Source organism: Neopsephotus bourkii, unplaced genomic scaffold (assembly GCF_033783945.1).
Source record: "Neopsephotus bourkii isolate Nb327-2 ecotype Australia unplaced genomic scaffold, CSIRO-AGI_Nbou_v1 NB_259, whole genome shotgun sequence".
Classification (NCBI taxonomy): domain Eukaryota; kingdom Metazoa; phylum Chordata; class Aves; order Psittaciformes; family Psittacidae; genus Neopsephotus; species Neopsephotus bourkii.
The window spans coordinates 325,468-469,646 of record NW_026900768.1 but is presented as its reverse complement, the minus strand read 5'-3'; the positions used below and the strand labels follow the sequence as shown (position 1 = coordinate 469,646).

The 144,179-nt window shown below is 37.5% G+C and overlaps 1 protein-coding gene across 2 annotated transcripts; it reads right to left on the bottom strand.

Annotated features, from left to right (window-relative positions):
• Window positions 1–81,611: 81,611 nt before the first annotated feature.
• GABRG1 (gamma-aminobutyric acid type A receptor subunit gamma1) lies at window positions 81,612–140,852 on the bottom strand. 2 transcript variants are annotated; one of them, XM_061346153.1, is made up of 9 exons: window positions 140,760–140,852; window positions 120,270–120,418; window positions 111,923–111,990; window positions 96,667–96,887; window positions 93,920–94,002; window positions 92,475–92,612; window positions 92,206–92,358; window positions 88,911–89,122; window positions 81,612–83,751 (listed from the first exon to the last, which is right to left on the bottom strand). In XM_061346153.1, exons 3-9 carry the CDS (start codon window positions 111,923–111,925, stop codon window positions 83,473–83,475), a joined length of 1,089 nt encoding a protein of 362 aa, XP_061202137.1. In that variant the 5' UTR covers window positions 111,926–111,990; window positions 120,270–120,418; window positions 140,760–140,852; the 3' UTR covers window positions 81,612–83,472. The 2 variants fall into 2 exon arrangements, with proteins under 2 accessions (XP_061202137.1, XP_061202136.1); XM_061346152.1 differs by lacking the exon at window positions 140,760–140,852 and adding an exon at window positions 139,643–140,061.
• Window positions 140,853–144,179: the final 3,327 nt, after the last annotated feature.

The window sequence follows — 144,179 nt, the reverse complement described above, 5'->3', positions numbered from 1 at the left end:
GAAGGGCCGGGGGGAGGAGTGGTGGGCAACAGGGAGAAAAGAGATAAGAAAAGAAATCAACTTTTCACAGCATCAGTGGAACAAGGAAGTTTCAGTTCATTGGAACGTCACATTCTTTGTGCTTCAAGGGCTTCTGGAATAACAAAAAATTGTGCATGCTTCCTTTGCCAAAGCAAGTTGAAAAGGCAGATATTATCCTGACTTACAACTAGGGAGTCTGGCTGCCCATTTCAGTAGCATATTCTGGCCAATTAAGAGCTGACATCTTCAGAAGTGAGCATGACTAACGCAAGCATGAGTTCAATGCTGCTACTGACTGCACATTCTGTATTTTCTGTCTGAAAAGACACACTATTTTGAGAACAAAGAAATGCTCCATTGGTGACATTCTGCAGGCTGCATTTAGCATAAATCATGCATTTAAAGATTGACTGGTATCATTGCTCAGTCTAAAAAGTAGAAGGATAGATCCAATTCCCATTCAAATTAATGGAAAGGCTCTTACTGGGAGCAATTGTGTAGGGGTCAGTATTAGCTCTGTGATTTTTATTTTCTTTGTAATAGACAACCAGATCCAGTGATCTTCCTTAGCATGTTCTTACAGAGACACCATATGGGAGCATTTTGCCTTTTTTAAATGCTTGACCTTTACATTAAATGTTAAATAGTTCTTATCATTTAGTCCTACAGCTAACAAAGACTTTGAAAATACTTCCTTAGTTCAATTACACCTCTTTGAAAAGTAAAAATAGTACACATCTGCGGTACTCTGCTTCTTCCCTGCACTGGTCCCCTATTTTGTCTGGAACTTTTGAAGTTTTAAAGGAAACTTCCTTCAGAATACTGTTAAAGGGATTCTTTCTAGCAAGGAAGATTGGATTTCAGCCCCAGTGAAAGCCTATACCAAAGTTCTTTTCTGTGACAAGAGGTCAGTAATCATACCCGCACCTACTTTTAAACTTGTTAGCTTCAATATTCCCTGTAGTACAGCTATTTCAACCCAAAACTAAAACTGAAAACCAAAAACCAAGACCTCCCCAAAAAAGCCACTACTAAACACTGATGTCCGAAGTGCTTCATCCAAAGGTGCACGTGTGAATTGCAATCCCAGTTTTCTTCTTCAGCGAAGAAGAGCTGTATAAGTTGCAAATTTATCCTCTGCATTTTTGCGTCAAGACTTGATTGAAGTTCTTCCACCTCCACTGCTACCCCCATCCCACTTGATCTTATTTATCATTGACTGTTCAGGTTAACAAGCTTTTCAACTGTAATGGCATTTAAATTGCTATTTTCATCTCCTTCCTTCTGTTTAATAGTATCCATTTTTTTTTATAGGATCTGACATTTTTCTGACTTCCCCTTCCTACGCTTCGTTTCCAGAGATGCTTCCAGAATAAAAATAAATAAATCAAAATTAATGACAACATGAATGTGACAGCTCCCAAAACTTTCAACCATTGTTTTCCATTTCTTCCTGTTACTCTAATAAGAGATAACAGTTTGACATGGAAAAAATGTGCTTCAGAAACAACAACATACTTAGACAGGGAGTCAGCAAATTTGTTTAAAATCTGTTAGGCAGCAGCAGTAATCCTTTCAAAGCAGTAAGACAATGTCTGAACCAGAAAAGGAATTAAAGGTTGTATCTTTAGGCCTCTCTAAAGATCTACAAGTCAGTCACAACTCATCTGTCTTCTTACTAGAAAGAAGAGAAATGATGTTCAATAAGATTAGAGGACACAAACTGCCAGCACACTGCCTACCAGGACAAACACCCAGGAAATACACTAAGTCTTCAGTTTAATTCATCTTTTACTATGACTATGGTGATGAATCTGTATTTCAGGCATTAGCACTTTCATACATTACAATTATTTAAACCACAAAACCAGACACCCTGTGTGTGGGAGAAGACAAACACAAAGCAAATATTCACTTGTGGGACAATCCTTCTTATGTCTCCACTAATTATTAATCAGGTGCCTTTCAAATCAGCAGAGATTGAACACAGTAACCTGACCATTAGGATGGGTCAGCTCAGAATAGCCATCCCGCTCAGGAAACAAATCAAAGTACCACTTGCCAAGGCATCAAAATGATAAAGGGTGAGTGCGGCTACTCATGGACTTTCCTGCTAGTACTTATTAGCATCCATTTGTTTTGTAGATATATAAAGAACTCAGAAGTGAAGAAACAAGACTATAATTTGTTGAGAAAAAGACTGCAGAGAACATAAAGTTTATATTCTTCCATTGCTCATGGTAAATTTTCCCTTCACTTCCCACCATGACTTTTATACTGTGCAGATTTATTTTCAGCCAGTTTGTCCCCACCTAACTCTAACTTGGTACACGAGCATGACTTAACTGGAAGACAGCTACAGACACTGATTTCACCCATGTATTGCTGTTGTTTTCTTGGGCTATCACCTGCCTGATATTTCTCACAATATGTGTTTTTTGAAAGATTTCTCAAGATCAAATGCTAATATTCTCTGAGGAATGACTAAAACCCTCTCAGTGATCTTATTAAAGGCAGAATATCTTGTAAAATCTTGAGACCTTTAGAGGTGAGGTCTCAACCTTATAACACATACTCCTAATTCATTTCAATACCCTTCACTAGCAGCCTTGCAGATGTTATGGTAAAAACAGTAACTTATAAACATTACAAATGTTGCAGCTCACAGGAACGCTTTAAAACTGAAATAAGATTTTGCTATGATACTAAGGATGATAGCTCAATACTAGTGGAAGCCAAAGAAAAATCACAGACATAAACAAATAAAACAAAAATAATTTATCTAAAGACAAATTAAGTAAAATAGCTGACTTATGAAATTCCAGGCCAATACATCAGAGGAGGCAATAATGTACTAAGGAGAAAAATAGAATATGAATCAACATTACTCCTTTAATTAAAAAGCATACAAATTTAACGCCAATCCCAAACTATTTGATCATTATTTAAATAAAATAAAAGCATTAGTTACAATCCCAAAAGGCTTCAAAACATGTTGCTGTTGTTGGGGTATTCTTGTAAATCAGGTACATTGCTTTGCTACATCTCCTCATGGAGCAGTAAGAGCAAGATGACTTCTCTTGGCTAGGAGCTGGGACCCAGTCACACAAAAAGCCTGAACAAAGGAGGCTGAGCTGGCCTGTAGGTGACAGGGTCTCACTGCAGCCTCAAGTGTGGCAAAGTAATAGCAAGGGTCCAGCATCCAACCAGGGAGCCTAGTCAGGAGCAAAAGAAGATAGGACCAAAAAAAATTGACACACAGCTATTTTAAAGGAAACTGAGTCAGGGACTAATAGGTGAGGGCTGGAACTGATGTGGCCCATGGGCAGCGTGTAGTGAGGCCCCAGGTGAGGCTGGTCAGGGCCATTACAGCCTTTGGAGCCCTCCTGGCCCTGGTATAACTGTTGGTTTGCTGGAGTCTGAGATGGGTCTGTACTCAAGTCAGTGGTCTTTCTGTAGGTTGGATAATGAACTACACTGGTAGAGATTTGGACTGTTTCTGGAGCCTGGCTTGAGTCTTCTACTACACGTGGGGTTGTTATGAGGTTATTAAGATTTTAGTTTTTCATTTCATATCCTTGCTGAATGCTGACCTTTGCAAAATATCACTTAAAAAAAGCTGTCTTCACTAAACTTGAATGGAGGTGTCAATTTTCATCATTGGTGAACTTTTCCTGAAATACCCAAGCATTCCCATTAATTCAATTACTTTAAAAATAAGTTCAATTAAATTCGGAACCTTTTTTTTTTCTATTCAGCTGGACTAAAGTGAATTGAATGTGATTTTAATAAAAGTCTGACCTTTGTTATTGAAACATCTAAATTTTCAAGAAGATTCAAGATTTTAATGTAATTGAAACCGCATGTTCCAGAAGCTCAATTCCTCATTTCTTCATTGTTTACTTCATCTTATGCAAACTTACAAGTCTCAAGAACCTAAGTCTACATGAAGAATTGAAGATAGTCTTCTGAAATAAGAAGTTTTTTGGCTGAATATAGTGATTTTTTTTCTTTTTTTTTCTTTTTTTTTTTTTAATGGTTGTAGAAATTTGTTGTTTCATATCATACAGTAGAAATAGACAATCTCCTAGGAACAGTTTCAAAAATAATTGTAGCAATTTTATCCCAAGGCCTCCGTTATCTCATTTTAAATGGCAAGAAGTGTGAATTGCCTTTGATTCATCCTCAGGTACCTTAAAATATTCATATCATACTCCAGGTGCAATGCACAAAATGCTGAATAAAGGTGTGGTAATTTTTTATATATAAGGATATATTTTCCCATTTCCTCAAAATACAAATATATGACTAAATGGATCTCCTTAATCCTTGGATCTAGCAATTTATTATTCTAGAATGCTGGTCTATAAATTTATTAATTTATACATCTTCATCTTAAAGCAAGTCTTGTTTGGGTTTTTTCATTCTTATTGTTTTCTGCTTCTCCCATAAGAAGATGAGGAACCTGTCTAATCTTTTTAAGAACCTTCTGTGTGTTTTTAGCTTATTTTTATTCTGGCCAGTTTATATCCATTTATATATAATTTATACTTCTCTGTTTGCACTAGAAATATGTCACTGGATTGTTATGTTACATTTCTCCTTTTATAATCCAAATCATAGTAGTGGCTTAAAGTTTCCTTTGTCACTAATCACATTAAATTTCCTCTTTTATGTTATTTCTGTGTGAAGAGGTTTACATGTAGAAGTTTATATCAGAAATTCTTGTTGGAACAAAAAACTGTCATGCAAAATACACTACTTTTTCATTATTACTTTATTCAAATTGATTAGTACTACTACTGCATCATTAAAATTTATCCTCTTTCTGTTACTCCATTCCTTAGCATCATCTGATTCTTTCTGCATGACATTCTGTACAAGTCTTTCAACACAAAGATTATCTGGTTAATATGATGCATATTATCTCATACTTCCCATTTTCTTTTTTTTTCTTTTTTTTGTTTCCTTTTCTGAGAGAATAAAAAATGTTTGCTTGGTAGTCTGCTGGGGTGTTACTGAGATTTTCTTCTTTGTGTTTTTCCAGCTAGAGAAATCTGTATTGTGGAACAGCTAATCTTTCAAATGTATTTCATACCCCAAAAACATTTGAACCAAAGTACACTACTAGGTAGAGAACAATGAAGCCATTAAATCTGCAAGTCCTTCAGCATCTAATATTGTGTTCTGAAGTTACAATGCACAGACCTAAGTGAAGTGTTGGTGATTAAGAAGTACTAGTGATTTCTGGAATTTCATTGCTGTTGCAGGTGTGGCAGATCTGGAACTGAATTACAGCTATCAGAAGATGATCCACTCACTTTTAAATTACAGATTGTTGCTCTAAAATTATGTAGTTTTGTAATGTTTTTATTTTAGCACTTTAAACATGATGTTCCATTTCAACACTAATTGATTGTTTGGATCCGCAATTTAGAACTCTAGCGAAGACACAGCAAGCATTACTTCAGTTAAATGACATTGTGGTTTTTACCCCTTCTCTGTAGTCTTGTATGGAGTAGCTTAAAACGTGAATTTAGAAATCAGAGCCTAAATCCAATTTTCTCCTTTACAGTGAAATGCATTTATGCTTCTGGGTGCCACCCAGGAGTTACAGCAGCCTGTAGTATCTCCCTAGATAGAGAGTTTTTGTATTTCCTCTACAAGAATGGGAATAGAGGGTAATTTGCATGTAAGAAGCCATAAATGGTCAATACAAGGAAGAAAGAATCTCCAAATGGTCAATAACCATCCAGCATAGTGCCCACAAACTTCAGATTGAAAACCACCAGTATGAATTTAAAGAAGGTGATATAAACTGTGGCTCCCATGCTATTAGCACTAGTAGCTGCTGCAAGACCTGACACCAAAAATGAATCTCAGGAACTCCGTGGTTTTAGAACTTCCCCTGTCCAAGCCCCTTACCCTAGGAGTTAAAAACAAGATAGAGGGGGGGAACAGGGGATAGTGGCAGTCTTCTGATAATGAGGGATTTTCCTATAATGACAGAATCTGCCCTTAACATGCAAAAGTTTTATAATTCATTTGCAAACTGGTACAAAGCAGCTGCTGTGGTTAAACACCAATCAGCAACTAAGTACCAGATAGCTCATTTCATCCCCACCCCTCTAGTGAGGGGATCAGAGAATCAGAAAAAGGTAAAAGAATTCTGGTTCAGGAAGAGAATCAGAGAAAGGTAAAACATGCAGGTTGGAAAAAAAGAACATTTTAATAATTAAAGTAAAATATAATCATCATTAATACTAATATTAGGAAAAAGAGAAAGGAGTAAAACTCAAGAAACATAATTGATGCACAATTGCTCAGCTGCTGACCAATACCCAGCCCACCCCAAGCAGCATTCAGCCCCTCCCAGCCAAATGTTTATATACTGGCAATGACGGTCTGTGGTATGGAATACCTCTTTGGCTAGTTCAGATTAGCTGTTCTGGCTGTGCTCCCTTCCAGCCTCTTGTGCCTCTCCTTGCTGGCAGAACATGGGAGATTGAAAAGTCCTTAATCAGGGAAAGCATTACTGAGCAACAACTAAAACATTGGTGTGTTATGAGCACTGTTTTCAGACTAAATCCGAAAAACCAGCACTGTACCAGCTACTAGGAAGAAAATGAACTCTATTTCAGCTGAAACCAGGACAGTAGTTAAAAAGAGGGACAGAATGTGTCACAGGGTCCCTGCTCAAAAAGGACAGCATTGTAGTGCAAAGCAAGATCAACTCCCTGAAAACACTGAGGAACATACAATGGGGCTCATTTTGGAAGACTGTTTACGTGGCTATACACATGCGTATGTGGCAATCAGAATACCTTGTTTCTTTTAATTTCATTTCAGATCACAGGTTCAAAAGGATCTGACTGATGTTTTACCATCTTTACCTATATTCTGTGCAAGCTGCAAGCAGTATATATTTAGCAAAAAGTACTAGCTGGTGAGTGACAAATTATATGACTGGAATTCCTCTGGAAACAAGCCATGCCAAGCGTTGTTTCCCCTTTATTATCACCAGTAGTCTCTCTATAGAATCACTTACTGCTCATATTACTCAGCCAAGGGAGTAGTGCCTTTATACATCGTTATGAACTAACTTGTATCATATGTATCACCTCTGGTTAGAGGCATTTTTATTGTCAGAATAGAAGCAGAGCTGTAAGAACTGATCCTATCCCAGTACCCTCCTTCCCCCAGAATTTGAGGGAAACATGAACTTCAGATACACAGCACACTTCTAGTTGTCATTCCTACAGGAGCAAATTCTTCCAGCCACTCATTAGGAGACACATGATACCCTTCACGTTACAAGGGTCTCTGCTCATTAGAGTAGGTGGTCAACTGCCTGCTGACTAGTGGGAAGCTAATTAGGGATTTATGCTGGGCTGAATCTTTATTAGCAGAAATTTTTCAGCTGGTCTCTGGATGTTGCCAACATGCTGCTGCACCAGGTAGTATGGAGTTCTAGGTTCTCTCTATCCCACACAGCTGAAATCTTTAATTCATTGCAGAGCTTTCTTGACTATTGTTTTCAGTGTCTCACTGTGGATATTAACACCTAGCTGAGTAACCATCACAAAAGTAAAGAAAAATGTGGGTGATTTTCAAAAGTTCCTTTTACAGTTTCCAGAGGGAAATTACTGATTTATGACAGTAATTAAAATTACATGTTTAATTTAAGCTAGCCAGCTAAGACTGTGGGGCTAGGATAAAGAATAAATAGTTCACCTCATCCTAAAATAGATGTTTAAGGCAGGTGGGATTAATATGCTGCCAGGGCTGCCTGCACTGAACCCAGAAGGAGCCAAGACTTAAACTGGACATCTGATTTCTAAATAGCTAAAACTGGGCTAAATGCCAGCTGATATTTTTGTATTTAAAATTCAGTACATTTTGTACATTCATGGTGTATATGTTAATTTGCAAGATGGAATTTATATTTTTATGCATACAGCTCAGTTTATGTATATGTGATGAAAAGACAGCAGATATTGTAGATATTTTGTATATGTGTATGCATTTATAAAGCCTGCATTTCTTATATGATTGTTATTGATCACCCATTGATTTTCTGCACACCTTCCAATCAGATTCTTATATAAATAGGAATAAAAGGCTGAAAATGATTTCACAGATCAAAGCGCATGTCTTGCAATTGTAGACAATCCAGTTGAGAAACTTACCAAGATACACTGTAAAATTCATCAACTATTTGTTCCCACTATGCCTGTAGGAAGGCTAGCTTAGAATTTTTTGCCTTTGATATTTGGAACATCCTTTTGATTTACAGCCTAATATTATTTTTTTTAATCAATAGTTTATTTCTGCTTATATGTCACCATTGCCCTAGAGAATATATATTCTTTCTTCTTCTTTGTCATTTATCTTTCACTTCCAATTTTTCTATAAAGAATAAATATGTCTTTGGAGTACTCTTTTTTTATTGGCTACTGAAACAGAGATCTTCCAATATATGTTAACATATTCTTTTTGTACCTCTTGAACTGGAGTTATCATATATATGATATTGAAAATGCTATTTTAGCAGTGTCAAGTAGAGTGGCAGCATCATTTTTATGTCTCAGAAATACTCTATGTATGTGTAATAGTATATATCTGAAATGAAATGTATAAATCTGCTGTGTAGAGTCATGGCTTTGCTGCTTGGACTTGTTAGGAGGCTACAGCAGATGTAAGAGTATAAAGGAAATATATGTAATGATTTATTGTTAACATAACACGGCATATGACTAACATTCCAGTGTTTTGGGAGTATGTGTAAATGAGGTAAAAAGTATTTTAACACTAAGTGCTTTCATAAAAGGATAAGGATGTTAAGCAGTACTGATACTTAACATCAGCAGATGTGTAAGATCAGACTGTGATAATAAATACAGTGGCCCTAATACTTTTAATGGTATTGAAGGGATGTAAATATGTTACTTAAAAAAAAAGCATACAGTTGCCTAATCATATTATAAGCTACACAAAAATACTCAGATATTCAGGTGTTAATTTAGCAGAATATGCTTAACAAGGTGATAAATTTTTAGCTACCTTGTCTTTACATTATGGTCAGCAAAATAAACAAGGAAGCTCAACACTGAAGGGAGCAGATGACGAAAGAACCAACTGCATACGATCAGCTATACTATCTTGGTAAGCAAGGGCATTGCACTTCCATCAGTTCTTGATCTCTTTTATTCATCTCTAATTCTGCTTGGTTCTCATTTTTGTCCCATCTGTGGATGTATTTCCTGTCTACCCACTTTCTATTGCTGATATTTTCAGGTTATGTCTTCTAAAGCCTCATCTGCTTTCATTGTTTCCACTACTCTTCCTGGAAACTTGCCTCAGTTTTATTTCTCTTACTTTCTTTTTACATCACTTCTCCATTCTCTGATAGTATTTTTCAACTTTATTTCTTTCTTCCCTCTCACCATGAATCCAGCTGTTTCCATTGAAAGCAGCATAGTCAAGCAGAAAGATTCTGAGGCTTCATGAAATGTCAAAAAAGTAATGCTAATTTTTCAAACATTTTTCTTCATATTTGCAGTCCATATTTCCCATTACAAAATGCTGCCTTAAGATATGAGTATTCATACCCTTTTCTAATTACTGTAACCAGATAATTATTTTTAGAAGCATTAAACATCTATCTCAGCTTAGGATTTTACAGTTATTGTGTTCAACTCCTGTAGGAAAGGTAACTAGTAATTGACCTTCTATAATCACAGCAATGTGGCTGTATATTTCAAATGAGTTGTGGGGTTTGGTTTTAGGTTGATTTTTTTTCCCCTGTAGATCTTTTCTACTATTTTTGTGATTAACTCAATCACTTCATTCCCTAAGCATAAATGCCTGTGAGGCCCTTTCATACAAAGGGACTTAACTTGTTCTCCAGATTCACAGAGCAGCCCTGAACAGCAGTAGGTACTGGCTGGTTTTCCCACCCCCCTCTATGTTCCAACCATTTTGTTCTTAGCAAGTTTCAAAAATAAATGTATTTTATCCCTTTGAGCAATTTACAGTATGCAGCTCAACTGAATGGTATGCTGGTTTTAATTTGTTATATATGTGTCATTTTACATTTTCAGGAACAAAAAACCTCAAGAATATGTAGGGTTGGATATCCATGTATCTTTCAATAAAGTGTAATCAGATTTATTTTTGATCCTGAATCATTGTAAGAAAAAGATGTGCAGTTACTACTGAGCATGCTTGCTTCAAGAATACTGCATTTCTACATGCTCAGAATAATTTTATATTCATTTTGATTAGAGCAAACTGCTTACTATCAAGAAGTTGACAAATGTTAAAGATTTCCACTTTAGTGGTTTACAATGACATCAAAGTGGCCTTACATCTTTGCAAAGATCTGTTTCCTTGGTAACATGAAGCAAACTGTTCATTTCTGAGGTGCCTATAGAGAGTAATTGAGATTTTATTTTCATGTTCAGTATCAAAACTTAATGTGGATAATGACATTGTAGAAAATATACTACTGAGTTTAAAAGATGATCAATCTTAAAATAAACCATACAAATAGTCACTTTAGAATATCAGTAATTTCTAATTATAGTTATATAATATTGTTTTTGGAAGCCAAAGTATGAGATGTTGTCATGCTTATGAAATGAATTTTCATGTAATATAATTAAATAAACAAGACTTTAAAACCACAAAAAAACCCAACCAAACAAAAACAACAAAACAAAAATACATACAAGCATCAAAACTTAGAATAATGACTGTTGAAAAAATACCCATATAAAGAAATATTTCATGGAAAAGTATTCTCCAACAAGTAAATTTTGAAGAGTTCGCAAGTACTTTATAACTAACAAAAAATGATTTCCTTGTCAGGATTATCTTTCTCTGCTAAACACAAGCTTTATGCAAACAGAATTACAATGAAAAATAACTCAATTTTCACACAATCAATAAATGATTAACACTCCTTATCCTTGTTCCATTTATTTATTACACTCTTGCTGTATCTTAACTCAGGCCATGAGCTGGAAATATATCTAAGCATGAGCTTACCTTTGAAGCAGCAAACATCTGTACTGAAGCCATGTGAAACTAGGGAAGATTTGAGGAAGACATGCAAACCTATGAATTCTCATGAACACCCTGAAGCTGTTACAGCTGAAATTATCACACATGTAAACTAATCCTTTTTTATCACAAACCATCTATATACCTGTCTATCAGAATATCTCCACAAAGAAGAGAAGTTAAATGTAGCACTGTATATAATCACCGTGTTAAGGGATTAGTAGGAATGGAAAAATAACTATCCCATTTTTTTTTCTTGATGGAAAGGGGAAAACAGTAGAAGCAGATGAACAAATGGACAACGCAAGAGAGAGGAACAAGAGAGTGGAGAATACCTAATTCAACAGGACCAAGACAGAGGACCTTCATGGACAGACACAGGGATCTTCCATGGGAGAAGGCAGAGATGTACTTTTATAATCAAGGAGGTAGGAAACTGCAAAGGCAAAACATAATCTGTGGGTGCTGAATGAAAACCCTGCTAAAAATTCAGCCCCTACCATCTTGCTATACACTTCTCCACTCAAGAACTGTAATGGAGGTGCAGATCTTTCATGGCAACTGTTTATCTGAATGAGCCCTTTTTGGAATGGCCACATAATGTCAGCTATTGTTTACCATTCCCTTGCAAGCCAAGCTGTAAGTGCACACAGTAGTCTCATGCTTCAAATTTTGTTAAGGTGCATTTCATTTGGAGAAAATACCTAGTGTACCAGGAGATATGGCTCAACAGTTTGCCTGCTAACCAAACAGAGGAATTTTACCAGCTGGGGTTGTTCAGCCTGGAGGAGAGAAGGCTCTGGGGAGACCTTTTAGCAGTCTTCCAGTACCTAAAGGGGGCCTGCAAGAAATCTGGAGAGGGACTTTTACAAGGGCATGTAGTGACAGGGCAAGAGGGAGTTGCTTTAAACTGACAGAGGATAGATTAAGATTAGATATTAGGAAAAGTGTCTTCACTATGAGGGTGCTGAGGCACTGGAATAGGCTGGCCCAAGAAGCTGTGGATGCCCCATCCCTGGCAGGGTTCAAGGCCAGACTGGATGGGGCTTTGAACAACCTGGTCTAGTGGAAAGTATTCCTGCCTGTGGCGGGGCTTGGAACTAGATGACCTTTAAGGTCTCTTCCAAACCAAGCCATTCTATGATTCTATGGTCGCTGACAGAGCAGCATGCTCAACATTAAAATGCATAATAAGGCACTTTTTGTTCTAAATTGAAAACATTTTTCAACAGTGTCTATACATTACTACAGGAACTAGTACAATACTATTCCATAAGCTAATAGTCAGAAGGGGGTAAAAAATGTTATTTCCAGGGGACATTAGAGAACAACAACTTTTTTCTGTTTTTTCTTCTGCTAGTTGCCTTGGCAGTATTTTAGATAACATTAATGACTCCTATGAAAACTGAAGCTCATTTTTGTGGAGAATTATGTTGAAAATACACTCATGTTATTGGGTTCTTCCAGTTTGGATCCTTTGTCTAAGCCAGTGTAACTCAGGTTGGTAGCTTGTGCTTTTCTATACTTCAGCAGAAAGATTAATATGTATGTCATGGATGTGGTCCCATCATGCCTCATGGTTATAACATAGAATCTATGTTGCTTGCACCTCCCACTGTAAGACCATAATTACAGTTGAAGGGGTTTGCTAGACTATTTGTTTACTTACTGGGTTTTGTTGGAGCAAGTTAATTCAGCTATGCATTTATCAGCTGGCTAAAATTGCAACCAGATAATCTAGAGTCTGCTTTCCTCTGCTTTTAAACTATAATAATGTAAACTGTAATTAGGCACTGTAACCTTGAACAACAATCAGCACCAAAAGATGACAGATTATTTAAAATATGGGGCATAAGCAACATAGTGCACTTGTAACAGTCATTCAGCACGAAACACTTAACTCTCCTAGAGAAGACTTATACCACCAAAGAGGTGATGCATGTTGTCAAGAGGAATCATCAAGATGTGACTTGAGGTGCCGTGGATAACACAGATGTAAGGACGAGCTACCCAATCTCACAGCTCTGAAATACATTAAATGTAACATAACAATAGTCTCAACCACAATGTAATAGAGGAAAGACTACAATAGTCAGTCTTCATGTTTCATCACAGCTCTTCTAGCAGATGCCCCTCGAGGCACTGATTTAAAGTAGGACTACTTTTAGCACATATTTGCATTTTTGCATTAAGGAGATCACAGCACATGTAAACTTGCAAATTACAAAACCAATAATCCTGGAAATTGTGCCCATTCCAGAAATTTCAGCAAGAGACAATTAAGGTAATTTACTTACATGTAGTACTAGTGTTATCAATTTGTTTAAACTCTTATAAAGGAATCGAGATAACAGAAAGTTCTGTGATATGAAACCTGGGTGCTCAGCACATGGGCTCCACACAGCTTCTCTTGCTTTACAGTTCAGACAAATTCCATCTGCAGGTTTTTTACCTAGCAAGTGACATATGAATGTTATTTTTCTAGTGGTTTCATATATAAGTCAGGAACCAGAACTGTAATAATGCTTAAATGTAAAAAAACTTAACATGGAGAGAAAGGGAAGACTTCCACTCCTTGAGTGCTTGAGATGAGGAGAGAGACCTTCCTGATGAGCTGAACAAAGACAGCATAGACCCTCTACAGTGATATGGAATATTTACTGGCAGCATCCCAAAAAATGACACAACTTGGCAACAAGCTCCATCACCATACAGTGAACACCTTCCAGCAAAGACCTTGGTTACTAGTCACAGTTATAAAAAACTTTCTGCACTTATAATTCTGTGTATCCAGCAGAAAAGGAGTATTTTGTATGGCATGACTGTAGCAGTGGTGACGGCAGTGAAAACACCCATAATAAGTAGAAAGCTAAATTTCCAGATCAGTCTTCAAAGATGTTAAGCTTCCTAGTTAACCAAACAACAGCAGGAAGCTCCACTATTTTTTTCCTCTCCACAAGTAAGCATGGCTTTTCATGAATGGCACCTTTTCTGGTGTGAGAATGATGGGAAAATGATTGCAAGATAAAGAAAACAAATGACTTTGGAAGAGTACCAGATTTTGCAAACATTTAACAAATGTCATTAGAGTTGGTATGGACACAACTTTAGAAAAACTAGGATTCATTGCTGTAGCCCAGAAAAAAAGCTTTAAGATCTTTTGTGCTTTTCTTTTTTTTTTTTTTTCTTCTTTTTTTTTTTGTGCAAATAAGAGTTAAACACAGGAAAGTTTTTATTTTTTTATTATTTTTTGTTGTTGTTTTTTAAATAATAAAATCCATGAATATGCAGATATATTTTTACTGATCACTGGAGGAAAGATAATTTAGTCTACAAGAGGTAACAAAAATAATAATGAAATGTAATAGAGCATTAAAAAGACAGAACTATTTAATTATGGAGTAACACATTGATATTCACAAGCTCTCCATAAACAGAATAATGTGTGCAAGAAACTTGATTCATGTTAATACTTTGCATTTTGGTTTCTTTTTTATAAACTGGCAATCATAGGTGAACAGGATTTGAAGCAAATGTTTAATTTTTCCAAATTCTTTCATTTTATTAAACTGTCTTAATTTAACTTTCAGTGTTTTAATTTTATTAGTTAATGAATAAATTTTAGTTATATTTAATATTTCATTTTTCTTCCTTTTATTCTTTTATTATCTATTCCTTTTTATATAATAAGTATTTTATTTTCAATTTGTTGTTTAAGTGGGGTTCTTTTATAAAATTGTCTATTTCTAACTAAACTAAATGCTTTGTGCAGTTGTTTTTACTCTTCAAACACCACTGAGAAACCTAACACTTGCAGTTGAAAAAAACACAGCAGTAAAGCCGAATGATTTACTAGAAATAAAACCTATAAAATGCAATTATCAATCAGACCTTGAGCCTAAATCTTCAGCACAACACAGCCGATTCACATTCAGCTACTTGTCTTTTCATGTAAATTCATTTTATTCTAGTTTGGCTATTAGTGCATTAGCAATATATTTCATTTTGGTTTTGAGAAATATTATATTACAACCCCACATTACTCTTATATATGTTATTCTTTTAATAGCATACATACAATACATACATCTTTGGACAATATTGTCAACAGGATGTTTTAGAGATTTCACCATAACCCCATGTCAGTTCTTTATGACCAAGAAGGTTATTGTCCAGCTTAATTTCCTTACCTCAGGAAAATATTAGTTCCCTCAGGGATTCCATGAAATAAAATTCTTTGTTAAACTTATGAGTGCTGTTACAAAAGTATCACAGCTACTTGCTATTTTGCCCTTTTCTTTCAGTGTATTAGATGATAGGTCGATTGAACTTGTGCAGCATATTTTGAAGGTGTAACATATGGGAGACAGTATGTCTTCACAAGCATACAGTTCAGTAGCAGAAAAGTAGTCTCACCACCAGCTCATCTCCTTTCTTTTTTCTAGGTTTGCAGTATTATTTTCAGAATAGGTTTTAATAGTTCAATTTTCATTTTTTTTTTTTTTTTTTAATCTCCCCTTCATTAAAAAGTATCATCAAGCTGTTTTCTCGTTTTGGTACAGCTGCCTGCTTGTGCTACAGATTTGACACAGTTTCTGCTGAAGTCTTTAATCTACAATGACATTTCGTCTCACCTGAAACTATCTACCTCTTCTCCTGCCAAATCCCAAGGCACTTGAAGAAGTTTAACATGTCACCACCTCTCAAACAGTAATTTTCTGCCTCTACTCCAAAGAGAATTCAAATTTTGTCAAAAAACTCAGAAACTAAAATCCTCCTTTTACTCCTCTTACTTCTTTTGTTCCAACTCCACATCTCACTATGATGCAATTAACGTCTCTCTTGTCAGTTCCTGTCATCTCTTACAGGCACGTATAACTCCGAGGATGCATCCTAAGGAAAGCTTTTTGTTTGTGGTGAGAAAGATCAGTTGAATAAGTCACAGTTTTACTGTTCTTCAGGTCCCATGTACAAGTCCAGGAAAATCCTTTGTCCTAATCTTTGGGATTCCTGTGCTTTAAGACTTTAAGTTAACAGTGGTAAAAACCATTAATTTGTAGCTCTGTGCAAGTCCTATGTATACGCAGAAACAGAGATACAACTGAAACACAGTGGAGTGCTCCCACATCTAGATAAAGTACACATTTATCTTTCTGGGAGTTTCAACCTATCTAGGCATGTAATGTTTAACATTATAACAGTATAACTCAGCAATATGCAATACTGCTAAGGCGATTTTTATATAGAAGAAACTCTACATGTCGAAAGCATACATTGCTGCTGATAAAATGATATGCTGGAGTTGCTAATTAAAACCTAATTAGCCCTTAAATAAACAGATTATGGTTATGATGTGTGGCATAAAGAGCAGTGATGAAGAAAATTAAGCAGTCTCCTAGCTCCAGAAACTGTATCAAAACTTCTTATTTTCAAGTGGAAAGAATAATCCTGCTTCCATGCATTTCACGCCTGCATACTGAATTAGTTTTCTACTAATGAACCAAGACAGGGAAGTTTCAAAATGGAAAGTGTGTGTATGAACTAAATTACAATATTTTACAAATTTATTTACTTAGTGATTGATAACAGGATAGAAATGAATTGTGTGAATTTAGAAAAATATACATGTGATGCAAAATAATTAAAAACCTTCAATAAGTATGGATTTTTTTTAACAACAAAATCAATGTTCCAGTAAGTAAATCAGACAAAGGATAATATAATATTGTCCTATCAGAGCAAGAAAAATCCCCTCCCACTACTTTCAACCAGAGGTGATGCAGACCCTGCCTCACTGAAACACATCTGTGCTAGGGCTATGATGACTGAACATGGCAGTGAGAAGCTGGCCAGCCTTGTCCATGAGTGGAGCTGAGGCAGAGTTTCTCTACCCTGGGAAGAGAACAAATGCCGAAACCTTATATGCCTGTTTTCAGGAGACCACAATGTAATGTCTGAGTAACTCAAATGATCATACCTGGAAAGCCCCAGTAAGATGTGCCTCCATCAATAAGATAAAGAACACCTTTCACTGAATGCAATTTCCCCTTCCTAAGGCTGTTATTCCAGCACAAGTCATAGTTAACCTTAAATACTTCCAGCTTGTTATTTTCTCACCATTACAGTAGAAAAGAAACTAAAAGAATGAAATATTCAGTATTTAATACCAAGCAAGTGAATGCCAGACAGAAAAATAGTTCAGACAGACATACCAAGGTAGCACACATAGCAAAGTAGGCTAGGCAAAGGGACAGAATACATCTAAACTGATTAAAGAGATCTGATCATTTTTCCTGTAGCATAATTATTCACCAAGGAAACAGAAGCAGAGGGCCTAATGCTACAGAAAGGCACAAAATCTCCATCAGTTTCCCCCTGCCCAAGGAAATAAAACTAATAAAATATGAAATAGCTCCTGAAATACTGTTACAGAAATATCAGACTTAGAGGTACATATTGGTATTAATCTTAAAATAAACTTCAATTGCACTATTTCCTATTAATTTTTAAATCATTTTAAAATCTATCTTCTCCAAGTGTCAAGAACAGTCAACTTATTTTAGACCCTTAATATGAATCAGTCCGTTCCAATATATTTGAAAACTGGTATCTATTCTTTGACCATATAAAACAGCAAACTAACTCTGGGTACCCCTTTCTAGAGTCATCTGTGATCAGGACATAGACTTCTTCAGGACACAGATGACTTCTGGACACCTGCAGGCTGATTAAAGTCTGCACCAATCTAACCAGTAGACCTCTTCTCTCCAGCGTTCTCATCTCTGACTCTGGTGACTTAAACTAAATCCTTTGCAGAAGGCTTATTTTTCAACACCTGGTGTCATTTGGGAATCCTGACTGAAAAGTAATTTAACTACAACAGTATTTTGTCAGTGGGGAAAAGAATCATAGAAAAAAAAAAAAAGAAAATAAATTAGCAATATATAAGACCAGGGTATAGAGCTAGTCATGCATAAGAAAAGATGAAAAGACAAAATACCAGTCAGACACCAAACACTGCAGCGAGTAGATATGCACACTTGAATTATAAACATGCAGTTAAAGACTGCGAGCCTTATTGTGGTCAGTACTACATCCATCCATAAATTCTCCCAGTTATGAACAAAAGGAGGCTTAGAGTGGTTCATTTTGACTTGTCACCTCCAAAACAGGAAGAGTCAGAGGAGAAGCTTCTCTATAATGAGAGCTTTATCAAAAATTCTGTTTCAGTTCCCAAATAATAACTTCAGCAGAGGATTCCATGATTTTGGATCTGTTCATAGGGACAGTGAAAATTAATATTCAGTCTGAAATTATGCCTGCACTGATTGAACTAATCCTCAATGTGCTTTCAGTGCTTCTTCTGTTATGATTTAGATTTTCAAATTTAAAATTCAGTGCAGAATCCCCACATAGAGATAAACAAGACAGTATCTTTAGGCAAAACTCTTGCTCATAGGGAGAGCCCTTTTTTACCCAAGGTTCCTTATTCAAAGAAAACCCCTTCCTCCAAACTCCAGTTATCCCTTATTTAAGGCTTTTCCTGTAGAATTACAGAATCACAGAATCACTAGGGTTGGAAAGGACCTCTGGAGACCAGCTAGTTCACCCCGCCCGACAAGGCAGAGCTGCCTAGAGCAGGTTACACAGGAACATGTCCAGGCAGGTTTTGAATGTCTCCAGACAATTCCTGATGTTCTTTTCAGAAGCACAGTATTAGTAGGTGAAAGTGGCACAAATATATTAGAACCTTTTACAGTAGCCTTAGAAGAAAATTATCAAGATAAATCTCTCAAGTCCATTTCCATTTTGAAGAGGGCACCTATCATCATGCCTGGTTTTAATTAAAATCCATTAACAAGCTACATCCATTCATCCATTTAGACTTCTGTGTCAGGTATTTTTCTTAAAGTACAGGTGTCATGTTTTAAGCCCAGCCACAACTCAGAACCATGCAGCCACTCTCTCACTCCCCCTGCTTCTTCACCCCTGCTCAAGGAGGGATGGGGAGGAGAATCGAAAGAATGTAACTCTCACAGGTTGAGATAAGAGCAGTCCAGTAACTAAGTTATAACACAAACCACGACTGCTACAACCAATAATAATAATGATAAGGGAAATAACAAGGGAAGAGAATACAACCGCTCACAACCCACCGATACCCACCCTGACCGAGCAGTGCTACTTCCAGGTAACTGCCCACACTTTTACACCCTGGGCATGATGTGCTGTGGTATGGGATACCTATTTGGTCAGTTTGGGTCAGGTGTCTTGTCTCCGCTTCCTCCCGGCTTCCCCTCCTCCCTGGCAGAGCATGAGACTCAGAAAGTCCTTGGTCAGAGTAAATATTACTGGGCAGCAACTAAAAACGTCGGTGTTGTCAGCACTGTTCCCAGGCTGAAAATCAAAACCACAGCACTGTACCAGCTACTAAGAAGGAGAAAAATGACTGCTACTGCGGAACCCAGGACAACAGATTACCATAAAATACAAGATTCAGCAGAAAAAAAACTTCACATTGCAAGATGTATCTTGAGTTGTCAAAGTAGGGGATTGATCCCTCCTGAGACAAAAGACTTTGAATTAGCTTGAGTTAGAGTGTCTCCAAGGTAACTTCAAGGTAACAGAACATCATTTCTCTCCTGGGGGTAGAGGGCAGGGGGAGAGGATGGGGTGTGTGACAGAGTAATGTCAGAGCACTAGAAACATCTTAAAAAAAAGTAAAAATTCCAAGCACATTTTGCAAAGTACCCAAAGATAAACAGAAAATGCACACCCCTGGCACTGAACTGCCAACTGACATCCGCACCCTAAGGAAAGTAACAAGCAGTTTGCACATCTATATGTAATAGAAAAATCTTTCTCTATTCCAGAAAGATACTGGTAAAATGTCCTGGGTTTAGCAGTAGCAGTCAATTTTTCTCCTTCTTGGTAGCTGGTGCAGCATTGTGTTTTGACTTTCATCCTGGGAACAGTGTTGATAACACCGACGTTTTCAGTTGTTGCTCAGTAATGTTTACCCTCACCAAGGACTTTCTGAGCCTCATGCTCTGCCAGGGAGGAGGGGAAGCTGGGAGGAAGCACAGACAGGACACCTGACCCAAAATGACCAAAGAGGTACTCCGTACCAGAGCACGTCATGCCCAGCGTGGGGGGTGGGGTAACTGGGAGTGACCCAGAAGGACACGGGGTCTTCTGGGTCAGACTCATTTTTCAGCAGGTGGTATTGTACTCTCTTCCCTTGTCATTGTCTCTTACCATTGTTGTCGTTGGTGGTAGCGGTGGTGATTTGTGTTGTACACTGGTTTCTGAACTGTTCTTGTCTCAACCTGTGGGAGCTGCATTCTTTCGATTCTCCTCATCCCTGTGGGAGCGGGGAAGGGGAGAGCCCCTGGGGGTGCAGGCCTTGACTGCTTCCAGCCCGGCACCACTCACTGGGAGTGAGTGCACGAGCTGTCTGGCTGGGTTTAAACCACAACAGAAAAGCACCATAAAAATCCAGCAGTCCCTTGGAGATATTGAGAGTATCCAATCCTGAAGGATTAAGGCCACTAAAGAGGACTGGGAGTGCAGCCTACCTGCTGCACTGGCATCCCCTTCCTCCGTCCTTTCACATACCAAAGCAGAACTTTAAAGTTACAGATCTCCCACCTAGCTTTTAGATGTAACTCTAGATCATGAGACTCTTCCAAGTCCTGTATTATAACCCGGAAGCCCTGCCAAAGATGTAATACACTAACTTAGCTCAGATGGCCTTGAAAATGCACCTCAGATGAATGAACTGGGCCCTTAGTCTCATTCTTAACTAACGATGGTGCTGTACTTCACATAAACAATTATTCTTTGAAATGAGACACATGTGGGAGATAACTTCAAACCTTTTTGAGTTTAATCCAAGCAGACCTTATCCAACAGTTGAGTAACCAGTTAATGCACTAATCCTGACTAAGTAAAATTCTTCATCACATTACTACTGTCTACTTCCAAGTTTGTAGGCATTTTCAGACCATCTTATTTTCTCTGTAGACTGAGAAAACATTTGAAATATGAAGCATTTCATAAAGTTTGGAGGTCTTAATAGTATATTTGAAAAGGAGGGGGAAGATAGAGTATTTATCATTACACATCAGATAAAAATATTCACCCTGGAGTATTTGGGCTGAGGGGAAAGGTGTTGCCTCAAACTCCACCCGCTTCCAGCTGGACTGGTTCCAGCATGTTTTTGGTTAGTCCTCTGTCAGCAATCAAGATGTTGAAGGATGTTGTACAAACCATATTAAAAAACTTGTTGTAAAAGCAAATCAATCTTGCCATGTCCTAATAATTAGTTAACAGAACACCAAAGAGAGAATAAAAAGTTATAGCTGCAGCACCCTTAAGAGCAGATTAACTTATACCCTTCCTCCCCCTTGTTTGGACATGGAAAATTTAAGGGCTACCTTGAAAAATAAACAAATGAAAAACAAAACCAAATAAAAACACAGAGAAGACAGAAAGAGGATAAATTCTACCTAAGTCCTAAACTGTTCATCACCTATCTGACTGCTGCCAAATCCAGAAATATCTGTGCTCATCAAGTACACCCCCAGCTGAACCTGAAATCTGCCAAAATACTTGGATTTGCACACACTCCAGACTGCTGCAGTCTGTGGAAAGAGGCGTTGTTTTCCATAATGCAGACATGCCGACACTACTGACTCCAAGTTTTCTGTGCTCTGTTACCTTTGGGGATGATGTGGTTAGCCCTGTAACGAATGCAGGTCTATAATTTGCCTTTAAAACAGCCCAAGTGTCAGGCTGCACAGTGGTGTGAGGAGCTCACTGACAGCCAGAAACTGCAGAGGTGGCAGCGCTGTAGCCTAGAACCACCCCACCACCTTCATCAGGGAACCTGTGGCCAGGGCACCTTAACGATGGCATACACTCAAGAGACAGCACATAGTTCAGCATCCATTAGTCCAAAAGAGCTCAAATCCATAAATGTTGCAGTTGAACTAGATGATCATTTCAGGCAGCTTCCAACTACACAATAGCATCAAAACTGTCATGCTAATGTAATGATATTGCTAAACTAGAGCTGGCAGCAGACATCTCCCATCCCTCTGTGGAAATCATGGTAATGTATAACAAAGAGCAAGCATATGGCTCGCAGGGCCAGTGCCCTCTCTTCCACTGTGAGCTGGATGTTTTACCCTCCTGACTGTGTGACCTGGTAAACCACTTTTCGCTCTTCATTCCCTCCTCAGCCATTCACTCAGCACACGAAGCATCTAGAAATTAACATTTTCTGTTCTCAGCACAGCTCTTATCACAGTCCAGGGCTTCTCTGCACAGTGGGCCGTGTCCTGTGTCATGATATAAAGTTCTATATGCTCAGTGCTCTGAACTAAGTGGATACTCCTGGTACATTTGGCATGTTCACATGGTAAGAGATAACGCCAAGTTTCTGAGCCAGAGAAAGTGATGTGTGCAAGACAAGAATACGTCAGCTCTACCATTCGCTACTTGTAGAAATTACCACTGAAATCTAGGATACTACCAGAGAATACCACTCTGCAGTGTATGCATCCTCTCAGTGTGCACAGGAAGCATCCATGGAGAGTATCAAGCTGGAATGGTTTCTTTCTGCTGTAAGGTGCTGAGTAGCCAGGCAAGCTGTCAAGAGAAACTCAATTGCATGGAGAATAATTTCTTATATGACAGCTCTTAACAATTTTAAAAGTCAGAGTGTTCCAATACTGAAGTCATTCCAGCTGGCTAACTGCTCCAGATCCATAATCATTAATGGGGTTTAACCTAATTCTGGTTCTGGAAAACTGCTTTGTAGAAGACAAAGATAAAAGCTAACCAAGAAAAAGACAGAAAAAACTGTACTGAAGCAAGAGCTGAAGCAAAGACTATACAATTGTAATGATTTTACTCAGAGATATTCTTCATAAGATCCTGATCAATCTACAGTTAGGAAGAAAGAAGACTTCAGTATTGAAGTTGTATTTTAATCAGTGGAGTAGCTCCAAATAGACTTAGAATTTGATTTCTTCAGATTCTGTTGGAGTTTCACTAATATATGATGGTCTTATGCAGCTACACTGGAGTTGCTGGTGCTTCAGTTCCATTTAGAATCAATTATTTCTTTTTGACAACTTTGGGTAGTATCTTGAGTATGAATCATTTAGAATATAATTTAACACAGCAACATATTTCTTGAGACATTTAAAACCACATTGGCACAGAGTGCCTCCTGATTATCATGGACTTGCAGGAAGACTTTCACAGGTATGTTACTTTGAAGGATTGAAACTAATGAATGTTTGCCCATGCAAGGGCAGAGTGCTTGGACCTGAATCCTAAGAAAGGTTTGGTTAATTGAGCTATCTGAATCACTGTCATAAATTAGCTGAGAACACAGTTCATTCTGACATTTCCAGTAATGTAGGGTGTTAAAGTACTTTCTTAAGTTCCCACATATGATCTCAAGCGAAATTAAGAATATAAACTCACAGCAATCAATACTTAAAAGTTAAGATTTTTCCATAAGTTTTGATTGAGTTTTGTGGTGAAAATGAAAGCAAAAGTCAATAGACACGAAAGACGTGAACAGTAATCTTTCTCCTTTTTTTCATCCTTACTTGGGCTTAGATTCCCCATTAAATTCTTCCTGTCTTGGATCCCAATTTTATGATTGAATATCATTTAAAGGAAGGCATATGGAATTTAGTCGCAGAAGGAGTTGAGAGATAAGAAGTAACAGCAAACTAGACTTCTATCTCATAGAAATATAGAATCATAGAATAGTTAGGTTTGGAAGGGATGTTAAAGATCATCTAGTCCCAACCCTCTGCCCCAGGCAGGGACACCTTCCACTACACCAGGTTACTCAAAGTCCCATCCAACCTGGCCTTCCAGGGATGGGGAATCCGTAACCTCTCAGGACAACCTGTTCCAATGTCTTACCTCCCTCACATAAAAAATTCCTTCTTTATGTTTAATCTAAATCTACCCACTTTCAGCTTAAAGCAATTACCCCTTGTCCTATCGCCACACTTGCAAGAAGTCCCTCTCCTGCTTTCTTGTAGCTCCCCCTTAGATATTGGAAGGCTGCTATAACATCTCCCAGGAGATAAAAAGTATTTTCAGGTTATTTAATGATCTGATCTGAGACATTTAAAGAACTACTTACAGTTCTAGGATTGCTTTAAGCTCTGGCATACCTAAGGTCATCAAAGTTGTTTAGTATAATGAAACAATACATCTATAACTATGGAGACTCCTTTCCTGGGAGACTTTCCAAGATGGTAGGACAAACTTCCACGTTAAATTAAAATGTACCACATTTTTTTCATCTTAAGTTTAAGATAATTTTGTTCTTGCCTCCAATAGTGTCACATGAAATAGAAAACATATATTTTAGACTAACAGTAAAACCCCCAATACTTGCAAAAACAGCCCACCAAACATACTAGTTGCTTTTTTCTAGAGAAGATGAGGGAGATAAGGAACAAATGCTGTGAAACAGATGTTAGCCATGGAAATAAATACACCACTGGAAAATTTTCACATTCATAAATTGCTGTAAAGAACCTGTATAGTACAGGTTCCCAGTCTTCTGAGGAAAGCAAAACAGCTCCAGTACATTGCTTTGACACTTTTTTTTGTTTTGCGGTGAATCACAGTTTACCTTCTGTAGGACATATGGCAACACTGTCCATGAATCTCATTAAAATGTTATTGAGCCCGTTAACGACCTGGTTCTTCCCTGATGCTAGAAGTCCGAGTGGAAACTATTGGAGAAGATCCTGTCTAGCACAACTAAAATCTGTTAAAAGAAATATACTACTGCTGGGAGTCATGGTCTTGTGCAGAGAAATTCCCCATGTAGCAAATAAGGTATAATAATCATCGAGCTAATTTCCATGTCAAGCAAAAGGCCAAATTAGTAACTGATCAGCCATGATACAGCTTTTAACCAACAAAAAAAGTACTGATCGTAATAGTCATTTTTTCAGGAATTCTCTTCCTTCCTCCTCCTTATTTAGAACACACCATCCTCCAAAAGAAAGCATCAGTGTGCTTATTTGCATGTTTTCTATTAGTATAAAGCTTTTCAAAAGTTTCTTTCCAGTTAAGTTAGAGGTGAGGAAATACTAATGAAGATACAAAAGTAAGAAAATTTCAACAAAGAGAAGTATCTATATGGATAAACTACCTGAAAATTTATCACACTGCTAAGAACTTCAAAACTCTGCTTGCTGTGGGCTGCCTACCTGCACAAAACACAGCTGAACATGATATCTCTTTATTACTCTGTGTGTGTTTGTATCTATTTCAGACCATAACCTGTACAAAACCGTTCATCATCTGCTTCCCAGGGGACCATACTTGCTCCCATTTTTCAGGGTAATGTTTTCTTCCTGCTGATACATTCCTCTTAGTATGAATAGATAAATATTATTGAGAGCAGAGATTCTGCATTTTCTCATCTGAGGGGAGGGCCATAACTGAGAAAAAATTATATTAGTTTAGTCATCTTTAGTATTTCCCCTGAACAGTATTTTTACATGGCAAGTTACTACACAGCCTTATCTGAAATATCACCCTGTGTAGTTGAAAATGAGGACTGCACACTGCTTAAGAATCAACAGCCCTAGAAATGCAATGGTCTCTATATCCTTTGTGCCATTGTTTATTAAATATGACATCTTTAATGGGAAAGTAGTAATACTAATGAGACCTTCACAAAAAACTAAGCCTGCTGCATGGATCTCAAGCCTTTTCTCGTATCACTTTGTGGGCTTTTGCAAATCCGAGAAGAGCCAAAGCTTGTGTGTTAATGATAACTCATTTCCTTTATGATGTAGCACAAAAGATTATAATTTTTTTCCCCTTTATATTTGGAAATACCTGTGTATTCTGAAACTGTTCTTATCCTGCCAGTGGAGAAAACAATTCAAACTTAAGAAAAGAATGTCTATGATTGCTACTGTCTTAAGACAAAGTATTAAAACATTTCCAACATACGTTAAAATACAGCTAAAAGGATAGTAGTACTCTTCCTGGTTGATTAGTTTAAAAACAACAACATAGTAATCATATTAAAAACAGGTGTGTTAAAAATCAATGGCCTGAAGTTTGGCAAAATGTCATTGATTGCAAATGTGATGGACAGGCTGTTCTATCTACAGCTCAATGCCAAAGGAGGATGACTTTGCCTCTAGCTAATGTCCAAGTAATGGTCTGCTTAAGACAGCAAAGCACATTGCACATAAGTTACCATTTGCTCTTGAAAAGTGACTCGTATTATACAATCACTTCTCGTGGACAATCTATCTATCTGGCTAGTATTTTGTAGTGAAAGAGCATTAAAATGTTTCCAACTGTCAAAAATTACTTTGAACATCAAGTGAGTCCATGTAGACTTTTGTAAATTTTTTTAAAGGAAGGATGAGTATGAAGGATGGAGACTTTCAGTGTCCAAAAGCAGGTATTATTTTTAATGCAACAGTCTTGTTCAGTATGAAATTAAGGACAAGAATGTGTTCACAAAATGGCAAATTGCAGCTCAGAAATCAAGAGAAAACCTCTGGTCATAAATACATCTCCTTAAAACAAACAATGATAAAGTAGAAAAAAAATCAAGAGAGATTACTTTCATTGGTATATAGTAGCTTTCAGATATGACTTAAGGTCCTTTGCAACCCTAACTATTCTATGATTCTATGATTTAAGGAAGCAAAATTACTCCCAAATTCAGCCACAGATTTTGAGAAAAAAAAAAAGATATTTTCAATCTTATATCTAGACCAAAGGATGAATATGGATGTAGTATACGTATTATACACTGAGAGTTTTATTAAAATGTTGGTGCATACTTGAAGATTTTTATATTTATAATGATAGTAGTAGTATAATATTGATTTTAACTTGGTTGCCTTAAACGTCTTAAAACATGTGGAGCATATTATGTTCAATTCTACCTCAAATACAGTATCAGGATATTTTATTTGTTTAAACAGTAGTAGACAGTTTTCTAAATATTGATTCTGCTAAAGCAAAGCTTCAGATGTAGATTATTTTCTTTTATAGTGTACATGTGTGTTTACCTTTTAAAACCTAGAGATATTAAAGCTATTTATAAATACTGCAGTTCATCACAATTGAATTCAGTATTTGAAGGCAAATCTACACTCATAGAAAACTACACTATATACTAAGCACTTATCTAAACTGTGGTTCAGAAAGAACACATTGCAAATTCTGTTCTTGCTGGTTTTACTTTTTCCAGCAGAAAAAAAAGTCCACTTCTTCAGAGAAATACTAACTGTCTTTAGATTTGAGAGACAAAAGTTGCATTGGTGTGAAAATGGAAGACTTCTGGGACTGAACAGAAAATTTCTCAGATATCAAAGTAAAATCTCTGGAGGCAAAAGGTATGGAAAGGGACATCTAGGATTTTGTACCACTTCTAGCAAGAGCACAAAAATTAAATCTAAGTTCATACTAAGCATCTAATATCTGTGGATATAACTACTGCTTTTAATTATGCTGGACTGCACAAGATAATATTTGCTTTAATTTTTGCACTTATGCCCACATAACTGAAATATAGGCAAGTGGAGGTCAGTTCAGATGCATTATATGTCCAAATAAGCAAATACAGCTGTTGCTCCTGCCTAGCAAAAGAATCTGTTTGCTCCAGAAAAGAACTCTCTTACCTTATTGATTAAAAAGAATAAAAAAGAAAAAAGCAACACTTCATTTCTACAACAGTACTTTAACGATACATTCATTAATTCAATTAAAGTTCTTTAAAAATGAATTTGTTCAGGGTATCAACAAAGAATTTTAGTGCTGCACAGCACTGTAAGAGCAAGGAAAGGTGTGCCTGACAGCTGTTGAGAAATAATCATTAAAAGTGAGGAAGAAAATCACAACCCAATGGTATTCTACAGGATACTGTGTTTAAAGTATATTCAGTACCTCAGTGAATTAACTGAACAATTATTACATATAAACTAAGGAAGTAAAACAAAGGGTGGCAGCATTGTGAATACTGGTAAGGACAGTACACAAGACAGGGCAATTATCCTGTCATAATAAACAGTGCTCAACTGAATACATTTTTTTTCACAGACAAACTATATATATGCAATATGAGATGCTAAATATGTACTGGAAAAATGCCCAAAACATATGATTTAAAAACATTTTTAAACTCTTTTTGAAAAAAGAAATATAACTGGGATTACTCAGTAACAACAAGGAAGTGATTTTCACTTCTCATGGCAGGATAAGACCAACACAGGCATAATGAGTAGCAATGGGGGTTCATGCTACACAAAAACATTACTAAGAAACCACAAAGGGTGCAGAAAAGTATTCAAAGGCTAGAGAAAATGCCTTCCTGTGGGAGACATAAAGAATTCAGTCACTACACTTAATGCAAAAGAAAGATAATAACATTGGCCTCATGCTGTCCTAGAGAGAAAATATCTGTTATTAAGCCACTTGATGAGCTATAAGAGAAAACAAAGGCAAAACCCAGTGTCTGGAAGCTGAAACCAGACAAATCCAATATGAAAACACACACAGTTTTAATAGTGATTAATGAGTGGAAAAGCAATTATCAGAGGAAGTGATAGATTTTCTTTCCCTCTTGATTTCTTCCTATTAAGATGGCCTTTCTAGAAGTTAAACTGTAGCCAAGTCAGTTAATGGACACAGGCAAGGCATAGCTGGATATCAACTGCATAACTTCTTGCTGATCCTTCTAGACTTGAGCATTCTAAGTCCATGAATGCATTTCAAGTATGTTAAGTCAGCAGAGCACTCTTAGAGGGCATTCACTAGTCCTTGCTTTATCAGTCTTTGCAGGAGAGTATTGGGTGGGGTGGGCATATATTCCAACAACAAACAAGGAAACTTTCTCAGTGGACTTATGGTGCTCATTTGTATTTCACATCGCAGCAAGCTATAATGCTCTTGTGCTTGACAAGCAGAAGATAAGATCCACTGTGAGAATAATGTTGATGGTTTGGGGAAAGTTATTCTACTTAAGTGGAATGCAAAACATTAGGTAGGCATGTAAAGCAATGGTCACTACAGGACTTGACAATGGAGGAAGAAGCCTATTTCATACTGATCTCTAATTTACATTGCTGCAACAGAAACAAGTTATGTCTATATATTTTTCTTCTAGTTAGCCCAGAATAGAATGCCCTTTAGTTTGTATGAAGGTGTTTAACACATGAATTATGAAATTATGTATTCTTTTGAGTAATGTGCCTGTCTGACTCTAACAGATCTCCAGTTCTCATCCCTCAGGAAATCTAGCACACAGGCAGCTAGAGGATAATTAAGGGCAAGTTGCTTTAATTATGAATGCTTTTACCCATCTTAAGAAAAGTGGCTTTAATATGCTGTCAAGTGTTTGTAAAAAAGTGTCTCTCAATGTCAATAGTCTACAGATAATTGTTGTAAAAACCTCTAATAATGTAGCTGTAGTTTTTTCATACAGAAGGTAGACAATGAAGTTTTGTCTCCCTTCTACATGTGGTTTATCAAGTGATAATTGTAATCCATTTTGGCTTACTTGGGATCTGAAATGTTCTGGGCTTGTTTCTCAAAATAAACATTTTTTGAGGTGAGAGATATGTGGATGGTGGTTTTGCCAAGATTTTTCTTTATATTAACTATAACTGTAGCTGCAGCTATTTGTGTTGTCAGAAAGAGCAGATTACATAAGGTTTCAAAAACACGTTGTTTACTAATCATGCTACTGACTGTGCACTATAGAACTATATGGTTGGGCATTTTGAAAGAGAGAAAAAAGAAACTTTCATTGCAGAATTAGTGATAGAAGGTACCTGCCGTTGTTATGGACTTCATGGGTTTAAAATTATTTTTAGCAATGTACTTAACTCAAAATGGTAAAAATGAAGCATTATAACAGCTGATGCATATTTTATAACTGATTTACTTGACTATCCCATTTGAAACATGAATGACATTTTAGCTGACAAAGTTCATGATAAATTCAGCCGCTGGCAATGTAATTACCCCCAGTCATTTATTCATCTGTATGTTTCCAAGAAACAAGATTCCTGTGGCTTTGCAGATGTGATGGTTAACTGTTTCTCTTACAGGACGATACCTATTTTACTTTGTTTACTTTACAAAACTCCATTTGTTTTATTTCAGACAAAATAATTGAACTTGGTATAATAGGTAGAATACATTCTTCCTAGAATAAGAGATACAGTGCTGGAGAGTGGAAACTGAAGTAACTACTTTTTACAAATAGTTCAATGAAAACCAAGGAGTAAAGGAGCAATTTGAGTGTTGTCTGCCAGACTTTCTCAAAAAAAATACATGAAATCTCTGGCATAATCATCAAAATATAAATCAATCTGAATTTCAATAGATAGATTTAAATATAAATTTGCATTTTTTAATGAAAATAAAGCATAGGCTTGTAAATGCTTGTCTGAGTGGAATAGTTAGTGTAGTGATTTCTTCATACTAATTCTATGACTGGAAAACCTCATTCTGTGTTGAAGGATCCTATGCTGAGTCCCACTTTATATAAAGTTACTTCCTTTCTGTGAGTTTAGAGAAGCCTTGGGAGATTAACCAAACTGGGCTAAAGCTACCATTGTGAGTTTAATCTACAAGTACTTTTGTGCTGTGATTTAGTAGCTGCCTAGGAAGAAACTGGTGCTATAGTTGTTTCCCTCATTTACTGCAGATGACCTGGTCTGAGAGAACCAACTGTAAGTCATTCAGGTACCTTTGAAACTTATACTCACATTTTTAGCTTCACAGACCCACCACTTTCTTGTCATGCTCACACATTCAAAGTCCTGACCTTGACTAGGGTCTAGGAAGCAGCAGTTACTAATCAATCAAAAAAAAATAAACAATCTTTAGATTTTCAAAATCAATCTTTAGAAATACTCTAAGATAGAAAATCAGATTTTTGAGCAGTTACTTTCTAAGAAACCTCTGTGGGTCCCTGTTTGATTTCTAGTGATAGCTACAGTGGCAGTAATCATTAAAAGACACAAGTTCATGGCATGTATTTTCAACACTAGACAATACTGCATTTTGTGAGGCATTTTTACTGGTCAACTAAATTTAATCTGAATTAAGACAGCAGGGATTCTGGGTTTAAATACATGTATTTTTCTGTTCTGATGAATAAGAGCAAAGAGAACCTTCTGGGAATAGGGAAAGGAAGCACCTAATAAACACTTGAGGCAGCTGGTGTTGATTTCTAGGACATCCTTCAAGTAGAAAAATAATGTTATCATTTTCTGTTTTTGTTTTGTGACTTTCCTTGATATTGGCACACAGCAGTACTGTTGAAGATGTGATCTTGAATCTTTTTTTTCTTTGAAAGTGTGCAGAATATTTGACAAATCCTATCAGGACATTTCTAACATTTTGTGCAATAAGCTTTACATCTTAGCCTAGTAGATCTTATTTAAATTATTTATTTTTAGTAATATTTATTAACATGAAATTGTACAATCAGATGAGTTACCAAAATCAATATACTCCAGCATTTCATTTTTAACACTGTTTTAACATTGCTTTCCAGGCTAAGGAAAGTGAATGTAATTCACTTACATATATATATAATTTATTGTATATAAGGCTTCTGTTCTAAATACAGAATAATCTTTGAGAAAGTCAAGGATACTTTGATTTATATAGCTATATGCATACATCACAGATTTGTTATGTGATACTTCTAAGTGTACTAACCTTATAAAAACTTTCTATGATATCTCTAAAGGAATGAAGGGGTGAAGGCAGATGACAATAAAAAGTGACCCATTCATAACGGTTATTATGTGGCAGGTGCTTTAATTTTGTCAGACTTATAGCTCCAGGTTTGATATTTAGAAACTTTATCAAACTGTAGATATCCCTGCTGACTTCCCAATTAGTATGTATAACTAACATAAAAGCAAATGCAATTCTTAAACCATTACCATAGCAACATTACTAATGTTATGTTAAAACTGCAGCAATGCTTCTGTTTTCAAAAATACCCACTGTGCTTCCTCCTCTTTCGTAGTTCATGGAAAATGTACTACTACAGAAATATTTACTTCACTTCTGCTTCACAATGAGAGATTATCATCTCAAGTGATATTCAATCACCACTGAAACAATATAAAATTTTTGGCAACTAATGCATTGTATTAAAAATTTAACATCTTAAAATAAAAAACTTAAATTTTAGTTACAACTGATCAGCAAGCAATACAGAATATTCCAATAACTCTTCTCATTTGGAGTGTAAAGCAATACACTTTACACCAGTTCCAGCAGCTGTTACATAAGCCTACCTTTACATACATGTGCACACTGAATTTGCTAGGCGAAGTATTATTTGCCACAGATTACTTCAGACCATAATACAGATACCTCAATATTTCCTGCCTTCACAGTAATAGGACCCACAAGACAGCATTTCTAATTACTGTTTACAGTTACTTAAAAGTAGCAAATGTTTCCCTATTTCTGTATATGCATGATAGTTACACTTTCTCTTTATTTTAGATTATCAGAATTTTTTTGCAATTTGCCTAAATGTCTCCTACTATTGATACGTCTTTCTTTTCCTGGGAGATTATACCCTAAAATATAAATGCATATTTGCTAATCATGAAAAGAGCAAGAAATGAAAAGAATTAGGACATTGTTGAGGGAAACCAAGATTTACATGGCATTCTGAACCATCATCCTTTTAATATTGTGTCAACATTTTAATGGGTGAAAAATAATTTACATTAGAATAATATACTAAAGGGTAGTTAGGCAGCCATTTGAGAACAGAAATGCACACAAAACTTAGAGTGAACTAGAATCCCAGATCTTCCCAATGGTCTGATTCACAGAGTGCTTGGATAACTTTCCTTTGCATTTTCAGATACAAGTGGGGGGGTAGGTTCCCATAAAACTGCTGTGTCAGCTAGAATGATTGGCACATTATGCATTCTGCCTTTCTCCTTGCATGTACCTGTATCTACATTCCGGCATTCTGGGCTGCAAGAGGATGAGAAACAATGAAGTATTTGTAATCAGGCAAGAATTCTTAGGAAAAAAAAAATATAAAGAACAGTGAGGTTTTTGCCTTCAGTCAGATTTAAACTTTTAAACCTATTTTTTCTTTTTTTTTTCCTTTTTTTTTTTTAGTTTTCTTTTCTGCTGTGTGTCTTTGAAAAGGGGTGAGCATTTGTCCAGGCCTTACATAAAATAAATACAAAGTACTTTTTATTCCCAAAAGTAATAAATGCCCATTCTGAACCAATTTATTGCAGTCAACCTGAAATGAATAGCTGCTTCTTACTGCCAAAAAATCTTCACTCCTGCAATCAACTCTATGTTCGCAAGAACCGATTTTTTTGCTCTGCCTGCTCTCATTTGAAATGGCATTACTTCTGAATGTGTCCAAATTTTCAGAATTTGAAAAAAAACAAACCCAGAAGTGACTTTTTTCCTCATTGCTCATCCAGAATAATTGGGTTTCTGTGAATGCAAGGCATCAGCAAGGATGAATTGTAGCAGGGAGGGTAAAGCTCATCATAGGAGCAACAAATGGTCTAACTGAAATTTGCAAAGTGAAGAATGAATTATGCTCTATGTCCTGGAACACTGTAAAGATTTCAAAGGAAAAAAATCCTCACTTTCAGCATATTATCCAGGCTGCTTATGTGACCTAGTAGGCCATCTCTGAGCCAAAGAGTATGCACTGCCCTGCTGAAAAGGAAATTTGTCTTTTAAATTCCCAGTGACTGCATGTGGAAGAGGTGGGAAAAAGGTATCTGTCTGCCACATGAAATGGAGGTTTTGGTTCTTCAATAATAATGAAAAGAAACCTCAACAATTCTTTTTCCAGTGATGTTCCTAAGATGATATATCGCAGAAAGCAATGCTGTTTTTTTAACGTTATATATTTGATTTGAATGTGATCTTCATTACTAATAAGCCACAGGAATCATGTGACACTGGCTCAGTTCATAGTCCTATAATTTACCTGAAGTACTAAATTATTAATAATTGCTCCTCAATTGTAATTAGGAACTTAAAAGAGCAGGTGGATTACCATGTCTAGTCTGATGACCTATTTTATCTTTCCTTTCAGAAGTGCAAATATCTCTGTCTGTAGGTAATGAAGCATATAGTAACTTGGCAATGTCATAGGGATACTGAGGTAATATTCCCAGGACTTCTGTTACCATAGTATTTTTACAGTTTTCTCATCCCCCCAAAGCTTTCTTGAAACAGGATTAACCTCTTTACATAGGAATGACTTCCCTTGGTCTGAACGAAGGTCTCTCAGCTTAACATGTCTTATCCCTAGGGGTGGTCAAGAGCAGACACTGAGAGAATACTAGACCACAGTATTGGGCAGTGATGTTGTCACAGAACACTCACCTAGGCTCCAACATTTTTCAGCTCAAATACTTATTCTTCTAAAAGTGATATTCTTTTATTTAATAGACCTTGTGGATTCCACTGATTTGCCTAGTGGTTTTTTTAACTCATGTAACCTTTAACAATCACAGCATCTCATGTCATGGAGCTCCACATCTCAACTATCGATCATGGACAGATGCAGTTTCTTTAGCTTCTTTTGCATAAGCCTATCAATTGTTTCATCTGTCCCCTTGCTCTTTTCCTGAAAAACAGTGAACTGCATTTTTTCCAAGATGTTTATGTTTTTATAGATTATTACCATGTTTACTTCACTGTTCCTTTTCTAAGCAAGGAGTCCTAATTTTCCCAACTATTCCTTGTAGAAAACTAATCCATATTCTTGGCCATCCTTGTTGCCCCTCTCTGAACTTTTTCTAGTTTTACCACAGTCTTTTTGAGAAGGGAGGAGTGTGGGAGAAAGATGTTTAGAACAATTCACATCATCCAAGATACAGGAGTACCTTGAGTATGTACAGTAGGATAAAATATTTTAATTAAAAGCCCAAGATTTCACTTCAGAGTACTAGTAAGCATCCTACAGCCCAATAGGTTTTAAGTTTCCAGCTAATTCCCTTCCAGCAATGAAATCTAAATTTGGTTTGCTTACTCCAGTAGAGCACTATGGTAGTCAAGTCCTCCCACATGCTTCTGGAATCATGTGTGGAGAGTATACAGTCAGTATTGTTTGGTGTCCTTAGTAATACCTCCCTGAGGTTTGTGCTACCAACTGCTCAGTCAAGAACGAATAATTGTTCCAGATGTTCACAAGTCAATGTTATCAGTAGTGTAACTGTACTGAAACCAGCAGTGACCTTGTAAGATAAGCTGCATTTAAAGGAAATACTAGCTTCTCATGGGGAAAATAAAGCTTCTTCTCAGAATCTAAAGTCTTTCAGATTATTTCAGCTTTATTTAATTTTGTGAAGTCTACATGGCCCCTGCTTATTAGCATCATTTTCTGCTTAATTTAACTTGTTTTGTTCCAAATTTCAAACTGGTATGCTCCTAACAATAAACTGTGTTCTTACTTTATTTTATGCAAAAAAAATAATTATGATAAGTTATGTTTTCTGGGAGACATTAAATTTCTGTCTCAAATCTTAAGCAGCTAGGAGCTGGAACTTACACACTGACTTCCTGTCATTCCTAATGATGCTCCATGTCTACAAATATCTTCCTTGGATCAGCCAGCAGTCACACATGAGCTTAATGAGAGCTGCCAAGCTTGACAAAATGACCTCTCTTTTCTCTACAAAATATGCTCAAAATCAAGCTGGATGGGACCGTAGCCCCAAACTGCTTCTGGTTTCAAACACAGAAACGGGGTACTATTATTCTAGTATCCTATTGAACTGGCTGCTTTCAGTTGTTTCCCATATCGGCCGATAGTGTCCACAGTCTGTCCTATTTTGATGAGGACAAGGACAGCTCCTGATGGTTTGGGATCAGGGTAGTGGTGATTTGTTCTTTAATGTAAATGCAACAAAGCTCAGAATAGTTTTCAAAATAAAATTCTGCTATTCTGTATTCATTATCTGATAGTGCATTCCACCTCAGTTTCTCCAATTGCAATGTAAAGATAATTTCCCTTGATTGGAAGCCCTGTAAACACATGCAAGGATATGTGGGTCACTGCATGTACTTGAAAATGCACTCAGGGTAGCACTGTGCAGGACAAGTGTTGACCCTTTTAAGTACTTTCATATCTTTAAGGAACTCAGACTTTATGATGACTTATCCCTGTACTATAATTAGATATAATTCATTATATTTGAATATTAATGTTATATATAATAGTGTGACACACTGAAGTAAGACTTTTGAATAAAAATACCTCTTCTGTCACTGTGAATTATGATTTTAAAATACCATCATAGAGAATCATAAAGCTAAACAGTGGTAACTTACTGCATAATTTATGTCTTTTATCCAAAATTTTAAGTTATGGATAACAACAATTAAAACTCCACAGAAGAAAATATGTTTCAAGAATAGATACTGTAACTCTGGGCAATAAGTTTCCATTAGGCTCAGTAAGTGAAAGACCTCTTCTCACCTTGCAGCTTGTTATAAGTCTTTGTTGCTTAAAACCTGATCTTCAGTTTCAGTTTTTTCAGTTTCTGAAAAACAGAAGCCACTGACCAAAAGCATTTCCATGAGGAGAACTGTTGTGTGTTTTTCATCTACAATATTATTTTTCAAACAAAAGGTAATTCCATTCAAAACTTTAAGTAGCAGTAAGAAAATTGTATTTTACATGACTTTTAATGTAACCTAGAACTTATGATTTTGTTAAAATCTTAGATTTTGTTAAAATTGAAAACCTAGAAATTTAAGTTATTCGATTTTGTCTAAAAATACTTATTATTCATTACCTAACGTACAAATAATAGCCAAAGCTCAGCTAAATTACTGTGCAATTTACCAAATTCACACAAATTAAAAATTCAGACCTCAGACTTTGTTACTCAGATTTCAAAGTGAAATTGTAACTTACAGCTCTGGATACTTCTCAGCAGAATGCACAAGCCAAATGGAATAACAATTTTCTTTAAACCCCATGAACAGTGGATTTAGCACATAAACAACTCTGACACCACCACTGGGAAAAGTACTCTTCAAAATGCCATTCTTTTTACACTCAGAAGTTTTGTTTCAGGGTAGTTATTGACACCAGTATTTTAGCTTACAGCATCGTAACATTTCTATGCAGTATTACTTTCCCACATGCAAATCCCCAGTCATGCCTTGTTGCTGGATTGCAAGTCCCGAAATCCCATGTACTTCACCAACACCCTTCCTGCCCCAGGAAGCATTGCCCAGTTTAGCTTGAGTCCCAGCACTCAATCCAATCATAAGAATTTGAGTGACAATCTTAATTCCAGGTTTCTTCTTCTATAGCTTTGCCTTACCAAATGTAAAACCACATCTGAGTTCTGTTTCACAAGTACTCACAAGAGCAGTGGGTTCTTGGGATTAAGATAATCACTACTTTGTTGTATTGGTTTTGATTTGGACAGAGTTAATTTTCTTCATATTATTTGGCATGGTGATACGTTTTGGATTTGTGATCAGAACAGTGTTGATAATGCCCTGATATTTTAGCTGTTACTGAGCAGTGCTTGCACAACATTTAGTTTTTTGTGTTTCTTCTGCTGCCCCACAACATGAGCAGCCTGGAGTGCTTGCATGAGCTGGGATGCAACACATCCAGACAGCCGACCCCAACTGACCAAAAGTATATCACATACTGTATGGCAGCATGCTCAGCAATAATATCTAGAAGTAAGGAGAAGGAAGAGGAGACTTTCAGAGTTATGCTTTCACACATAGCTTTTGCTTTACCGTTAAACTGTCTTTATCTCAACTCACAGGTTTTCTCACTTTTATCCTTCTCATTCTATTCCCCTTTGCACTGGAAGGGGTTGTGGGGCTGAGCTGCCACTGGGGTTAACCTGCAAAACCTATTGTGGAAAATTATCACGTCTTTTCCTCCAGAATATAAATGCTTCTTAACAGGCAGTTTTCCTTCTGAACTCTGAATTTGTGTGGAGTTGCAGTGACTTTCAAAGTCACCAGTGAAGTTCTAGATAGTATACTTCATGAAACACCTTTCTGGTAATCGCTTCCTTATTCAGAAAGAGGTGAAGGAAAACAACTTTCGTAGTATTCTCCCCCTGAGTTCCTACAGCTCTCCTTGTAGCATAAGACCCAAAGATTGCAATTGCTGTAAACTTTTGAAATTGTAGACAAGTAGATAAATGTGGCCTACCCTTAAAATCACTGTTAGAAAAAAGAGATTGTTGAAGACAAAATAATTTAATTTTTTTATGTTATCTCTACAGTCTTTAAATGACAGCAGAATACAGCATCTGCTTTTTCATAACACTTAAAAACTGAGATATTTTTCAGATAATATATTAAATTCAAGTTTATCTAAAATGCATCAGGGAAATAAAAGTAAAAGACAGAAAGGTACCTGTGGTAGAAGAGCAGTAAATCTACCAAATCACCCTAGAATAAAGTGAATTAATAGAACATAAGCCATAAACTCGCCTCATTTAGTCAAGCAAAGATATGATGAGAGAGAAGATCGGCTCACTGAATATTTCAGAGATGTGTGTGCTAAGCATTTACAACTTATACCATCTTAACCTTTCAAATTCAGAGAAAAATGTAGAGAAATGGAATAATGATAATGATTAGGGTAAAGAAAAGGTGATAACAGTAAAATCGGTAGTGTTACTGCATTCTGAAAGTATTCATTAGCACCTTTAATATCCATTAGAGATTTACTAATGCCAGAGATTACATGATAAGATTATCCACCTTTTTCAAATTATTTGACAAGCAGCACATTAATGAATTAACATTCAGGTATAGTGTTTTGTCTATCAAAGAGTAAAATTAAGTGATATTTTATGAATTGTGTAAAAATATAGATGCGTTATGAGAGAAAGTCTGTGAAGTGACTCTCCTAAAATGCGTGAACTGCCCTAACAGTTACTGTGCAATTTGATGCAAGCTAAATTCACTGAGTCATCCTTCAGCTGTCTAATAGAAGAGATAATGTACTATATCAGGGGTTAATCTGTTTACCATGCATATTTCTGTGGCTTCTTTAAGCCTTTAGAAGAAATTATAAAGGTCAAAGTTTTAAATCTTATCTAAGACTTTTTTTCCCCCAAGAAATCAAACCAAAACAATCTTAATTGAAAATAATAAAGATTAAAATTATTAAAAGATCAAAAGGATGATGATAATAAAAATCTTAGAAACCTACCTTTGCTCTATATTTTTACATTCTTTGAGAATTAGACAAAATATTCATCAGTGAATGGTAAGCATAAATGTTCTCTGCAACAGTATGAGACACACACTTTGTCGGTGAACCGAAGTTAACAAGTCCTAACGGCTCTAATAATGGTTTTGTCCTAAGGAAGCTTGCCATTTAGGCTGGAGATAACCTTAGTCTTTCCATTAGAGCTGCAGAGATTGTCACAAACCTCCTAAAGTATCAATTGTAACACTTGCAGGCAGTGAAAAAGGGACAGTGGAGAAAAAAGAGTAGTTTTTTCACTGTATATTACTGAGACAAATTAGAGTTAAGGCTTATTATTCCACGATATCAGCAAAAACCTAAGCCCAGTATTCTGCAAGCTGGCAAAGCTGAAAACCTGTCTGAAAACTATTCAATTCTAAATAAATAGTAGATGGGATTAGGAATCTCTTCCTGCGGATCAGATACAGTAAATGAGGTTAAATTTGAATGTGTCAGTTCTGAGAAGATGATAATGCAATAGCCAAAGTTTTGCTGTCTTACCACAGATTAGTTATTATTCAAAGTCTGCTCTTTCCTTTACTAGAGTGTTGGTCTTAGACATATGAATTGGTCCTCTGTTACTTAAAGTACCAGATCCCATCTGAATTGCAATTACTTTTTGAGTAAACATCACTTTTTTTTCCCTAAAATAACCTCCTTAATCTTTTAATCTATTGCAACAACAAAAAAGATCACTGAGATAGTAGGAAAGAGGTATAATTTTCAAAAAATTATTAAAATTATCAACATCAAGGTCTTTTCAGATTTTCATGAAAAGTTTTTTATGATACATGATGCATTTATCTCTACATATAATAAATAAATTACAGAAAAAACAGATTAGAGGCTGAAGACATTGAAGGAAACATTTACAGTTTTTCTACCAGATCAAAGTAGGCTGCCCTAAGAAAGGGAGTAATCTTTGTTCTTGAAAGAAGAAAAGTCATTAAGAAGTAACCTTCATTTTCCCTGGGGCCATTTCCAATTGTTGCTACCCACTAAATATGATTTTTTTTTTAATACTGGGTAACTATACTGTTATTGGAGTGAATGTAAATTACTCATTACTAAGATATTATATTCTATTATTCATAGACAGTAAACAGTCCAGAGTGGCTACCCCTGCATACCACATCCTGATGAATGAGCAAGATCTTCAGCGGCTGATGATTAATTTGCTGCTGCTGCGATATCAGTCAGGAGCAAATAGGGTTAGTATGTCAGACAGCACACTGGAGGAAACTTCCTTATCTTCCAGTGGAGCAGAAGTTTTGATCATTTGTTTCCAGCACTGACAACCACCTCTCAACTCTCCACATTTACATGCACCTCTTCTAAAAAAGTACTTTTAAGTTTACAAAGTAATAGTGGAGTCAGCATGGGATGCAGTTTTTCACATAAAAAGATTTAAGAAACTATTATGCCTACTACATTTTATGCTTGAGAGATGAACATTGTACTGAAGTCTACCCACAGATTCAAAACAGACACTTTAGCATACCTAAGTAAAAGCATCTTGTGACACTGCCACTCCCACAAACAAACAACAGAACAAAACCAAAACTAAACAAATAATGGGCTTTTGCAGCATGCTGTCATGACACTAAATGGGGCTACCATAAACTGGAAAGATGTATTGGAAAAATGCTGTTTAAGTGTAGAAATTGCTTCTATTTTTTTTAACTTGAATGTGGAAAAAAGAAAATTTAAAAGCAAAGAAATGCAGATTTGCAGTAAACCTCTTAAGATCTTTACCTTTGGTAGCAAAGGAACACCTAGGTAAGGTCATCAGCAGAGACTGGGAAGGAAGATAAGGAGACCTCACTACTGAAATGTTCAGCAACAGCCTTTAATTATTTAGTTGTCCTTTTCAAAGTCAAGTTCCATGCCTGGTGAAATCACAGGACCCAGCAAGCCTGAAAGAGATATGCTAACATAATGAAAAGATAGCAACAGCTCCCACAAATTACCTGATGCAACAATCAGTACCATGCACCCTGTGATAGTGATGCTTGTATCGGTAGAGCTGTCTGCACAGCCACCAGACAAGGCTCCCGTCTTCTTTCGACCAAAACAGCGGAGGGTGATAGTACTGTGAGAGATTTATGACATGGAAATACACCAGAAACACTTCAGTGCAAAACTATGTTTTAGCACAATTCAGCATATAACAGTTTAGGATGTATTAAGAATAAACTTGGTTTATATATTTCCTAAACAATGCCTTGGACTTAACAGCTGGCTATGCACCATTTCAATATCAGGAAGAGATCTCAGACATAGTTCTACATCATCTGTGGCCACCACAGAGTAATGGGAGTTGGCCACCACAGAGTAATGGGAGTAACACATTTCCCACTGCTGGAAAAGTAGGACCATTAAACACTTTATCTTCTTTGACAGTTTTTGCTGGAGAGGAGGAATTGTAAAAGGAGGAATGTAAAGATAATGAGATACCAAGCCACATGGAAGGAATGTAAAGGTTACTGGAAAATATGTGAATGACTGTAAGCAGATTAGCCTGGTAGGGCGAAGGCATGCATGTCTTCCAGCAGCTACAGAATAGTGAAGTGGTAAAATGTTGATATGGGAGTCACCATGGGTCTAGGAAGGCTTGGTATGTTAGGTCAACGATAAATCTGAAAGGCTGCAACATGAGATTCCTCATTTAATTTCTCCCTGACTGAACCAAATAATTTAAAATATTGGTCTGTATTGATCTTCAACATTTTTAAGTACTTGTTTAAAGTTTTGCACACATGGCCTTCATTGAGTTCCAAAATATTTATAGAGAAGCAAAGTAGTTTATCTTACTATTAGAAAATGTCTTAAAAATTAAAGTGAAGTATATCTGATTAGAACTGTAGAATAGCATGCATTCTATGCTAATTTAATTTCTCAGGAACTTAAGTAACCTAGCGATCCGTCTGAGCTACAATTCTTCCTAGAATAAAGAAAGCAAAATAACTTGTAATAACATCTTTCTCAGAAATCTAAGAGGATCTTTTATGTTAAAACTAGATTTTTAATTAAAAGTCTTTTTATTCTTCTAGCATGCATTTTGCTTTTCACATGAGTTGAAATTTGAGAGCTCATATAAAAGTTTTAAGTGGTGCAAAGGGATACTTGAAAGGCAAAAAAGGAGAGAGAGCAATTAAAAAAAAAACACCACCGACAAAACCACACAAAACCACCAACAAAATTCTTTTAGATACACTGCAAGCTAGTTTTATGGCATTTTGACATTTGGCTGGTAATAGAACGGAAGCAAGATCAAACATAATGCCACTCCACAGCAGATAGCTTTCATGCCCTCCTTGGATTTTATGTGCCACAAAAAAATGTAATCCTGCTACAGTGGGAAAAAAAAAAACACTACAGGTAACACATATATGTTACATGAGCTCTTCATTAATTTTTAAGAGTAATATACATTCTCATGCCAAGATATTTAGGGTGGAAAAAAATGATGAAAGAACTCTCCAAAAAGGAGACTTGTGTTTCTTTAAAAAAAATATAGATGCTCACCTTTGTCAGAAAGCCATGTCACATCATCAGAACTGGGAACTGCCCAAGCACATGTTAAATGTACAGGAAGTTCAAGAGCTCAGGCAGCAGCAAAGCTCTCAGATGATATTTCTGAGTTTCCACATACAAAGTTGTTTACATACTATGAACTCTACTGCATCAAACATATGCCAGATTGTGGCAGTCTTTCACCATATTTCTGTGCAACAGAGCGTCCCCTTTATTGTCTAGAGCTGATTTCTTTCTCAGCTTCAGACTTTGTATACGTAGCCCTGGATTCTGAAGAGGGAATTACTCAAAAGATACTTAACAACTAAAATCCCTTCCATGAAGAACTAACACTGATGAAATCTCACCTAACTCCAGACTCACTGTACTGAAAGGCTTCCTCCTCCTCATGAGCATTTGAGTTAATGGGAGGGGCTCCGCATTATCAAAAGCAGTCTTAAACTTATGCCAATGGCAGTCTGTCATTTCACAGACTGTAGACTGCTACTGAAATTCCCAAGGTACTATCAGAATATTTCTAAACTACGAATTGAGAGAGTCCAGTGCAGGGCAACTAAGATGATTAATGGAGTGGAGCATCTCCCTTATGAGGAAAGACTGAGGGAGCTGGGTCTCTATAGTTTGGAGAAGAGGAGACTGAGGGGTGACCTTATTAGTGTATATAAATATATAAAGGGGGAGTGTCACGAGGATGGAACCAGGCTCTTCTCAGAGGCAAACAATGAAAGGACAAGGGGCAATGGGTACAAACTGGAACACAAGAGGTTCCACTTGAGAAGAAACTTCTCAGTGAGGGTGACAGAACACTGGAACAGGCTGCCCAGGGAGGTTGTGGAGTCTCCTTCTCTGGAGGCATTCAAAACCAGCCTGGACACGTTCCTGTGTAAACTTACCTAGGTGTTCCTGCTCCGGCAGGGGGATTAGACTAGATGATCTTTGGAGGTCCCTTCCAATCTCTAGCATACTGTGATACTGTGATACTGTAATTGGTTAGATGGTAAAACTGTTACATCAAAAGCACACTGCTCTGAGCCTCACTGTGGAGCTTATTTTTTTCATAGGATTCAAAGAAAGAAAATTTGTTTTTTGCAGGAAAAGTCTTACTTTGAATGAGGTAATGAAGTGTGAATTATTCAAACTTACCTGGAAAAAATTCAACTGCATGTATCTGAGGGAATTACCTGCTCTTCCACACAAATCTAGGTGAAAGCAACCTCTAATGTAGACATAAACTTCCTGCTGTCTCTGCTTAACCACGAACACTAAGTTTAGTAGGTTTCTCTATTCCAATTTAATTCTGCATGCAAGTAGAATGAAAAATGTAAAAGAAGCTCCAATTTATGAAACTAAAGGATGAAATCTATAATTATGAATTTACCCAGACATTTAGAATTTCAAAATTGCTCTCAGTCACTTAGTGTATTTTGTATAGGTAAGTGGAAAAGCAGGATCATGAGAACTTTGATATTTCCTCTTTGACTTAATTTCAAGCCATTATTTATTTGTTTTCATGAATGTATTTTAATGTACATTCAGACAATATGGAGAAATGCTTCTTCAATGAAGTTAGTGGAAGTTAGTGTCTACTTACCACCACCTGCAGATCTGGCCCACATTTCATTGTTTTGCTGAAATGTTCTAAAAAAATGACTAAATAAAATGTATACCCTTGTGCTTGAAACCAGGCTTTGGACAACCAGAAGAATGCACAACTAGTGTCCAATCATCTGCAAATCACAAGAATAGAGTTTATCCCCTGCACATTCCTCTTCCAAAATATTAAATGGAATATTTGCCACTTTGTCTCTTAAGCTTCTTCATAGCTAACATAGGACACACAAAAATTAAATTTGCCATATGTCACGGAAGTAATGGACCCAGTAGATAGTGATAGGTGCATAGTATCTTAATGCTAGAGCAATAAATGTAAGCTTAAAAGTTATTGTCAGCTTTTTCCCCAAGATGCCTCCTACTTGATTTTCTCCATTTTGAGAGGTTACAGTGGGGAAGTTTGCCCAGGCATCAATTAGCAGAAGGAAACTATTAACAGAAAAAAAAATAAATTGTTTCATCTGTATTTCTAGATATCAAAAGAAAAAGTGAAAACTAAAAGCATTTACTTCCCAATACGTTCCTCTGCACTGTAGTTAAAACACCAAATTTAGTTGTCATTTATACCTTGTGTATTACTTTTAAAGACCTGTAAAAATAACCCTAACACCTTATATGAGTGTTAAACACACTGAATTTTTACTGAAGCAGTGATAAACACACCAGCAAGCTTTGTTCTTTTGTGCTGCTTAGGTGACAACAAAGAGCAGGTTCTTTGCGTTGAATGTTGTAGAAGGGCAAGTTTCCAAGAAGACAACAGGGTAGGCTCACTCTTTTTGGCTTGGACAGGCTTTTGCCTTCCCCATCTTTCTTTTCTCACTTCTTTCAGTGGATCCCACAACATCTGCCATCCGGGAAGCACATAAACATGTCTCTAGAGGCATCCACACAGGGTTGTTCAGCTGCAAGTTCTGGACAGCTGATTGATCTTGCTCAGTGTACTTCAGTAAGATACAGTTGTCATCCAGCTGTTCACTCAAAAGTCTGCTCATCAAAATTGATGTCTTCCAGGGCATCATCCCTGATTTGAACTTCAGCATTGGCATGCCACACATTCAAGTTCCACTTTCAGTGAAATGGCAGTCAAGACATGGGGTTTCTAAAAGATCTTCAGGCACTTCATAAACAAAACCAAACTAAGTTAATAAAATTTAAGTTCTTAATAAAGAACAGGTTGGTCTCAGTAATAATATAGTAATGACCCAGGAGAAAAGCATTTACCTGTACAAGTGAAATTCAATATTAATTTTCACAACAGAGTCATGTTTCCATATAGTATCCATTCCTATACTGGTGAACAACTTCCTGATAAGTACTGGTAAAGTAGTTATATTCACCACCTCAATTAATTTCACCTAAAAGAGGTCAGATTGATGATTCTCCTACTTACTGTAGCTAGTACTGTGCTAGCACCTAAAAATCCAGTCCACAACTGGATTTCTGTCATATCCTGTTTTGCACATACAAAAAAGATCAGAAAGAGCTCTTGCAGGCTTTGCAGTTCTCAGCTTAATAGTGTGTACATATACCAAGTAAACAAACAAAACAACTTCATGACCTCGTCTCACTTCTATTATGTTAAGTCATTTTCCCCTTCTTTCTTTTATTTTCATATCTCTGTGTAGCAGAAGTAACACAGAAAATTAAGATTACTTTATAAAGTTACCACCCACAGCTGCAGATTTATTTTCTCCTATTCATTTTCATAATGTACGCAGCAGTTTTAAATGGACGAGAAACAGTGTTTCTGTTTGTCTAAGGGACATATATTATCACTAACAGTTCCAAAAGTGAAAATATATAACTTTTACAATGCATTGTCATAGAAAAAAATGATAACTATCCAATGTTTACACACTGCAAGACCTCTAAGATAAGACAGCTTTGTTACGTGCATGGAGTGCAATTATCATCTCTGGAACCCAGTACGAATAGTGGCTTTCAAGCAGTAAGCTGTGTTAGTATGTCCTGAATCAATAAATAGATACTAAAGAGAAAATGAAATACAAATGGAAATACACATCTATATGAAGTAGATAGGTGTTTTTACAGGTTTCCCAATGAACAAAATACCCTATTACTTTGTCCTTCTGGTAAGCGAGAACTGATTTTATTGACTATAATATTAGCTATAATATTAGTCAGTTTCATGAAAAATATTTTGCACTTGGATTTCCTCAGTGTATTTGTTTTGAGTTAAATGTTTTGGAATCCTTGAATTAAAACCACTATCTGTTCTCTCTCCAGTTCTTAAACTTGCTAAGATTTTATATAACTATTAGATTCCATTGAACTGTTTTTTTCATACTATGAACACAAATGAAGAAACTGTAAAAACTTCTTTGAATTTGTCTGACTCCCCAAACATCAGAATTTTCCCATTTCCCCTGAGTTTTAGTAGCCAAAGTACACTGCTGAGAGAGCTTAAATCTAGAAACAATAACAATTCTCCATATATATAATCATGTACATTCATATATGTGTATGTATATGTATATGTGCACTTATATATTTTACAAATTTGCATACTTTCCCTGACCTGGAACTCTTGAGTATTCAAAATTATTTCCTTTCTGAATGTCACCAAAGGCAGAAATAATGACAGGGAGATATTAAATGCTGTAGAATAACTCAGACTGCCAATTTTACCTATACAGTCAAAAAACTGTAAAAACAATAATTTTGCACCGCTAGTAAAAAAAAAGGATAAAAACAACAAAACAACAAAAGGTAACAAAAAAAAGGACTTGCAAGTGGAAACAATTCATATTGCCCTTATGCTTATTCTTGTTTTAATAACCTTTGACACTGCCAGCTTCTAAAAAAACTTTAAAAAACTTTCACATAGCTTAGAAGTGACTAATATCTTTTATGATATATATCTGAAATCTTCCAATTCCCCTTCTTCTCAAAGCTGTTAAACAATTTGAAAACCTTGATCCATAATCAATTCATGATATTTTTAAGTACATCTAGAACTCAGTTCATAATTGTTACAAACAACTTATATCAAGTAACATCCTTAATTTCCATTGCTTTCAGGAGAGCTAGCCTTTTGTTTCTCCTGCCTATCAGGATGAATTTAAATTAACTAAGTTCCACTTTGTTTGTCCTATCAAAATGAATTAAAAAAAGTTAAATCCCAAATTATGTTGACTGTGGAATAACAACAATAAAACACAAATTGATAATTATGATAGTTATGATCTTATTAAGAAACGCAAATTTGAAGTACAGAAAATTCATTTCTTTTGAAGAAATGCCTAAGTCACTGAAACAACGCTAAGTCTTACTTTTATTATATTTAGTAGTCTTCTTTTTAATACAGTCAATGGAAAACAATAGAAAAACTATGTACTCATATTACTATTTAAACTGCAATACTGCATCAAGATTCCACATGAATATTTATGAAGCTCTTATTTGCTATTTCTTCTGAATATTTTACTAACTTACAAGTTAGGAACAAGAAAAACATATCAGTTTTGTAGATACAACACCATATATCTGTGGATTTGTGCTTGAAAACAGTGAATATAACTCATTAACATACCTTACAATGAGTCTACTTGCCAAGACAGCATGTGTGAAAAAATGAAGTTTAAAACAGCTTTCAATCAAAGATTTGTGTTTATATGTAATCATTTTCATACTCTGAGTATGAAATGCATAGTCTTGGTTTGGGGTGTTTTGCTTGGTTTGAATTGCCAGCTGATCATTCTGAGTATAGAGAAGGTCTTTGGAGGCACCACAGTAAATGGGGCTGGCACTGACTCAAGCACACTCAGCCCAAGGTTTGTACTTAATTTGAAAAGACCTAGCTTTTTCCAAAAACCCTGTAAGACTTTCATTTTGAGAACTTCATGGTTCATAATCCTACTCTAAAAAAATCAACTTTTGGAATTTGCCTGAGACGTTAAGAAGGCATGCCAGTTTGCCTAGGGCAAAGTGGAAAATTCAAGGTGGAAGTTTTGTTGGGTTTACTAATAGAAGGAAAAAAAAGCCAGAATCAGCCTTAGAAATGTTTGTGTCTTATCGGTAGAGTTTTAACGGTTTTATAATATCCTAAGAATCCAGAGGCCTATGAAATGTGTGTCTGCATCAGATTTTAACTTAAGGCCACATCTGCATATAGTAAAGATGCTTTGGAGTTTGATTAAGATCTTGTTTTGTCTACCCCTGCAGAAGGAAATCTCTTTTGTGTACTTTTGGTTCTTGCATATACAGAAGAATCTTTCTGGACCCACATTAAACATGCTAAGAAATTGTCCTGGGTTTAGCAGTAGCAGTCATTTTTATCTTTCTTGGTAGCTGGTGCAGTGCTGTGTTTTGATTTTCAGGCTGGGAACAGAGCTGATAAAAATGATGTTTTGGTTTGGCCAAGGACTTTGTGAGCCTCATGCTCTGCCAGGGAGGAGGGAAGCCGGGAGGAAGCAGAGACAGGACACCTGATCCAAACTGACCAAAGAGGTATTCCATACCACAGCACGTCATGCCCAGGAGGTAACTGGGAGAGTTACCGGGAAGGGCTAGGTGGACTGCGGGGTTGGAGGAGGTATCGGTTGGTGCTTGGTCGGGCTGGGGGGGTGAGTTATCGGTTGCCTGGTGATGAGGTGTTGTATTCTCTTCCCTTGTTATTTCCTTTATCATTATTATTATTGGTGGTAGCAGTAGTGATTTGTGTTATACCTTAGTTACTAAACTGTTCTTATCTCAACCCGTGGGAGTTGCATTTTTTCTGATTCTCCTCTGCGTCCCTCCAGGAGTAGGGGGAGGGCAAGAAGAGGGGGGAGTGGGTGAACAAGCTGTCTGGCTAGGGTTAAACCATGACAGAAATAAAAAGAAATAATAGAATAAGAAACATGATACTGTCATACCTGCAAAGCCTAGTGATTTTCTGATTTTGCTGTAGATACAGAGAATGAAACTTGATCCCATAGACTTCATGAGGTCCAGGTAAGATGTTATTCACAAAATCTGCTGAAAGAAGGCAAATTCTCAAATACAGTCTCGTGCATTGAACAGACATATCATCTACTTTTAAAGTTAGCAGTATCAACCACAGTGCAAAACTCTTTCACATCCTTTTGTCTGGACCTGCAGTTCTAATTAGATCCACAAGTATAGGCTAAGACCAAAAATTGCATACTGAACTTAGATATGTAAATTAAAAGTAATCACAGTTCAAGATTTTTTTTTGCAGCAGTGTTAATTTCTTCAGTATATTTTATGTTCTTGGCAGTTACCCAATAAAGTCACCTTTTATAGAGAAAAAAAAGAACCTTTAATTTTATGGGTTTTCTTTGCGTTCTGATAAAATTATAAAAGGATTAGCAGCTTATTTTGGTAAATGAACACTCACGTGTCCCAGTTTCACAGAGCATCAATAACCAGATCTAGCCAGCACACTGTAAAAAATGAAACAGAAGGTTCATCTATGTTAGCATTTTAGACAAGCTGAGGACTGCACTTTGGAAGCAGAACTTGTGCTTATCACCACTTACTGCACTTTGGCTGGCATTGTGGAGTGGCTTGAAAGTGCCATCACTACATTCCTTTTGTATAAAACCACACTGGGAATTAGAGTCCAGAAGCATACAAGACTGGAGTTATTTCATATCACCTCTAAGAGAATTATAATACAGCTGACAGGTCCTCACAGCTAACTGTTTCACTATACAGACCACTTCTATTAAGCTACACTACCTGCTAATGGATACATAGCCCTAAAGAACTGCCTTTTCCACTATAGACATTATTTTATCCCAGAGAGAGGTCTGTTACTCCCTTAAATTGAACTGTCACCTGCTCTGCCTGATATTAAGAACTACAGCTACTACCAAAGCACTTGTCAGAGCCCAGTAAAAGTATTTCTGATACTGTGATAGCTTGTAAAAATCTGCAGACAAAAATCTCACTGGCATGGATGCTTGGTTAGCTGGCTTTCGAAACTGTTTTCATGTTTTATGAATAATTACAAATTTAAGCAAAAATGCATCAAAAATTTTTGCAACTTGAATTTTAATTATTTATTGTTAGGTATAAAACCATTCTGTTCCACTGTAGTGCTTTGTGTCAAAGAGTATTTTTTTCTTTTATTTAATATCAGAAAGGAAAATCAGGAATAACTTCCTTCAACATGGAATATGTTCAGCAAAATTTTAAAAAAGTCTTAAAGGAAGAAATACTGAAGCATTTTCTTTGAAGTTATGCTGGAAAACAATCTTGTCATTTTCTTCCATGTATGACTTCTTCACATGAATAGGTACATAGACATGTTTATTAAAAAATAATCACATTCTCTGCTCATCTAATTTTCACAGTATTCTGGACCATGCATAGTGCATAGTCTAATGAAATTCAAATACTGGATCTATCATAACGAAATTAATTATTGCAATCAGCACATGTGTTTACCTTTCCAGAGACAGCTTCTTTCTGGCAAAGCAGGTAAGCAATATTATCACGCCTTGGTTTTCCCATCATAACTAATAGAACAGGATAGTATGGTATTTTACCTACAGTAACACCTGTCGTGGTTGTCTGTGGGGAAAATACTGATTGTTTTAGAAAGATCCACATTTCTAGAGAGGAGTAAATGGAAATTATTAGGTAGCTGTTATAATTTTTCTTTTCTTTTTTTTTTTTTTTTGGTTTTCAAGAGAACGTGTACACCTTTAGCTTCAGAAGTGAAAAGTAATCTATTGCTCTGTGAAGATTAGCTGTAACATAAAGAATCTGAATGAGCCATTTTTATCTTGGGTTTCAAATCCCCATTATAGAGGTTCATAAAGAAAAGGTCATTTTGTATTCACAGGCCTCATATCTTTCAGCAAGAGAAGAACATTCACTGGCATTATGAGGAAAAATCTGCATTTGCTTTTATAAAGAGGTTTTGCTTTATCTATGATTTCTATTTTTTTCAAGACAACATCTCTTAAAGATAGCTTCTGAATGCATAATGTTTAAATATACATATATTTGTGAAGCGAGATGATAAGGATGAAAAAGTGCTTCATATTTTGTACATAATGACAATTCATGTTCTTGCTACAATAACTTGAACAATAAAGTTCAGTATCTCTGCAGGTACCAAACAGCAAGAATTCAGAAGTTCTTGGCTTCTACTTATAGAAGGATAAAAAGAGGTCTGATTTATTATTTGCAAGCATTCCTTCCTTTATAAGCTCTGAAGAGAGGACAATAGGAAACAGTTCCTCCATTCCCTGTTTCTGTTCTGCATAAAAATGAATCTTGGTTCTGTTTCCGTTTTAAAAATTACCATACTGCAAACAATTACCACACTGTTTACAAGTCAGGTTTAAACACAACTGTAACTTTAATTTGATACCCTTTAATTTTGATGCCCATTCCTTAGAAGTTCTGGTGTCTTTATCTCCAACTTCAGATTTCTATTGATTTTCAATGACCAGGATATCACTCCAGTTCTTTTCTTTACTTCATTATTTAAACAATGTCATGTAAATAACCTGGGAGAACTGCTATTCCAGACCTCACAATAGAAAGACAACAAAAGTATGGCTCCATTTATTGTTTCAAATACCTAGGTCTTCCAGCTGTCTTCATGTTTAATCTTTGCTTTTCCTGTTATTGTAAAGTATTATTCAAAACATCCTAAAAAATGCCAATAACATTTGCACATAATAAAGACAGGTCTGTTTTTACATCATGCTGGAGATGAAGGGTAGAAAAAGTTCCACTCCTTTCAGCTTCTCAATAATAAGAAGCATGGAAAAGCTTAGAACAACTTCTCCATACCTGCAGCTTCCCAGAAATTACTGTAATCTGCTCACTGCTGCACATTCTACTTAATGAGATGCCACCTTATTCCTGCCAAAGGCCATAAAAAAGGATGTTGAAACGTCATCCCTCATAAGCTCCAGGCAGTGAAACTCAAATGGAGTACAAGTTTTAGGAAAGACACTTTTGCTTACTACCATTAGATCTATCTTCATTTAAATGACTTGTGTTTTGGAAAATTATTATTACTACACTAAATGTGTCATGTTCTTTCCACAAACCACATAATATAGTTTAATACCATGAAATAGTTTAAATCTACCCAGTTAGTTGTCCCTGCTTGTATTACATAACTTTTGGCGTGTAATCAATAGGATATGCTCACTTAGCAAAGGCAAATTATTTCACTTGAGGTTCTTCTGGCCTTTTCAGGCTGAACTATAGCTCTAGACACTGCTGTGGGTTATATTTAAAAGTGCAATATTGAAGTCTACAACAATAAGGAATTTTTTCTAAATTACTTTTTACCTTAATAAATTACAGAAAAACAAAAATTTGTCTCAAGTTTATCACTTACAGTAACCTTAATGAAATGTTCAAACTCGGGAGAAGAGATACATTGGCTTGCATGAGATGTGCACTGATGCTGCTTTCTCATGCATATTTAGGGAGATCAATATTGCCTCATAGGCACTTAAAGTATCATAGATTGGACTGGTAAAATCAACTACTTTATATGTTCAGGCAACTTCAATATTGGATGTGTCTAAGCACCCAAAAGCACCTGAATCAGTATCAGTCCTCTTAAGAGCTCCAAGTACCCATACCAATCTGACTGGAATAGGGAAAAAGATTGAAAAAGGTCAACAAAAGCAATTCTCTGCAAATTTACATGGGAAAATAATAATAAAAAAACCCAGATCATTTGAAAGGAAACACATTTTCAGACTTTGTTCTATTTACTGGATTATTTTTAGTTTATACACTCAGAAATCATAGAATCATAGAATGGTTAAGGCTGGAAAGGACCTTAAGATCAAATTCCAACCCCCCTGCCATGGGCAGGGACACCTCGCACTAAACCATGTCACCCAAGGCTTCGGCCAACCTGGCCTTGAACACTGCCAGGGATGGAGCATTCACAACCTCCCTGGGCAACCCATTCCAGTGCCTCACCACCCTAACAGTTATAAACAATATAAAGTTTAAAAGGTGCGTATTCTCTTTTAATCTAAGATTGTGGTGAGCAGTCAGGATTCAATTTACAAAGCAGTCCTTCCACTTGTTGCAGAAAAGACAAGATCCACTGTACAATCTGGATTAGGCCATCATCTCAAATGCGGTCCACCACTAGATCGCATTACAATAGAGGTTCAGTTCCACTTGCACAGGATTACTCTTCACTTTTTCATAGCTGTGAGACCAACCATATTTACACTTTTATAGTGTATTGAATGCAGATTGCCAATGACTTTTATATCAGCCAAGTCATCATCATCATCATCATGGCTTGACTTCGCGAATGAAGATTTGGGAAGGGCATTTACCCACGCTTACTACAAGCGCGCTGATGACTAAGAAGGCCAATGTGGGATAGGCAAATCCGGCTACAAAAAGCACAGCAGAAGGTCTCCTTGGGTGAAACAGGTGGGGCGCGATTCTTCCTGTGTTGTCTTTTCTCCTCGAGACTAGTTCTTTGTGAACTCTCAAAGGAGTCAGCGGCATTATGTATGGTGTGCCTCCAAGTCTCCCGATTGGAGGCCAAGGTGGACCACTGATGGTAGTCAATATGGCCAAGGCTAAGGTATTGTTTCAGGGAGTCCTTATATCTCTTCTTTGGGGCACCTCTCTTGCAGCTACCGGTGGCAAGTTCACCGTAAAACACGATCTTGGGGAGGCGGTGATCCTTCATCCTAGAGACGTGCCCTGCCCAGCGCAGCTGCAGTTTCAGCAATGTGGCCTCGATGCTGGTGACCCCTGCCTGTTCGAGGACAGTGACATTAGATACATAGTCGGTCCAATGGATGTTTAGAATTGTACGGAGGCAGCGCTGATGAAAGCGTTCCAGGAGTCGCAGGTGATGACAGTAGATGACCCATGATTCAGACCCATGTAAAAGAGTAGACAATACAATGGCTCTGTAGACACTGATCTTTGTACTTCAGGTGCTTATTACACCAGACTCTTTTATGGAGTTTTCCAAAGGCTCTATATGCCTTTGTTATTCTGTTGTCTATCTCTTTGTCGATCGTGGCATCCGAGGAAATGATGCTTCCCAGATAGCTGAACTGCTGAACTGTCTTAAGCTCTGACTCGACGATGGTAATATGGGGATGGCGATAATCTTCTTGCGGTGCAGGTTGGTAGAGGACTACTGTCTTCTTCAAGCTGACTTCCAGCCCAAAAACCTCAGCCGCCTCCGCAAAGCAAGATGCTAAACGCTGCAGAGCTGCTTCTGTGTGGGCAACAAGGGCGGCATCATCAGCAAAGAGCAGTTCACGGACAAGATGGTTTAGGGTCTTAGTGTGGGCCTTCAGTCGCCTTAGATTGAATAGGCTACCATCGGTACGGTATCGAATATAAATGCCGTCTTGTTCATCGAGGTCTGCCATAGCCCTTTGGAGCATCATGCTGAAGAAGATTGTGAATAAGGTCGGTGCGAGAACGCAACCTTGTTTCACACCATTGGTTATTGGGAAAGGCTCAGAGAGTGCATCACCATACCTGACTTGGCCTTGCTGATCCTCATGTAACAGAATAATCATTTTCAGGAACTTGGGGGGACAACCTAATCGTTCTAAGATCAGCCACAAGCCTTTCCTGCTCACAGTGTCAAAAGCTTTGGTGAGGTCAACAAAAGTTACGTATAACCCCTTATTCTGTTCTCTACACTTTTCTTGCACCCAAGTCATAATATTAACAAAAAACCCATGAATTTTCTATATTACAGGGAAATCCAGGAGAACTAGTAACAAACTGCAAGAAAGCCAATGATTATCCTGCACTACAAGTAAAAAGTCCATTTATGACATAGAAGTATGTTAGACCTACTTTTTCTCTTTGAATTCATGGTATATAGAATGTCTTAATGCAAAACGAGTCAGAGACAAATATGTTCCAATAACCTCCCAGGACTCACACAGGTCTTGCCATGACTTTGACTATGTGGCTGCTAGCAAGCTGACTTCAATCAGCGTAATATTTACAGAGGAAATTTTAATTAGGCATTTCATGCAGTGGGCACCATGTAATTGGCATGAATACACCTTCTGTGGAGCAGCTTGATTAGTCATAAATAAGCATTGCAGCAATGGAATGATCAGCATCAGCAGGGAATGATCCAACACTGCACACAGCCTTTCCTGCCCTGAAAAACTGTTACAAGAGATTGAACCTGACATCATGGACAAAATGGACTCAGCAGATTTACAGGGATTGGTCCATGCACTAAGGAATCTCTATCTGTATGTGTGTGTGTGTATATATATATGTATGTATGTATATAGAAACATAGAATCATAGAATAGTTAGGGTTGGAAAGGACCTTAAGATCATCTAGGTCCAACCCCCCTGCCATGATCAGGGACACCTCACACTAAACCATGTCACCTAAGGCTCTGTCCAACCTGGCCTTGAACGCTGCCAGGGATGGTGCATTCACAACCTTCCTGGGCAACCTATTCCAGTGCCTCACCACCCTAACAGGAAAGAATTTCCTCCTTATATCCAATCTAAACTTCCCGTGTTTAAGTTTTAACTTGTTAACCCTTGTCTTATCACTACAGTCCCTAATGAAGAGTCCATCCCCAGCATCCCTATGGTCACCTTCAGATACTGGAATGCTGCTATGAGGTCTCCACCCAGACTTCTCTTCTTCAGGCTGAACAGCCCCAACTTTCTCAGCCTATCTTCATACAGGAGGTGCTCCAGTCCCCTGATCATCCTTGTGGCCCTCCTCTGGACTTGTTCCAACAGTTCCATGTCCTTTTTATGTTGAACACACCAGAACTGCACACAATACTCCAAGTGAGGTCTCACAAGAGAAGAGTAGAGGGGCCTTCGTGCCTGAGAAAATTTTGTCAACAGATGAGAAACACCAGAAGTAGTGTGGAAAAATAGTCTAAGTCTTTTGTTCCTGAGAATATTAATTTCAGTGCTCTGCATGAGAATTTTGTAAGCACACAGGGCCTCAGACATAGCTTATTACTACAGTACAACCAGCAAAAGTCAAAGGTATAAACAGATGAGGAATGTTTTTTTACTAAGAACAAAGAGAACTGAGCATTACTTTAGTATTCTCTGAGGGAAAGATCAGTATTGATGAAGAATCCCAAGTAGAAAACAAAACTGGGGCATCTATTCACAACAGATACAAGTTCACCTGGATTCAGCTGTAGCCAACTAGTTCATTCCTGAGCTGACCTTTTATGTGACCTAGACCATTTTGCTAGCAAATGTGGAATCATAGGTGATGCAGGCTAAGAATGACTGTGTGCAACCCAGCCTGCACAGTCTGCCTGTGTCAGGCAGTGGCTGTATATGAACCAACATCAATTCCACAACTGAGAGGCTGCACGCTGGAAGTGCAGCTCCTGGTCAGTGTTCTTCATGCACAGAATCTGAACAATACACCTTTTTCCCCCTCCACTCCAATCTGCCGTACTTTCTTTAAGCAATATATCAGTAATTTCATGGACAATAGTACTCTGGAATTACATTGAGGATTAAAAACAACAGGAAAAGAACTGATTGTGTAGAAAGTAAGTTAGACTGTGTGACCTGAATTTTAAATTTCCTTTTATCAACTATAATGGCTATTTGACTTCCCACCGCTGTCACAAATCATGAATGTGTGCTCTCTAAGAGCGCTGTGCAGTGGTCATCATTATTTTGGAAAGCACATAACATTTTCTTCTTGAACATCCCTGCTGAATTCCAGCTCATGCCTGCTGTTGTCATGCTGATGAACCTGTTCTGCAGATTCATCAGTGTAACCCCTCTCTCTGTTCCCAACATTTACTTTCCTACACCTATTACAACAGTTTGCCAGTGCAGCTGGGCAGGTTCTTCCACCCAAAAGTCCACTGTATAAAATGCTGTAATAACATCTAAGTTCATCTCTCAGTTTCACTGACCTTGCAGTAATGTGGATAAAGCTCTAAGGGCATCATATCCAATGGTATTTCTTGAGTGGCTTTCCTATATTACTTGCTCAGCTGCCCAGTAGCCACTGTTTATGGAACACATATAGGGTGACAAGTATTAATCTGTGCTACTCTCTTTATCCTGATCATCTTGTTATACATCTGAATTTCAAGCAAGATTGTGAAAGAGAATAAGAGCTGATTTAGTTTCACAGTGTAAGTACCATAGCATAATACTTGCCACATACCAGATAGATTGTGCTGATATGTTTTATTTATTTTTTCCAGGTATTCCTTCAGGAGGATGTTATAAAAATACTGAAAATTTTTTTTTACTATATTTCTCAATATGAAGGTGTTAAATCGTGTAATTTCAACTATGATGAATTATTGGAGCTTATTACTATGTCTACTACTTGCTCTTTGCAAATGTCATGGGAAAAAAAAGATAAGGTATTGAACTTAGAAACATCTGCTGCCAAAGCATTCACCTTACTAAAAAGCAGAAGTTCTGCTCATATTTTAAAGTAAATTTAGAAGTCACATTTGTATACCAATTACTAAATAGTAAAAATTACATATTTGTTTTACAGTTTTATTTCTTTGGCATCCCTGTCCATGGCAGGGGGGTTGGAACTAAATGATCTTAAGGTCCTTTCCAACCCTAACTGTTCTATGATTCTATGGTAGCTAACTGGCAAAAGAGCAATTTAGTGCCATAAGATCCCTGGGAGTATTACTTACCAATACTATTGTAATTCTAGCAGTTATCATCTTATAATTTTTCATCATTGAAAACAAACAGTCACCACGAAATATGCATTCAAACGGCATCTGTTCTCTATCAATTGTCTTTATCTGTATGCTGCTACATAGACACTTATAAATGAGCCTGTGTGGAAGCAATTGGTCTTTCACTGATGCTCATATGCAGCAAAGATGCTCCTGCATATTCAGAGAAAGAGAGAGAATAGTTTTGCCTTCCTAAACTTTTGACAAGCAAAGGAAATTCACAGCTGAGGAGAGCTAAATACAGCTCTTATCTCAGTCAGAAACACTCTTCTCAACCGCCTGACTAAGCTTCAACATAACAGTAAGTTGCAAGTAACTATATCCCAAAATAAAAGCTCAGTTATTGCACCTATAGTATGAAGATTTGCTTCACAGTCCCAAGTCGCTAAAAGAGTGGGCACTGTTGGTAGCGGCAGAGAGAGATGAAAAGCAAAAGAATCAAGAACATATAGGCCAGATTTCAAGATCAGTATGCTGACCTGTGTCAAGGCATTTAAAACAGGCTAAAGAGAACACTTTCATCACTGTTCTTCAGAGAACTTCCTCTACTCTTGCTCTCTTTAATCCCTACGGCTTTCACATCAGAAGAAATTAAACTTCCTGAAAAATATATGCAGTTTTAGGAGTTTGCAGTATCATCACTTTCTTAAGAGTGGCCAGTATTATCTGATGGCATTTTATAAACAAGTCAGAGCAACAGAACCAGAGATGAAAAAGAGAAAAGGCAGCTTTCTGCTGTGCTGAAATACTGTGGCACTCTGACATTCTGGTTTTTGAAAATATATCTGGGAACAAGATTAGTGGAGCTACACACATGCATCACCAGTCTAAGAATTGATTTTGTACTGACAGAAATTAAGTCTTGGTGATTTCAGACAGCTTCAAGATTAAGGAGATAGAATATGTGGTCACAATTTTGGATTTCACGAATCCTGCTTCAGGAATCTTAAGCCTTTACAATGTCTGGTCCCTGATCCTATTAGCCTTGCCAAGACCTGGCAGACTTGCACCAGTGAGCATGTTCTTTTTGCCATCTTTCTAAAGAGAAGAGTAAAGCTTTTCTTTTTTAAAGAAATTATGTATTAGTCTGCCAGCCAAGGAGTCATCAGAATGCAAATGGAGACAGAGACAGGAAATAAATGTGGCTGGGGAGGGAAAAGGAGGTGCGAGAGGAAAAGAAGGGAAAAGAAGGAATCCATAGTACACACAGTTTGTTAAGTCCAGATGTGGAAACACCTCTCTGACTTACTTTGATCAGGTTGTCTTTCAGAATGAGGTTGATGAAGGTCTACTGAAGGTGTGAGGATCAGAGATGGTGAGAATAGCAGCTAGAAAGGCAAAATTTACTGTCTTCAGTTCACCCATCGCTGTAGCATCACCAAGTGAAGGTCTATGAGATGGCAGAAAGCCTATTATTTTGTACTTCAGTTTGTCACAAGAGTTTCGGTACATGTATATGTAGTACTTGTTCATTTGATATAATCCTAAATACAGACTACTGAATGGGCAGATGTATTCTGTTTTTAAACTGTTGCTGAATATTAACTTTTGCTATTAAGCTAAGCTGGATCTTTCTTTGCTAGGAGAACTCACCAAACTTTCACATATTTCTGAGCATCTAAGCATATTTCTGCCACTGGGTAACATGAACGACTACACAGCGTTATGCTGGACTTCCCCATAGCTCATTCTGGAGCTTCTTAAATATCTTTCTAAGACTAAACACAGGGACAAATAAGAAAATATATCTGCCCATTATAAAGCCAGCTGGAAGATGGCAAGCTTTCCTAAAAAGAAAAATTAAAAAGGCAGCAGAGGAAAAAAGATAGAATTCCACCTTCTACTAGATTGCTGAGATTATTGGAAATCAGAATATGGAAGTCTGGTTAGAGGTCAGCTGGGCAGTATTTTTGGTTTAGATCAGTTTTATGTCTTGGAAGAAGGCACAAACGACAAAAAAAGGGTGCTGGTTCATTTGAGACCTTTTTTATAACTGCAGTTACGGGCTGATTTAGGAAATAGTTATTTTGCACACATGCAAAAGGCTTCCAGGCAGATTCAATCAATTTAAGCACCTCAGGAAGTGGCTTTGGGCCCTGGTTAAGTTGATTGACTGCTTATCTTTCTGAAATGATGCATTTCAGTCTTTATAGACCAAATTCCATTCAACTCTGCTGCAGCAGCTGTGTTAAACCTCAAAGGCCTTTTCTTTGCAATGTCTCTCATCTGGAGCTCCTGTTTTAAATTGTCTAGTCTACCTACACAGTTTAGTATTCCTCCATATCATAACACTGCTTAATGTAATGCAATGTGATGAAAATGTCAGCTTGAATCACTGCTGAAAACAAATGACACTTTTTGGGGCAGCCTAGGAATTAGAAATGGTAAATAAACACTGTGCTGTCAGCATGTCTATGCATCAGGCTGATCAACAGTCTGGCCTTTCTGGTGTACTCTGAAGAGCAGTAATTTTGCTTTCATGTTTTAATAGTACTAGCAAACATTATTAAGGGGGGTAGGACTTTGAAATGGTAAATATTCGGTCTCATGAAGTGTTGCACTTAGATGAAACAGGATGAGTACCATGCATCTACAAGGACAAATCAAAACAATGTGGTCTGAAAAACTATTTAGGTGATATAAATAATATTCTTCTTGCAAAAAAAAAAAAAAAGAAAAAAATTAGTTAGTTACTTGACTCTGTCACAATGTTTTTTTTAGCAATATCTTTAACTTGCTCATTCTTAACACCATTCAAGCAGTTAGAATAATTTAATAGCATGAAAACAAGACATAAATTGACCAGAGGACTGTAGGTTACTGACAGTCAGAAATTATCTCTAAACTCTGAGGTTTACTTGCAGAATTTGTAATTCATCACCAATTTCAGTCAAGAGACTCAGTGAAGATGAGCTATATTGTGACTAACAGGCACGTTTTTAAACAGCAACTCTCATTCATGGAGATGAATGAGTGAATTTTAACATCCTGTGATAATGAAGATACGGTTTCTACAGCCTGATAAGGAATAGATGGTTTCTACAAACATTCTTGGGTCAGTCCTAGAGGACTTCAATTTGGAGAGCAGTCTTCTCGGTAAAGTCATGCTGTATTATATTTCCCCTATGACTGTTTCATAGTACAAAATAAAATGATGTTTCAAAACACTTTCACAAAATTTACTTCTCATAGTACATTTCATATATAGCTAGGAATTTATAAAAGACTGCCCACTGGGACACAGGACAGAGCTGAGCCCATCAGACAAGCTGGTGGTGTGTCTGTGGCGTATTTTTAAAAGAGCAGAAAATGCCACACTGGTGATGGAGAAAGGAACAAGAGTGAGAAACAACAGTGGGAGCACCAAGGTTCATTTCAGAAGTGAATGAGGAGGAAGAGGTGCTCCATGGCACAGAAGATACTCCTGAAGAACTGCAGCCCTTGGAGAGCCCAAGTTGAAGCAGAGTAAAAATGTGAGGTGGAAGGAGAGGCAGAGGAGAACCACTGTTTTCTGATGGTAATCACCCACTCTCCACCCTCCTGCACCACTCAGGGGGTGAGGAGAGTAGAGGAGTCTGGAGTGAAGAAGTGAGGTTGAGAACGAGGAAAAACAAGAAGTAAGGTGTCATTTTAATGTTTGTGTCTTTGTTTCCCCCTACCCAAATTGTTAATTAAATTTTTATTTTAGTTTGCAACATATTAATTTTCCCCAGGTCTTGTCCTTGCCTTCAACTTGGCCCATAAGATTTCTTACCCCTTTTCTTCTTTTTTTCTCCCCACTCAAGGCTAGCACACCACAGAAACAGTTGGGGTTTTTTTTCAGAGGCACTAGAAGGGGTCATTTTACCTGCCATCCAAGAATAACGAGATATTTCATCACAACAGAAGAAAAACATTTTAAAGGAGCTTAGCATTTCCACAATACAGGTACCAGAAATCCCATGTCAGGAAGGCTGTTCTGAATGGTTTGGATTGACAAGGGACCTTAAAGCTCATCCAACCTGACCTTGAGCACTGCCAGGGATGGGGCATCCAGAACGTCTTCGGGCAACCTGTATCAGTACCTCACCACCTTCACAATAAAGAATTTCTTCCTTATATCTAATCTAAATCTACCCCCTTTCAATTTAAAGCCATTCCCCCTTGTCGTATCCCTTACACGCCCTTGTGAGAAGCCCCTCTGCATCTTTCTTGTAGGACCTATCCAGATTTCTTGGAAGGCTGCTAGAAGATCTCCCCAGAGCCTTCTCTTCTGCAGGCTGAACATGCCCAGCTCTCTCGGCCTTTCTCCATACAGGAGGTGCTACAACCCTCAGGTAAAGTTTCCACTGACTGGAAAATATCAATAGATTAATAAGTGGTGAATACATCAATAACAAAGGCTAGCTGCACTGCAATGGCAAGATCTGGTACTTTCCAAAACAACAACCTCACAGCTTGATTAATTTGTGTAAATGTCAGCAAGCCTAAATTTCTGTTTTGTTTCCTTACTTCTGTCTTATAAAATCTTCTGACAGAATTACGGGAACAATCTGCTAATGTCAGATGTCTCTATAATAGGATTGCAGCAATTCTCTGAAGTTACAGTTTCCAGATTTACAGAATGTTCTTCTTTCTACCTCAGAAAGGGCAAGATTTATTCTAGCACAGCCCAAACACAGGATAGGACACATACCAAATTCGCTCTGGATGGCACTCTGGCTTAGAAACATCTTTTGCTGACCAGAGGGTAATTTATTAAAAGTATGACTCAGCCATCCTATCTACTAAGTAGAAGCAGTCCCATGAAGCTTTAATCTGCTTTGTCTCTGGAATTAAAAATAAAAATAAATAAAAAAAAAAAGTTTTTCATTAGAATTTCTTAAACTATCTTGCCAAAAAGAAACCTCAAAATATTTTTTAAATTCTTTCCATTCAAGTGTGTATTTAATGAAATTCTTTACTTTCCCAAAGGTTTAATCAATCAAATCAGAAAGAAAACCAACAGCCTATAATGTGATCAATACTCATCTTAAACCACTTGGTGATATCCACCAGGACTGTACCTAAGATTATCCAAACCCCATAGTTTCAAAAGAGGATTTTCTTAATATTTCTACTATATTTCCATATTTTTATTTGTCTGTTTACCTCATGAATATCAGAATTAAAAAAAATAAATAAATAAATCATTTAGACCTTACAAAGAGACTGCAATTCAATTTAAGTTCAAAACAAATTCTGTAAGTTCAGAAACAGTTCTCCTGACTCCATTATTTATCATCTTCCATTCAAGCCAAAGGTCTAACCCAACTGATGCTTTCACTCGGGTCCTACACAATGGTTTGTGGCTTTCTGATTAGTACTACAGATGTTCCTGCACCAGGCTTAGACTAAACTAATGTCTAGAAGCACAAGTGGAAAAAGAGAACTGGTAATTTTGAATGAGCTTTGATCTTCACAGAGGCACAAGGTATTTCTGCTGTTTGGAGGTGAAATGTGTGTGAGAATAATTTGCCTTTTTATAGTTGATTCAACTAAATCACTTTCAGCTTATCTGTGCTGTAACTTCTATGACATGATCCATGATCACAGATCCCTGAGCTCTTAAGTTTTGAGAACATTTGTGAAAATCTCTGCTAGAAGCCTACATTTCATGTCACTAAAAGATATTAATGCTGTTATCAGCTATCTATACAGCAGGAGGAGTTCTCAGACTTCAATACTTTCTACTAAGAAGAAATCTCTGATAAATCTGTGATATGTCCATTTCACATCTTTCACATCCATTTCACATCTTTCACATCCATTTCACATCTATGTCAGGCCTAGAAGGGATTTAAGAAGATCCACATACACCGCAATGCAGGAAAAGTCATATTTCAGGGCCAAAATTCATTACTTACCTTCAGCCATCAATTCTGCATCAAGAGCAGGTTATTAGCAAAGACAAAGTGCTGAAAACTTTGTTGTACAGAAGATCCTAAAAACTGAAACAAACAATGTGGTGTTCTATGCTAAAGATACGTTGTATGTTGAGAGGAAGAGGTTTCTGAGCTATGAGCAGAATGATCTGATAACCTCTTCCATAGAATGAGTTTATAGGTTACTACGAGTTATCAGAAATGTATAATACATTTTAAACAGCCAATTTTTCATTCTTTTAAACAGCCAATTTTTCATTCTTACCATGGAGTTATTGACCACTCACATGCAGAGTTAAAAGTGAGATACTGAAATTCTGGCTCAAAACAGGGAAATTTTTCCTCAAAATGATATGTGGGAACTCTAGATAACCTCCCATCATTTGTGGCGGTGTTGAGGGGCTTGTTTTTTTTCCTTTTGGTTTTTTTTTGTTGGGTTTTTTTGTGTGTTTTTTTGTTTGGTTTGTTGGTTGGGTTTTTTTTTGTTGGTTGGGGTTTGGGGTTTTTTTATTATTATCATTTTTATTATTGATTGATTTATTTTAATAACATTCATAATTAAAAATAAAAACCCGCTATGTTTAATGGTTGATGCGTTACTGACAAGCTTTGGACACTCTAGGAAACTTCCTAGAGTCAAAGTATTGTCTTTCTTCCCTGAGTTCAACAAGAAGTATGGGTATAGTATCGCGTTCACAGTAAAACATATTACACAGTACTTCCAATAGATTTTAAGAATAAGAAAACAAAAAATAACATTTAAAAATCACAATGGAAACAGCAATGAAAACTGAGTCAACTCTGCATGTGCCTGTTAGTAGCTTTCACATATTTGACATTTGTATTTTACTCTACTTCTGTTTATTTAAGTAATTTTTAACTTCTTGGATATGAAATTTTTTCTATTCATTATTAATCACTCTCCTTTCTGCATGGTATTAAGCAATTACTTGATTAGTTTCAGAAGCCTCTATTTGTGTGTGATGAACTGGTGAAGAAAACCACATAGAAACAACCTTTGCGTATTGTTTCAAAAATGACCTGCTCCATTCTCATTTATTTCTGCTATATGAATCTGCTTCCTAATCCATGCCCAGTGTCTGGACACTGTCTCCTGTATATACATATGCAAATCCTCTTCCTTGATGACATTTTCACTGTGCCAATGAAATACAGCTGTTCTGGAAGGAAACACTTCTAGGAGGAAGCACATGTAGATCTTAAGTTCTGGGAACAGCATTCAGTAGTGGACAGAATACCAGGAAATTAACACTGGCATCAAGATAATATACACTGCTTACAGTATTTGCCATGCAACAATAATTGAACCTTCCAATTCTTCCAGAAGTCTTTGCTTCATTTCCATTGTACTTGTTAATAAAACAACTAAACAGTCGATGCATCAACTCTGTGCTATACCTCTCAGTTCAAATGGTCAATACAGCATATGAGACAGAAGAAACACAGAATGTAAAATAAACTGCATTAATGGAAAGCTACAACTTGCATTTACAAGAATGCCTGCTAGCTAAATGCCCACTGTTCACTGTTTTGAAAAAGGTTTATTCCATTGTAGGAATGTTGCAGCATGTGCAGTTAAAAAAAAATTTTGTACCATAAGCCTCAAGACTGCCTCTTTGATGTCTCCAGATGTGAGGTTTCTTCCTTTTACCCACTTCTAAGTTCTTCTAAGAGCTCCATTCATATTTAAGTCTAAAAATTAAATTATAACATGAACAGGAGCTTTAAAAGCACTGAGAGGCAATTCAGAGGGAAAGAATTGGTCCTGTTTATACAAAGTTAATTAAAACAATGAACTAGAGGTTTTCTTCTACTAGACCCTGATTAAACTGATAAGAGAATATTGTGCTAATCCTCAGCATTGAAGACCTCCCAGGGAACACTAAGTGCTCCAAATACAATTCAAAGCCCAAAGAAAGATGCTTCTGAAAAAGAGAGTTTCTTATGTTATCATAAAAAGGATTACGTGATGGGTTAGAATGTCAAGTTCCCTTCCAGAAAGAATATACTGGCTACTTACAGGTCCATTAGTTCTTTAAACATAAACATTACAGATACAATGACTAGTACTTTAAACCACAGCATTCACAGAGAAAACAAGCAACAATGAAAATACAATGAGAATAGCTTAACTTTTTTCTGTGTTACCAAGTAACATCTCCATTTTCTGAGTTTTACGTCATGAGCAGACACCCTTTTGAAAGCCATGTCAGACTCATAGTTTTTGAATTCTGTATTCCTATATGAATTATATGAATTGTGCACTTTATGATATATATATTAAGTCATACTAGATAATCTCCTGAAATCTCCTCAATAACCCTGGTGAGCAATAGGAGCAATATCTTTATGTGTTGGAAAGCAATACCTAAAATAACATAAGCCTTAGGGCAATAAGTGGTATCTCAGTCTCACATTAAAAAACAGTCCTCACCAGCTGTTGGTCCATGTTATTGCCCTATGCATTTTATCTCATAAAGCACCCTTGTTAAGCAACTTCCTTCTTCATTAAGCTAGTGATTTGTCCAGCTCTCTTAGACACAGTGAAGAGAGTTTTAAAACAATGCTACCATGAAGAGGTTAAAAATGTTATTTGTAAGTAAAAAAAAAAATAGAAGACATGGACATTTTGGGGGAAAAATTAAAAAGAAGTATCATGGTCTTACTACAATTACAGTTTCCATCTTACAAACAGGTCATGTAATAAGTCTTTGGAACTGAGTTAGGAAGCAAAAATTCTCAATATTCTTTTCCATGCCTCAAATGTGTCTCTGCTTCAGATCAGGCCAGAACTTCATTTCCTTGAGACTCTTCACAGCTTTGAAGTAAAAGATAGTGGACACAGCTTTGATTTCCAGAGTCCTGAGCCTATGGTTAGGCAGTCATCTATGCAATATGAACAAAAGAAAAAAAAAATAAACAGTGAGGCCTTGTAACTTTTTTTAAAGAAGTTTTTATACAGTTGGTCTTCTAGTGTATTCTCTGTTTATTCAGAAAATTGGTATAAAACATAGGCTCTGAACATCAACTTCCCCTTCATTAATGAAGGGCTGATCCCTCATATCATTAACAGAAAAGTCCAGCTGTTGGCCTTGTGTCACTTTCTTCAGATGACCCTTTCCATGGGCCTGTGTGTGCCTTCAAATGTTGCACAGGACTGTGGAAGCAGGGAGCCCTCAGGTGATTGCATGAGTGGTTACCACTTCTCTGAACAAGGTGAAGAGCTGCTGTCCCAGGAGCACCACAGTACCATATCAACAGTGCTGCAGTCCAATCATCTTTAATGTAGAGCAACTATCCTACTCCTAGTTTTGGTGTTTGCTATGTCAGCAGTAATTTGAGAGTCTGTGAGCTGTGTAGACCTAGTGGTCCCATCTGTAACTGATAAATAATAAAAAGTCATATTTGACAGGTTTTTTTACTTCATGTGACATTTCTAAACATATCTATACTCAAAATAACTTCATTAACAATGAAATGTTTAAGACTAGTTTTACTAGCTTTTACTAGTTTTTTTTTAATGAGGTAGCTCTGAAGATATTCTGACCCACTTCCTTCTTCCCTTTTCATTCTTTTCCTCCCTTCACTCCTTCCTCAACAGCTGAAAGTAAACATTAGAAATTTCCCTGATATTTATCCACAAAAGCCTTCACCTCTCCCCATAGAAGATCTGAACTGTTCAGCTGTCAGGTTTAGTTTATATCCTTTATCCAACAATTTAAAGCAACTACTCACAGTCCCTTAAAGTATAGAAATATCTTCCATGAGTTCCAATTTTTGGATTCTGAAGTACTCATTGTCTCCTTCTACAACCAATTCTTAGCTCGTATCTCTCTTAGCACAGCTATGTTCTTCCTTGGCATAGTCTCAGAAAGCCTTCTTACCCTCCTTGTAAAATTTCACAGACTTCTTAATGAAGCCTTGCTGGTTAAACTACTTTAGTTTTTTCTCAAGGCCATGCAGACAGACACTAAACTCACTTCTGCTTCTATTCTTCCTGTTGAGAAACTCATATCTGGGAAGGAGAAGGTGTAGACACCAGTCTCAACATTTTTTTGCTGTTCTTCAGGTGCTTTAAACAGAAAAAACAGGAAAATGTCTCACACTTCCTTTCCTTCACTTCCTGTAATAAAACTGTTCACATCTCATACAGCTCTTATGCTTTCCAAACTTTCATGATTACAACTACTATGTCAAATGTACTTCAGTGGGTAACCTTTTGCACTAAGACCGTTCTGGCTGCACAGATCACAAAGGGACCACCACTAACAACAACAAAATCTGAGTAAAATATTCAGAATACAGTTTTCTGTTAACATAGGTCCCACGTTAGAGATATCACAGTATTTAAGATGATTTGGGTTTCATGCTAAATCAGGAAAAGAAAAAAGGTTGTAGACTGTAATTCTTTTTCCTATAATATTTAAGGTTGTCAAGATGCATTTTGTCTCGGACAGTTTGAATTGGCTTCAACCAGTATTTCCACGATCCCGACATTCTTTAATGTTAGTCTCTGTAGACAGATTCCCCAGCAGCTAATCATTGTGTTCTCAAACTTTCATGACTTGAAGACTAAAACATCTGGTGATGCATTGAAAGGTACAGTGTCTTCCACTGACATTTAAAGCTCCTTCAATGCTTGGATATTTCTGCTTTCTATTGTTTCCTCTTTCTAGGGGAATGCCCCTGTAGCAGGAAACTTTGAAGAGATTATTCTTGGAAAGCTTTCTCTGGATAGCAAAGAGGAGCAAGGAGCCATCCTTAGTTTCCATCTCCCAGTGAAGGTGTCTTCAGGTAAAATGTTGCCTTCATATGGCATTTTCCAAGGGAATAATGACTACCAGAATGCAGCTTTGTTTTACTGCAAAGAAGACTAATGTTTCTTTGCTGAACTATGAATCATGGACTAGTGGTTTGTTTTCAGTCTAAATTATCGGTTAATTATTATTTCTCAGGCAAGCAATAATCTCTTTCATAACAGAAAGCCTTCAAAGGGGGTATTTGCGACCAAGCACACAGAGAGCTTAGAAATACAAAGCACAGAAAGGTTAATCTCAGCTTGGTGCAATATTTCTCCCTTTTCTAAGCAGTCCAGAGCCTCAAAGATTTGGAAAGGCCTTGAATCAGAGATTTTCATTTACCCCTCTGCTATAATCCATTTTAAAAGTACAGTTGCAAACCAGAATGATTGTTACTTTAAGGGCAGCAGTCTAATAGTGAAATGGTGGCAGGCAAGATAAAACAGAAAGACAGAGAAATATCAGTGCTGGCAAAACTGGGGCAAAGTCATATGGAAAAACACAGTTTACCCAGGAGAACAGTAAAATATATGATTGTGGTTTAGCTAATAGCAGTGGCCAGGAGATATTTTCTAGAATTAACTCTACATTGAATTTAATCTAGTACTTTTCACCAAGCAATAACATAGATATTCATTTCTAGTTTCATTTTAAAGTACTGCACCAAACAGCCCTGAAAAAAAAGCCAGTATGGACTGTTCATAGGTGGTTGGTTTGGGGGGAAGATAGTAGTGTCCTTCCTTTCTGTGAGTCATTAGTCCCTGAGCAGAAGGCAACACTGCCTTTCTCACAGAAGGCAGGAAACTGAAGTGATGGTGGAAAGTCTGCTTTCTGGGTTTTAGAGCTTCCTGTTTCCCTTCTGCATTAAGCAGAGATGCTGGAGAGACTCATGTTGAGTAGAGCAGCTGATCACTAAAGCTATGTGTGCAGCGCAGGGTATATGTGCCTGCACCACACTGCCAGGCTGAGGCTGAACACCGAGGGAGCTGCCCAGAGTACTGATGGTCCACCTGGGCCTCCTGTCTGCAGAACTCACTGCACAACCAGCAGGGTTTTATTGGGTCCTGTCACAGTCTGCCTTGACTCTCTGATCCCACTACTGAGTCTGGATACAATTGAACCCTACTCTGGGGAAGAAAAAGTAGTAGTATATCATAGAACCATATAGAATGGTTAGGGTTGGAAAGGACCTTAAGATCACCAAGTTCCAACCCCCCTGCCATGGGCAGGGACCCCTCACACTAAACCATACCACCGAAGGCTCTGTCCAACCTGGTCTTGAACACTGCCAGGGATGGAGCATTCACGACTTCCCTGGACAACCCATTCCAGTGCCTTACCACCCTTACAGTAAAGAACTTCCTCCTTATATCTAGTCTTAACTTCCCCTAAGTTTTAACCTGTTATGCCTTGTCCTGTCATGCCAAGGATCACGGCACTTGGGAAAGGCAATCTCAGTGGAGCAGGGCAAAACACTCTTCATAATGCCAAGGGGTCCTCAGGAATCCACACTCATTCTTCTCAAACTAACGTCCAGAAAAGTGGTTCCTGTCCTCTTTCGCAAAGTAGCAACAGGATGGTACTGGGTTTGTGCTAACAGAAACATGTAAAGTTTTGCTCCTGGAGAGGAGCAAACTGAAATGCCCCAGGACACAAATGCTGCACAGTGTACAGAAAGCTGATAAATTTTAAAGGCAATCATACACTGATGAATTTATTATTCCTACTGATTGAATCACATACTGGGCAGTTCACATAGTCAAATGCTATTTATTTCTACATATCTTCACAAGGTTTTGCAAGATCATGATTGCTGCCTGTATCATAGAACACTCTGGCTGATAGCCAGTGTGCCATTAATAGTTGTCTGCACACTTCTGACTCTGCTGACCAGTTATTGATCACTAATCCCTAGTAGTCTGGAGGACAAGTCAGTTTTTATGTATAACTTCCCTTACCGTGTTTTTTGGAATAGTGTGATGATACTGCATGCACACCTTTCTTCATTGTTGTTGCTGGGAAATTCGAATGTTGTTTGTAATAAGATTTTCCCATTTAGTTGAATTATTAGATTAGGATTTTAAAGCAATATGTGTTATCAGAAAGTAGCAAAAAATCTCTAGTCTAAAAAATGTCATATAGATAAAGATATGGCTTAGCAAATATTTCAAAGACCTTGTGCACATCGCTATAGAATTCAAAATACAGGGAATCAAACCCAGTTCTCAGCAGAAATGACTCTACTGTTAGGTCACAAATATATGTACTCAGTGCAAGGGACTGCATGCATTAAGTAGCAGTTACTGATGAGAATAATGTTGTTGTTCACTGTAGTTCATTGGCAACCAGAACAATGACAGTGTGATCTCACTATGAGTTTACTGTGTGCTGAGAAGGCTGTAATTCCAAAACCCATACTTCTCTGATGCAAAACATTGGACTCATGTCAGAACATATGGTTCTTAGTTATAAAATTATGCTGGTCATGCAGTTGCAACTGTAAATCAATGTAATTCTATTGATTTCAGAGGAGCAATACAGCCTTACACTGAGACTCTGGTCTTGTCAACTTTTAATAAAATTAGATCAGCAAATCTGTTACACAGGCTAAACTTTATTATTAACTTTATTTTTTCCCTTACAGGTTTTTTTTTCCACGTGTTGAGACCTTAGGCAGTACTGAGCTGTTCTTGTGACAACTTAATTTACTGCAACTATGGAGGTCCTAAAGTCTTCCAATACTGCCTGTAGCACAAACTACAAATGAAACCAGTATTTAGATAGCATGCTTTGTTATCAGCAACAGACCCAAAACAAGCTACAGATAAGCAGGATAAAATTGCTTTTGTGTATTATCATTAATAAAATCAAAAAGATATCACTGTACTTAGTTTCACAGAACCTTCCAAAGAGTTTTCATATTCAGAGGATACTGGCTGGGTAGCTCTGCTCCTGGTTGGGTGAATCCCAACCTGGGATCAGGGTGAATCCTGATCACTAAGTTCTTCTGAGGATCTATCTTCACTAATGACTGTTTTATTTACTTTTTAATATTTGCATCAAAAATATTTGTGTTAGTACGGAAATTTCAGGCACACAGCTGTCATTATCACAATCAGTATAGTTCCCATTAAAGACATGCATACTTTTTTTCTTCTCAGATTTTAAGGTCATTTTACAAGAAAAGTAAAGCATTTTGCATTCATTAAATCAGTATTAATTTTAAAAGTTCCATGAGAGGCATTATTGACGTATTATGGACAGAAACAGAGGCACAGGGAAACTATTTGTCTCAAACCACGAAATATTTGAGTCACACAGATTCAGTGGTAGTATAGGAAAAGGAGAAACTTAAAAGTTCGAGTCTTAAGGCTCATATCTAACCTTTGATTTGTACTCTGAGCATAACCCCCAACATCAGTCTTAAGCTAGGGCTTCTCATAGTGGTCTCTATGGCAAGTAACAGTTAGGAGCAGGGAAATAAGTTCATTATCAGTGTCCCTATTTGTTTAACCACTGCTGGTAGGAAGCTTAGCAAAGTAGCTGAACTTCTGACAGATTATCCACATTAACATGCCACAGGGAAAATGCATTCAAGAACCCAACCTGCTTTGAAGACACTGCTGCTGAGAGCTCAGTGACCTCAACAGCAGCACCATGTAAGAATGTCTCAAACAAAAAAATCGTTCTCAAGGACATTTTGACCTTTTTTGTCTTTTGACATCCTTAGGAGAGCACTAGGGAAGACTTGCTGCTTATTTACCATTTCTTGTCAGATGACTTCACACCAGACAGAAGTCTCCAAGGGGTTCTTCAGACAGCAGGAGGCTGATATACTGCATCATCAGACTGCTGGTGTTATGCAAGGAGTAAAGGTCTCGTTTCTTATGTCAGCATCACTTTCACAGTGATCACCTCTCGCCTTCTGCAGTTCTTATCTGTGAATGTGTGAAATAACCCAGGACTAAACAGAAAATGAGAAAATGAAGGTGCAGAAACAGGTAAAAGGTTGGGCAGTATAGTGGAAGTTTAGGAATACACAGTGGTTTTAATGCAACGAAAAGAACCAGATATCAGGTTTGCTAAGGAAAGCTATGAGAAGGTGGTAGCAAATAGCTGTAAACAAGAAGGCATTGGGAAGCCTGAGCTGGTGTTTCTCACAGGAGGGAACACATCAGAAAACAGAAGAGCAGCAGCTAACCTGGTAACTAACTATGCAAATTTTCAGTTACCAATATGCACCTAACATTAGTTGGGTCTGAAAGCTGTTACCATATGACTGCTGGCCTGTCAACTTCAATGCTTCCCTTCCCTAAAGAGACATGAGAGCACCACAGAAGTCACCCTTACCAAGGGCAGCTCTTTTGGCAGTCTCAGGGCATGTGAACTGGGTTAATCTCTCACAAGAAGCCACAGTGCAGGACCTTAGGGCATGAAAGGGAGTGCAGAGACAGCTTTACCTAGTACTTTGGAAAGCAGCAGTATCTTCCTTTTGACTAGGATTTTTAAAAATCCACAGGTTTCACTGGGACACTTGGAGCTCCTAATCCACATTTTAAGAGCTCTTCAATTTCTACTGCAGATATTATTAGCAAATAATTTTAGATATTACTAAAAATGTTTATTTATTAAGATTTTTATATAACTATTATTACAAATTAAAACCTAATATTACATATTACTAGGATAAAGTAGTTGGGAAGTTTTACAAATTTACTTATTAATATTACCTTATTCTGGTTCAGTCAGCAAGGCTTGTACCTATACCAAGTCTGAGCAGTCTCAGTTTTCTAGAAAATAATATACTTTGGCCTGTCAATGAGAAATTAATTCATTTTAGCTCCTTGCAGTCATGTATTGCTGAAATTCACCCTATTAACAGTAAAAATGAAAAAAGTTTACCTTAAAAATAGAGATGACAGGTTTTAATTTGGAGTTTGTACATTAAGGCTCTGCCTAATTCCCTCATTTATCAGTTACTTTAATACTGTGGATGCTAGAGGTTTGATTTTTTTGAGCTAAGAAGTCATTCAAAATTTTATGGTCTCAGAGGTTTGTTGTTATGAAGTACCACAGTTCGTTGTACCATTCGTACAACAGAGAGGACATCAACTATCTGAAAGAACAAGATAAACAGATTCTACTATACCTTGAGTAAGCTTAATAATTTAAGTAACAGTTGGCAGGACACAATGCCAGAAGTAGTTACCAGGGAAAAAAGAACATATGATGCTAGAGAGAATGTAGCTATTGCTGGGATTTTTTAGTTTAATCTGAAAAGAATGTATAAGACGCTAAAGAAATCTGTCGTTTTCCAGAAGTTTGAGGTGCTTAAAGCATCTTTGACTCTTTTCCCAAAGTTTTTATGTTGATTTCATCCCCCTTCCATCACCTTTCCACACCTTGTTCAGAATGAATTAGAAACAGTTTCTGGGTCTGACCACTTACAAGAAGCTGACACTTACAGGTTCATCCTCCAATGGGCTAGCAAGGCCAGAGAACAAAAAGTGTTTGAGGAAAATAATGAGGCGTGATTTTTTCCCTGGATATTTGCTTTCAGTGCAAGTTCTTCTCCTTGTCCCATGGCGCATATAATAGAAAGTTACAACCGTTTCTAAAATCACAAACAAGACAAAAAGGAGGGGTCCTAAAGAGAAAAGAATGTATGGCATGTAGAAAATAAATGACATCAGAAAGTAAGTAGCCAGGCACTATTTATTTTTTTCACAGTGTAACCAATCAACTTCACAGCAGATACAGTAAAAAACAATGCATTACAACTGCTTTACAAAATTCAGTGTTGAAACTCTCAGTTTAAGAGACATCAGAGCACAAACATCTAATCTGTTCATTTTGCACAGAACACATGGTATTCAATGGTGGGCGTTTAAATTTATTTTTAAGACTATGGCTTTCAGTTTTACATTTAGAAGTTTACAGGCTACACCTCAGAAACATCTGTATGAACCACACACCAGAGTGCAGGCACATTTCCATTCAATGCACAAGGACTAGTGCAACATGTATAAGAAAATTCAATAGACATTAACATTCACAGTACAGTCATGAGCTATAAAACTTACCCTTCAAACTACAGCAGTCTTCTCCTGGCAAGGGGTTTCCAAGGTTTTATTTTTCTAGAAGTCCTTACAACTCAGCTTTCTCCCATAATCTTACATCAGAAATTCTGTTTTTAAGGCCTTGAGCAGCCAAACCCCTTTTGATGATAAGGGCCACAAGCACCTCCTTTCTGAGCTTGTTCGTATTACTCCAGTCATCAGTCTCAAAGTCTCATCAGTCCTCAAACAAAATCAGCTTTTAGCAGCTTATGTACTATTCTGCATGAGGTATACTGTTGTAAAAAAACCCCACAGAACAACCATAGGGTGAAATACCTCCCTTTGCTTTCATTTCACTCAAGACCTCGAGAAAAAATAAAACCAATAAAAACAAAGCCACGAACAAACAAAAATCCCACAGGTAAGAGAGAACAAAAGGCTACAAAACACTAGCCTCGCACCATATTTGATCTTTCTGCAATATTTGATCCTGTAGCAATCTAAACTTTACATTTATTTAAAACACTATGAGTGATGCCCAGTTACTTTTGGAATACTTTAAACTCAAAGCTTAAGGGATGAATTTTAGAAAACCTTAAACATTTACAACATGAAAAACAGGTCTTAAAAGCAAGCTGAATCCATCCACTCCACAAATGTAATCACAGCAACTTCCTCAGCACAGAAGAAGTTTGCTTCTACCTTTATCTGTAAATCAATTTTTCATCAAAGAAGGAATTCTAATGTTTACTTTCAGTGATATCAATGCCTGTCTTCAACCAGAACATTCATGTTCTCCCTTTCTCTTCAGCAAAAAGGAGTTCAATTAAAAACCAATCCGTAAGATCCAACGGATTTTAAGCTTCTGAACCACTTCTACATTTTAACTGTACAAATCTAAATGGCAGGCTATTTTAGGACCTTTTTGGTCACATTCAGGACATAAATTTTATGGGGGAAATAAGCTTGTTAAAACAACATCAGAACTTGATGTATATGTAAAAATTTTCATGGGTTACTTTCCAGTCTACATACATATGTATATAGATATGTCTTTGACATTGCTAATATAATTTCTGCACACTCACAAAGTCTCAGTATAGGATTTAGCAAAAGCGTTATCAATTTATCATCTTTGAAGTCTTCTGGTTCAGCCATGTCATTCATAATGTTGTCAAATATTAAAATAATTATATCAATGTTTCACTCTAACCAGGCAGAGAAAATTTGTCAAAATGGAGAAATAAATAACAATAAATTTAATACTCGCAAATACTTTAGGTTTGGCATTGCATGCAAAAGACTATGGTATTTTAAAAGAGGCTGAAGAAGTCATGGCTTGATCACATTAAAAGCCTATGGGATACCTTGATGTTTCTAGGTAACTGAATATAATAATGGATGAGTGCATACCAAGGCTATTGGAAAAGTTCCAAATAACTGAGCAGAACTGTAAATATCGGCACACTTACAATATTAGCCAAACTGAGGAGGCTTATGTAAGAAAAACTGAAGTGGAAAAATAAATTTGCATCAATATAATGTATTTTAAATACAACCCTTAGAAGCAACACAAAGTTACAAAACTTCTTAATGTTCCATATTTTTTTCAGCAAGTTACTCTCAAGGGCTTTAATAAATAATTTTAAAAGGAACATAATATTATAACATTGTCCCCTGGAGCAAAAACACTATCAAATTTAATGCATGGTATTAATGTTCACTTACATAGTTAAAAATTTCAGCACTTTTAAAAACAGTTTTAAAAAATAAAGATGCAGTAGAAAAGGGCAAACTGAAACACTATGTGAAGTGTAAATGCTGAGATTTGCATTAAGACTTTGAATTTCCTTATTTGAATAATGGAACCTCAAAATATATACTAAGATACATAATAAATCAACAAGTGAAGGATATTTCTGGAAATTTAGTTTTTAGACCATACACTGCAATTGTTTATAAAACTTCAATGAAGGGGAATATGAATCATAGCAATATCAGTTAATTAGAAAAAGTGATTAAGAACAAATACTAGATCTTTCAAGATAGTAATCACCATGAGATTGACAGATTGTGATCCTTCAGTTTCATTTAAGGAAGTATTTATATTCTATAGTAATTTAACCTGTAAGTATCATAACACAGCTCTTCACGTTCACATATAAACTCTAAGCATCCACAGCAGACAACAGTGGGAAATCAAAAAGGTACTGTGAAATCACATAACCCATTAAGATTATTTTTTTTCAGTAACTAAAACTTGAACACATTGTATATTTACACCAGGCCTATGAATATGCAAATGTCCACATTCACCTATCTTGGAAAATTTGAGCCATAGTGAAAGCACCCTCATTGTTCCTGCTCCTATGGCATCAGTGGGATGAGGGGCAAACATGATTTGACCTGTTTAAAATAACCATGAACTCTTTTCTGCAGATCTCACAAGCCAAAAGATTCTTATTTACTAATTTTCTAAGGAGTAAAAACAATTCCAGGGAAATATGAAGTGATGACTCATCCTCACTTCCCACTCACAGTGGCTGGTTTTAGTTTTTATTTTAAATATTGAATTGGCAAAATAAATATATCATCTGCGGGGCAGTACTGGTCATTGTTGTTAAAAGTTCTCAACCTTTTTAAGTCTAAATGACAAAGCAATCTTAATGTTGCTCTATAGAGCCAGTCTGCCTCCTCAGTGGGATCAACTGAAAATCCCTTTTCCAATGCTTGGCAGCAAGACATCTCCTACCTGCAATGCCTGGAGAGGGAAGCTGCAAGAGAAAACCTTTTCTTTTGAATTCAGCAAAGTTCAAACCCTGATAAGATCACTCTGTGAAGCCAGAAACAAGCAAAAACATTGTTTCCAACCTAATAAGTGTTTGAGTCTCAGGTAGGCATGCAGAGATGTATGGAAAAGAATTACAAAAGAGAAGCCTTATTATTGCAAGCAAACTCATGTCTCTCTTGATCCTGTCATCTAGCTGGATTCAGACCCTGGTGTCTGTAGCAAAATTGTCCTAATTTACACACGCTATACCCCTACCCTTCTTGAATAAGAAAAAGAAATCTCATTTCCTTCCACGGAAGACCGTGGTAGAACTGTTTACACGTCTTCTGTCTTATGTCCCCCGTGGCTCTCCTCATACAGCTGAAGTAACATGGATCTACCATAAGCAAAACTTGCAGACAAAGCAAGACTTGCCCCTGGAAGGTGGAATGGGATTGCCCAGCAATTTTACAGATTTTTTTTTTCCTTAAAATACCATGAGACTTTTAATTTTTTTTTATAAACAAGATATTGCTAGGGGGCAACAAGACTCACCTATGAAAAAAAGGGCTAGATCCTTCAGTCTTTTACAGTGCTAGCTGATCTCCTACACCCACGAGCTTCTGGGATTTCCTCTAAAGCCTTCATTAACACTCTGGCTTTCCCAATAAGATTTACTAGTAACTAAAATAAAAAAAAAAAAAAAAAATTTACTGCCTTTTCACTAGCATCATAACAGATCCAAAAGACAACACAGAACCCACACACTGAGCTCTGTGACAAGATTTAGACACTTTGTCCAGGAGTACAATCAAAACTCTCCCCCTATACTACACAGAGAATGTCTCAGTGCCTCGTAACAGGACATCCAACTCAATGAAACTGCTCCTGTGCAAAGATAAACATCAAGTGCAGGGATGCTTTTCCATTGTTCTGGAAGTCACAACACACATCCACCTTCTGAAGGGAAGCATGTATCCTATTTCAAATTACAGTCTTGCAGGCAAAAGTCATGCTTCCTTTTAACTAGAAACTAGTACCAACTTCCCTGGAGCACACCAGCTGTATTAGTTCATGCCTGGTATGGTCCACCTTTCACACTCCTGAGAGGAGAGAGGGACTTAATGACTGAATGCAGTCTGGGTTAGATTTTTATTCCCAAATTGTTTAGCCCTCAAGGGGACTAAGAGCAGTGTAGACACCTCGGTACGAGGTCTTTTCCAGTGTCTACTGTACTAACTAATACTAAGTAATTTTAACAAATATTGTTTCTCATAATTAAAGAAGAAAAAAAATAACCATTTTCTGATTTAACCTGAGTTTTTATCTGACATTTCACTAGAATGATCACTCAAGATAACTTTGTGTTGCTCATTCAGTCTGTAAATAACGTGTAGTAAATGCACATTAACTTATTCTTTTTTTTTTTATAAAAAATAAAGACAATTAAAAATTAAAGTGCATTATCACAAATACGAGTGAGAAGCCCATTTACTAAACATAGCTCAATCAGATCCATGTAACTGGATTCTGGAATCGCTGCCCCCAGCAATATTTCCTCCCCATCTTTCCCTTCCCTCCACATCAGTTTTCAGTGCAGATTCACAATGGAATGAAAAATGGCCATCATAAGAATCCATCCTTCTGGCTCCAGCTGTAAGCTCCCATCACATTTCTTGGACCAGAGCTTGGTCATAGTCTTGCACATTCAGCCAGATGATCCCACTCATCTGGTTGAAATATTAACTTACAAAAGAGTAAAATAAAGATAAATTTTCAGGTTTTGATTAATCTGGTAACATTGCTTTACAACTGCCATTGCTGGTACAAGTAAGGCAGAAGCAAGAGACGACTGAAAAAGGATGGACAGATCCATTCCTTTCATTGACTTAAACCACTTGGGTAGCAAACTTCTAGCACGAACCAATGCAGAGGCATTTTCTACAGCCTAGAGAATATTCTACCTCTCCCCATGAGTCATTCCCCCCCCCACCCCAGCACATTCATCAAAGCATGTGGATATTCACTAAGCAGAAGCACAGTAATTCTTTCTCACTCCTTGCCTTGTATTCTTTAGCTCAGGAACTCTACATTAGTTTCTATTTTCAGTATCTGTTACAATGACTAAAAAATACATTATTATTTCACAAACATTAAAGATCATTTTCAATGTATAAGTGAGAGAAACTACAATGAATTAAGAATTATTGACAATAATTTAAAAAAAAGAAAAAAAAAAGATGTATTTGCATTAATTCTCAGGTATTTGGAAACAGTAAACTGAATTGATGACTGATGCACATAAACACAGCGTACCTTACTTCACGCAGACAGATATTTAAATCCAGACTCCTCCTGTTGGCTTTCAATTGAAAGGTCAAAGGTGTTCACAAATTACAAAGCATAGTTCATATACCAATTTTAAACAAATCTTTTATTACCATAGCAAATAAGAAACAGAAAATTATAAAAACCATATTGCAGGTGATTCTCCTTCAAAGCCTTGCACAATCCTATGTCTCTGAATGTCAGAAAATCAGATGTGGTTAAAGCCTTTGAAGCACATCAACATGTGAATATAAAATACATTGCTCAGAGCTCATGCTTTGCTTGCACTGCCACTACATAAAACAGATTCATTCAGACACAGAAGACATGCACTGAAGATCAGTGAGGTACAATCACAGACAAAACCTTGCCAAAAATAACACACTGAGCTGCACTCACTACTAAACCAGACAAGTGGTGAACACTAATATAGAAATATCAAGGAAAAGTCTCTTTTTTGAAAAATAAATTTCAGAAGATGCTTATATAGGTGCACCATAAAACAGATTCCCCCGACTTTTCAACCTCTCTGCCTGTAAGGCAATTTCTCATCTTATGTCCCTCTCTTTCAGTGAGAAAACTTATTGAAGAGGCTCTGCCTCGCATCCTTAGTGTTCAATCATTTGAGCTACTGAACACTCATTATTGAAATTAGTGCAAATTAAGCATGTGTTAATGGCATCAATTCAGGATAGCATCGCTCTTTATGACAGTACATAAGCACATGCTTTTCTGAATTCTGGTCTAATTACAGTACTGATTAGGAATCAGCTTAAGCATGTGCTCAATCAGTAATGGTCAGAATAATATGACTCCAAATACTGTGATCCCAGCTATCAGTAAATGAACTTTCATCCAGGTAAGTTTTAAAAAGGATTACAACATAGTCCAAGTAAGTATAGTCTGTTTCTTGCAATTTTTTTCAGTATCACTTGGATTTCTTGAAGTGTTCACATGCAATTAGAAAGAAAACACATAATACTAAAATAACGCATTTATTACATGCCATGTTACAGTTCACTATATTCCCATTTCTACTTGCACTCACAGTACTATGGGAAACTAAAATTATTTTATCAGAAACAAATGAAGTACACAGAAAAGTTTGTCAACAGACAGAAGCAAGTATATCCATAAGCCAAACAGCCGTAATGTTCAGTAGGTTTAATACTCCGTTACATTGTTCCATAGAAATGAGAGATGAAAAACTTTTTATCTATCCCTTGCCAATTCTGGATGTTTTCAGATCTCCAGTCACTGGAAGCTGACTGGCAACTGACAACTACATGAACAGAAAAATCTAACTAGATCTGCCAGAGGAGAGCAGGCTGTAAAATTTGTATTTCCTCTTGTGAGGTGCCAAGTTCTTTGAAGTTCCTTTTGTTTAAAGGTGAATTAATGAAACTCGGGAGCTCACAAAATCTGGGCCTTGTATTGTACAGTGAGCAGACTGTTTTTCAACTACACATCCAACATACTGGGGATCTTCTCTGCCATACTTTCTTCCAGAATCACTACACATATACTCTTGCACTCTGTATTACTTTGGGACTGAACACTGCAGTAACATTTCATCTGAAATGTGTATTGCATATCATATCTTACTATGTTTGGTACCAACTATTATATAAATATACACTAATCTTTTCTGAGAAATTCAGATGGAGCACATCTAAAGGAAATATTGGGGGGTAGTGTATCGGTTTCTATTATTAGCCATTAATCATGTCTGTATTTCCAGTACTGAACATCCTTACCTACAGCCAAATGTTAATCCCATTAATCCTCTTTAAAGATCTGTAAGGTCTTCTGTGTAATTCTTTTACTTAATGCATATCTTAATTTTACAGTGATTTTTTGCAAGCTCACTTGAGACCAGTTTATTTTTGAGAAGGGAGGAAAGACAGCACTTTTGCACGATAAATACAATGTATTTAAAAATAGAAATGAGATACTAAATGCTGTCAGCCAGCAGCAGTCAACACAGAGAAGTCAGTCCAGAAAAGCTGCTACTGAAGGACTGCTACCAAAGTGAACAGAAGCTCTGACCACAGAAATGCTGGAGAACTGGTCCTAGAATTTTAGGTGGGAAGAAGTCCCATCTTAGAGAAGGGTCAGCAATGCATAAGGATTATTTAACTGCCCCCACCCCCAACAGAGCTTTTCCATTAGAAACAAACAACTATCAAGGAGATAATTACATGGCAATCTATAACACGGACTCAGTTAATTCATACTGTTTGGCTTTGGCTTTGGAGCAGCGTATGCAGTAACAAGCAGAATCCACAGATTCATACTGTATGCAAAGAGAAGCAGGTCACACACTACACTCCTAGGGCTAGAGACTTAACATAGTGGCTTTGAATACTGTTGTGCAACCACAGCAGTGATACAGGTTTTCCAAACTCTGATGATTCAAATTCTACCACATGTAGAGTTATGACTTTTTCTCTGGCCCTGAGTATGAATCAGACAAAGAAGGGAATGAGGAGAACGTGAACAGCATTATACTCAATGGCCGGAATCTCAGTCAACATTATTCCAGTTTCCATGAAATGAGCAAACAATGGCAGCTTTTTAGGAACTTTTGAAAGTTTTGAAAGTTTTGAAAACCTTGGGGTAATCACAACAGAAAAGTAACGGCAGATGGAGCACAGACATACATCTAATCTAAGGTTGAAAGCCAAAAGCCTACATCAATAGTCAGGATAAGACAAGCTCAGAATTACCTTTGGGGTTTTAGTGATATATCCATTTCTCGCGGCTCTAATCTTTGTGTTCTGTATAAATATGACTGTGATTAATTATGACTTAATCACTCTTTTTAACATACTGCAGAGAACAAATGGCTAGTTGAAAAAATGGAAATGTTCCATTTCAACTTTTTAAATCAAGGATTAATAAAATCATCACCTTATGGATGAAATGGATGAGAATAATTAATCCCATTTTGTTAAGGCTTTCTTTGTAAAGGTGTAAGAGATGCTACAAAATTCATCTGTATTATCACTTAGAATGAAAACTGAAAGCTTATGTAGAGCTGTCCAGTTAAATAACATAGCCTCTTGACTCTGCATTTTGTTAGAGCTGGACAAAATATGTACATGTTCAGGCAAGCTAAATTTCAGGGATATTTATATTTTCTCTTCAAAATACCAATATCAGTTCTATAGTTGATCACAAGAGGGAGACCACATCACCATATGTCCTCTCATTGTTTCAAATATTTTAAGTATCCAAACAATGTGAGTCATTTTGGACAAGCTCTAATCTCTGACTGCTCACTTTAAAGTGTTACTGACTGTTCAAATCACAATTTTTTTCTGAGTTTGTCAAACCTCTGAAACTTATAGATAAAGATAGCCAATCCAGTAAACGAGATTGAACAATGCAAAGGCAGTTGGAAAGAATATTCGAGAATAGGAGTCAATTTTTGCAATGCGGATGTGTATTCTTCCTTCTCTCCAAGATCCTGTGCGGCAGTCTTCAAAACAACAAAAGAAGCTAGCACAGTCTTTCCCTTCTAGGCACTCATATCCATAATCATCATCATGTTCAGGGAGATGATTAATGTTATTAATTGGAATAAGTGTCGATCCAGGTCGAACAGCAATTGCAGGTGCTTTCTTAAGAAAAACAAAAAAGAAAAATATAAATTTGCAGGTGGTTGGTTTGTTTCTTTTTTTATTTCCCCTTACTTTTAGCCTCCATAGGCTTTCCATTAGCAAAGACCAATATAAGCACTTTCAGCGCATTATATAGAAATTCTGATATTAAGCAGTTTAGGGAGCTTTGCGAATTATGAACTCCTGTATAGCTTTTGCAGGCAAATGATCATGAAATATTTTTCACCTGCCACAATAAAAAGGGGGTTGTGCTGGGATCTGGCAATAGTGGATAATTAGTTACACAGACAGGGTTAGCTGATCATAGAATTACAGAGTCACAGGATAGTTAGGGTTGGAAAGGACCTCAAGATCATCAAGTTCCAATCCCCCTGCCATGGGCAGGGACACCTCGCTCTAAACCATATCACCCAAGGCCTCATCCAACCTGGCCTTGAACACTGCCAGGGATGGAGCATTCACAACCTCCTTGGGCATCATCTACACAACACAAAAAAACATTGTGAAGTTAGCCACAGTTTGACAACTGGTTAATAAGCAAGTCTACAAGCAGGCTACAAGCATCACTACCAAAGGAATGACGATTCCCCCAACATTTGGAGTCTTGAACAAGAGTGAAGGTGTTTCTGGAAGATACATTTTCACCAAAAAGCAGCTCATAAAGTTAGTACAACATCACTGGTGAAGTTTAAGAAACAGAGACACACAAGGCCAGGCCACATTATATAACACCCTCTAATGTTAAATCCCTAAGCAATATGGCCTGCCTTTAGAAACTAAGACACAAGAATCCTTAGGAGAACGCCATTTGAGTCACTAAGCTGATTAATTTAGATCTTAAATCTTACTTTTACTTTCCTTAAAAATAACTCTTCTTTCAATCTGGTAAAAACTTGGTGTAATAGATGTTAAGTTCCATAAATAATTTTCATGGAAAAAATATGGGTGCCTTATGGCCTAGCACATATATTGTTTGCTATTCCCTTTCTTGTGACTTTTGTCTTTTCACCATCCTTTTACTCGCACAACCACAGCCCATCTTTTCCCTTTTTCTGTTTTGTTTCCTTGCAGTTCTTCACTCTTCATGCTTGTGCACCTGAATATTTCAAAATACATTCTATTTCACTAGCTGTCCTTTTTGCCTTTCTAAATCTTATAGCCTTTTTAAACTAATCCATATCCTCTTTCTTTGAACTCCCCCCACCTTTGGCATCTCTTCCAAAATCTCAGATGGAAGACAGAATTTACATCAACACTACTCTTACATTGTCTTCTCTCTTTTCTACCATCTCCATATTTTGTCATGTTAGGAATAAATGTAGCAGGAAAGGATGTAGTCAGAAGAACTAGCTAGGTATTTAAGTGTAGAGAAGAATCTCTCTTAAACAATTATACATGACAGGCAGTGAAGAAAATATGAAAAAATATGAAAAGCGTGAAGCCACATAATTTCAATTCTTGTTATATTTTAGAATCCTGTTGTCACACTCCCATGGAATTACTCGGGCCAGCACACAGATCTCTATGCATTGTTAAGGAGGCATTCTGTTGCTGAAGGGGCGTTTCACCCTGTGTCCCAAGGGGTGATGTTTTAAAGCAGTGCAGGGTGCACAGCATTTTTTAATAGCTTTGTTTAATAAGTGTCTTTACCACAGGAAGCTTCACACAGGCTGCTGTTTCAATACTTTTTAGACATGATGACCTAGGGAGCTAATTATCATGCTAAAGAACTTCATTATTCTTTTCAGTTATGCTAAAATACCGAGAATAACCACAAACAGCAGTTACATGCTTCTATCCTAATTTAGGGTATTACAAACAGGTCTTATTTTTACAAGATATGAAAAGTAAGTTCAATTTTTTTTTAAACTTACAAAATCATTCTTTTGTTGATAATACGGAGGGAAAATGATGCTTATAATTGTAAAGCCTACTCTGGTTTTACAATAATTTTCTGACTGTTGGTTCTGCTAATGTAAGATTTGTAGCATGATTCATTTCTACTAATGGAGTAAACCAGGAATCCCCAAGTCAGAAACACCATAAAAGGAGGAAAAATAACAGTTCTGCTTTTAATCGCTCATGTCACCGGCACAGACCAAAGCTGGCTACTACATTATAGGTTTGAAGAGGTGGCCTGAGAGAGGCAGAAACATAGCGTCATCTTATAGGCCTAACCACTTCAAGGGAATACATAAAATGTGCAAGAAAGGGACAGCGTGATGAGAAAGGGGAAAAAACACCAAAACCTCACAAGAAAATGACTTGTATCAATTTGCAGAGACTTAAAAAAAAAAAAAAGCAACAAAGGTGTAGATACAGTAGTACATGTTGATTGTTCATGTACGTACCTACTAATAGTGTAGATAAAATTCCACATAGAGTGAGAAGCATTTATAATACATTTGATAGGACCAAACCCAAATTATTTTGTGCTAACACTAACAGATGTACAAAAGAAAGCCATCATCTGTTGAATTATAGCATAGGTGATGCATTCACTTCAAGTGAAATGATGATCAGAACAAAATCCGCAACTAATTAAGTTTAATCTTTCCTGCCCAAACTCATTATCCTTACTAATGTGGATTTACATAAGCCAGTTCCTACTACCTCTTTTGAATTATGCCAGCACATATTTTGTAAGATAAAACTGCTGTAATCATTTGTAAAATCTCACAATTTTTTCACAAGATCATTTACTGAACCTTATTGCTATCAGATCATGGAATAATAAGCTTTTATTGCATTTTGCAATAGAAATAGATGACCAATGTAAGGCAAGTTTTCCAAGGGAAAAAAACACCAGTAAATGAGAACTTTTCAGGAGGAATTAAACTATTTTAATTAAATTGGGATTTTGAGTTACATACCCATAACTACAAGAGAAAAAGAATGAATAGAAGTCTTTGACAAACAGGGGAAAAAAAAAGGAGGGGAGGGAAAGGATTTGTAGTTGTATGACTTATTAATTAATGAGATAGCTTCTTTAATTGTTCTAGTTAGAACAAAAAATTTTATAGCTTTTTACAAAATATCACAAAAAAAAACCCTATTTATAAAATGAGGATCCTTGTGTCTAAGTATATTAATTGCCCTGGTTTTTAGAGCAATCTCTTAATAGTATGGTCTTATGGTGAAACACGTTTAAAGAATTCTGTGTGAAAACATAGCTGGTTTTCAACTACCTAAAAGCAACAAGCACACTTTAAGAAGACACTAAACCACAATCAAATTGTGTTTGGAATACTACATTGTCAATTTTAATCTTAGTCAACAGATGTCATAATTTCTATCTCCCCATTTTCATACATTTTAAATTGTGACATGCACTGAAAATCTCAAGACATTTGGTAGATTATTGCATAAACAGCTGATGTGTGAAGAGATTCTGGAAAGTCTTGTTACTCCATTCAGTAGAGTATACTTGCAAACCACTTCAATGGCTTTTGATCTACCAGCAGCTGATGTTTAATAGCTCCTTGGTTTGAATAAGTAGTATTTTCTCCCCTCTTTTCTCCTTGTTGCACATGCTGAGAGCAGGCTTTTTTCAGCTTCCTCTTCCCTAAGTGTTGTTGAGACCTCATTGCAACAGCAACCTAAAATTGAATCTGCTGTGCAAACATTGGAAGTTCCCCAAATTTCTGCAGTCTCTGTTATCTTTTACCTTCATTGTTCAACTGTGGCTCTTGCCAAAGTCTATGTTTTCCTATGCCTTCCATTGTGCCCACATTCACTTCTACCACTAACAGGGAAGTTTGAAGTTTCTATTTTCCTGTTATTGTAGCTGTGTTGGATTCCCTGAGGATCACAGTGATGCTTGACTAAGGCTGCACAGGGCAGTATTAACCCTTCACCACTAGCCTTGCTGCAAAGACACATCTGATCCACTCAGACCAGGTCATCATATTAAACACAAGGGCTCTCATTTTGCTGGTATTAAGCCATAGCAGCCCTGCAGTGCCCCCATAAGATAGTCTCCCACAGACCTGCTGCTCAAAATTGGTGCACCTGTGCTTTTTGACACTAGTTGCAGAAGGAATATGGGCTGCAACAGGATTTCTGCATTTGTGTATCTGGACTTCTCTAATTTAATTTTAATTTCTCTTTCATCTTACACAGCCTTCAGTCAGAAAAGACAACTGATATTATGATTCAGCTATTCTTCAGCTTCCTTTGATGAAATTATCTGGAAGGGGGCTTTATAATAACATTCTTCTTCTTATTCTCTCCAAAAGATGACTACAGTCAAGCCTCAGATATTGACTAGTGTTTGAATGAATAAACTATTTAAAAGTTTTACCTGAATATTTTATTAAAGATTAGCTTTAAATATTTGTACTGGCTTCCAACAATAGAGTCTTGGAAGTTCCAGTGTTCTCACGACATGAAGAGAAGGCTTCTTAAAATATATATTTCAATACATTATACTTGTAATAATACTTGTTCCTGAGATATGTAGGGATTCAAACATCAACCTGTAAAAACAGAAGGTTCATTTCACCAGAAACAAATATGGAAGTGAAAAAGAAAGAGGAGGGAAAAAACAAAACAACTAACAAAACAAATAAACAAAACAAACCAAACAAACAAACAAAACCCCAAACAAACACACCCCCCCCCCAAAAAAAAAAAAAATGGAGTTAAGGTAGATTTCTGAAGTGGAAGGGTGTCAGAATACTGACCAGTAATAAGCATGTTTTATGTTGAAAAGCTAGCGAGGTAAGAACCAAGTTACATGATGTGAATCCAAACAAATCTTCACACCTCCAGTCCATTTACATTATCTCTATTGCTACTGTCTTATCTATGGTTCTCTCTCAGGTGCTGTTTTCAGAAGCACTGTGCCAGACAGAACTGTCTCCATAGGCACACACCTCATAAGAAGATTAATAGGGTTTGGGCATGGAAGCACAGAATATTATAGCAAACCACTCTCTAGCTTAGGCTTATGAGCAGAATGATCCAAAACCTTTGTTCGTTATTAGTATTTACACAAAATTAGTACAACCTACCAACTGTAAAAAAAAAAGACCAAAAAAAGTGTTAATTATGTTTGAACATTAGCCCTTTTATTTAAGAACAGTCTGTCAGAATTAGTGCCACAGTAAACAGCATTCTGTGACTTTTTTATTTTTTCTGTTTTTTTTTAAACTTACTGATGGCTTAGACTTTGTCTTCCTTTCTTTTCCTTTGTCTCCTTTTCTGTTGCTGGTGAAGTAATGCAATGTGCCATATTCCATCAAGGCAGCAAACACAAAAATGAAGCAAACTGAAACAAAAAGGTCCATTGCTGTCACATAGGAAACCTTCGGGAGTGACTTCCTTGCAATTGTACTCAGTGTTGTCATGGTCAGCACTGTTGTAATGCCTGTTTGAGAAAGAAAGAAAGAAAAAAAAAGATGAGAAGAGGGAAGTGTATAAATGATCCAATTATATTGTAACAAAAAATCCTCAAATTTCCCCTTATTTCATTAATATAATAACTGAGCCACAGCAGGGGTCACTGCCAAACACAACGGTGCTATTGCATGAAGCCACCCCTATGGATCCAGCAGCCACCATGGGATCATACAGAAGGCAGCACATCTCACCTTCAGTTTAAATCCCTCCTGTTTTCCAAACACATTCATTAAACAATGACACTGAGAAAGTTTGTGTAATTTCATAAATCTGTTAAAGAATGTGCACATAAAACAAATACAATAGACAAACAGGTAAAATAAGCACACAAATTTTATTAATACAAAAAAAGTCCTTTGGTTCTTGAAAGATTAAAATGTACAAAAGGACACATTCAGAAAAAAAAAAAAGGTGTATTATTTATCAATGATTTCAAACTTTCAGAAAATACAAGGAAAAGGAATAACACTTTCAACTGTTTGCTTCTGACATGTTGCATATGAAACTAGATGACCTTCATGGCCTTTCCGGTCTCATTCTTAAAGTTACTAGGGTTTTTTCAATACTGTGTCCTAAGTAATAGAAAACATTTCCCTTGATTCACTTACATACAAGTTAATTAAAAGAACAAGCTGGCCTTAATAGAGATGTGTTCAGAATCTCAACTACACCGCTCTTCTTCGCTGGTTTAACATTTAGAAGTTGTTAACACTTTTGATTATCTTTGATGCTTCAGAGAGAAGCAAAGCCTTTTTCACAGTAGTCCCAAAAATTAAGATGTGACCTTTCCTTCAGAAAGCAATACTTGAACACAGAAATAATTCATTATTTACATGCACAGACTTATTGCAAAAAATGTGTTACACCAGTCTAAGGCTGTCTGTGGCGTTTCAATCAAAGCATGGAATCAGGGTCACTATGGACTGATACCACAGCAGGAAAGCAGTGGTGATTTTACAACAGATTTCCCAATGAAATAGTGTGCCTAAAAGGGCAAACAGATATACACAGAGTTTTCTAAAAGTGCTTGGCTCCCACTAGATGCTTTTGAAAATCAATTAGGCATTTCTCCATGTAGTTAAACATTTAAATATCTTTAACTGTCTCAAACCTTTTTGCTTTGGGAAACCACAAACTGCCACGATCTTTCAACATAAATAGAAGAAAAAGGCCCAAGCCCTTTCAGCATACCACACCCCATCACAGCCTCCAGGCAAGAAGTCACACACAGCATTCCCCTGACTGACCTCTGTTCAGAGAAGATAAAAGGACACCTGGATTTTCCCAGTCCTCTCTGCTATTCAAAAGGCACACAGAGGTCTGTCACAAGGACCTCGGCATCACAACTGTTTGCCATGACTTAGTTTTGGTTTTCTTGTCTTAATTTATCATTATTTCCCATAAAATTGCTTTGTCTGGTATTCTCTTCTCCACCAGAACATCTGCATGTGAGAAAAGTCATCCTGCAATCTGTCAAACAATGGCTTCTGCATGTTCATACAATACGAACTCAGAGTTAACTGCAGGGAGCTGCAAATAAAATCTTGCAAACATTTGTAGTACATCTCAGATAAAGGTTAGTACTTCTTAAGGGGGAGCATGAAAACTCTCTTAACCATGAGATTAAAGGCAAATTTGCAAGATTTGTGGCATTGAAAAAAAAACCCCACCCCTCTGTAAAGAGACCAAACTGGATACAGAACTCACAGAATACCAATACAATTTTTCCTGTTATAGCTAGTGTATTTCAGATGGTGCACACAGTGATGTTCAATGATTAGTCAAAGAAATCTTATGATACATTGAAAAACTTAAGATCTGAAACTATTTTTTGATTGTTTCAACTTATTTACGCAAGATTTTAGGCTCTCTTCGCTAAACTTTGCAGTACCTATAAATAGCATAAAGAACCAAGACTCCAATTTTTTTTCCCCTTACCTTTTCATTAGGCTAAACTATTTTGCTTACTTTCTTGCTTGACTAGTTAATCTTGCAGGCTTGACTGCAAGTGGTCGAGTTTCAGTGGGAAAGTCAGGGAGTTAAAACCTGGACACACTCTTCTGATAGGAAGTATTCCTAATAAGTGGGAATGGTGTGTTCACAATCCTATAATATGTTGAGAAAAAGTAACACACATCTCTCACTTTCTAAGACACACTCTTAGCTCTTAATCTTTCTCCCAGAACAGGTCATACCTCCATCACCAGTTTTACTAAAAACACCTATCACTTCTAACCTCAAAGTTGTAATTGTGCGTCCTTGCACTCCACGCATCGTCTAGCATTCTCTATGTGGGGAGTATGACTTTTCTCCAAGGCAGCACATGAATCCTCAAGTCAAATGTAGGAGACTGGCACCATGTTAAACATGTCAGAAGACACTACCACAGAATTATCTCTGTAGCAGAACTTGCAACACACTTCATTGCTATCTGTAGTAAAAACAGGACAGTGATTCAAGTTTTTTTCAGTTATATGCTTAACTGCTTGAAGTGCAAATTTGGTTGCAAATTTTCTGTCCTACCATGGACTTAGAAGAACAACTGAAACATTTCTGTTATTAAAAAACCCAACATCAACACCACCAAAAAAAGCCCCAACAAACAAACAAACAAAAAAAAAAAAAAACCAACAAAAAAAGTTGAAAAAGAACAAAACCTTCATGGTTACTGCTTGTGTAGCTATGACATCCTTTGTTCCATGATGCTAAGTGAAGTTTAATCATACTTGTCAGACTAATGATTGCCATATTGCAAGTCCCTAGAGATGACAAAAAGAACAGAAAGGAGAGGAAAATGTATGTGTATGAGCACCACCACATCCACAAGGCTTGGTTCAGGATTTCCGGATTTCCATTCTCAATACTCCCTCCTTAAGCCCTATGGTGCAACCACAGCAGGATCCTTTTACTCTTAATCCTGCAGTTCAAGAGAAAGGGTGACCGATGGTCACAATGTGAAGGGAAATAAACTGTGTTCAATTTATTCCCTGCTGCTGGTTTGTATTCCTGAAGAGTGCCAGACCCTTCAAGGTTGAAAACATACGTTCTTACCGAGAGAAGTTCTTGCAGGAACTGCATCCTTATTGATCCAAAATGAGACCCATGAAAGAACAACTGTGAGTATGCAAGGAATGTACGTCTGAATAGTAAAATACCCCATTCGTCTGCTGAGATCAAAGAAGATTGTCATAATAATATAATCACCTATAAATTAGGAAAAAAAATACATGACACTAAGAATGGTTTTCAATTCCATCTTCATCTGTTAGTCTTGTTTTACACACATATTACGTGAAATAACATTCAACACTTTGCCTTACCAGACAAGGTATGAGAAATTTCAGTTGTATTTCGTAACCCTACAAATGCAAACTGATACAATCTCCAGTATTTTGGATCCGCCACTTCAACAGAGGTTTTCTTCCATTTGTATTCAATTTCATTTCTGGGATATCCATCTAGGATAAAACAGAACAAATCAAGCATTCAGCCACAGTGTATACCAACACGTATTTTGTAATCTCTGAAGCTGTTTAAAAACTTTTTAAACTGTTTGAAAACCAGGGCTATACATAAAGTGGATCAGACAGAAAGACAATATACAAACCACCTGATACATGTAAAATTTAACCACAAAACATCTATCCTCAGTAGTAAGCCTAGCTAGAAATATATGAGCTATCAAAAACTATGTAAATACAAACATTTAGTAAGTATCTAAATGATATTCTAGAACTCAGATAGAAAAACTGGCTCAGAATCATTACTATGAATTAATATAAAAATGTAATATACATTATCATTCAAAGAACACAAAGAGCTTGAGTACATATGTTTATAAAAGTCCTACTAATGTTTATTCTTTGCCTATTGCTCTCAGAATGGAAGTCTGTGGCCTGATTCATTACCCAGTACTTCAGCTTTAAGGAAGTGCAACCTTCTTGATTTTCACATGCCTCACATGTTACCCCACATTATCTTGCAGAAAGGCAGAAATGAAATTAAGGGAGACTAGCCTGTGTTGCACAACTACTTAATCAATGGCCTTTATTTAGCTCATTTAGCTGGAAGCACTCAAGAAGAAAGTATTAAATGAAAACATTAATTTAAAAAGAATTACTCAAGTTTGATTTCATTGTCTATTAGGTTTCACATTTAGGAATAAGTCATTTAGCTGTCTTCAGGTGGTTTGGGTTTCTTTTGCCAATAATAGCACAATCCCCTTAGATTTAATTTTTTTTTAATATAGTTTATACTAAAGAAATTAATCCTGAAAGTTGTGTTTCTTGCTCACATAAGTAAGTCCCACTCAAAGGAGGACTTCTTATACCGATTAAGCATTTACAGGAAAAAGTTGAAGAAGACAGATCTTATTTTTCCTTTTAAGTATACCACATGGAACTAATTCAAAGCTGGCAAGTCTGGCAGGCATAAAAAATAAAGTTCTTCCAGGGCAATAGATTTCCATTAACTGGAAGGGGCACTGCATCAGACTCTTAAGCAATAAGATTATTTTTAAAGTTGCACCTAAATGAAATGCATGAAATTCAACTCATTCATTACTGCATTTAATAATGCAGTAAATAATGCAGTAAATCTAATGAAAAAAAAAATAAAATAGGTCAGTTCTATTTTTCATTACAAGGCTTTAAAAAGTCAACCCTTGCTCTATTGCTGCTGGGATTTAAGGAAATTTAACGCCTGAATGTAAAGGAGAAAAAAAAAGCCCAACCCAAAACCAACAAAAATGTATTTTACCACCTACAGCTTGAAAACTCCAGTGGACAGGAGTGTTCATCCATAGGAAAATTATGAAGCTGAAGATAACATTCAGCATTAATTGTCAGCCTAATTAAAAAAAAAAAAAAAAAGGATTACATTCAAGCATCCAGACACTCCAGACTAGATAGTAAAGCACATGCACAGAAATCAGTTTTGTCAATTAATGAATGTTACACATAGCCAACTGTGTATCTGCAAAAGCATCCATCATCACTGCCAAGGAACAAAAATTATCGTGATATGCAACCTGAGGACAAGCATTGTTCCAATTTCCATTTCAAGCCATTTAAAAAAAATTTCAGTTGATTTGGGGGAATCCTTCAGCTGCCTACCAGAAATAGGGGATAAAATAGGGAGGGACTGAAGGCAGGGCAAGGAGGGGAAGTTTATGACAGCAAAAAAAATGAATTTTCTCAAGAATGCATTTTTCAAGTCAAACTGCATTTGGTATCATTCTATCAGGTAGATAGATAGATATACGTGAGAGGAAAGTGAGGACATTCTTGGCCTTGTTCTATATTAGTGGCAAAGGCAGTAGCTTGGATATGAAAGAGCAGACTTCCGTATTTCTACTCATCTAATGTCTAAGGCATCAAGTAGTTAGTTGCATTCATGCAACTAATATATGTTTTAGAAGTAATTTAGGAATGTAATGGTATCAACTGAATCACTTGCTACTTTTGAAAATATTATCACAGATTCCTGAAGAGCTTCTAAGCAACCAATGCAAAACCCAGTTCTGCTAACTTTCACTAGGAAGCTAGAGTAAGGGGCCAGACTCCAAACTGCTTTCTTTGTATTTAAAATACCTCCTGTTGGTAACACTATGAAGAAAGTCAGAATGTCTTCCAAAATCAACTTTGAAAATTAATATAATACTTACATACTTGACTGTATGCAATACTTACATACTGAACAAAAAGGGATGGGGAGAGGAAAATTCTGCCACACGGTGCCAGAAAGCTCTAGAAGTCTGTGAACAAAGCAGTTATTCTACACAAAGTGTCACTAGACCTTCCTAGAAATTCATCTTGACCAAGAGAGAGGTTTATAAGGGGGATGGGAAGTTAGCGAACATCCCCTCATCTCTAGGCAAAAGGGTTGCATTCCTCTGTAGATGCTTTTCAAAATACAGTATTTTTTTACTACATTTATTGCCTTTGTTTTCCATTTTCAACTTTTGGATAGTCAAATGCTTAAAGAAAAAGAAAACAAAACCAGACTTTTACTAAAAGCAACACAACTAGATTTGGAATCACTGGATTAATGGATGCAATGGATAGATCATGGTACAGGGGAGCCCGTCAACCTGGAACACTGTCAGATCCTATTATTGTTCCTTCAATAACCAACATATGAACCTTTCAATGATATTCTACCTGAGGCCAAATTCAGGCTATATCCTCACCTATACAGATGTTTGCATGCTGCAGTGCTGGATGAATACCTGCTCTGCTAGTTTATTACTAGCTCACTGCACTTCATAGCTCACACTCTAGAACATTAATTCTAACCTATTACTCTGGGAAAGCTCACTAGGGGTGTTTGGTTTGGGTTTTTTTTTTTTTTTTGGTTGCGTTTGTTTCTTTGTGTTACTTAGACCCCATTTAAAAGAAATTGTACCCTGAAACTGAATGCACAATGGAAAAGTAAAGTCCAAGTATGTCAGCTACAAAAGGAAAAAAACACATTAGCGTGTTAACAAAGAGGCTCTCTAGAGATTTTTATAAACACCAGTATAATAAACTGTTTAAAAAGTGCTCTTCAGATATATTTGTATACTCTGAAATGAAGCACACTAAGAAAAAATTCAGTGAGGAGAATCCTTTCAAAACATTCTTGTTCTTCTTACTTCTGATAGAGGAGACTTCTATAAATTGTTCATACAACACAATTAGCTTGCTTATGAAAAAAACATGAATGACTGAAAAGTAATTAAAGGGTGCTACTTTTTGTTTTAAATAAGCAAACTCTCAAGAGCAGAATCAGATTTAGAGCACCCTCTGCATGGACTGCTTCCCGATCAGCTCCTAATCTATAGCAACATTTTTTAGGCATACTCAAAATCAAGAGATGACCCTAAAATGCTTTCTGTAGACTGCAGTCTTTCAAGAACTATTTGAAAAGTGACACGAAACTTAAAGCCAGCCCAAGATCTCCCATTTACCAGAAAGAATTATCATCAACATGTTTGCTTATGCCCAATTTAGATGAACAAATTTCTTGATTTTAATAGCTTGCAAGGGAAAACATATTAAAAAGCCTATGCAGGACTGGGGCTTTAGCTTTAATCAAATGTCTTATGAGTTTTATTATGTGAAGCATTTCATATTTTGCTTACAGAATATAATTTGGTGAAAGTTAGATACTGAACTATTTAGAATAGAAAGTCTGCAAAATAATTTATTGCTAGATCTGCAATACGTTAGTGACAGACCACCACAGTGCTACATGCTATGTAACATCTTTTTTTAACCTTGCCTAAATGAGATCAAAATTTGCTAACCTCTTCAGTTCTCTTTACCCAATTATCTACGTAATATGTTTCAATACTACAAATTTCATGTTTTTCATGATCAAATATTTTCATTTTCTCCTTTTGTAAACTCCTTGCAAATTCCTGCAGTCCATAACAAAAGAGATACCAAGGATTTGATCTATATTCATTATTTCCATATTCTTGGTCATAAGAGTTTTGTTTTTTTTTCTGCCCAGTTATTAAAAACCCACCTCAGAGTGTATAATACTCTTCCATCACTCCAGATTCGAAGCAAACGATTTGGAGTCGTAATCCAGTGAGCATCAGATTTCCTTGAGTTTCGGAAGAAAGTGTCTGGAATCCAAATTTTTCCAACCATATTGCTATTAAGCATAAGCACCTTCATTGAGCTGTTAAATTTTAGACGACTGTCATACCAAGTTTGGGCAAAAATTATGTCTATAGTGTATTCCTAAAAACAGAGAAACAACCATATCTATGTATACATTTACCAAAGTCTGCAAGCCAACAATTTTTAATTCATACATAAATTCGAGGTCACTTCTTCTATTCTCTTTTGTATTACAGCAGCCCAAAACCCCAAATCGAGAAATCAGAGGCTGACAAAAGACACACAAAGCTTTCTCTCCCTAGATGCACACTCATTAGTTAAAGGACACTTGATGGGAGCTTGTTGTAACCTGGCTCCTGCACAGTGCAACCACCTCTGGAAGCCCTAGACATAAATGTAAGGGCACCCTTAATACTTCAGGGCTAGGCTATGTTTGTTAAGACAGTGATTCTACAACTCTAAGAAGCGAACAAAATAAACTCTATTTCCCCCCCAAACTGTACAACATGGAATTTAAGATCCTTAAAGAAGTTTAATATTTTAAAAATTCATGAATATGCAGGAAGTAAACATCACAGTTCGCAGAACTATCTGTTACCATCTGCCTCATTTATCTACCTACATACACACAAAAGTATATATAATCATAATCAGGAAGGAAATTTCTAAAGTAATTACACTTTAAAGCCTGAAGAAAGCTTTTTTTTTTTTTTTTCCCCCATTTTCTCAGTAGACTTATGGCCAGAGAAGAAAGGCAAATAAATAAAAAAATAAATAAATAGTGGAAAGTCCATAGCCTTTTAACATGACAATACTCGACACAGTAAAACTTGAGGGAGGTAACTATTACAGATGCAATGAAATACTGTTTTTCAAACAATCCAGTTCCTGCACTCCAGACAAAGGAGCAAAGCAGCAGCCTCTTTTCTGTTGTATTTGTCACAGCTCCAGATCAGGACTCTGATCTTAAGCTCAAGTCTCTCTGGTTGATGGGAGATGTGATCTTTCCTTCAAGGTTGCCCTATGAAGGCTTAAATGAGCAACTCAGCAGCTCTTCTGCAGGAAAAACGAGCTGGAGACCAGACTTGGACATTGAGTGCTGGTTGTTCACTTCTCAGTTACACAAGTGGACATATGGAACAGAGGAGACTGGTTCAAACTCCTGCTTGAGCCAATGGGGTCACTACTAGTTTACTTAGTAAAAAAATTGTGCAGTGCAGACAGTCAATTTTGTTTTCAAATAAAATAAAAGTGGAAGGCTTTCCTGCTTGGATTGTTTGGTTTTGCTCATTTTAATTTCACAGCAGCCAACTGTGTGAGTTACAGGCTCATCACTTGTTTCTGCAACTGATACCACCCATCGTGCAGGAAAGTTTGTGAAATCTGGCAGTTCATCCTTGAGAAGTGCCAAAGGCAGATACTCTAGGGCAATCTGAATCTCTCTCAATCCTCCTACCTCTCCAGGTGGGAGAAGAACTGGAAAAATCAAGAAATAGATATGCAGGAGGGAGGCTTGCCCTTGCTCTGCAGTGTATGGGAGAGACGAATTACCACCTGGACTGTGATAACTCAGTGACTCTCAAAGGTTATGAATAACTAGTGTATGAGGGAAACAAGCAGTGAAGGGACAGAAAGAGAAAAGGGACAAATAAAAAGTGCATTTTAGAGATGACTTCACTCTAAAACTCTACTTACTGCTTGAGAGGCACTGTTATCAGGGGAAGATTCTGCAGGTCAAAACAAGTCCTTCATTATTTTACTTCTTTAAATGATGTTCAAGACACCTTGAAAACCAAGGGCCTATTTAATTTTAAAATTCAGTTTTCTGTGCTCTTCTATAGTGATTATAACTGGAAAGAAAACTTGCCTTGCTGTAGTGTAAATGAGAGCCCAAGACAGTGCAACAGAGAAGTGTTTTAATAGGCTTAAATGGAACAGATTGAACAGACTTATGTGTTGCCTTTACAGTACAAATAGGAGGGAAAAAAAAGAAGTCAGTGAGTGAAATCAGCAGACACGACCAAATTCATGAAAAGCGCAGACTGTCTGAGTTTGAAGGTGCTACTCTGGGCAACCACTTCACAGTAGCAGTGCATTGTCTGAGAAGAAATTTATCAGTGTCGTTACAGTCAAATTCACCCAGAGCAAAAAAATTCAGGTTGCCATAGAATACCAACCACCCTAATAAATTAAGATTAAAAAGGAAGAGGAGCTCATGGATTATTTGAACACAAAGCAAAGGAATAGTTTCCTCAGACCCAGACACTTCTATTCTCTTACCTTTCAGCATTAAACATGCAAGTTTTTATCATAACATGCTTTACAGGAGCTGTTTAAAGAACTTTTTTGAAAAGACCAAAAAAAAACCAACAGCAAACTGTGTTAAAATTCTTCAAGATACATTTATAACTGTTAAAAATAAACTAATACATAATAGTTTAACATCATATAATTAGTAACTACCATTTTCCAAGTATCTTGCTGCATGTATAACAAGATATCCAGTTGCTAGCCTCTTGTCGCATACCTGCAGATGGTGGTCCTCCATTTGAAAGCTTACACTTCAGCACCCAGCCATCATCCTCTCCCTCAGGAATCAGCCAACCAAAGGCATAAATCCTACTACTCATCTCACCTGATATATGTGAACTTGCAGTCTGGCAATGGTTGGTAGCAGCAGCTCACCCCCAACTTCAGCAGGACTCAGAGTCAGTGCTCTCTGATTTCTGCCAAGAACACTTTATTCACTTGTAGTATCTGTCTTGGTGGACATTACTACCTACTTCTTCAGCAGATCTGTTTGTCCTATGACTCCCGAAGACCTCTCTGACTTTGAGAGTCCATAATACATCCTGAGGCTGCATATATTCTTCACACAATGCATCTTACATAGGATCACATTTTCAACCCACTGTATCTATGCTGTCTTCCACTCAAGTGAACTTTAGCATAATGTCCAAGCACATACATGTACTCATATTGTAGAAGTGCAAGGCATGTGAAAAAGGAACTCAAATGTACATTAGCCTCCTTTCTGAACACTAGTTTCCCTGCAGAAAAGGACAGGTAGCATAGGTACTTATCAGTCACCAAGCACAGGCAAATATACAGGATAATCAGACAACTAAGAGTCTGGCAGCATTCAGGTGTGACAGTAAAGAAGTTTGAGAGCAATAACCTGAAAAGGAAACTATGCTAGAAGAATAATCAGGAAAGTTGGATTCTTTCTGAATACCCAGTTTTGAATGGCTCCGAAATGTTCAGATTTTATGGATTTATACATTATATTCTCTTAAATTTGCATCTCCTGAAAAATACTTCCTATTTCATTTTAAGAAAGGGAAATATAGATCCCTAAAATTTGTTGAAAATTAGGTTAGGAAAAAGAAAATCACTATAACTCTCTTTTCTAGGAGTACTTTCTTTCCAAAACTAAATGAATAAAATCCCTACCTTTCTTTAGACACTGTATGAGCAAGCACAAGAGCAGCCAGATTTAGATAATATTCTTTTGTTATAACAGATCTTTCTGAGCAATTGTTTTGTTTTTCCTGCTTACAAAAAAAATAATAATATACTTATCACTACTTCTGTTAGTTTTTCATAAATTTCACCATTTAATGTCACTGTGTAACCATAAAAATTAGTTTACTATTCTCTCTTTCAAATGAAACTAATGATAAAATAGCCATGCAGAACAAAATGGAATCAGTCTATGGCTGTGTTAGTCACAGTAACAGCAAAATGCATACTTATTTATATTTAGCCTTACAGGGTTCAATGATCATGGCACGCAGCTCATATTTGGCATTTGATTACATCACTGACCTCTTTTTTGCACAGCTTGCATAAAAAGCCCACCTGCCTTATTATTTACAGATAACTGCAATCCTCCTCCATCTTTTTCCCCTCTAAAAGATCATAACAATCTCCAAAGGCTGGGAACATACTGACTAATCAGAGATTACCATTAAAGGGCCAGGCAGTGAACAAACTGAGTATTGACAAGCAGGTGCACAGTCTGAGAGAAAATCATTTAATAAATAAAAGTAATTACTTCAAATAAAGTAGAAATAGCTACTGTATGGGAATAAATGGAATCCTCAATATCAGTCTCACTGTCATGCATAGTTCAATTAGACACAAAAATGGGCCAGTGGATTAGATTTATCGGCAAGCCGTTAAAGGGAGGCAGATACCATCCTACATGATTGTTTCGCAGTGTAACCCACCTCCCACAGATTCCAACATAATATCAATAAGGATGGGAAAAAATCTCACAAAGCAGAAAAAACATTTTTCTTGGATATTTTGACTAGCGGTCTCACAACTGATTTGATATTCCACAGTGAAAAGTGTGGAGAAGTCAAGCAATGCATAGCTAAATTATTGGCTGGATTACAATAACTACAACACATTTTGTTTGAGAACAGGAAGAGAGTGGCTTAGTTTCCTGGGGCCAAACACAAAAGCAGTGGAAAGACCCTAAACCAGACTCAGAACTCAAAAAAATGTGTTTTTAAACCACAGGCCTGCAATACAGTTGATTACCAGTGAATTTCAGAGAAAAAAAAAAAAATAAAAACTTACTCCTGTCATTTTATCTTTACTCAGAAGCCCACCCCAGCTTTTCTCACAGATTCAAAATTTCACCTGAGGGGCACATAGAATTTTCAAGAGTGCAACAAGCTGATTCAGAAATCTGTTTCACAGGGAGCCCCTGAACTCAGAATTACCAAGCGTGACGTGATTTCAATCTTATTCAGCTTCAAGATATTTTCCCCATGTTTCTTCATTCTATTCAGCTTTTTAATTCCTTAAACTGGAACTCAGTGTAATACTGCATTATTGATACTGCAGCTGTGGAAGAGGGGGCTGCAGGAAATACATTGAACAGAAGTGCACAGCACCTACTCCTAGAACCTTTTAACCAGTCAGATTGTTATAACCGTACAGGTAACCACACTGGAGAATGTATGCACAGAGTAAGTGGAAATATGGCAAATCATACCCACAGAAGGTAAGGGAGTGCAGTGAGACCTAGATAGTCACAATTCAGAAAAAAAAACGATCACTTTTCACATCATAATTTTGCATCTGTGCTTATCCAGTCCTTATTTTGAACATGCAAAGTGACAGATGCGAACAACAATATGAATAAAATTTTGCCTTTGCAAGATTTATCTCAATACTTTGTAGATTACAAACTATAATTAAAATCCTGCCAATAACGAAAAGATTAGCTAGAAAAGTAAGTAAAGCACTTCAGCAAAATCTCTGCTTTTATTTCATCAGCATAGATTTTGGCCATTTGAAATGAACATCCAGAGAGGAAGTAGATGAGATAGATATAGATAGATAGATAGATAAAATCTATATACATTCCCACAGCAAAAATTATACAAAAAGTTTTGGTTTGCTTTTCAACTGAAAATTGACTATTTCAGCTACTGCCACTCATAAAGAAACATTAAACTACAGAAAGAACCAGAAAACTCAGAACAAAAGAAAAAAATCAGACATAAATACATACACATATATTAAAAACCCAGGAGTGAATACTGGTATGGATTAAGGGTTTGGCTTCGAGATTGCGAATAGTGATTTATCAGCTTCATTAAGTGCACTTCCTAAGTTCAAGCAGCTAAATCTACTTTCTTGTAACTAGAAAGACTCAGGCAGTCAAAACTGCTCCACAACTTCAGTGACAAAGCTGTACATTCCTCAAGCATATATGGTTTTCTACAACTTCCTTTTATAAGTAAGCTATCAAGTCTCAAATACAATACCTGAGCATTCAGTATGTTGCAGCGTTTTTTAAAGAAAGATTAACTGCACAGTTACTGTTTGGTCTGTTTATTTCCATGGTTTTCCTGCTATGCTTCCAGACATCAGTACTGATGGCAAGAAGACTTATCTGAGTTTGGTTTCTACCCTGCAACTCCTGTAAGATATGCCAACCTACATGAAAAACAGCAGAACTATCAGTTTAGCTTTCTGATGAGGAAGTCATACAACTCCAAATATCAGTCACCTGCTACACTGAAGATGGAAGAGCATCAATAACTGTTAAGAACTTCTTAAAAGAGCTTCTATTTACTTCCTGGCCTCAACGGTATCACCCTTTGTGGGGATAACCCTCTACAGTAGAGACACTACTATTACTCAAAAAGGTGAAATGCAGTACTTACTGCATGCCAGTGAATGACAATCCAAAACAGTTCAACAAGAAGTGGTTTAGATGTGCATTCTCCACAGTGGTTGAAATAACCACCCAGACTATATAAAATTAGATGAAATTTCAAATCATAAAACAACAGTATAATAATAATAAAAGCCAAGATCAACAGTCAGGGAAGTTACATTCACTTACTAGCAAAAGCACATTGTTTTTCTTAATAGCTATTTTGTCAGTGCTGTAACCCCTATTAAAAGGGAGTAAGGGCAACATTTTTCCCATGACTAGGTCTGGTTCTTTGCTAAACAGCTTGGAGGTGCTGCTGCAAAAAGGGCATCCAGAAACCCTGCTTTGTAAAGTGAACTTCCCACAGCATGCACTATGAAGAGAAAAATTCCATTCCTGCAGTCCAGCTTTTATCAGATAATGACATTTTGCAATGTCAGCACAGATCCTGGCACTAGCCATCATAAAGGCAAGTGAACAACAGCAGCTTTCCTCTGGAGCACAGCAGCAAAGGAGGCAATGAAACCCATATGCTAGAAGCCATTGCCAAGGACAGTTTCTATCACAACAAGCTGTTACAAGTTATCATAACAATTAAAGTACATTCCCTGCCTTTTTTCCCCAAAAGGCAATTCAAATCTAGGCCAACAGAATTGTTCCTGGAAGTGGAATACAGCATCACAAATTACCATATAGACAGACAGACTAGGAATTAATAACAAAGAACAGGTGTGTAATGTTCCTCAAAATAGTTATAATCTATTCGACATAAAGAGGTACAAGACAAAGAACTAAGTGTAGCTTGTCTCAGCTGCAGATACAAGGGAGACAACCACAGTAGAAGCAGACAAAGTATTTGGATAGGGTATTCAGGCATCAGAAGTAACAATAAACTGTATGACAGAGCAGCCAAACAGTCTGTGCAGTTTGTGGGGAAAAAAGCAGGAGTGAAGGACTGGTGAGTTAACTTTAGAACTAGTCAATACCTTTACCTTCTTGGTGAAGTGCTATGTGGTGGTTCTATTAACATCATTTTTTGTTTAGATCATCTCAGATCACAACTGAATTGTGCAGGCACTCAATATTGCTTATGCAGGATACACATCCTCTGCAAGGAGGTTTGAATTTAACATAAAAGACAAGATTCAGAAAGACAACAGAGGCATAAGAAACATGAAACAAAGAACCCAGTCAGAATTACAGGTAGGGATTTTAGCACAACAAAAGCTCAACTGTTTGTGATATTTTGCAACCTCCATAGAAAGAAGAAAAAAAAGAAAAAAAAAGTTATGAGAAACAATGAAACCGCTTTGCAGACATTTATAGAGAGTTTCTTTCAACCCTAAAGGGCAGGTTGGGAGAAAGTGGTATGAAAAGTTGAAAGAATGCAAGCAGAAACTAACAAGATCTGAGACGGGAAATGACCTCTTGGGGTGGGGAGGTGGGGGGAGCAATAAATGGTTGAGGATAGGCTTTGAAGTGCCTTGAAAGTGAGAGGAAACTGTTTATGTGTGAGGTCCAGTGAAAGAGGAGACTGAAGAACCACCTGAGCAAGAAATGACTCAGTTGAAACAGTGGAAGATTCTCTCTGTAGGACACCACTACAGAGCACAAATGGAGCAAGGGTGCAACTGGAAAAGTTACAAAAATATGTTAGCGTAGCAATGGGAGTCTGGACAAGGGATTCCATGTGACGGATAAAAAAATAAATATAGATAAAAGCCCTCTGCACTCAGAATTTGCAGCATTAAAAGACCTGGTTCTAAGATTTATCACGTCACAGAAATTTTTTAGATTTCAGGCCTCAATGACATAGAGACTAATGATTACCCTCAGCAACTGTGTGGAAGGGGTAAAATTTGGGAAGATCTAAAGCTGTGATTTAGCCCTACTGAGCTAACTAAATACCTATGAACAGGTATGAGTGACACAAGGCAGTATTTCAAATTGGACAAAAGCAGACACACAAAGAAGGCAACAGGCACAGAGATAGTGCTGAATTTGTGCATGAAAAGAAGCAGTTGAAAGCAGGACAAAGGTGACCATGGAAGACATCCTGCACAGAAGTGCCAAAGAATGAGCATTAAGAAGTACGTTCATGTCAACACCTAAATAGATCAAGCACTGGGAACATGAGAAATTAAGTGACTAACTCACAATACACTGGCAAACTGACCACAGAAAAAAAGGAAGCTTTTCAGAACTGTCTTCTACTCCCAATCAGATCAACAACTCAGCACTTCTGCTATTTCTTTAACAAATTAGCCTTCTGCAAATAGACAGTACTAGCATCTAAACTTTCAGGTACTTTAAAGGTAGTCTTGTTACTGCTCAGGTTGTGGGTACTAAGAATCTGAGATGATATAAAGTGGATTTCCACCAGTAAGCTATCATACTGTATTGAAGTCAGAGAAGTAAATTATTATTATTAATACTGAAAGCAAGCCAACTGTGGCTTAAGTGATACAATGGAACTATACAAAACCAGTTGTGCATAAACCACAGCACAAAAAGACTACAGCCTCAGACTATAGCATTGCTAAATGGCACACAGAAATCAGGCCATATTTTACAGCAAAATGTATAGTTTTTCTGGAGTTTTGTGTTGAACCTTTACTACTTCTCCTCACTTCCTATCTGTTAACCAATAAAATGTAGCTGAAAATGGGAAAAGTACTGCATGCTGTTTAAAGTGGGGGATAAAAGACGCTTGTATTCTGGTTTGGTTTCAGAAGGCTATTGCAGTATTTGTCTGCTGTACCACAGCTGCTTTTTCAGTCACCCCTTGCCATTCCCTCCAAAATGATCACAGAAATTGGGAGAGGCACAGGAACTGCTGTGCTGAGCCAGTGTAAGCAGAATATTGCCTATACTTGGCTAATTCCCCTGAAACTAAACAGAACAAGCTTAAAGCTACCTTGCAATAGCAGCAGGCAAACTAGCTGCCTGCAAGAACAAGACTAATCAATTCCAGCTTGCCCCCACCCCAAAAAAATCCCAAGAGAGAAGATTCATGAAATTGTATGTGTAAAATATCACTCAAGTTTTTAGAGCTGGTAAAATGAGAAATACTAACAGATGTGGTTTTTAACAGTTAAAATATATTTCATAATAAAGAAAAAACAATGCTCAAGCCTCCTGAAGAATTATTTGCTCAGCTGCTGTACATGAACACGGTGTCCATCAATCTCAAACACTCATCTGAGTAACAGTCAATTAACTCCAATCACTTGCAGTGCTGACAGGCCCAAAATGATTGGAATCTATCTTCCCTAATCAAAATAAAAGGGTACGTTGGGAAAAAAAAATATTATTCTACCTTACTTCAAAGATGTACAGTAAGAGACAGATAATATTTAAAGACTTGTTGGTACTTCTGTCCTCATTTATGAACAGATACTCCTGCCATTTGAAAGAACTGAATCAGTTTTCACAAAACATACACACTGGGTCTCAGAAAATTGCAGTGCTTGTATGCTGAACCAACACAACCTTAGGAAACCTCATAACTTCTTAGATATATGTCAGAAGTGCATCCCTTATGCTCTTCCTTTCAGTCTGTCATCATAAAGCTCATAGAGACAATGGTTCTCCTCAAGACAGTCTTCTTCAAATTCCAACCACCAGGAAAAGCTTCAAATGCAGTTCATAAACCATGACAAGCCATATCAAGCAGTGTTCACCTAGTCCTGAAATACTACTGTATACTGCAGCATTTTGATAGCACCGTGATTTATTATGTGTTTCTTGTATGGAACTGTGTTCACTTTGACACACAGTTCTCTATAGCAGACAGACCAGGATGGGGAGAGTGTTCATATCGTTCCTTTTGTACACTCCTTACTTAGGTTTTTTTCCTATTGTGTTTGTTGAATCCTTAAATCAACATGACATGGTTCATGCATGTAAACTGAAGTACATGCCTAGGTAACAGTAGGATCAGGGCTTTGCTAATTCTGATATCTATTTGTGTCTTTTTCTAAGCCTCATCCTTTATGCTAGATACTATTCATTAACAAAACATTCAATTTAATTCAGAGTTAAAAATACATTAATTTACAGAATAATGCACACAAGAGTAGCAGTCTTTGAGTACAGGATTTCAGGGTAGCTTCAGATAATTTATCTTTGGGACAGTATTATTTATACTCTAGTGTGCTTAATGTAAATTTCCTGGCACTGTAAAGCAAGAGTACAAAACCTTCAAACCTTCTACACAAATTCAGTGATTCATAGAATAAGTGCAGTAACATACCTGATCACAAAGCATCCTCCACAAGTATAATAAAACTGAACAATATGTATTAGGATACCAAACACATTGACAGTTGAATACATAAAAAAACTCCAATAAATTAAAAATCTGCTGTTAGTTGCTGCAACTTGAGAATAAAATGGAATTCATAAGTCAAAGGTTACTTAAAATTCACCATCAGCACATTCTACATGAAGCCATAAATGGCACATTATCACAGAAAAAATTGTATCCTAACAGTGCCCAGGCTGTGCAGTCTGTGTAGCAAAGCAGCACATTGTGCAATCTGTAAATATCTGATTTGTTCAGTGGTTTACTCTCTTGTTAAAAATAAGAGTGCTAGGCTTCAAAGCATGGCCTTCAGCTTGCGGTCACAGCAGCCTTCAACGGATAACTAGTGAAAAAACGTGACAAAAGATAAATCATCTACAGAAGGGACAGAAATGTTGGAATAACAAAGAAACCAAACTGTTTCAGTGAAATACAGAATTGGTTCCAGAATTAATCCTGGAATTTTCAGTTTGGACTTTCTAATACAAAGTTCCATTAATAAATACTAAAATTGAATAGACAGCATCATCTGCATCCACGGCAAGGGAAGAAAAGAATACATAGTCCTCAAATACACTAAAATGGCAATGATACAATAATGTTTCAAAATGTTAGATCAGGACTCAGAAACACATAAAAAAAGAAAATTAATTTTGATTTTTTTTCTGTAAACGTACATATTTATGCAAGTATACACAGATATAGACAAACAGGTACTTTTTCTGGCTCATTTTTAATCTATCAGTCATGATGTCTCTGTGTCTCTACAAAACTGATCTGACTCTTTCTAATCCTCTCCCCTTTTTTGTTACTTGAGCGTTGCTCTAGTGTTTCCTGTATGAAGCCTGATTAAACTGACATTAAGGACAAGGAAAGTACAAACTTTTCTGTTTGCTCTTAATTTTTGACACAGTGATGCAAGACTGCTCCTCACTTAAGGAGCTGCTCCTGTGAATCCTTCTCCAAAACCTTCTCTCATTTGGAGTAGCTGTTGTTTATTGATATGAGTGTTGGTCAAACAGAAATTACAAGATCAGGTATTCCCTTAGTTAAAGGAAGGTGAAAACGCCTTAAAGTGCCACCATGCCTTCCCCAACCCACTGACTCACACACTTGCCTCATCTTGTCAAACTACAAAAGCTGTGGCACTTGCATGGTTCTCCCCAGGTCCCTTGGGGCACCAGCAGCACAAAATGTTGCGCATTTATGCACACATAGGGTTTGGGGGATGAATACAGGGCAGAGAAAACTAATGAGACCTACAGGCAACACAGATCAAAACACTGACCGTACATCAGACTCTGCCAAATAGTACCACCAAACTGACTTTTTTTTTTCATCTTGGCCCTAGTTTGGAAGGCAAGAGAAAGGTAGGAAGAGCCTAGAACATTTACATTAAGTGTTCAGTTGAATGCCCCATCCCTGGAAGCATTCAAGGCCAGGCTGGACTGGACTTTGAATAACGTGCTCTAGTGGAAGTTATCCCTGTCCATGGCAGGGAGGTTGGAACTAAATGAGTTTTAAGGTCCCTTCCAACCCAGTCTATGATTCTATGAATGAGGTCTGCAGACAAGGAAAACAAGCTCTAAATATTCATCACATGTCTACATTCTAAGAAAGCCCTAGACCACTGCAGAGCTCTTAAGAATCAAGACTTTGGCCATAAAAATGCACTTAGCTGCATTTTACATGATCGTTGCACAATGCATAGCCCAGTTTAGCACTAAAAGACATGTTCAAAAATGTTTAGACTTAATGAGTATTAGAAGCATAAATATGCAGACACTTTCTTAAAAATGTTTACTCAGGTTGTAGTTGCCTGAGGAGATCACATACTGTGGAAAAACATCTCTTAAACATGGAGTGTCTATACTGTCTACAATTTTGAGTAGATCTTTGTTGAATAGTGAAAACCAAAACACAACAGCCCTCAAAAGCGAATTCTAATGAACATCATATGTACACCTAAAGCACTCCTTTCATAAATGTGAAAATCTACTAGAAGCAAGAGGAAAACAGACTGCATTACAAAAATAAACCCATTTCCTCTTGTATGTGTCCTCTGAAGCTCTCAAACATACTCCCTTGATATGCTGCTTCAGCATCACTGTTAGGAAAAATTGCTGTCTACATGATGCCATATTGCATCCAAACTAAGATGAAGGACATCATTTGCCATAGTGAATTAACGTATATGTCAAATGAGTAATCCACTGGGGAATCACAGATATGTGTTCTCACATTAAGTGATCAAATGAAGGGCTAAAGACAGCCTTTGAAATTGAAGCAATTTTGGGATTATTGGTTAACAATCTCAAACAATATTGCCTTCCTAATGAAGAGAGCTTACAGGGTCAAATCTGTAATTACCTTTTTTTTCCCCCAAATTAAAAACATCTTTTTAGGAAACCTTAATTAAATTATTTGTATATATATGGATTTATTTCCCACAAACATTTTATTTTTGTAGTGATGCTCAGATGCTTCTTGTTCCTGGAGTCCAAACCCAGTGAAAGCAATTGCTCTTTTATGAAGGCCATAGTGTCCTCAGACTGTAATTTTATTTTCTATGTAGTTCTCTGCCCATTTTTTAAAATATAGAATAGTTTTTTGAAGCTTTATGTCTTAATGGCCTTTACCTTACTACCTTCTGGTGGAAAGCTTCTTTGCCTTTTTTTTTTTTTTTAACAGATATCAGGGTTAGAGGGATAAACATTCATCTGACATACATTATAACTATTGGGATCATGCTCTCTAATGAAATAATTTGCCTTTTCGACATGGTGCTATCCTTACCTTGGACTGGTTTTTATTAGTACCATGAGAGTAGCACACCTAGCTCTATGACAGCTCTAGCAGGTGTGGAGATCTCAAAAATGAGTAACATGTAGTCCCATGGCTGATACTGTCATTACTGAAAGTGCAGTTCATGATAACTGCTGAGCAAGCAGAAGATAGCTGTTGGCACAGAAGAGGCCATGGTACATAGCAGCAGGGAGATTGCCAGGGGCTGCAGAGACAAGAAAAGGGCATGGAGTATGGGGCAAGGCTACCTTGCAAAGCCAGCCACATGCTGGGTCCTTAAAACAGGAAAACTGAAGCTGTTTCAGTTCCAGGGTATGCACTGGCCACAGGCTGAAGAATTTATATTTCTGGAAATGTAAGTTACTGGAAAAGGAAGCCTCTACCATTTGCTATATCCTCCTTACAGGTAATTCTGTCCACATATTTTGCTCCCACAATACATTCCTTCAGGATAGGATAGGATGGAGAGACAAAACAGAGAAAGACTGCAACAGGAAGACAGCCAAAACTGAAGATACCACTTACACCAGACATGGAAATCAAAAAGTTTCCCCACCCCATCACTCTTCTGCACTTTTATGTATTTCTTTACATTCAGTGTGGTCTGAGACTTGGGCTTCCCTGACACAGCCCCAGAAAATGACAACCCTAAGCTTATTAGACTTTTATGCTGGAATGGATATCCTTTGCAACAGATCTGCATCATCTATGTCTGGCACTTCTATCCACAGTGTCTAAGTACTACTGTTTTTTCCTGCCTTGCTTTCCATCACTGAAAGCTGATACTCCCCACCGAAGCATGATGACATACACGTAAACCACAGGATCCTTAATAATAATCGGAATTACAGTGCTTTCACCAAATGTTCAGAAGCCCCCTACATTGGCATATTGTACACAGTATACAGCCTCAGAATGAACAAAAGGCTTCTCTGCCGTGAAAATTCAATACTGTCAGCAATTCCGTAGGCAGAAGGAAAAGAAAATAGTTGGGAGGGGGCTGAAGTCAAACTCACTCGAAGACCATTCCCAGTGTTAGTGCTGGGAAGCAGTCCCTAGAGGAAGTCATGCAACAAGACCTTTCTAAAGCCTCCAATACTACCATTTCATACAATGCACATCGTGACAGAAAAGCTAAGTGATTTGAAAAAAGGTCACAAACCTAACTAACACATAACTGCTGTTACTTCAGCGTTGGTACCAAATAGGTTCGATCTCAAGATCATGTTTCTACAAAAAACTAGATAAGACATGTTGCTCAACTTCTGAAGAAACCAGCTATGTGTACACACACACCCCACAAACGGGCCCGTAAGACTAAATGCACATAGAAAAAGGAGGACAAAGGAATCAACCACAGAATTACAGAATACCAGGACAGAAGGGGACCTCAAGGATCATTTGGTCTAACATTTCTTGGTAAAAAAAAAAGTGTTAATTTCAGTTTTTTCTGTGAATTTGAAAAAGTAATAATAAATCAATGCACTGAAAATAGTTTTATTCACAAGTCTGGTTCAACTGTTATTTTTCTTAACCTTTGAAGAGTAGCTCCAGGAAATTATACTGGGCTAGAGATAAATCAGCTGTAAACAAACATAGGGAAAATATTCAACACAAACCAAAATAAGGATCTGAAGCAACAACCTCTGTGTGACCTCATTTTTTAAAGTAGATATACTTTTGAAATTACAATGATTTCAAATACAGTCTAAGCATGTTTCTGCAATAATCACAAGCATATCCAACAGCATAAGAACATACAGTAAAAAATAAACTTCTTTGAATAAGATTATAAGTATTTAATAATATTAATCTATAGCATCATTCAAATAATATTTTCTGACAATAATCAGAACTTACCATATTAATTGGGTCAACTGGGCCAATGCTGTTAACATAGACATCTGTTTCAATCACTGTCGTTCTCACTGAACAAAACAATAAGCATAATAATTACATATTTCATTAACTATGTACATTGTTAGAATCATTTAGCTTATTAAAATAACAACAAATCCGATAGTCTTTTATGAGATTCAGAATAATTAAATCTCTGGTTTGTTTATTCTGGGAAGGATCATATATGACTTGGCTCCCTATTCCATACGAATCGTTAGAATTGTCAACAAAAATTTTTTACTTCATAACGCAATCTCCACGAGTGCTTTTTGAACAACTAGATATAAAAGGCATAAAAAGTAAAAGAATTAAAAACCAAAAGAAAACAAATCCAAAATGTGTTTTCCAACATAAAAACCTAATCAGAAATAGAAAAAATGTTTGGGAAAAACTGCTCATACAAAAACCCATCAGGTCTGGGAGCAGATATGTTTATCAGCTGTAACGAATCCATGTGCAGTGCCTCCTGTTGATTCCTACTGAAAATATGTAACTAACTAGCTAACTAAATAAATAAAACCCAACAAAACCCACCACTTTTCACCACAGGTTTCTTCAATTCATGCAACTACAGTACCTAAGGACTACTAATGTCTTTTATTTGGCTTGATACACTGCTTCAAACACTAAACTAAAGCTCCTGAAGTTAAAGTAATTTAGAAGTTAAACATTTCAAAATGTATTTTTCTTTAAAACCACTCTCACCGGGCAGACAAAAATTAACTGCTTAAAAAATATACTTTCTTTCTTTGTGTACTTGCAGGAGGGCATAAAGTCTAAGTGACTTTCCATGAAAGTCACATCTGAAATACAGGTTGCACAGATAATTCATTTTTTTCTTCAAAACTGGTTTACGGGGGGGTGGGGGGGGTGGGGGACGGGACTAAGAGAAGTGGTCAGGATGCATTTTAACTTCATCAATTTACCAAACATTTTCTTCCAAGTACCAGTTTGTACTGGAGAGCCAAAATGGGGACACAAAAGTACATATGTCCTAGTCCCAGTGGAATTAAGAGGGTTAATAACAAAGCTCTGCTGGTTTTTATTTCATGCTGCGGCATGTTAAAATGAAGCATCTCTGTCCATCTGCAGGTGGAAAAGGTGTACGGTGCAAACAAAAAGGCACTTTGATTTCCTAAGAAAGGGACTGTATGTCTTCAGATTTGATTTCTTTATATTGCAAACGATCAAAGATCACACAAGTGCTCTATAACAAACCAAAAACCTTGAGAGGACTTTTCAGATCTTAGAAATCTAAAAATCAGACACACAGAAAGAAACAGGGTATCATTAACATCCTTGCCAGTTACAGTGACAGTCAAGATATATTTCCTAAATATCCTAAGATTCCTTTGTCCCACCAGTCTCACTTGGGAGGAAATTCTCCCTGATTCCAAATCCAGTCACTGAGCGTGACAGCAACACACACCGTTGAGGCTGCACAAAAGATTTTCTACACGACCACAGAGCACAGTCACTTGGTCACCATCCTGTCCCCAGCATGATTCATAGAAAGTTTAAACAGACTCTAGAAATCTATTTATTTCCTGAAGCAGGGGAGGAAAGGAAGTACTTCTTGAGCTGCAAATGTTTTCACCATCTGCAGGGCCCATAGAGGAATGGGGGCAGCACAGGAAGTCACATCCCCAGACTGAAAAAAATCAAAGAAATTATTAGTATGTAATACACGTGTGTTTATACATATATGTAAAATGTAATATAATTTACATACACCTTTATGTATGCAAATTACATACATAATGTATGTATTCCTTTAATTCTGCAACCATGTTTATCTATGTAACAGCAACCCGACTGCTAGAGTAGGAAACGAGGTGGATCAAAGTGCATCCTGCCTCATTGTTCAAGCAATGCTGAATTCACTATTTCTCTCCCTTATTAATAGGAAATGTTTAATTCTCTTCAGTGTTAGGACATCTTGTTTTGTTCTGAGGTTCAAGTCTTTTACTCTTGCTTTCAGCACTACCCAGCCATGTCTCAAACCTCTTCTTTAGATGCAAGTGCCTACACACAGTGCTTAAGGTCACCTCTGAAGTCTGCCTTTGCTGTCACTGCTTTACTATGCAGAATCTTACCTTAGAATATGACCCACAGGCTGCTTCTCTTTCCTCCATCTTCCCCCTCTCCCCCTCAGTTTTTGTATTTTCAGTTTTACTGAAGGAGCTGATTATTCTGCAGATACAGCCTCTTCCTTTCCAACAGTCTGTCATCCGCCAACTTTAGTACAGAAATTTATTGCTAAAATCATTCAAAATATCATTATTCTTGATCAAGACTTTCCTGTGAGACCCCATTATAGACAGCCCACTGATATTTACTTATTAACAACTAAATTTTTATATCTTTCATCAAGCCAGTTTTTAATGGGAACTTTGTCAATTTTATGAAATTTCAGCTTGCAGTGAGCAGCACTTGATCTGCCACAATGGCTATCCTGTAATGTGCCATGGCTATCCTGTAATGTTGCCTTTTCCATACTGCTCTGAGTAAGACTAGAAGAGCTATTAAGAGCCAATGAAGAGTCTGAAAATCTGCCTCAGTTGAAATTATTTTAATTGACCCAAATGATCCAATTCAAGAAGACTGGAACAGGATGTTCTGCTACCTCAGTTCTTCTGCATGGTACAGAGCAAAGTACTGTGAATCAGAAAAAAAAAGAGTTCATTCTTCTTGTGTTCTTGAACTAGAAGTGGTAAGAGTCATGAAAACAACAAATGCTGGAGGAAAATACTTTCCTGACATCCGTATAATTACTATTGCTCATTTACACTTCACAAAGAGCTAAATGAAAGATGGTTTCAGATTTTTCTACTGTGAATCCTTCTTATTTTACTTTAAAAGTTTTGTATCAACCTTGAAAATACTATGAGAAGGAAGGTGGCTATTTAACACATCCTGAAGTGCAGAACAGCACTGTAAACGTACAGAAGCTTCTAAGGAAGGAGAAAAAGGCTTGCACACTTTAAATATTTACACTGAAAGACAACATGAGGTAGGCTAGAGTAAAGTAAGAAGGTGAGAAGACAGCAGATTGCAACTCAACAGACAGAGAGAGCACCAAGGGGCAGCTGTCCCCAAGAGGTAGTTCATCAGCTCGTAACAGCTAAGTACACAGGGAACCAGGTTGTTAAGCCCAGTCTAGAGAGATCTACCCACATTTTCTGATTTCCTGTTTTGACATGTTTTCTTCGTTAGACTAAACTGTGGGAAAATGGATGACCCGAGGAATTACAGACCAGTCAATCTCACCTTTGTGCCTGGAAAAATTTGGAGCAGATTCTCCTGGAAGGCATGCTAAGGCACATGAAAAACAACAAGGTACTTGGTGACAGCCAGCATGGCTTCACTAAGGGGAAATCCTGCCTGAACAATTTGGTGGCCTTCTATGATGGGGCTACAGAACTCATGGACAGGAGCAGAGCAGTTGATGTCATCTACCTGGACTTGTGCAAAGCATTCATCACTGTTCCACATGGCACCTTTGTCTCGAAATTGGAGAGACATCAATTTGATGAATGAACCACTTGGTGGACAAAGAACTGGCAGGATGGCCACATGCAAAGAGTTGTGGTCAATGGCTCAATGTCCAGCTGGAGACCAGTACTGAGTGGTGTCCCTCAGGGATAGGTGTTGGGACCGGTCTTGTTCAACATCTTTGTTGGTGACATGGACAGTGGGATTGAGTGTGCCCTCAGCAAGTTTGCCGATGACACCAAGCTGTATGGTTCAGTTGATACACTGGAGGGAAGGAATGCCATCCAGAGGGACCTTGACACGCTTGTGAGGTGGGCTGATGCCAACCTCATGAAGTTTAACCATGCCAAGTGCAAGGTCCTACACCTGGATTGGAGCAATCCCAGGAACAACTACAGGTTGGGCAAAGAACTGATTCAGAGCAGCCCTGTAGAGAAGGACTTGGGGGTGCTGGTCAATGAGAAAATGAACATGAGCCGGCTTCAGTGTGCACTTTCAGCCCAGAAATCAACTGTACCCTGGGCTGCATCAAAAGCAGCATGACCAGCAGGTCAAAGGAGGTGATCCTGCCCCTCTACTCTGCTCTTCTGAAACCTCACTTGGAGTATTGTGTGCATTTCTGGTGTCCTCAACGTAAGAAGGGCATAGAATCCTGGAACAAGTCCGGAGGAGGGCCACAAGGAGCTGGAGCACCTCCCATATGAAGAAAGGCTGAGAAAGTTGGGGCTGTTCAGCCTGGAGAAGAGAAGGCTGCGTGGAGCCCTCATAGCAGCCTTCCAGTATCTGAAGGGGGGCTATACAGGGAAGGGACTCTTCACTAGGAACTGTAGTGACAGGACAAGGGGTAATGGGTTAAAACTTAAACAGGGGAAATATAGACTGGATATAAAGAAGAAATTCTTTCTTTAAGGGTGGTGAGGCAGTGGAATGGATTGCCCAAGGAAGCTGTGAATGCTTCATCCCTGGTGGTGTTCAAGGCCAGGCTGGACAGAACCTTGGATGACATGGTTTAGAGCGAGGTATCCCTGCCCATGGCAGGGGGTTGGAACTTGATGATCTTAAGGTCCTTTCCAACCCTAACTATTCTATGATTCTATGGTTTGACAGGTATTGACATCATCTAACACCAGCACGTAGCTGAGGACAGGATTGTCCCAAGAGATACAGTAAACAAAGTACTCTTAGGCCTCGAATTCAAGGGCAAGAATGAACTTCCAAACAAGCAACAAGACCTGGAAAGAAATCTCTCTCAGCAGGCATGTACTGCTGTCCTTCTAGTAAGAAATAATGCTGCATTACACCCAGGCTGTGGTTGGTTGACCCTGCCTGGATGCCACATGGTGACCAAAGCTACTCTATCACTCCGCTCCTCAGAGAGGGGGAAAGAAAATGTAACAAAAGGCTAGTGTGTCGAGATAAGGACAAGCCAATCCCTCAACAATTACTGTCATGGGCAAAAGGGACTTGACTTGGGAAAATTAGTTTAATTTATTGCTACAAAAATCAGAGAAGATAATGACAAAATAGAAACAAATCTTAAAACACCTTCCCCCACCCCTCCACATCCTCAATATTGCCATACAGCATGTCAGTCCACCTAAATTCACTAACTGGTTTCCATAGTTTACCACAATTCATCATTTTAGAATGAGGGTCTAACATACATCACCTTTTGGTATTTACTTTTCATGCTGTTTGATTAAACTAAGACTTTTGATAATTTTATTGAGTCTTATTTTTTATATGAACATGTTTTCTGTAACATTTTCTTCTTGGTGATAAAGCAGTTATTCAGCAAATGAATTACACAACTATGACATTCAGAAATAACAGGCCATCAGTTTGCTACAGTTTTCTATGGAATAACATAATTTTCACAACCAGTTATCTAAGAGTATTACTTATATGGTTACCTATACTGAAAATTCATCCTCAAGTGCCTACAGCAGGGTACCAGCTCCAACTCTGAAGAATTTTTTCAAAGTGATTTTGATGAAGACAGAGCCTTATTCTCTGCACTTCTTTTACCTTTTCCTTTAAAAGAAACCCATCTTTAGCAAATACTCCAACCACCACTTTTAATATTTCCATCATTTTTATGCAGTGCACACATCCAGTACCACTAACATTCACTGCATGTGCTCTTAAACATCTTGCTCTTGTATTTCAATTTCCTTCAAATCTTGCTAAATATTCTTAATCTTAGAAGTTATTTAAGTAAGACAAAGAGAAAATGACAAAGTGTGGCATTCTCCTGTTGAATTTCAGTATTGCCTCTGATGTTTCAATTTTATTTGGTTCTCCTTTATCATCTGCTATTGTGAGACCCCACTTGGAGAACTGTGTACAGTTCTGGCGTCCTCAACACAAGAAGGACATGGAGTTGTTGAGGCAAGTCCAGAGGAGGGTCACAAGGATGATCAGGGTGCTGGAGCACCTCCCATATGAAAGCAGGCTAGAAAATCTGGGCTGTTCAACCTGGAGAAGGGGAGGCTGCATGGAGACCTCATAGCAGCCTTCCAGTATCTGAAGGGGGCCTATAGGGATGCTGAGGAGAGACGCTTCATTAGGGACCATAGCAATAGGATAAAGAGTAACAACTTCAAACTTAAACAGGGGAAGTTTAGATTGGATATAAGGAAGAAGTTCTTTACTGTAAGGGTGGTGAGGCACTGGAATGGGTTGCCCAAGGAAGTTGTGAATGCTCCATCCCTGGGAGTGTTCAAGGCTAGGCTGGACAGAGCCTTGGGCGACATGGTTTAATGTCTGGTGTCCCTGCCCATGGCAGGGGGGTTGGAACTAGATGATCTTAAGGTCATTTCCAACCCTAGCCATTCTATGATTTTATCTCCCTCAAGTAAATGGATGTTTAGCAATGAAATCCCTTATCTTAATCTGAGATGCGGAAATTCCATGTCAAAATCAAGAGGAAAACAAAATTCTGCCCTGGTATGCAAACCCAGAAAGTTCAGGTTAAAAAGAAAGAAAGAAAAAAAAAAAGAAAGAAAAAAAAAAAAAGGAAGGAATTTTTGTAACTATTGTAAATGAGCTTCGTAATTCAATAGTAAAAATGTTCTTTAGAATTAGAATTCCAGTTCAATAAGCTTGTTGTACAAGTACTGACATATACACTGAAGATGTGGAATCTGACACCAGATTTTATCCATATAATTGAAGCAGACTAAGCTGAATGAACTGAGTTTTGTTTTACATCAAAAGAGTGAAGAAGGGAAACAAAGGGAGCATTTATGTGAGAGAAGCCAGAACTAAGTGTCTTCCTTCAGGAACTGATTATTTGGAATCCAAAATGCTGTATACTCACTTACTCACAAAAAGGCAGAGTTCTTGCCCTATGTACAGTTCAGTACATAATCAGAAAAGTGAAGGTAAGGATTACACCATAATTCTTCCATAACGGTCTAAATCTATTGACAGCTCAGAATAAACACTTCTTCCTCTATTTTCTCTCCATTTCTTTCTTAATTTTAGGGGGAAAGAAGAAAAACAGGATTCTCTTTTCTTTCATCCCCACCTACCAGCTAATCATTAGAAGGCATTCTAGAGGAGACAGTTTATTCCCTTATAATGCCTTTGCTGTCTGTTGCATAAAGCAGTCAGGGGAAAAAGAAAGAAAAAAAGAAATACTGTACAGCTGTCACACATTGAGAACCTGGAAGACCTTTCCTGTTGTCTAAATATTTGCAGTTATAAAATTAAATGAATGTGAAAGCAAAACTTACAAAAAACTTCATGAGATTCACATGTGGTTATATTATGACAGTGAGAAAAAAATTGCCATTCATCATCTTCAGGGTAATAGTCAACAATAAAAGAGAACTAAGAAATTCAGGGAAGAAAACAATTTGACAGAAGCTTTCAAAAGAAAATACTTAGTTTGAGATTGCATCTCTGTTCTCCTACATAAATGAAACAAGTCTAGATTGTTGTATTATCATATAAACAGCTTAAAGACTTACATAACATTACTTTGATAGGGAATGCCAAGTATTTAGCAAATAATTATGTCCTACACTTCTTCCTTCACAGTTCAGGAAACAAACTCAGAAAATAAATCCTCTTTTCTACTTTGATCCAGCATGCACATGGTAGACAAGAGCTGGCAAGGTTTCACATATTTTATGTTTTCAACACAAGATTCTTCCAAATATTTATACTTAATAACTATATGCAATTTGATGCTCTCACTATTGAAAGACAAAACTGCTTTCCTGCTAGTGCAGTCTGACATTTGGTAATGCAGTCTTCCTTTCTGTATTTGCCAGAAAAGATATAGTCCAAAGTTATATTTTTAGATTCTTATGAAGTTTTTCAAAATCTGCGTGAATGGAAGAAGTGGGTTGAGTTAATTTTGCTCAGAATACACACTTACAATGCACTTTCTACAGCAAGAGTAAAAATATCTAAGAATAATCTTTAATAACTCCTACAGACTCAAGACCAATTTTTTAAATAATCATGTTTGGTTTATATCTACAATTCTTTCTGCCGGAAGATCTTAGTTAAACAAAGCAAACTATAATTGTATTTTAATGTTTTATTATAGATTGCCTAATGTCCACAAAAATCAATGCTTTACATAAAAAAGACTGTAAATAGAGCATTAAAAAAAAATCTGCTCTTGCGTAGAACATTATTTTTACCAGTTCTAGAAGGACACTGAATTTTACTGCTATTATATTTAGCTTGCTATATTAAGTTTTAAAAATTGTATTAAATCAATTTTTGCCATCTGTGATAAAATGCACACTATCTTGTCACGTTTTCTATTTACTGAGTTATTTTATTGGCTTACCCCCAATATCTGGCCGAAGCTTATTGTCATATCCTTGAAGTAAAGAGTCCAGTATGTGAGTTACATCCCCTCCGTGAATCTTTGGTGCAAGTACCCATGTTTTATTCACTGTTAGATCTTCATCATCTTCATCATCTGCTTTATCAGCTCTATAGTAAATTAATTTAAAAAAACAGGGTTAGGGAATAAACAAACAAAAAAAACCCCAAAACCATAGTGAAACTAAATACACAAGAGGTGAAGAAGCATCTGATAAAAAATTGAACAGTATTTACAGTACTTTATAAAAATCTAAATGCATTCGGGCACCAAAAGAAAGAGGCAGGCTGCTTATTTAAAACACCAACATTTTATTTCATGGCAGTAGAGAGTGTAAGCAAATAAACATGTCAAGAGAGTCATTAACACATCAACCATTCAGAAAAAATCCAGCCATGAGTCAAACCCATAAAAGCAGCAGTAGGCATACCCTTCCTGTCAGCCTTTTCCTGTTTTAAAACACAAAATGTAATTCACAGGCTTCTTCCTACATGTATTTCATTTTCAAATCATGGTGATAATATTTCTAAGAGATACATAATCATGGTAATAGACACATCTTGGTGTCAAGAACATTCAAAGAACTTCCTTCCCAGTAGCCTCCATTCTAGCTATGATATAAAAAGTAAGACTTGCATAACTTATTCAACTCTATTCAAATTTTAAGAAAGCAAATAAATATAACATCCATGTACTTTAAGTAAACATTCACAGCATGTGTCAAGTATCTGAATGTATACATGGTACAGTTAAAATGCTGTTCCATTCCTTTCAGTCAGTAATATTATTTGTTAGCTACCTATTTTATCAAGATGAAACAAATGTACATGGAGAACACTTACACATTTTTTTACTGGCTATCTTTAGATAAGCAGCAATATATAATCATTAAGTCACCAGAAAAAAACACAACTTGAAGTAGCTTGGTTGCATCTGAAGATTCACTCTCATATCACTGAAAGGTCAAAGAATGCCTGGAAGTACTTTTCTATTTAAATCCAATGAGTGTGGACTTAAGTATTCCTCCACTGCTAAGATCTGCAATCTGTATTACTCATCCAGTTTATTTCAGGGAAACTGCTAAGGGCTTCAAGTAAAGCAAAGTGCATTAGACTGATAGCACTAACTCTGACAGTCACAACCTTATCTTCACAAATGGACACTGGCTAGCAATTATTACAAATGTATGCAAGCCATATAAATCAGTTCCAAGGTTAGCATAAGCTAACATTCCAGTAAAAGAAGGGAATTAAATTACTGTTGTTGTACCAATCTGTATTGTACACCAAAACTAAAAATGTTACAGTTATATTGTCAGAAAGGGATTTAAGTGTTTCTAAATTACACAGACACATGCTGCCCTCAAAACTAGGGATGGAATCATTCACTACTTTTCCTACAGGAATGAAGATCACCAGCATGTTCCACATGGAGACAATATTACATCTCCAGGGAGAAAGGACAGAAAAAGTCAGAAAAGGACAGAGACGGGGTAGGCACACCTGGCTTTAACTGTACTCCTTTGAGGGCATGTACCAAAACAGTCTGTATTCATAAGACGTCGCATCACCTCAGATAACATTAGCAAGTCTCACTGAGAATCAAGACTACCAAGGCTGTGGAAACTGCTCAATGGTTTTGGCACACCTGCTTAATTTGGGAAGTCCAACAGTGAGATTGACACAGCTCAACAGGTTCCCGGGGGATGAAGAAAAGGCACTGCTTAGATATCAAGATTTTCGTACCTAGCTTGCTGCAAACCAGTTGCAAGAGGCTGTTACAGCTAAAAGTGATATGCAGTCTAAATACAAGTTTCACTGACAGCTTTCCCTGTAACAGTCTGAAAAGCACTTTCATTCTTTAAAGTTGAAATTCACTGTAAAATACTTAAATCTTTACTGCACTAAACAGACATTATAGTAATGTCAGATCTTAAATATTTAACATTTCCCATCAGTAGGATCACGATAAAGGGAGCACTAAAAGAAGTAGGAAGCTAAGTTTTTTAAATGTACGCCCTTTTTTCCTCAAAGACACTTACAGCTATCTCTTTCATGTTTTCTTACCATGCAGCTTTATTTTTTTATACATATTTTGTCTGCTTGCACTTTATGTCATCTAATTACTACATAAATTAGCTTACAGTTGCTAAGAGTGCAGAGGCAATCCCAGTTTTTCCCCAGGGGCACCAAGATGATGATGAGTAAAAATTTATAAGAAGCTCTCTGAGGAAAAGCACACTACAAAGCCAACATTTTCTTCCTTTTTTTTTAGTCTTCCATTCCACAAACAGCAGAAAGTACAGTGAAACTACCAGAGTTTTGTACAGAGCCAGGGTACCTGACTCTCAGGATCAGACCAATTGTTTGCAGAGAATGTTAAGTGATAGTGACACAACTTTCCCTGCTTCAATGTTCTTTCCACACTGCTATTAAGAACAGCACAGATTTAGCAAAAATTAAAAGCACAAGAGGTCATGCCATTCCCACCTAAACCCAAGAGGACTTACAACCATGATACCTTCACCTGCAGTCACTCAAGGATCTGGACTTTTTGGAGAGTTCTTAATTTTATTTATAGATTCACAGGACAACTCCAGTGGGAAGGGATCATGGGAAGTTTCTAGTCCAGCCTCCTGCTCAAAGGAGGGCCAGCTCTGAGGTCACAGCAGGTTGTTCGGAGCTTAACCAGGTTGGTTCTTGCAGAGCTGCAAGGACGGAAATGCACAACCTCTCTGAGCAACCTGGTCTCAGGTTACAGAAAGCTATTAATAATGCAGTTCCAGGGAGAGAGTGAAAAAATCCATCCTGACATCCAACCGCTTTACCAGCCACAACTAGCTAAATACATTTAAGAGGTACTTCTATTAAAGGCAACATTTCTTAGTGTCTGACAAGTCTTAAAACATTAATTTCGCATTTACACAGAACTATCTGGTTTTATCTAGAAAACACCATACATAAAAAAGTGACAACTGCTAGAATAGAAATACACTAGACTTCCACACCAGTTAACACTAGGTTAACAAGAGCTTGCAGTTCACTAATCCATTAGCTAAACTAACAAAGGAATTAATACAAATTAGGAATTAGTGTAACCAAATGTGAAGCACCAGACTATCACTGTTCTACACAGTGAAAGGAGCTATTCTTATTCTCTCTGTTCCTATCTAACTGGCCATTTCAGAGATGACCGACAGTGATTAACTCATCTCACCAGCAGAATACCATCTTTTTAACTCTTCTTTAAAATGCACTCAAGATAAGCATGCATCTCTGCAGTGCTGATGGTATCCAGTTTTACACTTCTGATTTCTAAGCCATAATCACCAACATGCTGCCACAGGACTGAGCTAAGAAACGAATGATGCTCGCTGGAAAAAGGGAGTGACCATAATTTACAGAAAGTCCTCTTTACTCCCTTCAGTGAAATTGAGCACACAACACCTGCTAGCTTGAATTCTCAATCCAGATGTTTTGAGGGGGAGTTGCATAAAGATCTCCCAAAAGAGCACCCAGACTCACACAGACGAGGGAAGAGACACTGTGGACATACTAATTTCATGGAATCTGAACTACTAATCTTTGTCACAGTAAATAGGTTTGAACTACACTGTTTCTAAGGTAGAAATCCCTGCAGATTTACATTGTCAGCAATATCAGCTGAGATGGTACTATCAAGAGCTAATAAAGGTCTCTAGACCATGTTCCTTAAGAAAAATTTTCATGCTGGAAAACAAGATGGTTCAAAACTGTTGGCCTTTCACCCAAGTTTCTGTGTGTCTCACATTGCAAAGGACAGTTTTATCTCCAGAACTTCGAATAGGGTAGAAGGCAGAAGAAAGCAAACTTCATTCCAAACCAGATAATGACAAATTCAGGTGTATTGCTCAAATACTCAGCGACACATTTACTTGGGCTGAGCAGGTTTCTACTTTGCAGTTAAAATAAATCTACAAACCCACAAAGATTAATGACAATTAACCACTCTCACTTTAACAACAGCACTTTCCCCTCTCTCTCTCACAACCCAGCAAGAAAGACAAACTTAATTGAAAAGGAATTCTTTTCCTTTCTAAGTTTATGTAAAGGTTATGTCACGATACATTGTCTCCATTTACTGTAAAATACGTTGGGTTTTTTTCCAACAAAGTTCACTCAGTGGGTCTTTTTAAGAATGTCTTGAGACATGATGATTTAGAACAAAAATGCGACACAAACCATGAAAATATTTTTGTTCCACGGCACGATGCTAGCTTAAATCTATTACTACAGGTATAATCCTGATTTTAATGATTTTATAGACAGGAAAGAGACCTTACTTCTTTACATGCTTGCTATTGTAACATTTCAGCTATAGCCTCATAAACTCAACAGTTAAACTCCATGCATACAGCTAACAATAATTGGGCAAAACGTGCCCTAACTATGCTCTCTGTCCTTCAACTAATTGGAGACATTACCATGACTAACAAATCCCTGAGCACAAGTGACTACTGACTAAATAAGTCTTTTCAACACCATGATCATCTTCAGACTTTAATATCACAGGTCTTTGTTTAACTATGAGAAAAAACAATCAAATGAGCTGTAAGTTGCAATTAACATAAATCAGGTTATGTAAGGCATTAAAAGAAACCCAAAAGTATACAGTGAGAGCTCCAACTGCTATTTGCACGATGCATATCAAAGTATTACACAGAGAAGTACAGAGCATAGCACAGGTGGGAGTATTTAAACACAGCTAATAATCAACTTAGTTGACCATTCCCGGGCTCTTATTCCCACCCAACGTACCCAAGGGTACCCAGTCCTCCAAGTGGAGTCGATTTATGGGAAACATAGACTTACAGAGAAGCAGTATAAACTGGGCAGTGAACCTTAGTTATCTCCACTGACACTTTATGCCTGTGCTCAAGCAACTCAGTCAAGCCCCCAGCGGCCATGAGGTATAACTGACCCTGCACAGTGGCCTTGGCTGTTTGGAGACAGTCTTCCTTCCATACAAGGAATACTCTAATGATCATTTAATAAATAAATAAGAAGGAAAGTCAGTGCTTCAGATAATTTCTATACTGAAAGAGCTGAAAGGAACACAGAATCATAGAATAGTTAGGAAAGGAAAGGACCTTAAGATCAACTAGTTCCACCGCCCCTGCCATGAGCAGAGATGTCTCACTCTAGATCGTATTGCCCAAGGCTCTGTCCAGCCTGGCCTTGAACACTGCCAGGGATGGAGCACTCAACTTCTTTGGGCAACCTGTTCCAGTGCCTCACCACCCTCACAGTAAAGAATTTCTTCCTTATATTCAACCTGAATTTCCCCTGCATTTTTCTTTTTACCTTACACAAGAAAATGAAAATAATACATGTTGTGTTAGTTCATTTAGCTGAGCATCTTCTCCAATGGCAGCCAAAAGCAGTTTCTTTGAGAGTTCTACTGATACAGGTGTAGGCAGAGAGACACTTACCTAAATCACAAAACATGCCTTAAGACAGCTATTATTCACTGGCTGTGCATCTTAGCATGCTGTATTTATGTTATTTGCCTAAGTGTAATATAATTAAACTTTATTTTCCAGTACTTAATTTCTCTCAACTTTCAGACAAAATGTTAATGTTTCCCAAATTATAAACAGGAGATCACCCTGTTAGCAACAATTCAGTTTCAGAGGTTTGTCAAAATACTACTGCATTTAACTAATGCTTCCTTAGAAGTCAGTTAAGGCACACAGGTTTCCACGGAAGGTTTCCAACCAATCAGACATCTAACCAGGGACTAGCTTACTCCAGAACACCAAACATGATATGTTTTCATGTGATGAAAAAAGTATATTTCCTGGCCTCATCAATAAGAGTTCGGAGGTCATCTGATCTAGACAAATCCCACTCATGAATAAAAGGCCTTAAAGCATTGCTGAAAACCAAAACAAGGTCACTGACATCCTAACTCTAGAGTCAGACCTTTTTACGGAGGCTGGTGATGATTCCAATTCAGAAGCTAAAAAAGCAAGTACTTAGGCAAGTACTTGGCCATTTGAATCACAAGGCATAAGGAGAGGCATAGATGAAAATCTGAACTCTAGAAAGATGGTAAGTTAGGCAGTGCCTGGAACAAAAAAAAATTCCTTACAGAGAGAGCAAAATGCAGCTTCAGCATGTCAGGAATAAGTAATTACTCTTATGTCAGCAATTTAAAACATTTAAATATTTCTTTAGACATTCCTGGGATAAAACAAGGCCATCAGACTGTAGCATCCTTCAGCAGCTGAAAAAGGATTAGGACTCCTGCACATAGTCAAATATTACTTCTTTTCAGTAGCAGCAACAGCAGCAGGACTACATTAGTCATGACTGCTAGAAAAGGACACAATTACATTTTTCGTCAAAAGATTCTCTTGAAAGCTTACTTCCACTGCTAGCTGTCAGTAGCTCTCAAGATTATCTTCCAGACATGATGGTTGACTTCATACTCATCAGTTCTATTACATTTCTGCAGAAATGAACTCTCTTTTGCATTTCATCATCAGCTTATTCACTGATATGCTTTATTCATCTCAGAAAATCATGGCAAAATAAGTGCAACTGCAAGCAAAAAAATGCAGCTACTGAAAATACGCCTACAGAAAGCATTACTTGCTCTTCTGAATACTGTGTGATATAGTCACTCACATTGTATTCCTTCATCTTCATCCTTCCTAAACCAGTTTAGACACTGTTGACAAAAATCTTTTTTCTCTCCCCCCCACCCTCCACCTTAGGTGATTTTACCAATCTATTTCCTTCTTCTTCTGCCTTGCCAGACTTTGGCATATTCTTTTGTGTGTCAAAATGTATCTCTCCCACTTAAGTATGTTTGTTGTATTCCCTACATCTTTCTTCCATCATACCTACCACATACTGTTAAGTTGATTCTTCTTGACACATTTTGTCTTGTGTTCTTCACTTTCTCTAAACTCACTATTTGTCTGGCTATTTATAATTTTCTGCACTGTTTCCTCTTTCTTTTCTCCTCCCTGAGTTTTTACTGAAAGGATGAACCTGGGCCTTAAGTCAGCAGTAAAATTAACAGGGAAAAGTATGGAAAAATTAGAAATTCTTATATAGAAAGAAACATCAGAGTTTTAGGGCAAGTTACATAAAGAAGTTCACTTAGTATTTAATAAGTAAAACTTTGTTAAAAGAAAAACAATTATAGGACTAGCAGAATTAAAGCTGGTACCCTGGCTGTTCATTCCTTTTAACAGTGTTGCCTGCATAGCTGAGTGTTTAGACTATCAAACTTGTGATATCTTAATACATACCACAAGCATCAGGTGTTCAAGATCTTTCGAGTCATTACCACTGTGAAAGATATGAAACATTTTCTCCCACACACAATAACTTCAGTACAATTAATTTTAGTCCCAGCAAGACTTTCACTTAAAAGCATTATCACACTTCTTATAAAATGATCTTCAACATCTCTGTGATAATAATATAATAAAAACTAATCCAAAGAGAAACTGCTGAACAATATAATCATATATAACATTTGAATATTTGACAAAGGCAAAACCTGCAAAGAACATTTATAGAAATGTGAATTTTTAATGTTAAGAACAGCAGGTATTCCAGTACAATAATTTTGTTCTGAGAGCCACACAAACTGCTTCTCTCCAAGTCAACTTTCAGATAATGCCACATACAATTTGAAAGATATTGGTCAAATTTGTTATTAATTCAAATGTTTTTTAAAGATCTCAAATAATTATCATCTGTACTCAAAGCATCAGATATTCTTTATCCATCAATCTTCTCATACAATACAGAGTTAATTTTCTCTTCTTGAAAGTTCATCCAAATATTGATATGCTCTGACCACATAACTGCTGCCCCTACTCCTATCAAGTTGCAGCCCAGAAATCAATTAAAAATTTTCCTCTTATCTCTCTATCTAAATACAGGTAATATTCTGTGTCAGTTCAGAGCTGCTGGATTCTCAGACATATTCACCTTGATTAGTACAGTGATCTTATTTTGACTATCTTTGTAAAAACAGCTCTTTACGTCCATATACGATCACAAAAATATTCTTCCAATTTTGTAAATCCAATGGAGATAACTACCTATTTCTGCATCCCTCTCTTATGCTATACAATAGAGAACAAGAACCTTGCACTACTCACAGGAGAGCAATACAGGATCCAGACCAGGATGCTTAGAGCTTTCTCCCATCTGGTGTTTGAAAATTCCAAGGACAGGGATCCCACAACCTCACTGGACAACTTATTCCACTGTTTAATTATCTTCACAGTGATTTTTTTTTTTTTTTCTTTATACCCAGTTGGAATTTTCCCTGTTGCAATTCGTCACCATTATTCCTCATCCTCTTACCATGCACTATCTCAAAGAGCCCACCTCTGTCTTCTTGATTACCTCATCACAAGTGATGGGGGCTACTGTTGGGTCCCCCAAAAAGCCGTTTATTCTCCAGGCTGAACAGCCTTCTCCTCACAGGGCAAGTGCTCCAGCCTGATCAGTTTGGTAACCCTCTGCTGAGCTACCTCCAGTTTAAACCCAAGACTGAATGCAGTACCTCCATGCAGTTTCACAAGTGCTGAGCAGAGGGAGGCGATAACTTCCCTCAACCTTGTGAGCATGCACCTGGTCACACAGACCAGGAGACTGCTGCTCAGGTGCCATGCTGCCCTCCAGGAGCTCCAGGTCCCTTTTGGCAGAGCTGGTCCTCAGTCAGCTTGTCCCCAGCCCATGCTGCTGAGGGGACCTTCCCACCCAGCTGCAGGACATAGCATTCATCACTGATGAATTTTATAACATCCCTGTCAACCCATCCCCATAACGCCCTCAGAAGAGCAACCCTGCCTGCAAACATATGAACTTGGTAAAAACAATCTTTCAATATGGGGGAAAAAGTACATTGTCTCCAGGAAAAGCTACACTAATATTATTATTCCTGCTGCTCTGAGCAGCTCCTGCTCCACAGCAAACAAGTGAGGAAATAAGACACACTTTTCACTCCTCTTTCTTAACATCAATTATTCCACATTCTGATTGCAAACTTGCAGAAAGTGTGGCATGTTATTTGTTTTGGCTTACAAGAAGTGGGGACTATATTGATCATAACACCCACATTCACAGTGTAAGTACACCTTTCCCTGTTCCAAGAAAATCATTACTACAATATCTTAAAACACATCTTGCCTAGGAAAGTACTTGAAAGACTTGAAAGTCTTCAGTATGTCCTTCCCTTTTTCTAGTAGAAACATTTCTAATTCTAGCTGAAAAATTAGTATGGGACCTTATGCTAACTATGTTTTAATCTTAAGAGATCAAGAGCATTTTGTCGTAACATTTTTAGATAAATGTATCTTCCTCTACAAAATATCTTCCAAGGTAAAACTTCCAGCTATTGCATGCAACAAAAAAAACACACCCCAAATTTATCAGGATATTATAGTCCTTAGCATAATCTGTACCGCCTTGACTGAAACTGAAGTATAAAACTTCTAAAATTCTTAGGAGATTTATTTCAGATAGAATCTGAACAAAACCTAGCAATGTAAACTGGTAAATCTTATCTTCCCAGTTGGCGAGTTTTACTTTCTTCGTGGGTTTTGGCCAGACCATGCAAACAAGTAATTAAAATGTAAACAGCCATATTTCACTGTTCATCCAGAGCACACAGCAGGAAATGAATGAAGACTCAGAGAAGAAAATAAAAAAAATAATGCTAGCAATTTATAGAGCCTAAGTAGATATAACTGAAAAGGAATAAATGGTACTAAATAAAGCACACAAATATCCCTAAACTCCTAAGGAAGAGCATGATGATGAAAAGGAATAACCTCTCTGGATATCTGAAACATGTGCTAACCACCACAGTAGTATCAGATGTCCTGGGAGTTTCAGACTAGGATCATTACACAAAGACAGGCACACATAAATCCATGTGCCACATGTCAGCACCCCTCTCCAGAGACTGCAGATCTCTATCTGCACTTGACTGATGAAAGGTTAATTGTCATCGAGTTCAGAATGGGCTGATACACTGTTGATGGGTTAAGTGCCTTGATCCAAAAAACACTTTCCATAGTGGAACTAGACTTAAAACAAATCTAACATAAATGTATGCTGAGAACCATAACCTCAATAAAAAGCAGCTACCTTAATTAAATGCCATCCCACAGTCAGTAAAATATTCCTCAAATTGCAGAGTCAACTTTCAAGTTAGGTTTCTACCTTAAAATGTCACCAGCATCTCAAGAAATAGATAAAATTAGCTCTCCTTAATAAGACATTTTTGTTATTTATACTGCTGCTATTTCAACATATTCATGTGAACATTTGTTCTAACCAATTCATTGCATACTTCCTGCAAAATCTTCAGGTAAATAGTAATATACTACAGCCCTTCATAAAAACAAACTTATTTGAAATACTTCCAGCTTCTGGTACACATATAAGCAGGAGGTAAAGAAGTATGTATAGACAGAAGTAGCAACAAAACCAGAACTTGCACTGAACTATGCACCATAATTGTGACATGCAGGTGAATCTGGCTTAAATCATAGAAAAAAAACACACAACTAAAATAACAAGGAAATGACAAAAAGAGAAGTATCACTGCTGTCAATGGCTCAATGTCCATCTGGAGACCAGCAACGAGTGGTGTCCCTCAGAGATCAGTGTTGGGACTGGTCTTGTTCAACATCTTCGTCACTGACATGGACAGTGGGGTTGAGTGCGCCCTCAGCAAGTTTGCCGATGAAACCAAGCTGTGTGGTTCGGTTGATACACTGGAGGGAAGGAATGCCATCCAGAGGGACCTTAACACGCTTGTGAGGTGGGATGATGCCAACCTCATGAAGTTTAACTATGCCAAGTGCAAGGTCCTACACCTGGGTCGGAGCAATCCCAGGCACAGCTACAGGTTGGGCAGAGAAGTGATTCAGAGCAGCCCTGAGGAGAAGGACTTGGGGGTGCTGATCGATGAGAAAATGAACATGAGCCAGCTTCAGTGTGCGCTTGCAGCCCAGAAAGTCGACCGTATCCTGGGCTGCATCAAAAGGACCATGACCAGAAGGTCGAAGGAAGTGATCCTGCCCCTTTATTCTGCTCTCATGAGACCTCACCTGGAGTATTGTGTACAGTTCTGGTGTCCTTAACATGGATCTGTTGGAACAAGTCCAGAGGAGGGCCATGAGAATGATCAGGGGACTGGAGCACCTCCCATATGAAGATAGGCTGAGAAAGTTGGGGCAGCTCAGCCTGGAGAAGAGAAGGCTGTGTGGAGGCCTCATAGCAGCCTTCCAGTATCTGAAGAGGGCCTATAGGGATGCTGGGGGTGGACTCTTCACTAGGGACTGTAGTGACAGGACAAGGGGTAACAGGTTAAAACTTAAACAGGGGAAGTTTAGATTGAATATAAGGAGGAAGTTCTTTACTGTAAGGGTGGTGAGGCAGTGGAATGGGTTGCCCAAGGAGGTTGTGAATGCTCCATCCCTGGCAGCATTCAAGGCCAGGTTGGACAGGGCCTTGGGTGACATGGTTTAGTGGGAGGTATCCCTGCTCCTGGCAGGAGGGTTGGAACTAGATGATCTTAAGGTCCTTTCCAACCCTAACCATTCTATGATTCTATGGTTCTGTGATTGGGTTCTGCTGAAATTCTAGTCTAGCTGTCATTAAGCCATATGGACTAATCTAAATGTCAATGATATTAGTGAGTGACTGTGCAAAGAGGTGAACATAGTCTGTAAGGGCTAATGTAAATACCCAAACCACGTAATAAAGAGCTTGTTCACTCCCTCTGCAAGCAAAATCTGTCTCCTCCACTGTAATTTATTGTGTACTAAATATAACATATAACTTTCACAACAGGAGTATTCCACCTCTTGTCAGATGATAACTAAAATTTATGGCTGTCAAAGTTGTTCCCTGATCGATGGAACTTCCAGGCCATCAGTTGCATGGCCTTAATTGATAAGATCCACAGCTCATCTGCAGCAGGTCCCATACAGTCCAGTATATATTCAATGGCTGTCTGATGGTGAGGTCAAGTAGCTTTCTTGCCCAGGGAAAACACTGAGGCGACTTTATCTTTAAAACAACTATATCTCTTGTTCTGCCATGTAACTATGGCATTGAACAATGAAGAAAAAAAGTTGTCATGACTTACAATGACAGTTAGCCACTTAAATTAATACTTAATACTATAACTTTTACCTAATGTAAATTCCATCAAGCCAAACTTTATTCTGAAAGATAAATTGGACCATAATATTAAATTAATAAGAATAATACTACTTAATCCCTCATGGTGTACTGCCTTAAACAAGAAGAAAACCACATTAAATGAAAGAACTAATGATCTATTTAAGACCTCAAATAATTTAACCCAAAGGGATGGATTTTATGTTACCCTAGATCTTTCTTATTTACTATGTCTGTCTTCCCAAAAAAAAAAAAAGTAATTGCATATAAATGTAGAAACACAGAATTAGTAATTCACATCTCACCAGAGATGATGGATGCTAGGGAGGGACTCTTCATTAGGGACTGTAATGATAGGACAACGGGTAATGGGTTAAAACCTAAACAGGGGAAGTTTAGATTGGATATAAGGAGGAAATTCTTTCCTGTTAGGGTGATGAGGCACTGGAATAGGTTGCCCAGGGAGGTTGTGAATGCTCCATCCCTGGCAGTGTTCAAGATCAGGTTGGACGAGGCCTTGGGTGACATGGTTTAGTGTGAGGTGTCCCTGTTCATGGCAGGGGGGTTGGAACTTGATGATCTTAAGGTTCTTTCCAACCCTAACTATTCTATGATTCTATATCAGTCCCAGTTTAAAGGAAAAAGTCTTCTGGAAGTGGAAGAAAGCTATCTATGAGAGTTTCTGGTCAATCTGGGAAAACAGTTAAGAAATAAAAGAATACTGGGGACAAGAGTGAGAGGCAAGAATTATCCAACTCACCCTTTTAGATCCAGAGACTGGGTTTATGTTAAGAATTTTTCAGGAGATTCTCTACAAGAGAAATGGAGTGGACCATACCAGATAATACTGACCACCTTTACAGCAGTGAAGATAAAGGAACAACCTTCTTGGATACATTATTCAAGAACCAGAAACACATCAGAACAGAGAAAAAGTATGGCGTGTCAAGTCTTCGGGACCCACACATATGAGACTACATCGATCATAATTTGGACTTGTATAATAATAGGGGTTGAATCATGGAATCAAAATCTGTATCTGAGATTGATACAAAATGTTACTAATGTCTTAAACAAGAGTGATTGTTGGATCTGTACTCAGCTACCTAAATCAGGAAAGAGACTGGGTATTCCTTTAATTGGCCTCCCTATCCCCCTTTAAGACAAATTGGAATGTAGTGACATGGAAAAGAATTTGAGGATCAAGGCAGAAAGCAAAAAGAAACTGAGATACAGCAGAGCAGTACCACAGCTAATCCTGGGATAGATTATCTCAATATTATGAAGTAGTAGTAGATTATCTCAGTATTATGAAGTGGTAGTAGGAAAGTTATATGCCATATCTGCCATTAATAAGGCTAATATTTATATAATCTACCCATTTTTGAGGTCTGTTCTTCAAAGAGAAAATGGAAAGGGTTTACAAAATGGTTAAACAAAGAATTCAATATTTTCTTAAGAAACATAAGTATCTCACTCTGTTTACTTTTCTAAAAGGAAAATGTAAGCTGCTGATCAAGTTGCATCTTAAACTACAGTATACCGGGGAAATACTTCTAGTAGTAGTTAGTATAACTGTAGCATGAATAAATACAATTCAATGGGAATTTCCACTTTGCGTAGAGTATCTCCAATTGTGACACATTTATATAAAACTTTCATTTTGGACTAGAATATTTATCCTGCAGCAACTGCTAGGCATACAGCTGCACTGCAACTTCTCATTTCCAAGAGGTGAGGAGGTTTCTCTGGGCAAGTAACATACAACATATTATGAAAGACTAATCTGGAAAGAGAAAGGCAGCATCAGGATGGTTTCTGACCAAACTGCTGATTTTCTGTAAGAATTTTCAGGATTAATTTGAGGTGCTCTGAGTTCATGTCAAGGCAAAACTTGGCAGAGGCACGTAAGGGCAAGGAAGAGTTCTGATGATAACATCCGCTCTGTTAAAGAGCAGATGGCTGCAGACCACAGTCCACTCCTGAAGAGCAGCGACAGCCATTGTCTGCACCCTGAGACTGCCCTGCAAAAACCAGAGATACAAAGCAAGACCTGGATTTCCTCACAAAGAGATGGACATGGGATCCAGCGGCTGAGCCAGCTGTAGCAGGTGCTACTGAGGGAAAAAAAAATAATAATAAAAAAAAAAAAAAAATCAGGCTTTTTCAGCTAGCAGGAGAAGGCAGGAGATCCACTGGCTAGAAACTAGAGAAACCACAGACTAGAAATACTGTACAATACTTCTATGCAGGGACTTAGAACAGTTATACTGAAGCAACAAACCTGATGCACAAGCCAGGGTAAAATCTCCAATTTTGTTTATTTTAGTAACAGACCTATTATCGCAACAGATCCTACTGACTTGAACATCCACCAATGAAAGCATGCTTTAGAAACTATTTCTTTCCGTCTTTATCATAACACTTCAGATTTTTCTCTTCTTTGAAGAAGGTTCTGTTCTGGTCAATTCCTGATGACATTTCTAGTCTCTCCAGTTACTTCCAATAGTTCAGTATCATTGCACTATTTACCATTTTAAGTTTAGTTATGTAGATCAAGTTTCTACACAGGCCAGTAGGCCACTGAACTCACCACACTATTTTCAGTGTTTTTAAAAGCCTCTACATGTGTAAAAAATGCAAAACTGGGACTTCCATGTCATCTCCGGGTTAATTCAATTGCATTTGAATTTCTCCTTACAAATATTACCATTCAGAGAAATGGTGAAGGAATAAAAATTAGTGTTACTGTCATCAGCCATCATCTGAAAGGTTCCTGTCAGTGTGCTGACATTTATACTGTCATTTATAATTACCACTTTCTCTCTACTGCTTTTTACCAAATAAGTTATGATATTGTTATTTTACCAAAGTACAAGCTCAATTGAGTATTTGTGCAAGAAAGGGCTAAAGAGGTAACTAAAGTTCTAGTACTCTTTTAAAAATGGTACTGCTAAAATGGCTCTTTGCCCATCTTGGGAGATGCTCACCTTTGATATTCTGCAAGTTCAACATTCATGGCTTTTTTAGTGTGTATATATATGTATATTGCACCAGCCTGGTGCAATAAACACCTGAAGAAAAGTACAAAGATTAGTGTCTATAGAGCCATTGCACTGTCTACTCTTTTATATAGGTCTGAATCATGGGTCATCTACTGTCATCACCTGCGACTCCTCCAACGCTTTCATCAGCGCTGCCTCCGTACAATTCTAAACATCCATTGGACTGACTATATGTCTAATGACACTGTCCTCGAGCAGGCAGGGGTCACCAGTATCGAGGCCATATTGCTGAAATTGCAGCTGTACTGGGCAGGGCATGCCTCCAGGATGAAAGATCACTGCCTCCCTAAGATCGTGTCTTATGGTGAACTTGCCACAGGTTGCCGCAAGAGAGGTGCCCCAAAGAAGAGATATAAGGACTCCCTGGAACAATACCTTAGCCTTGACCATATTGACTGCCATCAGTGGTCCACCTTGGCCTCCAATCGGGAAAATTGGAGACACACCATACATAATGCCGTTGACTCCTTTGAGAACTCACGCAGGACTAGTCTCAAGGAGAAAAGAAAACATAGAAATCGTGCCCCACCTATACCACCCAAGGAGACCTTTCACTGTGTTTTTTGCAGCAGGATTTGCCTAACTCACATTGGCCTTTTTAGCCATCAGCTCGTTTATAGTAAGCGTGGGTAAAGCCCTTTCCAAATCTTCATTCGCGAAGGCAAGCCATGATGATGATGATGATGATATATGCATATATATGACAGTACAAACCAAGGCAGCTCACCTTCAAAAAGTGCATATGCCACGTCCATTTAAGTAGTCCTGCCTACTGGCTGAAGAATCTCAGTGTTGTATTCTAACCAGATTATCACAATTCCTCTACAGCTTTGAAGTAAAAACATAGATCCTCCAATCGCCCGGTAACTTACACTGTGGCCAGATTTACGTATCCAGACAAAAGTTGACCAGTCAACAAGTGCTCACCTGTAACCTTTCTATCCAGCTCAGAAAGGCTTGAATTGGTAGCAAGCACCCTTGATACCTCTTATTAAACATCAGGCATATTTAACAAGCATAAAGTTAAAAGTAGTTGAAAATATAATTCAATTTGCTGTAAGAGCCCTTTTTCTAATGGACTGCCACAGCCTGAAGGTTTCCTTTTAATCCATTGTAAGAAAGTTATGTGCAAAGACTATAAGTATTTCTCAAGATTTATGTCTTATTAAACTTAAGAGTAACAAAAAAAAAAATTAATAAACTTTTAAAAAAATAAACTATTTTAAAACACTGGCACTGCTAAATTACAAGTTATTCACTGTCACATTGTGAACAAAGCATGTAAGAGTGAGTATAATAATGAATAAACATCACAGATGTTCAAATGAAACAGTAAATCATTATTATCAAGCACAAAGAAACCCATGTTGTTATGAAAGGTTTAACTCTCATCCAGGAATTCGTATGAGAAGAAAATGTAGGCCATATAATGTAAGTATTTACCTAAGAGATACTTTGAAACAGAAAAGAAAATATTGACATTTGCACCTGCTGACAGTTACACTGCAATGGATCATTTATAACTGCTTTTTCGAACATCAGGTTACAAAACTAAAAGGAAGATATGGCCAAAAATTAAGTTAAGCTTACAATATACTTCTAGGCATGCTGACCAGCACATACCATTTAAAGCAGTATAAACCAGAAGAAATGTTCTAGTTACACTGCACCTGTATGATTAGAATTAAGGAAATAAAATTAATTATATTGTCAGCTCTTATGCTCTCCCTATGAATTATCTGTTTACTGGAATTAAACAAGAATAATGGCTTTGCTGAACATTTAGGACTGAAGTGACTGCTTGCTAACTACTCTTTTCCTGCACATACCTTGTAGAAAGGCTCACAGTCCAGTTTCTGCTACAGAAGTGATGTCAACTATGGACACAAAAAAAAACAAACAGTCCTTCAACATACTGTCTCACAAAGTGACATCAAGTGCATTCAATATTCTGGTCTGTTTGTGCTTCATGTGCACAACTAGGGAATACAGCTGGTTTATGGGACAGAGTTCAACTCTGGTGAAGTTCAGTCTAATGTCACACTACACATTTGGGGGCAGTACATTAAAAGGATAAACTCTTGGCTGGACTCAGCTTTCAATGTGCTTGCTTAGGCTCTAGCTCCATGTGTTAAGTAACTTTACTCATACTCCACACAAGGTATGTTGTGTATAAACGCATACTAGCAAAAGTATGTGTTGAAAAGGTGGGTTGGCTCCTACAAGGTGTTTTCAGAGAAAAACCAAAACCAAAACCACAGAATTGGTGCAATATGGTCTGTTCTTCAGAAAATCATTACTTCTGTGTTTTAGTTTGAACATCAAGGAAAAGCTTGGGCTGAAAATACAGAAAGGCATTGAAAAATCAGAAAAATAGCATTTCCATCCTACTTTGTGGCAGGCTACTAAAGGGCACTAGAGCTTTTGAGATCTCTGTGAACACCCCTGAGTTGTAATGCACTACATAGCAGAGAATCAGTATCTGAAAAACATTATGGTCACTTAGAAAGAAGAAAACATTTGCAAAAGAGAAAAATCTCTCAACCACCATTTTCTAATGTAGCCTCTGAAAGAAAGACAAGCCTGAAAATAGTTGATTCAGATATACAAATATTTATACCAAAGATTCCATTTTATCTGAGCTGTTCTGGAATACACAATAAAATAATGCAAGTAAAGACACCTCTTGTTCTTACTGAAGACTTCTTACCAACTTATTTATGAATGCTACTGTTAATGAGATGCGTACATAATAAGCTACACCCAGTCCTGTAATCACAACCACACTTCAACAAACAAACAAAAATTACTTTATTTTTTTCCCAGCCAGTCCTCCTTTGTAACTAAGACTTTGGACTGACAAATTAGCATTCATATTCTTTTTTCTCAAACCACTGGATAATTTCTTTCATACCTGAGGTACAATATGATCATTAAGAAGCATTCTGAAGATGCACAGCTGCACTGGTATCATTGCATCAATGCTTTTGAAAAACATTTCCATAACATACCAAGGTTTTAAAAGACAGAAAGATTAAGAAAAGTACAATCAGTAGTGTTTCTGACTAGGTTAACACAGGCAGCCTTCTGAAGATGAGAGATGAGCTGAGATCAACACATACACGCAGACTGATAAATCATCATTCAGTATGGGCAAGGGGTCTAGAGTATGATGGACTTTAAAAGATGTTATAATGCATTTTATGGTGGTTTGTTTTTTTGTTGGGTTTTTTTTTTTTTTTTTTGTTGTTTTTGGTTTTTTTTTGACTACACATTTGCATACCCTCTTAGAATGATAATTTAGTCTATCATTGAAAGGAAAGTCACACTGACCAACAGTCAAATGCTCTTTCAGTGCTGCTTTTTGATTTTTATGAAAGTATAACCTGTGGAATGGTTCACATTAGCTCTGAATTATTAATGGAGTTGAATGATCAAATTGCTCTTCGTTAAGTTATTATGGGTACTAACCACACATTTACACAGCGGTACCAAACTGTTGTTTCTCCAGAGTCCCCGGGATCAATTTTACAACTCTCCCTCAAAATGCCCGTTTCCAACTTCTGGGACTTGAGCAGCTGCCCGGCACCGTCTCCCTCCCCAGGCTGCGGAGGCTCAAGGCGGTGCCGTGCAGCACGCCCCGGGGCACAGTCAAGAACTAACGGCACCGTGAGCACTATTCCCCCCACCCCCCGTCACCGGCCCTTGGGGAAGGACCTGCCGAGAAACCAGCAGCACCTCGGCCGCTCCACAGCTAAGCTGCAGCCTTCCCCTCCCTGCGCCAAGCGGAGCCCGGGCTCACCAACTCGCACAGCGAACAAGTGGGATGCGGCCGAACTTTTACTCTGCCGGTGCCAGCTTCTCCCGCAGCCGCCCGCTAGAGCTGCCGTCGTAGCACCGGCACCTTTTGGGGCTTAAGTTTGGCTGCCGCGTAGCACGTCCCCGTCTTCGTTCACTTCTCCTTCTCCTTCCCCCAGCCCGGGGCGCGATGCACAGGTAGCGGAGACCCGGGGGGAGCGTGCTGGCGGTGCGGTACGGGGGTCCCCGCTGTACTCACCCGCTCCCCAGCCGCACGGTCAGCAGCAGCAGCAGCAGCCGGGCCCCGCGGCGGCGGCTCCAGCGGGGAGCAGGGCTCCCCCACGCATCCATGAGCGGGAAGGCGCTCTCCCGTCCCCGAGTTTTCTCCGGAGAGGCTGGGGAATAGCGACCCTGCCAATCCCACCGTTCTCCCCCCCCCACCGGCACACGGCAGGCAGAGGGAGGGGAAGGGGGAAATTAAATAAAAAATCAAGCACCCAAACAGGTAGGAAGCCACTCTACAAGGACCGAGCAACTCGCCCAATAGGCTCATCAGGTTGCTCCATAAATTATCCTAAAAATTGCTGGGCGAATCAATCCCTAGCAGAGGTGGAGCCTCCTTTACTAGAAGGGAAACATGCTTGGGAGAAAGGGCGGCATTGATTTGCTATTTTCTCTAAAGAGGGAGATAAATCTCATCTATATACAAAAATATAAATGTTAAATATGTATTTACATATATATATGTTTGAATCTTTGTATTTTTAAAGCTACTGAGAGAGTGGCTTGCAATCTGAGAAGCAACCCCTCGACCCTGCCAAACGGAGAGCCGCAGGCGGGAGGAGAAGCGCCGCGGCTTGTGCGCGGGCACCCGCGGGGACTGCGCGGCCACGCGTCCGGCACGACTGCGATTCTGAGGAGGGTGGCACCAGCCGCGGGAAAGGGGGCACCCTCCGGCCCCTAGTCTGTCCCCAGGAGAAAGGGCCCACCCCTCCAGCCATGGTCCCCAAAGCTGTGCTGGAAGCAGGCGGCATGCTCGGTGCGCAAGTGCAACCGCGGGACTTCCGCACACCCTAGAAACGAAAGTCGCGCAAGCCCGAAGGCTGCATGCTGCTCTGCGCTGCCGCGGAGCGCCCCCGGGGGGGGGAAGGGGGAAGAAAGCGGTCGGTGCACGGTGCTGCGCTATGAAGTGAAACGTGCCGGGGCTTGCTACAACGTGCAAATTGATTTATTTGCCCCCCCTCTTTTCTCCTCCCCCCCCCCCCCCCTTTTTTTATTTCCTCTTCTCATTTCCCTCCTTGCTGCTCCGTTTTCCTTCCTCTTTCGGGAATCCGACGGGGGAAAACAGCCAAAAAAAAACCACAAAACACCCACACCCTAAACCTTACACAAAAAACAAACCCGAGGCACGAAAAGCATCCTCGGCGGCAGAGAGGCTCAGAGGTTTGACGCCTGCAGCCTTCTCCCGCTGGGACCAGGGGTAACGTCCCGCCGGGACTAGCATCTAAATAGTGCCTATGTCCTTGCACAGCTTCAGGGTTGGATGGACCCTGAATCTCGCCCCGGCCTCGGAAATGTCCCGCCTGAAGCTCTCGATTGGGGAACTCCCAGAGTAACCTGTGCTGTGTGATTCTCAGCACAAGGAGCAAAATATTTTATAGTCGTCTTACTCATCGTCATTCTCTGAATCAAGATGTATCTGCACAGAAATGTAAATAATTCCCCATTCAGTGTTTATTCCGACACAAGGCAATGTTTTGGTTTGGGTTCTCCTGCTTTACACATCTTCATCTGGTTATTTTAATATACAGCGTATAGCTGCTTTAATGGTTAAAGGAACTCATCACGCTTCAGAGAGCTGCAGTGCATTAAGTGAAAATTCAACGACTTGAAAATTAATAGCCAGTCCTGGGGGTACTGGCAGAAGGTAAAGGCACATATTAGTGTATGACCTGAGGTCTCTTTATTGGTGGATTAACACTGCAGGCAGCATCCTATCATGATGGCAAAGACATGAGCTCAGAGGAGAGAATATGCATTTATTACAGAGTAAGTGCAGAAGTAGCTTCCCTGCTGCAGCTGGTGGTCCTGGCTCCAAGGAATGTCACTGCTGTCCCCCTCAGCAAGAAAACAAGCACAGCCTGTTCCCAAGTCCCTTCCTCTCCAGAAGTCCTTTTGACCTGAAAATAATCACAATCCTTAGGTTTATTATGAATTGAACTGTCAAACTGACCACATTTTGCAAAATGTGTAATGAACACTTCATATGCCTTTGCATTCTGATGTTTATGGAGCCATTAAAACTCTTTACTAGTCTATAAAATTTCACCCTGTCACTAAAATAAATTAAGCAATTGATATGAATACTGAGAAAGTTTGATGCAAGAAGTTTAAGGGTACTTACAGGATTACAAGGCATCTTTATTCTATGTGAGTAGCTTGGAGCATTGATTTATAAACATTTAATTTCACCCCTGTGTAGGTCCAGCAGCTAGCTAGCACTGAAAGAGGTGGAAGATTACAGCTAAAATAACAGGTAACATGGATAGTGGAAAAATACATTTTTTCATTTGATTTTTCTGGCTTTAGAATACTAAGGCGCATTAAAGTGCCATTGAAAAGAATTTAAAATAAAATTTGTACCTATGAGATTTCTCAAATGACACAAGATTATGTCAGAACAAGCTGGTTTCATAGAATCAGAGAAAAGTTAGGGCTGGAAAGGACCCTAAGATCATCTAGGTCCAACCCCCCTGCCATGGGCAGGGACACCTCACACTAAACTATCACCCAAGGCTCTGTCCAACCTGGTCTTGAACACTGCCAGGGATGGAGCATTCACAACCTCCCTGGGCAACCCATTCTAGTGCCTCACCACCCTAACAGGAAAGAATTTCCTCCTTATGTCCAATCTAAACTTCCCCTGTTTTTTAACCCATTACCCCTTGTCCTATCACTACAGTCCCTAATGAAGAGTCCCTCCCCAGCATCCCTATAGCCCCTCTTCAGATACTGGAAGGCTGCTATGAGGTCTCCACACAGCCTTCTCTTCTCCAGGCTGAACAGCCTCAACTTTTCAGCCTATCTTCATGCAGGAGGTGCTCCAGTCCCCTGATCATCCTTGTGACCCTCCTCTGGACTTGTTCCAACAGTTCCATGTGCTTTTTATGTTGACACCAGAACTGTACAAAATACCCCAAGTGAAGTCTCACAAGAGCAGAGTAAAGGGGCTTCAGATAGTGTTAAATCTGAATTTTCCTTTTACTTTAATGTAAAATATAGAATTCTACCCCTTACAAAACTAGAAAATGATTTTTTTCCATAGTAAGTAAAATACTTAAGGAAACTTAGGTGTTAAAGTACTGAGAAGCAAACAGGATAGCTTGCTATCCTGTAAAAATAGTAAAACTTCTCTAACTACCAGAAGAAAACTTGAAGGATAATGAATCATCTCAAATTGTCTGTGCTTCAAAGGAACAAAAGAAGCAATACGGAAAACTGCAAAATAGAAAAGAAGGCATTGAAGAAAAACAGAGGAAATTACCTAAATGAGCGTCAAAAGGAGATGCTGATCCAGGTGACAGTAAGTTACCAAGGCCTCCTGATACTCATCAGCCACTTGGTACTGACACAGCTGACCTAACAACAATATTTAAATTATCAGTTAAAATCATTATCTTCTGCTGAGAGTAGGAGGGGTGTCTTTAGAAAAAACCCCAACAAAACACAGAGGTGAAGAAAGGGGTCAGCACTGGCATTTCAGGCCTGCTAGGCATCACCTCAGAAAGAGCAAATTAAACAATGTTTAATGTGCAAGCAAAGCTGTAGGATTTAAAATGCTGTTTTTATTAAAGGGGTGCAGACCAGAATGGCTTCTGCAGAGAAAACCACTGCCTCTAACTTCTTCAGTCATGTTTAATGAGTCTGTGAATAGAAGAACAGGGCTACATAATTCACTGTCTTTCAAACCCTTTTTAAGTCTATCAGGTATTTGTTAAAGGAGCTGCATAGTTAGGGGGTGAATCAGATGGTAATGCCGTATTTCAGAAACTGCTTGAGACTACTGTCAGAGTGGTTAACTTTCCATATTAAAAAGATGAATTGTGAGTTCTTGCACATCTGCTCTTGAGTTTACTTGATCAATTCCTTACTAACGTAATGGTTTTAAAGACAAGAAATAGAAAACTTTACCGATGAAGGTTTCAGTTTAGTTAAGTCTATAGAAAAAATAGAGAATACTGATTAATTGATCATGGTAGAGAAAATTAATTATGGGATGTGAAATAATGGTATGTTGGCAAACATAAAAAGAAAAATAATTCAAAGGCTGAATTTGGTAATGCTTTTAGGTACCTAAATGTAAACATCACATCTCAGCTCTCAGCTCTGTTGCTAACTAATAATGGAAGATCCAGAAAAATCATTTATATTTAAGTGTGATATTTCTCCAGGTCTCTAAAGCAGCACCCATATGAACACCCAGAAGAGCACTAGTTCGAGCAGCACAACAACTAAATTCTGCCCAAGCTCATCTGAAACTTTTCTCTACCCTCCAGCTTTGAGGAATGCAAAATAACAGGATAATCAAATGCAATGTGAAAGTCCTCTAAAACACAGCCAGGGTAGATTTCCTCTTTCCTAACTTCTTAGAGGTGTAAGAATTTATTTGGATTCTATACAAATACACTTAACCCTCAGGCACTGTAAGGGGAATGAAGATACTTAGCACAAGTTTCTGATTTCCAGTCCGGAAGCCACCTGTTCAACTTCAAGGTATCTACAATCTGTAATGCATC

What these genes read in the sequence shown, in the direction of transcription:
- GABRG1 (XM_061346152.1), bottom strand. Translation starts at nt 139,734, where the DNA reads ATGGATGCGTGGGGGAGCCCTGCTCCCCGCTGGAGCCGCCGCCGCGGG. An exon ending in GCTTCGGCCAGATATTGGGG is followed by an intron (nt 111,991 to 120,269) that starts GTAAGCCAATAA and finishes TGTTTTGTTCAG; the next exon opens with TGAGAACGACAGTGATTGAA. An exon ending in AGACAAAGTCTAAGCCATCA is followed by an intron (nt 83,752 to 88,910) that starts GTAAGTTTAAAA and finishes GTTTTTCTTAAG; the next exon opens with AAAGCACCTGCAATTGCTGT.